The sequence below is a fragment of the Ictidomys tridecemlineatus genome, chromosome 15, assembly GCF_052094955.1.
Source record: "Ictidomys tridecemlineatus isolate mIctTri1 chromosome 15, mIctTri1.hap1, whole genome shotgun sequence".
Lineage (NCBI taxonomy): Eukaryota > Metazoa > Chordata > Mammalia > Rodentia > Sciuridae > Ictidomys > Ictidomys tridecemlineatus.
In genome coordinates, this window is record NC_135491.1 from 13,068,920 (window position 1) to 13,213,098 (window position 144,179).

Consider the following 144,179-nt stretch of genomic DNA (forward strand, 5'->3'; position numbering starts at 1 on the left):
CGATGATCTATTGCCTCTAAGAGACCTAAGTACAAAGACACTGTCAGCTTTACAGCCAACCAAGGGCCAGGGAACTCAGCCCGATAAAAGGCGTCTCCACAGCCTGTAGATAAGTCACACTTAAGGCTGGCTGGAGTGTGGGTCTGGATGTCCCCAAATGGTCATGTGTCAAGGGCTTCGTGCTGGGAACTGGAAGAAATGGGCCCAGTGAGAAGTCTTCAGGTCACTGGGGCTGTGCCTTTGAAGGATGTGGGTACCCCACACCCTTACTTTTTTTTTCCTTTCCCTTTTTTTTTGTGAAACTGGGGATTGAACCTAGCATCTTGCATACACCAGGCACGTGCTCCCTTACTGAGCTACATCCCCAACTCAGTTTATTTTATTTCAAGACAGGGTCTTGCTAAGTTGAGGAGGCTGGCCTCAAACTTGTGATCCTCCTGCCTCTGCCTCCTGCATGGCTAGGATAATAGGTGTACGCCACCATACCTGCTTCTCTTTCTCTCTTTTTCATCCTGGCCCTGAGGTGAGTGCTTTTGCTCTGTCATGCTCTTGGACCTTGATGTGCTGACGCCAACTAGACCCTGAGTTTGATCTCTAGCACTCCTTCCCCCAAAGAAATTGACATGTATGCATATACACACACACGTGTGTATGTATGTGTGTGTGTGTGTGTGTGTGTGTGTGTATATATCAATCAGACTTTTTTTGGTGTTGGAGATAAAACCCAGGGTCTTGTGCTTGAGAGGCAAGCTCTACCACAAAGCTACATCCTCAGCCTCTATTCAGATTTCAGTTTTTTGAGGTGGGCTCTTACTATGTTGCCTGGGTTGGTCTTAAATTCCTTGGATTCAAGGGATTCTCCCCCAGCCTTTGCACTTCAGAAGTTTTTAATTTGATGCCATCCCACTTATTGATTCTTTTTAAAAATATTTCTTTAGTTGTAGATTGACAGAATGCCTTTATTTTATTTATTTTTATGTGGTGCTGAGGATCGAACTCAGGGCCTTACATGTGCTAGATGAGTGCTCTACCACTGAGCCACAACTCCAGCCCCCCACTTATTGATCCTTGATTTTATTTGTTAGGCTTTAGGGGTCTTGTTAAGGAGGTAGGTACCTGTGCCAATATAGTGGAGTTTTCTTGTAGCAGTTGTAAAGTTTTGGGTCTAAGTCCTGGGTCTTTGATCCACTTTGAGCTGACTTTTGTGCAGGTTGAAGGACAGGGGTCTAGCTTCATTCATCTACATATGGATAGCTAATTTTCCTAGCACCCTGTTACAAACGCTATCTTTTCTCCAGTGTTTATTCTTGACACCTTTGTCAAGTATCAGATGACTGTAACTATGTGGGTTTGTCTCTGTGTATTCTATTCCATTTGTCTTCATTTCTATCTATCTATCTATCTATCTATCTATCTATCTATCTATCTATCTATCTATCTACCTATCTATCTATCTTTTTGGTGCTGGGCATCAAACTCAGGGGGTCTTAACCACTGAGCCACATCTCCAGCCCTTGAAAATTTTTATTTTGAGACAGGATCTCGCCAAGTTGCTTAGGGTCTTGCTAAATTGTTGAGGCTGGTTTTAAACTTGCTATCCTGCCTCAGCCTTCCTGGCTGCTGAGATTATAGGTGTCCACCACTGTAGCCAGCTTCATGTCTGTTTTGATGTTGATATCCTGCTATTTTTGTTACTATACTTTATTGTAATTTGAGATTAAGTATCATGATGCCTGTAGCATCACTCTTCTTGCCCAGAAATACTTTGACTAATCTGGGGCTTATATTCTTCCAAATGAATTTTTAAGACTGTTTCTTTTCTAGTTCTGTAAAGAATGTCATTGGTATTTTGACGGAGATTGCATTGAATTTTACCAATTGAACATTTCGACAATATTAATTCTGCCTATCCAAGAACATGGGAGGTCTTCCTCAGTATTTTTTTCTTCAGTTTTCTGTAGTTTTCCTTGTAGAGATCTTTCACCTCCTTGGTTAGATTTATTTCCAAAAATTTTTGAAGTTATTATAAGCAAGATAGTTTTCCTGATTTCTTTCCCAACAGATTCACTACTGGAGTTTAGGAAAGGTATTTGATTTTGGGGTGTTGATCATGTATCCTACTATTTTGCTGAATTTATTAATCATCTCTAGAACTTTTATAGTAGAGTTTTTTTGCGTTTTCTAGATACAGGGTTATGTCATCAGCAAACAGAGATAATTAGACTTCTTCTCTTCCTATTCGTATCTCTTTAATTTCCTTCTCTTGCCTGATTGCTTTGGCTAGCATTTTAAGAACCATTTCTTTTTTGTTTATTTTTTTGTTCCTGATTTTAGAGGCAATGCTTTCAGTTTTTCTGTATCAGTATGATGTTAACCTTGGGCTTGTCATATATAGCTTTTATAATGTTGAGATAAGTTCCTTCTATCCCTAGTTTCTCTAGCATTTTTAATATAAATTGCTGCTGGATTTTCTTTTCTTTTTCTTTTTTTTTGGTACTGGGTATTTAACATAGTGGTGCTTATCCACTGAGCTACATCCCCAGCCCTTTTTTGTATTTTATTTAGAGACAGGGACTCACTGATTTTGCTTAGGGCCTTTGTAGGTAGTTGAGGCTGGCTTTGAACTTATGATCTTCCTGCCTCAGCTTCCTAAGCTGCTGGGATTGCAGGAGTGTGCCACTGAGCCTGGCACTGCTGAATTTTTTCAAAGACCTTTTCTGCATCTATTGAGATGATCATCTGATTCTTGTCCCTCAGTCTATTTATGTGGGGAATTACATTTATTCATTTGCATATGTTGAACCAGTCTTCAATCCATGAGATAAAACCCACTTGATCATGGTGTACTTACTATCTTCTTGATATGTTTTTGTGGTTTGCTAATATTTTATTAAGGATTTTTTTGCATTCATGTTCATCAAAGATATTGGCCTGTAGTTTTCTTTCTTTGGTGTTCTTTTTTGTTTATTTTTCAAAATCAAGGTTATACTAGCTTCACTGTACATATTTGGGAGGGTTTCCTCCCTTTGTATTTCATAGAATAATTTGAAGAAGACTGGTGCAGATTTCTTAGAGCTCTGGTAGAACTCCAACTGATGCTGGGCTTTTCTTTGTTGGAAGACTTTTGATTCCTGCTTTGATTTCATTAGTTACTGTCTTTTTTGTTTTTTAAAGAATGAAAATTTTATGTCATGAAATGAAATAAAAAATCAGCACTATCCATATTCCAATAGTTTATATAGTAACTCCAATTTCCCTACTGTGAATAATATTGGTCCTGATGTAGACCATTCTTTTTTATTTGTTCTAATTAGTTATACATGACAGCAGAATGCATTTTGTTTCATTGTACACAAATGGAGCACAAATTTTCTTTTCTCTGTGTGTATATGATGTAGAGTCACACTATTTGTGCAATCATACATGTACCTAGGATAAAGATGTCTATCTCATTCCACCATCTTTCTTACTTCCCATTCCCTTTGCCCAATCCAAAGTTCCTCCATTCTTCCCATGCCCCCTCCCCCGTTATGGATCCACATCCACTTATCAAAGAAAACATTTGGCCTTTAGTGTTTTGGCATTGGCTTACTTCACATAGCATGATATTCTCTAACTCCATCCATTTACCTGCAAATGCCATGATTTTATTCTCTTTTAATGCTGAGTAATATTCCACTGTGTATATGTACCACAATTTCTTTATCTATTCATCTACTGAGGGGCATCTAGGTTGGTTCTACAGTTTAGCTGTTGTGAATTGAGCTGCTATAAACATTGATGTGGCTGTGTCACTGTCATATGTTGATTTAAGTCCTTTGGGTATAGACTGAGGCGTGGGATAGCTGGGTCAAATGGTGGTTCCATTCCAAGTTTTCTAAGGCATCTCCATACTGCTTTCCCGAGTGGTTGCACCACTCTGCAGTCCCACCAGCGATGTAAGAGTGTGCCTTCCCCCCACATCCTCGCCAGTACTTACTGTTGCTTGTACTGACGTCCTTTCTTAGGTCAGGCCTAGGGCCGGGATAGTTTTCAGCCGACAAAACACCTTTATTTGTATGTGGTGCTGAGGATTGCACCCAGGCCGCAGGCTTGCCAGGCGAGCGCGCTACCACTTGAGCCACATCCCCAGCCCCATCTTTTAAGGTCTTGTATAGGGATTTGACTATTAGTTCAAAATTAGGAACCCAAATATGGCAGAATTCTGACCTTTCCCCCAAACCCACATAACCATCTCTGGGTCCTGGCTTCTGTCTGCATGGCTGACACCACGGCCACGTCCTTTTGCCCCTCCCCCTCCCCTCCAGCAGAGGAGGCTGGGAGGCAGGGCCAAGGCCAGTTTCTCTTTGCCAAAAACCATTGGAAACTGTAATGGTGGAAGCAGAAAGGGAGCTTTCATCAGTATGGCCATGCTGGGAAGACATGGGGGCCGAGTGTTTCTAGCCCTGTCTTTGGGGGTATTGATGTGAGCTCCCAGATTATACAGACAGGGGAGATCAGACATAGGCACAGTCAATCAGTCTTGATCAAGCTAGTCTTATTGATCCTTGCCTTGGATTGGTTAGGTGGGGCCTTGTTGGTAGCAATAAGAAAGTTGCTGTTGTGCTGACCACGGGGACCCAGGTGTCTCTAAAATATGCTGATTTTCATTCTTTTGGGCAAATATCAAAGAAAGGCATAACAGGAGCATATTGTTCTATTTTTAGTTTTATGAGGAATCTCCATATTGATTTACACTGTGGCTGTACATTCCCACCAGCTGTGTATGGGAATTTCTCTTCACTATACCTGGCTTTCTTGCTAGCATTTGTTGTTATTTGTATTTTTCTTTCTTTCTTTTTTTTTTTTTTGTGGTACTGGGATTGAACCCAGGGGTGCTGTACCACTGAGCTACATCAGCAACCCTTTTTCTTTTTTATTTTGAGACAGGGATTTGCTAAGTTGCTGAGGTTGGGCTTGAACCTGTGGTCCTTCTACCTCAGCCTCTCAAGTTGTTGGGATTGTAGGCATGTGCCACTGAGCCCAGAGTTATTTGTATTCTTGATGACTGCCATTTTCTCAGATGTGGGCAATATATCTGAACTTGTCAAATTGTATGCTTTGATTAGACACAGTATATTATTTATCATTTAGTGCTCAGTAAAGCTGTCACCAATTTAGAAAATAATAAAAAGCACCCTTTTGGATATAAAAACAAGCACTTTCACAGATGCAAACTCCCTTTGGAAGCTTTAAAAGTCTTTAATAGCACAAAATGACTTCATAATTGAAAAGAAAATTACCCACGTGCTTCAGTTGTTTCAAACATACTTAGATGTTTTCAATGGCTGAATTGAGTATTGATATTTAATACTGAATTAAATTTAAATTTCATGGGTGGTTGTGGGGTCTGGTGTGGTGGACACAGGCCCTTATGGGCCCCTCAGCTGCAGGGTCAGGGTTATCACAGTGAAAGGTCCAGACTGTACCCCTCTCTGAGACCAACAATCAGAAGATGAGAGGTGGTCGGATGGATTCAGGGTTATCAAGTGCTGGTGTTCTGGAGGAGACTGAGGAACTCAGAGGTACTAAGGAGGAAAAGGAGTCACAGGAGACACTGGGAGGTGAGTCACATGCTGAGGCAGATCTTGGCCATCAGGGGTGCATCTCCTCTCCCCCTTCTGACTAGAACTTGGAAATGGATCTTGACCATGGCTGATCTTGCATTTTCTCAAAACAGACATCAAGTTAACTCTCACAACAACTAGCGCACTTTGTGTTAGTACTAAGAATAAGGAGGGGTGTTAAGAAGTTCGTCAGACTTCTACACATCATGGGAAGATTATTCAGTAGTTCATATTACAGTTCTACACATCATGGGAAGATTATTCAGTAGTTCATATTACCCTTCAGGTGGGGCTTTGCTTTAGAATTTAGAACACCAGGCCCAAAGAGAGGGGGTTTAAAGGGATTAAAGCAGAATCCTGCCAAGGACAACTCCTCAAAAGAGCTGTCATTGTACAATAGGGTGGCAGTTCAGGCCCTGTGCTGCCAGTACCCAGCCCAGGGAACCTGTCTGGATTCCTGCTGGCTGACTTTGACAGGACAGAGTTCTTTCTGGATCAAATCTGTTTCTTCCTCAAAGCCAGCTTTTAATAAGCCTCTTTTTCTTTTTCTTTTTCTTTTCTTTTCTTTTTTTTTTTTTGCCAACCAGCTTCTCAAATTTCTACGTACTGCTATGCCCACCTAGAAATACTTGATTTGTGCTTAGCTTTCCTATGCTTCATGATTGAAAAAAGAAAATTACCCAAGTACTTCAGTTGTTTCAAACATACTTAGATGTTTTCCAATGGCTGAATTGAGTACTGATATTTAATATTGAATTAAATGTAAATTTCACTCAACAGACCACATTTCAAGTGTTGAGTGGCCATGTGCAGCAAATGGCGACCATATTGGAAATATAGTTTTAACCCACTGTATGAACTTGGGCAACCTCTCTGAGCTTTACTGTCTCCATCTACAAAATGGGAGGCTATCCATACTTTCCAGAAAGAATGAAGACTCAGTGAATTTTTCTGGGGAATGTTGGGGCTGGAATGAGGACTCAAGCTCAATGCCACAACCCAGCCCTGTAGGAGCAAAGGTCCTGAGGTTAGGGAAGTCCATGGTGGCACCTCTCCCAGGTCAGGAGCAAACAGGTGCACTTTGTTGCTCCCTCCTCCTGGGTCGGGGAGTATGGGGCGAGGCTGGGCTCTGCAGCTTGGACTTTCAGACTCACATAAAACATTGCCTCATTCTCATGCCACCCCTCTCTCCTAGAGCAGGATCTTTGGTTGGTGGCAATGGTTCAAGCAAGATGCTGTCTCCCTATTTTAAAGGAGGGAGGAAAAAGAAGCAGAGGAAGGCAGAGACAGTCATGTGTTCACATACTGAATAATTAGGACCTGGCTCCTGTCTGGGAAGGGAGGGTGCAGACTGACAGTGATGTGGTGGGCATCAATCACAGTGGACCCAACCTACTCCTGGGGCTCAGAGAGTAGGAAAGAATAGATACAGAGAAAGATGGAAGGAAGGAGGGTGGGGGTGGGAGAAGGAGCAGGGGCAGAAAAAGACAGAGAGTGAGACACGCAGGAAAAGGGGAGATTGTCCAGCTAAGTCAGCGAGGCACAGAAAGAGACAGGCCTCTCAAATGGCTGTGTCCCCAGGTGACAGTCTCACTGCCCCCCCCCACCTCTACCACCCCTGCTCTGACTCTCACCTCCTACGTCTTTCCCATCCTCTCTCTGTCCCTCTCATCATCTCTGTGTCTGTGGCTGTCCCAGAAGAGGAGAAGTGGAGGAGAAAGAAACGGATCATCAGCAGAGACCAGGACACACACACACACACACACACACACACACACACACACACACACCCCACACCAAGCACAAGCAACACACAGAGGAGCACACACCACCCCTCCACACAAATGCAAATGAATGGTGTCTTATGGCCAAGACAAGTCACAGTGAGGGACCCTCCTTCCCACAGAAACAACCACAGAATGAAAAACACGTGTGGAAACAAACCAGGGTTCAAGGCACAGGGTGTCAGGCAATAAGGTCAGGGATCCCTGAGGGATGGCCACAAAAGAGAGGACCCTACAACCGCCTCAGTAGTGGCCTTTGTCTCCAAGCTGCAGTGCAGGAAGGAGGAACCCAGGGGGGCCCAAGGTACTCCCTGGTGGAGAGTCTTCCTGGACCAAGGCAGCTGAGTTCACAGGACGGGGTGCAGAGTTGGAGCTGCACGGGGAGGGATGGTGAGACCTTCAGAGGGTCCTGTAGAGAGTGTAGCTGACAACTGCTGGGGGCATGTGAGGAGGTCACCTGAGGTGAGGGGTGACCCCTGGAGAGGACTGGAGGAAGCTGTGCCAGTTGCTCACTCAGGGCCAGGACGATGTCTGTTGCCATCAGCCAGACTGAACAAAGTGCACAATTTATGGGGCAGTGGGACACAGGACAGTCTTGCCTGGTGATTGAGAATAATTATGATTGCAGACTAAACATTTATCAAAACTCACAGAACAAATCCAAAACATAAAAGTTGGATGTGTATTCCAAGTAACTTATCTTCACCTCAGAACAAAGGTCTAGAATATTTATTTTCCTACAAATATCCAGATCCTAAGATAAAATTCACAATAGCTAAAATTCAACAAAAATTATCTTGTATGCAAAGAAATAGAAAATTTGGAGCCCAAATGAGGAGAAAGAGTATTAGTTAAAACCAATACAGGACAGGGCACAGTGGCAATTCCTGTAATCCTAGCAACTCCAGAGGTTGAGTCAGAAGGATTATAAGTTTCAGGACATTCTCAGCAGCTTAGCAAGTCTCAAGCAACTTAGCAAGGTGCTGTCTCATATTGGGAAATAAAAATGGCTGGGGATATGGCTCAGTGATAAAGTGCCTCTAGGTTCAGTCTTCAGTACTAAAACAAACAAACAAACAAAAAAACCCCAAACCATAAAAGTGATACAGATGTTAGAAGTAGCAGATAAAACATTAAAACAGCTCTTATAACTTTTTTTTTTGTAATTTCTCTCTCTCTCTCTCCTTTTTTTTTTTCCTTTGGTGGTGTTGGGGATTGAACCCAGGGCTTTGTGCATGCAAGGCAAGCACTCTACCAACTGAGCTATATCCCCAGCCCTTTTTTTTTTGTAATTTCAAAGAGTCATGTAGAAATATGGAAGACTCAAGACAAACTTCTAGAGATGAAAACTCTAGTACATAAGCTGGAAAATATACTAGATGGGATTCATGGCTGATTAAACACGGCTGAAGAAAAGATTAATGAACTTGATGACATAGCATTAAAATTTTTTCTAAGCAAAATGGAGAGAAAAGAGAATTAAAATAAACAAAGCTCAAGTGAGATCTGAGATAACATCACATATGTACAAACTGAATCACCCTAAGAAAGAAGAGAGAGGTAGAGACAGAAAAATATTTGAAGACATGAAGGCTGAAAATTTTCCAAGCTTGGTGAAAAGTATAAATTTATAGATACTCTAATATTAAGGCACCTCATGTATAAGAGACACGACAAATTTCACCAACATGCATCATAATTAAAATTCTCAAAATCAGTGTGAAAAAACTTTGCCATATTACGTAAAGAAAAATAAAAATAAGGATGATAAGAGATTTCTCATCAGATATAGGGAAAGAGGAAAAACAGTGGAACATCTTTAAAGTACTGAAATAACAAATCTATCAACCTTCTACTTTATACCCATTAAAAATTTCTTCAAAAAACAAAGTCAAAATACAGATGTTTTTAGATACACAAAAATTTAAGAAATTCATTGCTAGCAGACCTGCATTGCAAGAAATGTTGAAGTTCTTGAGGCAGAAGGAATATGATACCAGATGCTGATATCCATACAAAAGAAGAAGAACATTTGAAATGTTAGTTATAGAGTTAATTGTATGTGTGATTGTTTCTTATTAAACTTTAAGAAAGATAATTGTTTAAACAAAAATAGCCTAAAGTTTCAGCTGATAAGATTGTAAAGTTCTGATATTCTGTGTGACATGGCATGATATCATTTAAATTCAGACCATGGTAAGTTAAATTGTGTACTATGAATGCCAAAGCAGCCAAACACACACACACACACACACACACACACACACACACACACACACACACACACTCACAGAGTAATATTTGGTATGCCAAACAAGGAGAGGGTATAATAAAAATATGTAATAGGTTATATAGAAAACATTCTATAGCAATAACAAATATAACAAGACAAAGAGAGATTCTATGATCCCATTTTCCAAGTTAGAATGTGGAATCATGAAAAATCTAAATGAAGGCAAAATGAGATGAAAAGTGAAAGAAAAAATAGATGAGACAAAGAAATTACACATAGACTTAGGTCTAAAAATCTTATTAGATACAAATTGTCTAAATACCCAAATTAAAGTATGGTAGGCTGGAGGAAAAAGAAAATTAATTCCCAGTTATATATTGCCTTTGAGAATCACACTTGAATACAAAGACATGATAAGTTATAAAGCAAACTAGAAATGAAGGAAATTCCTCAACCTGATAAAAGGCATCTATAAAAACCCCTGCAGCTAATATCATATTAATGGCAAATGATTGAAAGAAAGTCAAGAAAGTCTGCTTTACTACTCTTCTTCAAGGTAGCATGGTGGTCTAGCCAGTGCAATAAAGCAATAAATAGGAATAAAAGGTTTGCAGACTAAAAACATGGAATTAAACAAAACAAAAAAACCAAACCTTTAGTCACAGATGACTTAACTTTTTCCCCTAGAAACACCTTCATGGCTTGTTTAATAGATCAACTTCTCCTTATCTTCGACAGGAATTTCATCTTGCTTCTATGCTGAGAAATGACGTGGTAACAAAGCTAATCAGAATAAACTCTTTCTAAAAGAGAACCGAGCTAACACAGTTTAGTGTAAGTTCAACAGGCAAAGTTTGCAAAGTGGTTGAGTCACTGAGAAGTTTAAGTGGTATCTTGAAGAATGTAGGGAAATTTGATGTGCTGTAAAGATGAATGGAGATGCCACACAACTGTTGAAGGGCTCCTGGTGTTGTATGTCTTGGCCACTAGTTGAATTTGTCACATGGAGATGTAGAAGAGACCAGGTTGACTTTGGAGCTGTTCACAGAAAACAAAAGGTAGGAAAGTGCTCTCTTTGCTTGCAAGCATCCACCCCAGGAAGGATTTTGTCTTCAAGAAGTGTTTTTTTTTTTTTTTTTGAGAGAGAGAGAGAGAGAGAGAGAGAGAGAGAGAGAGAGAGAGAGAATTTTTTTAATATTTATTTTTTAGTTTTTCGGTGGATACAACATCTTTGTTTGTATGTGGTGCTGAGGATTCAACCCAGGCCGCATGCATGCCAGGCGAGCGTGCTACCACTTGAGTCACATCCCCAGCCCATAGAAGTTCTAAATGGGCACCTACCCTGGAGCCAAGATGACTGACTTTGTCTAATGTCCTGGTTGGTACAGCAAGTGGACAGTGTGTGCACGACCTATGATGGTGGAGCCTCTGGAAGTGGCTTTCACCTCCTGCCCATGAGGTCTTTGATTCCCTGGATAAAAACTTCCCATTCAAATATTTGCCAAGTGTCCATTCCACACAATCTGCCTAGCTGAAGCCACAGCCTTAGCATACTTCCTGCTGCTCTCAGGACGGCTGTCCAAGCCCACCCACTTAGTAGGTCCACCAGAGGCCATGGTGGCTTGGCCATCTTGGCATTCTCATTAAGTTTGACAGCAGTGATGGAGTCAATGGGTGAGTTAATATCACACCATTCTTTCCAGCTTTGGCCATTAGGTCTTTGATGGTCTTTGATGATCTGTTCATCAAACAGAGAAATGCCAATCTCTGTGTTATTGAGCGTGATGAGGAAAGTCAAAGCCATTCCATCATCAATAAGAGTCTCATTGATTTTGTTCAGCAAACTGTTGATCAATGAATCTTGGTTACCATCTTTGCTCTGCCAGGATATCCAGAAAGTATTGCTTTGGCTTTTTTAAGACCTTGGAAAAGTAGTTCAGCTACTTCTTCATTAAACAAAACAAAACAAAACAAAACAAAAAACCCACCAGATTGGTTTTTTTGGTGGCAGATTGGTTTCTGTCTGGAACAACAGGCTAAGTGAACACAGTCCTTCAAGAACAGAATATTCTTGCCCAACAGAGATTTAAGTTGGAAAACAACTGGTTCTAAGGAGTCTTTATCAGGCCTAGGTGGCTTCTAAGGACAACTGACTTGTTGTCTGAGCAAAATGTAATGGTTGGTATGGCAGACTTGATCCTTGGGTTCTATGTTTCCCCATTGTTCTTCATGGGAACATTGAATCCACTCTCCTCATGAATGGCTCCCCATCATGACCAGCTTCTTCTTGTCAGTAAGGGATGTTTTGGCAACACAGCAGAGACAAACGCTGGGGATGCAGATGGTGGTGGAAACAGCAGCGGCTATACACTCGGAACGTGTGCAGAATTCTGAGCACCCTGTGGGCTGGAACCTCCTCATCCACATGATTTCTTATGTAGAAAATCTAACTAGATTTTTTTTTTTAAAAAAAAACTATTAGAAGTGTTAAGGGGTTACTAGGGTTGCAAGATACAAAATCAATATAAAAAGTGTATTTCTATACAGCAATGAGAATTGGAATTTAAAAATAATATTTATTATATCACCAAATATATGATATAGGAATGATCACCCCAAACAATGCAAACTGCTTGTACACTAAAAGCTACAACATATTGAAGAGAGTCATGAAGGGAGGCTGCATGAATATTTTTTTAATTACTGCTGTAAAAAATTACTACAAATTTATCACCTTGCAATTCTGGAGGTTGGAAGCATGACATGGGACTCACTGGTCTAAAATCAAAGTGTGTTAGTCAGATTTTCATTGCTGTGATCAAGATACCTGACATGAACAACTTAAAGGAGGGAAGTTTGATGATTGTTCAGGGTTTGAGAGTTTTCAGTCCATTGTGGGTGGCTCCAGTGCTTTGGGCCTGCGGGGAGGTAGGACATCATGGTGGAAGGCCTGGTGGGAGAATCCGCTCAGCTCACGACAGCCAGGAGGCAGAGTGGGGTGGTGGGGACACAGGGACAAGAAATCCCCTCTGGGTACACCCCCACTGACCTACTTTCTCCAGCTAGGACACACCTCCTAAAATTTCCACCACTTCCCATCAGTGTCATCAAATTATTAATTCATCAATGAATTAACTCACTGATGAGATCAAAGCCCTCAAGATCCAATCACTTCCCGAGAGCCCCACCCCTGAACACTGCTCATTGAGGACCATGCCGTCCACACAGGAGCCTTTGAAGGAGGTTCCAGATCCAAATCATAATGCAAGGTGCCAGTAGGACTATGTTCCTCTCTGGAGGCTCTAGGGAAGATGTTTCCTTGCCTTTTCCACAGATTCTAGAGTCACATGCCTTACTCTGCTCATGGACACCTTTCTCCACCTTTAAAACGAATGACATTGTATCTCTCCAAACATTCCTCTAGAATGTAAGTTCAAATGAAATTTTTTTTTTTTTGGTACAAGGGTTCATTGAACCCAAGGGTGCTTGCTTAACCCCTGAGCCACCTCCCCAGCCCTTTTTATTTTGAGACAGGGTCTTGCTAAGTTGTTTAAGGCCTCAGTAAGTTGCTGAGGCTGGCTTTGAACTTGGGATCCTCCTGCGCCAGCTTCCGAGTCACTGGGATTATAGGCGTGCACCACCGCCTTTGGCTCAAATGGATTTTTATCTTTTTTTATTGTATTTTATTATTATTTTTGTAACATGCCACAATTTTTATTGCAACGTGGCCATTTTTTGTGAGGATGGGGAGTTTGATCTCAAAACAATGTTACAAAAGGCTCTTTTATACAGAAATTGCCATCATGACTGATATTCAAATATCTTTAGTGTTGCAAGACTCACATGGTAAACATAAAACTCCTACACTTATTCAGTAGTGTACACTCAATGGAAAACAAAAAGGCATTAATAACAGATATTTCTTTTAAGAAGATATGTGGGTAATAGGAATGAACACTGAGGTACTAGGATAAATTGATGACACAGTTAATGAAACTTAATTGGCATTCCTTTGGGGGGATTGAACTCATTTAAAAAAAAAGTGCTTTTAATGCATAGTGTTATATTCGTGCTGCCATGTCACAAAAGAAGGCTTGCCAAGGCAGGTGAGGTGTATGAATGCTCCAGCGCCTCACAGAACTACAATCAAGTGCAACTATAATAATACTGAAAAAAGTTCACCATCTGACCAGTGGATAATACTTTCAAGGCATTCAATCTGCTTACCCTTTGCAGTATTCTAGACTATTCACATTGACAATCACATTCATTGTAGCTCTTGCTGCAAAGGAGGCATATAACCAGTTGTTTTGGCTAAAATAAAGACAGGAAGGCATTCCTTCTACATAAAAATAACCATATTGAAGAGTCTAATGGCAATCACTGACAGGCTGCTTAAATGAATGATATCTCCTTCATTCACTGTGTTGGAAGGGCCCAGAGGAAAGGAAAAAAAAATGAAAAAACACCTAATGCTATTCCAATGGACTGAGCTGGAGAAATGAAACCCCTTAAGATCCAGATGGCACTTGATGGTCATTTTATAATGGTTTTCCTTCAAGTGAAACTACTACATTGCCTCCCAATTTCTCTCCAAGTGTTGATCGGTCCTTAATATCATCCAAGCCATTTACTTGCCACTCGTGTTTAATACCTGTGAATTTCTTTTTAATGGCATCTTTAGAGCTAGCATAAATCATCTTGCTTTTTAAGGGTGCACTTTCAGGAGCCCAGAATATAAAACTAGGTCTTCTATCTTAGACTCTTTTTTTTTTTCCGTATGTGGCATCGTGCAAAGCATATCGGCAATCATTCAGAGGTAGCAACTTCACAAAAGATGTGTAGGGGTCCTCTACAGTATCACCAATGTCACCCACCAAGATCTGCTTTGCTTCCTCTACAATTATTTGTCTTTTGTCATCGCTTAAACAGAAGAGAACTGCTTTCTTTCTTTTTTGATCTCCTCTTGTGTAGAAGATTTCCTTACTTTCATATCATTAAAAACTTTGATGACTTCATCATTCACTGTAACTCCAGATGCCATAGTGCCCGCGGCTGTGACTGTGACAGCAGCTCTGGCTCCGTGGATCTGGGAGGAGGAGAAGGAGGGGCAGTGGGCAGGCAGGCGGGCAGGCAGGCGGCTGCGAGTGTGGGGCATGCCAGGAGCTGCCTCAAATGAATTTTCAATGCAAATTCAAATTGAAAGAACAGAGTCACATCTCTCTCTGACCCTTCTCTTCTGTTTCCTGCTTCCACTTACTTTTAAGGACCCTCGTGAGTCAGGGACTGCAGGGCTGCATTCCTCCTGGAAGCTCTGAGGGTGGGGCGCTTGCCTTTTCCAGTCTCTCCAGGCTGCCTGCTCTCCCTGGCTGGTGGCCCCTTCTCAGCATCTCTATCCTGCTTCCCGACACCACCTCTCCTACTGCTCACGGACCTTCTTGTATCCCTCCATCTCATGATTCTTTTTTTATACCTTTTTGATTCATTGATCAATTTTATGTGGTGCTGAGGATGGAACCCAGTGCCTCACATGTGCTATAGGCCAGCACTCCACCACTGAGCCACAACCCCAGCCTGCCATCTCATAATTCTTCTTCTTTTTTTTTTTTTTTAGAGAGAGAGAGAGAGAGAGAGAGAGAGAGAGAGAGAGAGAGAGAGAGAGAGAGAATTTCAATATTTATTTTTCAGTTTTCGGCAGACACAACATCTTTGTTGGTATGTGGTGCTGAGGATCAAACCCAGGCCGCACGCATGCCAGGGGAGCGCTCTACTGCTTGAGCCACATCTCCAGCCTCCATCTCAAAATTCTTCATGATTTTTTTTCAGTCCAGAGGATGGAACACAGGGCTTCATGAATACTTGCACAGCACTCTACTACTGAGCTGCATCCCCAGCCCATTTTAAAAAATTTATTCACTTTTTAATTTTAGACTGAAGTTTGCTAAACTTGCCAGGCTGGCTTCAAAGTTGCAATCCTCCTGATTCAGCCTCCTGAGTTGCTTGCTGGGACTACAGCCATGATCCTTAATTTAATGACATCTTTGAAGTCCCTTTTTCCATATTAGGTAACATTCCCAGTTTCTGGGGACTGGGATATGCACATATTTGGGAAGTCATTATTCAGGTACTAAAGAACTCTGCATAGGGTTGCTGAGGGAAATAAGAAGGAAAAAAAAAAACAAGATACTTACTGTGATTCTATTTATATAAAATTCCAGGAAATTTGGGTGGGTGACCAAGAGCAGTGATATGCTGGAGGAGTTGGAATGGGGCTTCAAATGGGCACGAGGAAACTTTTGAGGAGGTGGATGTGTTTATTGATTGTGGTGGAGGTCACACGGGTGCACAGTATCTCAAAACTTACCAAATGGTACAGTGGATACCGGCAGCCTATTGTGTGTCATTTATTGGTCACTAAAGTTGTTAAAAATTCAAAAAGTAATGCCAAGTGCTCTTTCAAATACAAAAACGATCACTTTCACAGATGTCAGCCCCATTGGGCAGCTTTTCAAGTCTTTAGCAGCCCTTTGGGAGTCGACCAGACTCCAAGACTAACTTCCCCATTGTCAGAGAAGAGCCATCCAATGGTGAGCTCTGCTGGCTCACATGATCCTTACCCACCAATCAGACTAGCCCTGCTGGCTCACATGATCCTTACCCACCAATCAGACTAGCCCTGCTGGCTCACATGATCCTTACCCACCAATCAGAAAGCACCTCATGCCAACTGTCAAACTGTTCAACAGTTAAACTGTCATAACTGTCAAACTACCCCCAGCTCTATAAATATGCAGAGCTGTTCCTCAATAGTAGGGCATTTTCTCCAACAGGAGCCTTGTTCATTCTTTCACAGCCGAAGAGGACTAGGATGGCCCAGGTCTGGTGAACACGGGTCCTTGTGGGTCCCTCAGCTGCCGGAAGTCAGGTCGGCCCCCTGCAGGCCCTCTGTCCCTGTATCCTTGTCTCTGTCCCTCTCTTCTTCTCCTGCCTTCTCCCTCCCTGTGACTCCTGGCCCTTCTCTTTCTTTTGCCTCTGTGTTAATCTCCTCATCTGTTTCTTCCTGATTGGCTTCTGCCTCTCATCTGATCTTTTCTTTTTTCGCACCATGTCTTTGAGATCCTGTGTGTGATTTGTGCTTATAGCACACCTGACCTGGAACCCTAATCTTAGCCAGAGATCTTTGGTTTGTGTTCAGGTTTCACCAAGTTTGCATTGAAAAAGACGATTCACATACCCCAGTTGTGAGAATATAGAGAAAAATAAAAATATGGAGACGTTTTTCAATAGCTGACCTGAGCATCAACTTTTGAAATTAAAATTAAATTAAATATCAATTTGGTTGATTGCATCACATTTCAAATGTTCTAGTGGCCCTGTGTGGCGACGATGAGCACATTGGACAAGGTCACTCCAAATGGCTGTGCGACTTTTGGTGAGATCCTCGACCTCTTTGTACTTTATCATAAAATGGGGAGGACAACAAAACATCCCTCAAAACACGAGGATGTAACTAACTTAGGCTCTTGTGAGCACTGGAACGTTCTTGTCTCATGCATCCAAAGAATGAAGTATGCAGACAACGATGGTGAAAATCCAGGAGCGGATTTATTAGAAGCAAACATGGAGAGCTCTCATAACATGGGGACAGTCCCAAAGAGGGCACCGTTGGAGATGCTCTCTCTAGGGGTTTTTCTGTTTGATTTGATGAGGACCTAACCTTTCATTGGAAAGTCTGTCTTGATTGTTCTCTTTTTCTGACTCAGTTGAAGGTGTGTAATATTTTTAAAAAATATATATTTTAGTTGTTGATGGACATTTACTTATTTATATGTGGTACTGAGAATCGAACCCAGCACCTCACACATGCTAGGGAAGTGCTCTGCCACTGAGCCACCATCCCAGGCCCGAAGATGTACAATTTTAATTTCTTTTCCCCATCCCCATAATGGGATAGTTTAGTGTCTTTGTTAGCCCTAGTTTCCTGTACTTGTTCCTTAAAACAAATGAATTTCTGAGGTTCAGAATAACTGGGGTTGACTAATGTCATGGGGGTCAAGAAGCCTGGGGCAATAACACAATGTCTGGGCCTCCAGTTTGAGTGAGGCTCTCCCCATTTTGTTCAGGCAACAAAGACCAAAAATCACACCCCACCACACCAAACCGAACCAAAACAGAATAAAAACCCCCTCCAACAAGCTTTAGCCTAAGGTTTTAATCTGAGGTGGTGCGACCCCCATTTTCCAAGGTTCCCATTTCTATCTCCTGCCTCAAGCACTCAGTGAGTGTCTCTGTGTAGAGCCTGTATTGCCCCTGACCAGGAAGCCCTGGGTCCTCATTCTGTGAGATGACCCCCTCACAGCAGAAGCAAGGTCCTGGGGTTAGGAAAGGCTATGGTGGCACCTCTCTAATGTCAGTAAAGCAGGTTCTATCCTTGAAAAACATTATGTTTCTCTGTCCCTTCTTCATGAGTCAAAGCAGGAAGACTCAGATGCCAGGGCCAGGGTCTGGGAGGAGTTTGCTTAGCATTGCAGGAATGATGTCACCTCATTTCTCCCCAGGCCTCACCTCATTCTGTAAGAGGGCCTTGTCTGTAAAAGGGATGCACCAGGGGCATGAAGAGAGCCAGACCCAGGTCCTGTGGTTTGAATGTTGTCCCCTTCAAAATTCCTGCTGATGCCATTGTGACATTCTTAAGATATTGCAGCTGTGAAATTTACATACAACTGTCCTCTCATCCATGAGGGATGCCTCCTAACATGCCCAGTGACCCCTGACACTTTGGATAGTACTGACCCCTATAGATACTATGTTTTTTCCTGTAGGAATATCTGAATGAAAAAGTTTGATAAGTTAGGCACAGCAAGAGATTAACCAAAATAACTTAGAGTAAAATAGAAGAATTATAATAACATACTGTAATAAAAGTTAGGTTGAGTTTGGTCTTTGTCTCAAAGTATTTTATTGTACTGACTCACTTTTTTTTTTCTTTTTCTTTTTGGTACCAGGGATTGAACCCGGGGTGGAGAAGGGCTTTGTGGCTCTGTAAGAATTACTTCCTGGTTTTCCTCTCTGGGAGGATTGTCTATCTCTTCTGGAGGACTCTCTATGACTGTGGATGTTTCCTCTCTATGACCCTGACTTCTACAATCTTCCTCCAGGCTATCCTGATCTAGTTCCAGCAAGCTCAAACTTTTGGTTTAGCTCAGAGAGCTTTCAAATGGCTCAAGAGAAAAGAAATTAACTTAGCCTCAGGCAGATTTTCCATTTGAATAGACTTAATAGCTCTCTGAATGCCTTTCAATAGATCTCCAGGGGGCCATAAACTATGGCCCACGTATTCAAAAGATAAATTTCTAAGGCGTCCAAATTTTTTGAATATTTTCAATGCCTCCAGGTAATTCATTAGAAAGGCAATTTTTTTGGTAATTTCCTTCCTAATTTCTCCCAAGTATGTAAATTTGGCGAATCTTGGTCACAAAACCAAGGGCAAAATTCACCTACAACCTTTAAGAATTGTAATAACTGAGTCTTTTTTTATCTGTTTTCCTTTCTGATTAATTATAGTTTCTAGAATAGTCAAATACATCTCCTTATCAGTAGCAATTGAATTTCCCATTTTATATAATTTAACGTCTCGTTCTTTCAGTACCTCCAGGTACTTTTGTGACCCCAAATTGTCACCAATTCCTTTATCTTTATAGCACGCTCCCACTCAATCTAGTTGAACTAAAATGTCCCTTCGTGGTCGCCAATTCCACCGCACGACCAGCACGCTGGCTTCATACAAGAGGTTCGAAGCATAGAAGTTAACTAGTGAGATCAAAATAAACACACAAACTCAATTACCTTTTTCTTTGACCAGGTCTGAGATGGCCCTCCCTCTGGCTCCTGCCTCGAGCCACCTGGTGGGGCAGCGAGGCTTACTTAGGACTAGCAGGAGAGAGGAGAGAGAGAGAGAGGGGGGGGGGGGAGGGGGAGGGGGAGGGGGGGGGAGAGAGAGAGAGAGAGAGAGAGAGAGAGAGAGAGAGAGAGAGAACAAGAACAAGAAATTCAGGGGAAAAATTCCATCCAATGAAGGTCGAGGGGGACAGCATTCCAATGTCAGGGTCAGTGATTGGTCTCAGGGTCAATGGTCAGTCACACCCCCACACGGATGGGCTCTCGCACCTAGAGAGGGTGGGGATTAGTTCATCACAGTTTAGCCAGAACGCCTCACACCCAATCAGGGAGGTGCCCAATCACGTGTGAGAATGGCTTCCCACAACCCAGTTTAAAATTTAGGATCTGTCCATTTCTGGAATTTTCCATTTAATATTTTTGAACTGCAGTTGACCATGGGTAACTGAAAACCCTCCCCCAGGAGGGGACGACTGTATTTTACAAGAAGATAACTTGTTCTGACCTCACAAGCTCATTCTCTGCAGGATGAATCATGACTTGAGTCTCACCTGTAGGTGACAAAGAAAAGACTTTGGACTTTTGAGTTGGTGCTGGAACAACCAATTAGATCCCCAGGGCTATTGGGAATGACTATGTTCTGCATGTGAGAAGAACATGAGTTATTTTTCTTGGGGGGTGGTGGTGGGGGTTGAGGGGGGACAAGGCCTAATGCAATAGTTTGAATGTTCCCTCTAAAAATCATTTTGAAACTTGATTGCTTTTCTAACATTATTAAGAGAGGTATTTAAGGGCTGGGGTGGTGGCTCAGTGGTAGAGCGCTCCCCTAGCCCTTGTGAGGCACTGATTGGATCCTCAGCACCACATAGAAATAAATAATTAAAATAAAGTCACTGTGTCCACCTACAACTAAAGGAAAAAAATGCGGTGGGGAGACATTTAAGGGCTCTGGCCTCTGAGTGGATTAGTTGCTGTGGGGGTAGGTTAGGTATCCAGAGAGTCCTACTCCCCCAGTTCTTCTCTCTTAAGCATGTCCCCTCGCCTTCTTGCCATGTTATGACACAGCTCGAAGGCCTTCACCAAATGCAGCACCATGCTCCTGGGCTTCACAGCCTGAACCAAATAAATTTCTGTTCATTATCAACCACTCAAGCTCTGATATCCAGTTACAGAAGACAACAACAATGACGGTGACAAAAAGCAGACCAGACACCGTCCCCATGCTCCCGGAGCTCAGAGTCTAAAGGGGAAATAGAGGCAGAGCCAGAGAAAGAGCAAGAGAGTCAGAGAGTTTCCTGCACTGGGAAGTCAGCCAGAGGCAGAGAGGGAGCCAGCCTGCACTGGCCGGAAGGACCAGAGACCAAGGGACCAGCTGCACCTCCTGCCTGGTGTCTGTCCTGACTCCCTCTGGGTCACAGTCCTGTATCTCTTGCTTCTCCCTGTTTCTCCATCACTCCCACCTGTGTCTGTCACAGAAGAGGGAGTGAAAGGAAGAACCTGGAGACAGCCACATCTGCAGGCCTTACAGAGACAGGGGCTCACAGGAACGCACAGGGACGCACATCACCACCAACCCCACGACTCAAATGCAACCACCTTTTCACATGTGAAACCAAACGAATATGTAGAAGCCCTCACACAGGCAAGAACGTCTGCATAACAACACCCAGACTCCTGAGCAAAAATGCACACCAGCACCTTCATGTAGAAAACGTCCCTTTGCAGGTCAAAAGCACACCAGCGCCCACACAGTGGCAAGCAGGCAGGGACAATCGCATGCCAGCATAAACAAGCAGACAATATCTGTGGACACTGCACACCCAACCACACCCAAGAACACAGAAGAAAAGACACAACACCGCACAGAGCAGCACACACCCCCGTGCACTGTGGTATCACTTTCACAGAATCTCTGCCAATATCTGGGGAGGAGGCAGAGGGGAAGGGAGGGGGCAGGTGGGAGGGGGCAGGTGGGAGGGGGCAGGTGGGAGGGGGCAGGTGGGAGGGGGCAGGTGGGAGGGGGCAGGTCACGGGGCCAAGCAAGCAGGAAGTGTGAGCACCCAGCACCTCTCTGCTACTTCACACTCTTGGACGGTGACGAGGGAGGCGGGGAGCAGATGGGGTTGCATAACAGGGTGGGGAGGAGGCTCGGGATAAAAGGTCCAGCTGAGGCTGCAGCTGGTGGACGGCGGTCAGACCAGGACCATGGAGCTCAGTGTCCTCCTGCTCCTTGCTCTGCTCACAGGCCTCTTTCTTCTGCTGGTCAGGGGCCACCCAAAGGCCAGCAGCCGCCTCCCACCAGGCCCCCGTCCTCTGCCCTTCTTGGGGAACCTTCTGCAGATGGACAGGAGAGGCTTGCTCAATTCCTTCTTGCGGGTGAGACAGATGGATGGGGCCCTGCAGTGGGCTGGTCGCTGCCTCTGTACTTGGGGATCCCTCAGCAGGAAGAGCAAGGCCTCCTTCCAGCTCAGGGGTTGGGTGGGGACGGCTGGTGTGTGAAGGGCCTGAGCCCGAATCTTGATGGAGAGTGGTCAGATGGCCAGGGGCGCTGTCCCGGGGGAGGGGTGGTGGTGAGTGGCTGTGCAGAGGTGTGTGGATGTGAGCCACGGTGCAGACCTTTGCTGTCCTCCGTCACCCTCGGCTGTGACCTGGGTGCCTGCCTATCCCTGGAAGAGAGGAACAGGGTGGCACCAGTCCAGGGGAGATTATTTCTGCCAACAAGAGTGAGCAGAGGCTGGCCTGAGTCAGGACGGAGGTGAGGGAGGAGAGGGCAGGGAGAGCTTGTTAACATAAACAGCCAGTTGACCCTCTCCGTCATTTACCAGGCCCTGTGTCAATACTCTGATGCATGCATTTGTGTTTAAATATCTGCTTATTAATAATTAATCGGCATCCATGACCCCACTTTCCAGTGGGGGAGCTGGAATCTTGACAGTGGCTCCCAGCTCCTCTGTCCCTTTCCCTCGCCCTGCAGACCACCCTCCTGAATCTCAGGTCTGTTCTCCCTTTTGTTTTGATACATACATATATATATATATATATATATATATATATATATATATATATTCTGATCAGTGGCCTATTAGTTAATAACATTTTGTTGTTGTTGTTGTTTGGTGCTGAGGCTGGAACCCAGGGCTTTGTGCATACTAGGCAAGTTCTCTACCAAGTAGCTATACCCTCAGCTCCATCTCAGTATCTTTTTTTTTTTTTTTTTTGTACCTGGGCACTCGACCACTGAGTCACATCCCCAGCCCTATTTTGGATTTTCTTTAGAGACAGGGTCTCACTGAGTTGCTTAGCGCCTCACTTTTGCTGAGGCTGGCTTTGAACTCATGATCCTCCTGCCTCAGCCTTCTGAGCCACTGGGATTACAGGTGTGTGTCACCATGCCTGGCTATCTCAGTGTCTTGTGACAAAACTTATTTTTTTTAGTACAATATTTATTTGAGAATAAAAACTATTTGCTTAAGGAGCATATAAATGATGAATGATTATAATTTATGTATGTACATATGTGTTTATCATAGTCAGTCAAGTCAAGCATTGGTCTTTAGTGACTATTTGACATTGTCCACCAGACCTGAGAGATGCAATGTATCTGAGTCTCAGACTCTCAAGTTATGGGACATTTTGAATTTTTCAGAGGAGTTACACAGAGAGTCTCATGAGTAGATAAGACATTTTTGAGTTGCATCTGTGCTGGGCAGTGCTCATAATCATAGTGTGAGCAGTGACAAGATTTAGGAAGGTGGTTAGAGGCCAAGTTGGTTCAACTTTTGGACAGAAACATCCTCTTCAACTCAATTCACTGAATTTCCTCTTTTATAAAATGTGCATTATCAGTGCATTATACTTGTACATAATGGTGGGATTCATTTCAACATAATCATACATGATGAAATAATCTTCTCTCTTTCTCAGTCCCCAGTGCTTCCTCTCCCCATCCCCTCTTCTCCCCCTTCCCCTCCCTCTACTCTCCTGGTCTTCCATTTATTTATTAATTTATTTTTATTTTGTGCTATACATAAAGGTGAAATTCACTGTGTACGTTCACAGGTGTACATAGCACAACTTTGTCAATTTCATTCCAGGTTACTTCCTTTTCCCATCCATCTTCCCTCTCCCTCAATTTTTTTCCTCTACTCTACAGATCTCAATTCTGTTTTTATGGGTTCTGCCCTGACTCTTATCGTGCTTAAGCTTCTGCACATGAGAGAAAAACATTTGACCCTTGATTTTCTGAGTCTGGCTTATTTCACTTAGCACGATGCTCTTCAGTTCCATCAATTTATCAGTAAATGACATAATGCCATTCTTCTTTATGGCTGAGTAGAACTCCATTGTGTACATATACCACATTTTCTTTATTCCTTCATCTGTTGACAGGGATCTGGAGAATTCCTTACTTTGGGTATTGTGAATTGTGCTGCTATGAATATTGATGTGCCAGTGTCACTATAAGATGCTGATTTTAGTACTTTTGGATAATTACCAAGGAGTGGGATAATTAGGACTTATGGTGGTTCTATTCCTAGATTGTGAGGAATCTCCATTCTTCTTTTGAAAATGGTTGTATTAATTTGCAGTCTCACAACAATGTATGAAAGTACATTCCCCTGCCCCCCAGAAAATCAATGTACATAATTTACCATATAAATGGAATTAAGGAAAAGAATCATGATCATTTCAATAGATACATAAAAGGCCTTTGACAAAACCCAACACTCATTCATGTTAAAATTCTGGAGAAACTAAGGATAGAAAGAACTTACCTCACCATTATAATGACTATTATATGACAAATCCAAAGTCAACATCATACTGAATACAGAAAAACTGGAAGTATTTTCTCTAAAATCAGAAACAAGACAAGGATGTCCACTTTTACCACTTGTATTTAATATAGTTATTGAAACTATAGCCAGAGCAATAGGCAGGAAAATGAAATTAAACGGATACAAATAGGAAGAAAGAAGTCAAATTATCTCTTTTTGCTGATGACATGATCCTCTATCTAGAAGACCCCACCCCCCAAAAAAACTCCACCAGAAGACTTCTAGAGCTGATAAAAAAATTCAGCAAAGTGGCAGGATACAAGAGCAACATACCCAAATCAATAGCTTTCCTATACTCCAATGGAACTGCTGAGAAAGAAATCACAAACACTATCTTGTTTACAACATCAGAAACCAAAACAAAATAAAAAGTTGGGAATAAATCTGGCCAAGGTAGTGAAAGACTAGAGAACATTGAAGAAATTAACTGAAGACCTTAGAAGATGGGAAGTGTTCCCCATGTTCTGGTAAGGGCAGAATAAATATTGTCAAAATGGTCATACTAACAAAACTGTCATACAGACTCAATGCAATTCCCATGAAAACAGCAATGATATTCTTAAGATAACTAGAAATAGCAGTTCTAAAATTAATTTGGAAGAACAATAGACTCAGAATAGGGCAAAGAAATCTAGAACAAGAGGAGCAATGCTGGAGGCATTGATCTCAAATTATACTACAGAGCTATAGTAACAAAAACAGCATAGTATTGGCACAAAAACAGATATGGAAATGAATGAAATGGAAAAGAAGACACAGAGTCAAATCCACATAGATACAGCCATCTGATACTTGACCGAGGTGCAAAAAACATACATTAGAGAAAAGATAGACTTTTAAACAAATGGTGCTGTAAAAGCTGGATATCCATATGAAAACAAAGGAAGATTTCTTTTACCCTGCCCCAAATTCAACCCAAAGTGGACCAAAGACCCAGGAATTGGACCAGAAACTTTGCAACTGCTAGAAGAAGAATCAACACTCCAATATATTGGCTCTGACACCAACTTCCTTAACAAGACTCCTAAAGTGCAACAATCAAAACTGAGAATCAATAAGTGCAACAACATCCAATGAAAAAGCTTCTGCACAGCAAAGGAAATGATTAAGACAATGAAGAGAGAGCCGACAGAGTGGGGAAAATCCTTTCCAGTCTCTCCTTTGACAGGGGATTAATATCCAGGATATATAAAGAATTAAAAAAACTCAACATCAAAGAAAAAAATTTCAATCAATCAATAGACATTTCTCAAAAGAAGAAATACAAGTGGCCAACAGATAAATAAGAAAAATTCAACATTCCTAAGAACCAGGTAAATGCAAATAAAAAACGATATTGAGATTTTTCTCTCGCTCTTGTTGGGATGGAAATCATCAAGAACACTGGCTCCCTCTTCAAGGGAGCCTTCTAAGGTCTCAGAGGCTAACTGGGTGCCAACCGTCCTTCCACTAGCAGAATTTGCTGCCCCCACCCCCAGCTCTTGGTGTCTTACTGTCTCTTTTCCCAATGAGGGTTGGTGAAGATATTGGCAATAAAGATCCTTTACAGATTCTGAAAGAAGTCAAACTGACCATGGAATTCCTGTTTGCCTAAGATGTGAGTTTAAAAAAGATGTGGTGGTCAACTTGTTGGAGTGCAGGCAGTGGGGACTTCTTAGGAAGGGATTTCGTATGGATTGTGGAAGGGGTGGACATTCGCTGACCTCTGAGGCATCTTTTCACTGTAAGATTCTATGATCCTGGGTATCCTGTATATTTTACAAAAGTAGTTCAGACTCTATGAGCTAATCATTTGTTGGAAAGGCTAAGTTAGCTTTGTGTCATAATAACCCTGCCGTGGTGATGTCTGGGGACAGTGAAGGAGATCACTAGGGGTGAGTCAGTGTGGAGTAGCCCAGCAACCAGTGCCAGCAGCTGCTCTGCGGGGGTAGTCTGGTTGCCCTTCTACCTGTAACTAATGCAAATAAAGAATGTACAAACCTAATTACACTCTATGTAGGACCATTTGCAGGTTCAAGTAAGTCCTGGGGATCATGCTTATGGATCTATATTTTGTCCTGACCCCCCAAACCCATGCTTCTTGGCTGTCATGAGCTAAACATATTTCTCCACCACACCCCTCTGCCACAGTGTTCTGTTCACTTCAGGACCAAAGCAATGGAGTTAGTGAACTATGGACTGAAACTATGAGTCAAAATAAATATTTTCTCCTTTAATTTGTTTTTCTCAGGTATTTTGTCTCAGTAACGGAAACTGAATAACACAAGATATTGGTGTTGAGAAGAGGGTTGTTGCTATGATTACATTTGATCATGTTTTGGAAACCCTTGGAACAGGTTTGCAGGAGGAATTTGGAAAATCTTGGCAATGAGGGATAGAGAAGCCTGAGAATGTTGTAAGTAGAGACTAAGGGATATTTCTGGTGCAAGATCAGAAAACCAGAATGCTGTCAGGAATGAACGTAGTGAAGACTGTGCTCATGAGGTTTCCGATGGGAGCAAGGATTCTAGTGGGTATTGAACCAGAGGCCATTTGTATGACATTCTGACAAAAACTTTGTATACATTTTGTCTGTGCCCTGAGACTTTGTGTGAAGTTGAATGTAAATTAATCTGGAAAAGGAAATTTCAAGGTAGTACAGTATTCAGGCAGCAACATGTGGACTGCTGGCTGCTTGTGCCTATATTTACTATGCAAATTGAGAGCAAGAAGCAGAGCAGAAGATTCTGACAAATCTTTAGTTTGGTTGGAAAAGAAGTCCATATAAAGTTGGGGCCAATGAAAGTGTGGTCGCTTCAAGGATTGGCTGCTCTAAAAAGAAGCCAAGTACATTGCAGCTGAAGAATAGAAAAGATGTTTTGAGGGTATCTCAGGAACTGGCCAGACCCCCTCAACCCCCTTTGCAGGCTCAAGAGTGTAAAAGTGTAAACTCCTCTGAAATAGCTTGCTTTGAGGAGAGAGTGCCAGGGCACCCTGCTCTCACAGTGCCACCAGGAAGTTGTTTCCCAGGATCCTTTTCACTGTGTCAACCATCCAGGCATTTAGAGGCCACTATGAAATGGTCCAAGGGGGTCTGGCTACCACTGCTCCTTCTGGTAGCAGAGCAGACCTGGGTGTCATTCACATGGTGCTGGCTTTTTAGGAACATGGAATGCTAGAGTTATGGGGTCATAGAGGCTTTCCTCTTTCTCAGCACCAATGTTCTGTGTTATTCAGCTAGGAGACCAGGCAGTGTGGGACAGGATCAAAATCCTTGAGGGCAGCTCCTAAGAGGGGATGCTCGAAGCTGGGAGAGTGAAGCTAGCGCAGACCCCAGGAATTTGGACAGGATGGGAATGCAGAATATCTGCTTAGGGAAGCACCTGGCGGTGAGCAGAGACACCCAAGACAGAGGCCATGTGGACTGCCACCAGCAAGGCCATCGGGTGGAGCTCTTCAAACCCTGGGGGTACACCTCCTATCACCATGGGGCCAGAGTACCCAACGTGGAGCTGCAGGAGTTAGTGTTTGCCTGTTGGGGTTCAGTCGTGCTTTGGCCCCAGCCCTCGATTTCTGGGCCTCCACCCCGACCTCTTGGAATGGCAGTGCTTACCCATGCATGTCGGGAGCATGGAACTTGCTTTTTGCTTTTTATAGGGGCTCACAGAGAAGAGTTTGCCTTGAACCTCAGAGTAGCCTTTTGAATTTGGACTTTTGGGAAATGCCAGCACTGTTTAGTCTCTGTGGATTCTTAGAAAGGGACTAAATGCATTTTGCATTGCAAAATGTGCATGAGATTTTGGGGGTCATGGATAAAATGTTATGATTTAGATCTGGAGTTCAAGCATTGAAGGCCTGATGCTCCATGCAGTCATATTCAGAGGTGGGATTTTTAGAAAATAATTGGATCACAAGGGCTCCGATCTCATCAATGAATACATTGATAGAATCACATTATTGGCAGGTGGTGGAAAATGCAAGAGGTGGGGCTTAGAAGGGAATGGGTCCTTGGGGACTATAGTTTGTTCCCAACTTCTTTCTCTCTGCTTCCTAGATGGCGTGAGTGGAGCAACATTTTTCTGATACACCCTTCTGCCATGATATCCCACCTTTCCTCAGGCCCAAAGTAGTGAAGCTAGTCAACCATGGATGGAAACCTCTGAAACCATGAGCCAAAATAAATATTTCCTCCTTTAAATTGTTTTTCTCAGGTGTTTTGTCACAGTGACAAAAAACTGACTAACATATCTGAGCACAGTGCTGCTCATAGTACCTGGCACACAGTAGGTGCTCAGTAAATATGTGTACATGAGTAAAGGAGTAAGTGCATGAAAGCACAGGTGTTCCTTGGCTGGCCTTGCTACAGGAAGGGTTGCCACAGACCCAGTGCCTGCCCCCTTTCTGGTTTTTATTACATAGGCAGAGGCCCCGAGTGCATATGATTTCATTTTAATTGCTTTCCATATATCACAGGGGTCCTATAGTGTTCTCCCTGTTGATTTTAGGGCTTACTTGAGACCAGCTGCCCATTTCTTCTGGCTTATTTTTATCTTTTGGAATGCAAATGTCTTCCCTAGGCCTGTCTCACCACTGCAGTTTGGAAATCTATAACTTAGTTTGATTTCACAGGCTCATAGCTAGAGGAGAATTTGCCTCAGGGTAAATTGTGCCTTGCGTCTTAAGACTTTGGTGGCTACTGGGATGGGATGAATGTGTTTTGAATGTGGAAGGCACATGAAGTAGTCCCTTGGGGCCAGTTGTGCAAGGCTATGGTCAGAATGTGTCCTTCGATGTTTATGTGATGAAAACTTAGTCCCAAGGCAACTGTATAGAAAGATGGGGCATTTAAGATGACTGGGCCTGAGGGCTCTGCTTTTAAGGTCAAAGTGGACAGGCATCTGGCAGGGCCTAGTTGTGTGTCATCTCTAGCAGAAGCCACAAGAGAGGTGGCTGAACTCACTTCTATAGCAAACCCACTCTTATGATAATGACATTAATCCACTCACAAAGCAAGGCTTGACTCATGATTGAAAACCAAAATAACCCAGGCTGTGCACACACAGTTTGTATAATAGCCGGAGGATTCACAGAGCCCCTAAAGCACTGTCACGGGCCCTCCCAGGAACTTCTAGGTTTCCACGATCCTCCACCTGAATGGGAAGGAGAGTGTGGCCTTGTGTGTCATGATCTGAAGGACTGGGCGAGGTGCTGCTGTTCCTTCTCCACTCCCCAATAAGCCCCCAGATCCTCCTGGAGTCAGAGAGATGTAGATTTGTGTCAAAAGTTCAACTCTTCTAGAATCTTCTGTAAAATGAGATAGTACCTGTAGAAACATGTGACTCTCACGGTTGGTAGGCAGGACAAATGGGACACTGCCTAGAGGTGGCGTCTGGTAAGTGCTTGCCACGACTCTTACTTTGACCCACTCATCCGTTTACTCACTAACTGAATAATAATCCATTGGCCAACTTCATTCCACAGTTGCTCCACTGTCCTGTCCCTCCTCCCTCCTCCTTGATCCCCTTCCTCTGCTCTACCATTCTCCCTTCTATTTTCATGAGATCCCCCCTTTTATTGTTTATTTTTCTCTAATTTCTGCATATAAAACATTTTTTGACCCTTAACTTTCTCAATCTAGCTACTTTCACTTAGCATGATGCTCTCCAGTTCCACCCATTTACCAGCAAATGACATATTATTCTTTTTTACGGATGAGTGACATTCCATATATGTATGTGTATCTGTAGCCATACCTAAACCTATACCTAGATGTATATCTATCTCCCATTTTCTTTAATTTTTTTTTTTTCTGCTGAGGGACACTAAGGCTGTTTCCATAACTTGGCTGTTGTGAATTGCATTTCTATAAACGTTGGTGTGCGTGTATCACTATAGCATGCTGACTTTAGAATTGTTGTTGTTGTTTTTTTTTTTTTTTGGATAAATACCAAAGAGTGGGCTAGCTCGGTCATATAGTGGTTCTAATCCTAGTCTTTTGAGGAACCTCTATATTGGTCTCCAAAGTGGTTGTACTAATTATGGTTCCATCAGCAATGTGTAAGTGTAGCTTTTCCCCCAAATTCTCATCAGCAATTATCATTATTTCTATTCTTGATGACTGCTATTCTAACAGGGCTGAGACCAAGCTTAGTACAGTTTTGATTTGCATCTCCCTGATTCCTAAGGATATTGAACATTTTTTCCGTATATTTGTTGGCCATTTGTATTTGTTCTTTTGAGAAGTGTCCATTCAGATCATTTGCCCATTTACTGAGTGGGTTATTATTATTATTATTATTATTATTGGTGTTAAGCTTTTTGAGTTCTTTATATATTCTGGTTGGAAGCCTGGCTGGGAAAGATTCCAAACCCCACCCCCCCAATCCCAATCTGTAGGTTCTCTCTGCCATTCTTAACTATTTCCTTTGTGGTACAGAAAATTTTTAATTTAAGGCCATACAATTTATTGATTTTTTGAGCTTTTAGGAATCTATTTATTTATTTATTTTGGCCAGGGACTTTTTTATTTTTCACTAGAGCATTATAATTATACATAGTATCTGGGTTCATTTTGACAAAATCATACATGCAAGAATTTTTAAAAAATTTTAGTTGTGGTTGGACACAATACTTTATTTTTATTTAATTATTTTTATGTGGTGCTGAGATTCAACCCAGTGCCTCACAGGTGCTAGGCAAATGCTCTGCCACTGAGACGGTACCCCAGCCCAATGCAAGGAATTTGACTTCAATCCCCATCCCTGCCTCTTTCCTCCCCTCCTCCCTCCTGTACATAAAGGTGAAATTTCCTTGAATTGAAAGATTATTTGCAGCCATCTCTTCCCCTGAAGTCCATTCTGTCATTTTAAATTTCGCCACTGATGGTGCTTTTTTTTTTTTTGTAGTTGAATATTAACTTCATAAGATCCCTGTTAGATTGAGCCAGTTTGGGGGTTGGGTTGTGGTAAAGACATGTCCGGGGACTGGGGATGTGGCTCAAGCCGTAGTGTGCTTGCCTGGCAATGCGCAGGGTGCTGGGTTCGGTCCTCAGCATCACATAAAGATAAAATAAACATATTGTGTGCACCTAAAACTAAAAAAATAAACATTAAAAAAGAAGACATGTCAGTACCCATTAACCTGGGAGCCTCTGAGGAACAAGCTGTCTCCTTGGAAGGCAGTGACACAAGAAGGCATCGTATTAAAGATGGGGAATAATTAAGAAAACATGGAACTTAAAGCATTTTTTTTTTTCCTGAAAGAGCAGGTTCTTGTAGGGCCTCATAAAGACAGGGTGCTTCTGGGCCAAGGTGCAGTGGTTATATATATATATATTTAGTTGTAGATGAACACACAATATCTTTATTTATTTTTATGTGGTGGCTCAGGATCAAACCCAGTGCCTCACACATGCAAGGCAAGTGCTTTGCCACTGAGCTGCAGGCCCAACCCAGGTGCAGCATTTTTAAGGAGTCCTATTAAGGGAATTGGTGTTTGCACCCATATGCTGGAGTGTTGACCCTGTTTTTTTTTTTTTTTCTAGCAATTTCAACGTTTCTGGTCTAATTCCTAGGGCCTTTGATCCACTTTGAGCTGATTTTTATGCAGGGTGAGATAGAGATATGGTTTCATTCTTCCACGTAATGGATATCCTGTTTCCCCAGCACCCTTTGTTCAAAAGACTTTTTTCCAAGGCTCATGTTTGGGAATCTTTGTCAAGGACCCCATGACTGTATGCTGTGTGAATGAATGAATGCATCACAATGAAGTCCACTTTTATGTATAAGGAACCAATTAAAAATAATAAACAGACAGAAGGAAGACTAGTAGAGGAAGAGAACCGGGGGATGGAGAGGGGAAGGGATAGGGAAAATACTGGGGATGGAAATGGAGCAAATTATGTTTATAAATAAGGAAATCCTGTCGTCGGAGGTGTCCATCACTGGGGGACATTATGTTAAGAGAAATAAAGGGGGCACAGAAGGACAAATACTGCATGATCACACTTATGGTAAGTGGATTGTGCAAGTGTCACACTCATTCAAATAAAGGGTAGATTGCACACTACCAGAGGCTGGGGGAACTGGGGAGATGTTGGTCAAGGATACAATTTCAGTTAGGCAGGAAGAATAAGTTCCAGAGACATTCTGTTCTTCCTGGAGACTACAGTTACTAACAATATATTGCATGGGGAAAAATAGCTACGAGAGGTGATTTTTATGGGATCCCACCATGAAAAAGTAATAAGTGTGTGAGGTAATAATGAGCTTGATTTAGCCATTTCACAACGTATTCAGAAGTTAACACATTAAGCTGCATGTACAACTTCACTTGTCTATTAAAAATATATATATGTAAAAAAAAATTCACAGGGCACCTTGTGTGTGCTGAGGGATATTCCAGGCATGGATGACGTGGCATCTTAAAGAGAACACAAGGTCGCTATGCTCCTGGACATTCCACAGGGAGAGACATATTAACAAAAAAATAGGGTGAAGTTAGGTAGATGAGCAATGATTGACATAAAGCAGTGTGATATTTTAGAAAGTGCTGGGAGATTATTTTAGATGCATGGTCAGGAAATAGACATGGTCGTACTTTGTTTCTGGAATAGACCCTGAAAGATGCAGAGGGAGCTATGGCACCAGGGGGAGCAGGTGGTGTCCAAAGAACCTGAACAGGAACAAGCTCAGGGGACAGCACAGAGGCTGATCAGGGTGAATAAGGGGCAAGGGGAAGAAGTCAGATAATGGGGGGGAACCACAGGGTTTGCGGCTGTGTGGACCAGGCTGGAGACTGTGGTGCCACTGTCAGAGACATGGGGACATTGGAGGGCTTGGAGAGGGTCAGGGATATTAACTAAATGACACTTAAATAGGGTTGCTGTGGCTTGGAGAATGGCGAAACCATATCAAGGGGCATAAGAGTAGAAGCAGAGAAGTCAGTGAGGGTGCTTTGCACAGATCAATGCAAGATGTTTTTAAAGTAAACTTATCAATTTCTATTTTACTTTTTTTTTTTTTTGGTACTGGGGATGGAACCCAGGGGCACTTAACCACCGAGCCACATCCCCAGCCCTTTATATATTTTATATTGAAATAAGGTCTCGCTAGGTCACTTAGGGCCCCACTAAGCTACTAAGGCTCTTTGAATTTGCAATCCTCCTGCCCCAGCCTCCCGAGTCCCTGGGATTATAGATGTGTGCTAACACGCCTGGCCATTTTTATGATTCTTTGAGTCAAGTTTTTTCTTATTGTTTAACTCATCCTAAAATGTGCACAACTTAATGAATTTCTACAAACAGCACACTTATATCATTGACTTACAGATCAAGTAACAATAGGGCTGGTCCCCAGAAAACCTTCTTCATGTCCCCTTCCAGTCACTATCTTTCCACTTATTCTGACACTCTGGGTTGGTTTTCTTTGTGTCTTTGAACTTCATGTAAATAGATGTAAGTGTAAAATCACTTTCTTTTGTGGCTGGCTGCCTCCATTCAACGTGTCTGTGAGTTTTCCAAAGTTATTGGTAGTAGCTGTAGTTTGTTCTTTGTCAATGCTGCATAATGTTCAATTGTTAGAAATTGTCATTGGATTTATTCTTTATCTACACTGATAAACATTGTGTCAAGCAGTCTTCTATGAATGTTGTGGTTGATATTTTTGATGGACATGTTTGCTGGGCAAGTATTGAGGGATGAAGTTGCAGAGTAGGCATGTGATCAACTTTAATAAACAAAGTTTTCCTCTATTTTCTACATCTACAGGTCCATTAAATTGTGGATTGAAAATACTTGAAAAAGTTGTGTTCATTTTGAATATGTAATGACATTTTCTCTTGACATCATTCCCTAAGCAATACAACCTATTTATGTAACATTTGCATTCCATTAGGTATATGTCATCTAGAGATGACTTAAGTATATAGAAGGATGAAAATATACACAAGTATTATGCCATTGTATATTAGGGACTTGAGCATCTCAGGGTTTTGGTATTACTCAGAGGTCCTGGGACCAATTCCCATAGACGCCAAGGGGGTAATGGCACAGCCTAGCAATTTCCCAAGCTGTACAGATATGATGGCTTTTACCATTTCATGAGCATCATTAGAAGACCCTTCACATCTGCCAAGTGGGTGGGTCAGAGTCGTCCTCTTAGGAAATGGTCAGGAGGCGGAAAGCAGTTGGGTCACAGAAAGATTCTTTGAGAGGCGCAGGAGATGTGGCCAGACTCAAGGGCACAGGCAGGATGGCATTAGAAATACTGAGGCATGTGGATGCTTAGGGCCCAGCCAATCAGAGTGGACCTGCCTGGACTGTGCATTGACCCCTTAGTGGCTGGGTCCTGGGAAGGGAGCTGGAGGCTGAGGGAGAAGGATCTTGTGGGAGACACCTCTGGACCAATCTGCATCTAAGCATTTCATGGTTAACAACGGAGGTGTGCACGGACTAACATCAACCCTGGTGTGGATGTGCTTGGCAGCTTCGAGAGAAATATGGCGACGTGTTCACCGTGTACCTGGGACCAAGGCCTGTGGTCATGCTGTGTGGGACAGAGGCCATACGGGAGGCCCTGGTGGACCAAGCTGAGGATTTCTCTGGCCGGGGGAAAATATCTATTGTTGAGCCAATCTTCCAGGGATACGGTGAGGACCTAGAAGTCCCTGGGATGGGGTGGGATGGAAGATGGGACCTGGGAAAGTGGAGTCTGAGAAGGGAGGACAAGGGGTGGGGACAGAGCCAGACTCCTTCCAGCTTCCTCTGCAACCCGCCTCTCCTACATCCCCAGGTGTGATCTTTGCCAATGGAGAACGTTGGAAAACCCTTCGGAGATTCTCTCTGGCCACCATGAGGGACTTCGGGATGGGAAAGCGGAGCATTGAGGAACGGATTCAGGAGGAGGCTCAGTGTCTGGTGGAGGAGCTGAGGAAATCCAAGGGTGAGGCCTAGGGATGCACAGGAAAGAAAGACGGTGGAACAGAGAGGGATGTGGGGTGCACAGCAACAGAAAGACAGAGAGGTATGTATGCAAAAAAACAAAGCAGAGAGAGAAACCGAGTCAGAAAATTAGAAGGACGGACAGACAAACTTCAGAGAAAAGTCTGCAGAGGAATGAGAGAAAACAGGTGAGACCCAAAGAGAGGGGTAGCATTCATCTGAGGTTCCTGGGCTCCCAGCCCCCTCCCTCCCAGTCTCAGAGACCAGGACTGCACCTGCGAAGCACAGGCCTCAGTGAGCAAGTGAAGAATGATTCAAGCAAGACCAGAGAGCCCTCGGGGTAGAGAGAAGAGACTACCTGGGTGTGGGAGTGAGGGGTGCAGCCATTGGGGCTTCTAAATCTGCACAAGGCATTGATGGAGCTCAGCTCTGCAGCCCTGCCCCAAGGACTTGATTCTAGGAGGTCACACAGTCAGAGATGGGTCCCAGAGGAGAGGCAGGGGAGTGGCCAACAGCACTGGTTGAATTCTGGGTCTGAATTCTGCCCTTGTAATGAGAAACTACTGTGAATAAATTATTGAACCTGTCTGTCCATCTACAGTGTGTGGGGGATAATAGTAGAATTGCATTTTTTTTACTATGTTCTGGTGAAAACTAAATATGCAAAGGGCTTGGAATAAAGCCTGATACAGGCTGTGCTAGCAAGTGGGTTCTGTATGGATATTCTTACCTTTTATTACTGATCAGCGGTGGACAATCCCAGAGAGACGAGCAGCAGCCAATTGTCCCCAGGCTCTGGAATCTGTGACCTGTGACCTGCCCCCTTCTCCTCCTAGGGGCTCTCGTGGACCCCACCTTCCTCTTCCAGTCCATCACCGCCAACATCATCTGCTCCATCGTCTTTGGAGAACGCTTCGACTATAAAGACCGAGAGTTCCTGCGGCTGCTGGACATGTTCTATCAGTCATTCGCGCTGATCAGCTCCTTCTCCGGCCAGGTCTGGGAAAGGAAGGAGGCTGGGGGTGAGGGGAACAGTCAGGGTCGTGGGAAAGCATGGTCTGCTTTTGGGGAACAGAAGTGCACCTAGAGTTGGAAGAAAGGTAGATGCCACATGGAGGGCCAGGGATGTGAGATGTGGAGGGAGGGAGAGACGGTGAGCAAGGATCAGAAACAGAGTCCCAGAGAGACTAAGAAGAGGAGGGCTTGGGAGAAAGAAGAGAGGAAAAGAGAGAAGACAGAATAAGACAAAGGTTTGGGGGGAGAGAGAGATTCCCCCTAGAGGTGTGGGCCCCTGGATGTCTACTCCCCCCACCTGCTAGCTCAGTCCTTGGGGAGAACTCACTGCCCCTTCCTTCTTGCAGGTGTTTGAATTGTTCTCCCACATCCTGAAGTACTTTCCGGGCACACACAGGCAAGTCTACGAGAACCTGCAGGAGGTCCTCACCTTCATCGGCCACAGTGTGGAGAAGCACCGAGCAACCCTGGACCCCAGCGCCCCCAGAGACTTCATCGATGCCTACCTGCTCCGCATGGACAAAGTGAGGCCTGGGGCGGGAGGTGGGGGGACAGAGGGAGGTTGGAGGAAAGGAGTGTGGGGAGGAGGGGGTGGGAAGGACGGAGGAGGGGGAGGAGCTGGGGGGAGGAAGACCAGGGAAAGGAGGAAGGGACTGACAGGAGAGGGAGAGGGGAAGGGGCGCTGGGTGATGGGGACACACAGGGACCAAAAGAAACAGGAGAAAAGACCCTCAGAGGCAGGAAGAGACTGGGGACAAAAACCAGAAACAAGCCAAAGAGACGGAAAGAGAGAGACACCAAGTCAGGCAGAGCCATGAGGAGGAGGGAGGGAGAGAGAGAGACTCGGGCTTGGCCCTGCTGAGACCCAGGGACCCCCGGGAGGGGGGAGACCCAGAGACAAAGGGCGGGGCCTGGGGGGCAGGCGAGTCCCCAGTGGGCTCTAGGCCCTGACCTGCCCTCCCTCTCCACACCTGTGGGCCCAGGAGAAGTCCAACCTGCAGAGCGAGTTCCACCACAAGAACCTCGCCATTACCTTGCTGTCCCTCTTCTTCGCGGGCACCGAGACCACCAGCACCACTCTGCGCTATGGCTTCCTGCTCATGCTCAAGTACCCTCACGTGGCAGGTGGGCCCGGGAGAGCGCGTGGGGAGGGTCCTCTGGTCCCCTCCTGGCTGCAGAGGTGGGGCTAGGGTCCTCCATGGATGGGAGGCAACCTGACCTCTGTTTCAGGAGCTGGGCAGGCCCAGGGTGGTCTCCTGCTGAGCCCGTGCTGTGGGCCAGTGGTGAAGGTAGAATCTGTTGACTTGTTCTTCCAAGGTTTTCTGTCATCCTTCATTTATTTATCCAACCTTTTAGTGATTCGCATACATTGAGACTCTTTGATTCTTTCATCAATGATTCATCCAAGGACATTCACATTCCTTTACTTATGAGTGAGTTGACCTTCAGACAATGATAGTTGAGTGACTGTTGTCATTGATTCATGGCTCATTCACTGGCGTGGATCCACTCATCCTTCCCTGAACTAAGTCTCATTCCTTAATCATTCCATCAAATAGTCTTCAGTCCATCCTTCTTGCATTAAGTAAATTATTCATTATACATCCCTCATTTATTTATCATTTAATCTATGCATTCATTTTCTCCATTATTTTGCATACCTACACTAATTTATTCATCTATGTAGTTCATAAATTAAGCATTCATGTGATTAGTGACTCATAGGGTTCATTTTTTTTGTCCAAGAATCATTTATTAATGGACTTATTCATTGATCCACCTATTGATAAGTTGAATACATCATCCATTCATTGGTCTGCTCATTCTTTCATTAATCTTCACATTCAAGCATTGATTTATTATTGATAGGATTGATGTAGGTGGCCATTTCTTTATCTAGTTTTTCATGGATTCACCACTGGTCTTTTCCACTGTTGTATTCCCGAGGACCTAACACAGTGCTTCATCTGTAAAGCACTCATGATAAATGTTAGATATTTTTTATTCATTTTAGAGGCATGGGTGTTACAGCTTTTCAGCTTGTAGTCCTTCATCTCAAATTGCCTGTGAAATCATGGTGTGTGTGTGTGTGTGTGTGTGTGTGTGTGTGTGTGTGTGTGCATGCATGCACACACAGGGTACCTGTGCACGGGGGCGATGACTTATCACATTCATTAGAATTCAAACGATGAGAGTTCTGGTTGAGTTTCCCTCTTCCCATCCCCCAGCTGATTGCTCTGAGGGTATCAATGATCTGAGCCTTGATGTAGAAATTTTGTGGCTCAGTATTCCACAGAGAACAGTGTGGCTGCTGAAACAGAGCTCATTGGTCCCCTTTTCTGTGCAGAAAGAGTCAAAGAGGAGATTGCACAGGTGATTGGCTCACACAGGCCACCTGCCCTCGATGATCACTCCAAAATGCCATACACGGAGGCAGTCATCCACGAGATTCAGAGATTTGGAGATCTCCTCCCCATTGGTGTGCCCCACATAGTCACTAAAGACACTGTCTTCCGAGGGTACCTCATCCCCAAGGTGAGCCCAGCTGGGTTTGGGTCTGCTCTCTGTGGGCGTCCTTGATTCACTTAATCCCAGTTTCAACCTCCTGTGCGTTTCTCGGCAGGGCCCCTGGTTTTCGTTTTTGTTTGTTTTATCACTTTACTTATTTTTCATGGGGCCAGGAATGGCACTGTCTCTTGATCTTTCAACCTTTCCTCAGAACACTGAAGTGTACCCCATCCTGAGCTCTGCTCTCCACGACCCGCATTACTTTAAAGAACCAGACACCTTCAACCCTGACCACTTTCTGGATGCCAACGGGGCACTGAAGAAGAATGAAGCTTTTATCCCCTTCTCGGCAGGTAGGCTGGACCTGGGATCCCTTCAAAGACACCAGGGGCAGGTCCCATCTGCTCCTCGAGACAATGATAGGTCTTTGTTTTGTGAGCGCTCAGCATATTCCAGTTGCTTTACCTGTACTGTCCCATTCCATCTTCACTACCACCCTGCGAGGAGACTTGAGAAGTGACATTATGCCCCAAGGCTTGCCTTGATAAACAGGACCTTGGGCAAATGTTGGAAAATCCCTAGACCTGAGCAAAGTCGTTTTCTTAAAAATCAACAACCAAAATGTATTTATTAGCATGAGTCCAAGCCCAGTGCTTACTAAAGGGCTAAGAAAATGCAGCTACAAACTCAGAGAGGGTTCATCCCTAGTCTATTGCCTCCATATGACCCAGCTGTCCCACTCCTTGGTTTTCATCCAGAAGAACTAAAATCAGCATACTATAGCTATAAATGCATACCAATGTTTATAATGACAGAATTCACAATAGCTACGTCATGAAAACAGCCTTGGTGTCTGTCAGCAGATAAAGAGATAAAGAAAATGTGGTATATTTGCAAGGCATGACTAATCCCAGCAGCTTGGGAGGCTGAGGCAGGAGGATTGCAAGTTCAAAGCTGGCTTCAGCAACTTAGCAAGGTTCTAAATAACTCTGTGAGACCCTGTGTGTGATTAAAATATAAAAAAGGGCTGGGAATGTGGCTTAGTGGTTAAGCACCCCTAAGTTCAATGTTCAATACCTGGTACCAAGAAAAAGAAAAAGAAAATGTGGTGTGTGTGTGTGTGTGTGTGTGTGTGTGTGTGTGTGTGTGTGGTGTATTCATCCATACAGAAGAATGAAATAATATCATTTGCTGGTGAATGGATAAATGGATGGAATTGGAGAACATCATGCTATATGAAATAAGCCAGAAAGTCAAGTATGAAATGTTTCTTTCATATGTGGAAACTACAGGGAAAAAAAGAAATAAAAAGTGACCTCATGAAAACAGAAGTGAGACCAGTAGAGCTGAGGAAGGGGATCCAGGTGGAGGGTGAAGGAGAAGGAATAAAACTGACCAAGTTATGCTTTGTGCATGTACAAACCCACAAACCCCACTTTTATCTATAATTATAATACAACAATTAAAAAATAAATAAAGAAAAGTAATTAAGAGGAAGGTGGTCAGGGGGAGGGAGGATGGAGGTATAGAGAAGTCCTGGGTTCCAAGATCGTCATGTGCACTTATAAATATGTCACAATGAATCTATGATGTCTAATTATTATGCATCAATAAAAGCGTAAAAAAAATCCAGATCATGTACAGACAGAATTCCTGCTCCAGGAAACTTATAGTCCACAGTTCATTTTCATCAAGTTGTTCCCAAATAATGATCTTCTTAAATTATTAAATGCCTGCCGCTTAGAACCGCCTGGCACAAAGTCAGTTACTATCATTAATAATCTGGCGTTATTTGGGAGCACAAAGTAGGAAATACTAACTTTGGTGGGTAGGTGAGGAAAAGCTCACCTGAGAAAGTGGTTTCCAGGCAGAGGCCTGGTGGGCGAGTGTTGATCAGCTATGAGAAAGAAGGTTCCAGGCGGAGGCAACAGCAGAGTAGAGTTAGGTGGCCCATTAGAGCAACTGTAAGGAGCTCCAGCTATAGATTAGGAAAGGGATTGTTGAGTGTGAGGAGCTCAGCCAGGAAGGGCGTTGAGGGCTGGAGAGGAGTTTGGATTGCTCTTTGAACACTGGGCTGGGGAAAGTTTTTTTTTGTGTGTGTATGTGTGTGTGTGCGCGCGCGTGTGCTAGGGATGGAACTCTGGAATGTTTAACCATATCCCAGCCCTTTTTATTTATTTTTAAAATTTAGAGACAGGGTCTCGCTAAATTGCTGAGGGCCTTGCTGAGTAGCCAAGGCTGGCATTGAATTTATAATCCTGCTTCAGGCTCCCCATCCTCTGGGATTACAGGCATGGGCCTACTTACACGGCTTGGGGAAAGTGTTGGACACACTTGGCCCTGTTCCCACTCTATACTCTGGTTTGGTAAAAGAAAATTTCAGACAAAGTGAATTTTGTAGAGTTTATTTGAGCAAAATAACAATTCATGAATTGGACCACATCCTGCAGTAGTGAAGCTTTAGAGAGCTCCACCCAGATGCATGGACAGGTAACGATAGACAGAAAAGGAACCAAATAGCAGAAACAGCTCCGTTGGTCCAGAGGTTGGTCCACGTGGCCACCTTTGGCGAGTCTGAGCAGTTGGCAGCTTGTGATTGGCTGAAGCGCAGCGCTGGGATTGGCTGAGGCTTGGTTACTTGTTCCAGGAATGTGGTCTCTGTTCGATTGTCCTTTGATTAATATTAAGTTACTGTGCAGTTTACTCAGTGGGGTTTAGGCCAGATTTAACTTGTAAGCCCCACCCAAGGAAACCCCAACATCCAGGTTCCTCATGTTTTGGGAGAAAGAAAGGCCCCAGAAACAAGATCCTATTTATGTGTTTCATCAGTGACTTCAGTGGCCCAGGCCTCTGGCTTAGCTCCCGGCTCTGTGGAATGTGGTCCTCAGGGTCCGTTCTGTCTTCATTGAGAGCAGGGAACACGTGGGGTGGTGGGTGAAGGTCAGCTCTCCATCCAATAGCTCCGTCCTAAGTTTAGGGAGAGGCAGAGACTTAGAGAAGTAAAGACTGAAACAGAGCTAAGCAACAGATAAGTGATGGGGACTAGACAGAGAGAGGGACAGAGGGAGATCATGGCGGAGAAGACAGTCTGTTAGAGACAGAGAGTGAACTTGAGACCACAGAGGAAGGAGAGAGAGAGAATAGATAGACAGGAATGAAGAAGAAAATTTAAAATCGATAAAACAAACAAACAAAAAACAAAACAAAACTTCTTAGGTATAGACCAAGACAAGGCAGAGTGCCCCAAGCAGAAAAAAGAACAAAGTGAACCAATAGAGTGTTGGAATAAAGGAGCCAAAGAAGGGGGAGGGTGTGTTGAGAGAAGATAACAGGCCTTAGGCTCTTGGAAAGATCTGGATCTCCAGCCAGTTCCAGGAGAAGAACCCTCCCAGAGACCTGCCCTGAGTACTTCCAAGGTCCCATCTCCTGACATCTGGAAATGCCAAAAGAACACAGACCCCTTGCCAGATGCATCCAAGCAGGCACAACTTTGCAGCAGCCTGAAAAGCACAGGGGATGCCTGGAATCTGGTCCTCCACTGGGCCTTCCCAGGGTGGTCAGTTTGCAGTTGAGGAAGCACTGAAGCACTTGGAGGTACTCTGTGTCCCTGCCTGACTTTTCAGGCTGTCTCTGTCCTCCTTCTTCTCTAAGCCTGTGGTCTGTAAACTCAAACCCCTCTGAGTATCCATCTGAGCGAAGCCATAGAAACTCTGCTCATGGGCATTGGTCCCATTCACAACTTTATGAATAATTTTTTTTGAGGGAATTCTTGGAGCTGGTGGATTTCAGGTTAAAACTAGAAGAAAACCCAGAGACAGACATAACACAGAGTGCTAGAAACACACACACACACACACACACACACACACACACACACACACACACACACATGCTTAGTGGCTCTTAGATCCAAACAGCAGTAACTACACCTGTAGGATTCCTAATGCAAGCCAGGTGTTATTCTAGGAGTTTCTACAAATGACAACTTTGCCTTTAGTCATCCTGCCAGTGCCTGATAAGTACTATTCTCCTTGTGAAAATGAAGAACGTTAAAAATGTCAAGTCAGAAATATGCACTCACATACCTATACACACTGACCCACCCAAACACAAGTGGGTCCTTATCTCCTACGAGTCCACTGAACCCTTTGAAAATCAAACAATAGCTATAAACTCTCTCCTATAACAATCAACTTGAAGACCCAACAGGTTAAAGATCAAGCCTGTGACAATCCGTAGCAGTGCACAGGTGCCTGGGCTTTGGGGTATGGCAGGCAAAGCATGTGCCCTGGCCCTGAGCCCACACGGTGATCCTCTGTGCCCACAGGGAAGCGCATCTGTCTTGGTGAAGGCATCGCTCGCAACGAGCTGTTCCTCTTCTTCACCACCGTCCTCCAGAACTTCTCTGTGGCCAGCCCCGTGGCTCCCCAGGACATCGACCTCACTCCCCGGGAGAGTGGTTTGGGCAGAGTGCCCCCAACCTACCAGATCCGCTTCCTGCCCCACTGAATGGGCTGAGGGAAAAGGGCCAAAGGATCCAGGGTCATTGTTTCTACCCCTGTAGAGAATGACCGAGATGGCCTCCACATTTTCCTGTGTCTGAGAGACCTGCTGTGGACCTGCATCTTCTCTGTCCTTGTCTGCATCAACATGGGAAGGTCCTTTGTGTAGTCCTACTTCCTTCATCATGCTGTAGCTCTTCCCAGGCTCTCAGGTGTACTCCTTTCCCCTATTCATAGAATTTCAAAAGTCAGAACCAACCTTGAATGTAATCAAGCCCCTTTATAGGTGTATATATAGTAACTTGGGACAAAAGAGGAAACTTGGCAGTAGGTCCTTCTGCAGTTCTGCCTCCCAGGACACAACTTGTGCTGATTAAATTCTCCCTTGCTCAGAATAAATACTGTCCCATTTATCCACTCCTTGTGCGCCATCATCTGTGCTGAAGGGCTTCACATATGACCTCTCTCTCTCTTTCTCCCCTCTCTTTCTTGTTTTGGTAACAGGGAATTAAATTCAGGGACATTTAACCCAGCCCCCTAGAGTCAGGGTTGCACTAAGTTGCTCAGGGCCTCGCTAAGTGGCTGAGACTGGCTTTGAACTTGCAATCCTCCTGTGCCACTTGGATTACTGGCTTTCCAACCCCAAACCTGGAAGCCCTCTCTTAAGGCCCTTCCCCAATAGCCCCCTGTGGTGGGTGTGGTGACCATGCCCATTTTACAGATCAGTAACTGAGGACAGGCGAGATCCTCTTCACATGAGGTCCCAGAGCTAGCGGGTGGAGGAGCCAGGCTGCACTCTGGCTCTAGAACCCAAACCTCCCCACAGAGCCTTCCTCCATATACATGTACATACATACATACATACATATACACGTATACCTGTATATATTTACATTGAGATAAATTAACACAACACAAAATCGGCCATTTGGAGTGTAGAATTTAGTTCATTCCCAATGGTGAACAAGTACCACCATCTCGTTCCCGATGCTCACGTCGCTCCTCCCCAAACCCCTGCACCTACTAAACAGCCATCCTCAGTCCCACTGGCCCAGGTCCTGCAAACGGCAATCTCGTTTCTGTCGAGCCGTCCATCTCACATAACGGAATCGTCCGACGTGTGGTCGCGTGTGTCGGGTTCTTTTTCTTCACACAGCGCAGTCTTGCCCCCGTGGTCCTCCCCTGCAGTTCCTGGCTGCCTGTCCCTGCAGCTTCTCTCCGGGGAGGGGCCTCCTCAGCCCACGTGTCCTGAAGCAGCACGATTCCACGGTGGCACCTTGGATCCCTGGATATTTATTTGAAATTTTCTGAAATCAAACCAATATCCAAAGCCTCCCACGTCAGGAGGGGACCCCACCATTTTGCCCATGGCTTATTGATGGTCATGTCCCCAGGCACTTTTTCAGAGGGACTGCCAGCTCTGTGAAGGGACAGCCTGCCGTCTCCTTCACTGCTGCCCTCGGAGCACCCAAGCAGAGTGTGGCCTCTGACGGGCCTTCAAAATACCCGGTGGGGTGTGCGTGGAGAAAAGACAACATCAGCCACCCTCCACCCACCCCAAACCCAACCAGACCTCTGCCACCAGACCATGTCACCTCTGAGGGTCACTGTCTTTTAATACCCAGCATAACTTCCTGCCACCAGAGGGCTCAGGGAGGCCCCCATTCTGCCTGCCAGGTCTCTTCACCTCTCATGCTGGATGCCATCCCCTGACGAAAATGGCTGAGAGCCACTTGGCAATGGAGCCACTTGAAACCAGCCTGGACACATCCCAATCATTGGCATGTCCTTGAGGGACATGTGACACATTCCAGGAGCTGTCTCCCTGCAGCTAGTGGCCAATGGGAAGCTGGCTCTGGGACTAAACATGTGGCCTGTGCAGTGCCTGCCACCCTCAGGCTCCCTGAAGAGTTGCTAGGAGCTCTGCCAAGGTAGGGTCCTGGCACACCCTCCTCCAACAACCACAGCGACGGTGAGGAGGGGGGTGGGAGGAGGAGGAGCAGCTCAAGGCAGCGAGGCGGCTGGAGGTCCAACTTGGGGTGAAAGTCTCACAGCAGCTTGGGAATTCTCTTCATTCAGCAGAGATCTGGCCCAGCATGCCCTGTAGAGAGCGTCTGGAGTTCTGGGGAGAAGCAGGGAGGAGGATGGCTTGGAGGGTATCAGACTTGAGGCTTTGAGTTTGGTCCTGCAGTGGGGGAGGAGAGGCTGGGTGTGGGGAGTGGTGCTATTCGTATTGCACAGTCCTTGGCAAAGCTGAGACAGGATGATTGGGGAAGGGTGCGAGTGAGGCTTGGACAAAGCACGAAGTTCAAGGGTTGGTTCTTCCCTGATGAGGCTACAGCCAGCGGGGCTCAGGATCCCCTGGAAGGTGTCATTCAGGTGGGAGTGGGGAAGACACTTCTCTTGTGCTCGATAGTGAGGTCTGGACCCTGTCTCCAGAGCTGGGGGAGAAATATGGGAACATCTTCACAGGGCACTGGGACCCCATCCTGCCTTCAGCCTGTGTGGATACGAGGTCATGCATGAGGCTCTAGTGGGTCAAGCTGAGGCTTTCTCCAGCCGAGGGCTCATTGCCATCACTGACTCCATATTCTAGGAACTGGTGTTGGGGGACAGGGTAGGGACTGGGGGGACATGGGGGAGTACGAGTCCTCCCAAACTCCCTCTGTGCCCCACCAATCAGGAGTGAGCTTTGTCAATGGAAAGCCTTGGCAAGTCCTCCAGTGGTTCTGTCTGATCACCATGGAGGACTTTGGGAGGGGGAAGTGGAGTTTTGAGGAGTGAATCAAGGAGGAGGCTGAGAGTTTGGTGGAGGAGCTGTGGACACCTCAGAATGAGCCCCGTGGGGGACTCAAGATGGGGACATAGGGAGGAAGAAATAACTGATAAGAGACAGGGACAGGGAGATGCAGACAGATTCAGGGAGAGAGGGAGCCAGAGACACAGGGAAGGGAAAGGGAATGAGAAACACGGAGACAGAGGAGTCAGGGAGGGAGGAGGAGGGCGGGGAGAGAGGAGAGAGAAAACAAAATAAAACAAAAAACAAAAAACAAAAAGACAGAGAAAAGCCAGGGAGGCCAAGATAGATCTAGAAAGAGAAAATACAAAGAACAGATTTATAAGTGAAAAAGCTAAAGCTAGAATCAGGGGTGAAACAGAGGGTTAGTGAGGTGTAGGGGATGGGGATCAAGGACGTTTGGGCACAGAAAAGAGAGTGGACAGCCTCACAGAGGGTCAGAAGTGGAGAGAGACAGATGTACACAGAAAGTGAGACCAAGACAAACCCTGAAATACTAGAGAGAGAGGGGTGTGAAGAGAGAGAGCTCAACTGAAAGACCCATGAAAGATGGCTGCCAAGTGACAGAAACCAACCACATAAGTGAAGATGGCCCAGCCAGGTCAGAGTCACTCAGGAGGACAGTGAAATGCAGGGACAGGCAGACCTCCACCATGGTCCTCTCATCCCCAGGGACCTATCCGGACTCCACCCTCCTCTTTCACTCCATCACTGCCAACCTCATCTGCGCCATTGTCTTTGGTGAATGCTTTAGTTACCAGGACCCCAAATTCCTACATCTGCAGAGTTTACTGAAGGAAACATTCACCATCCTCACCTCCTTCTATTGCCACATGAGGTCAAAGATTCCAGGATGGGCCAGGAATCTGGGTTGTGGATCCTGGGATGGGACCTGGTGTTCCCTCTCCGGAGCTCAGGAGCAGGAAGGCAGGGTGGTTCTTGAAAGAACAATCAAGGCTTGCCTTCAGAGAAAATGCCCATTTATTGAGAAACAGCTCTGCATATTTATATGAGAGCCGGGAGTGGTCTGAGAGTTGGCAGGGGGTGCTTTTTGATTGGTGGGTAAGGATCATGTGAGCCAGCAGGGCCAGTCTGTTTGGTGGGTAAGGATCATGTGAGCCAGCAGGGCTAGTCTGATTGGTAGGTAAGGATCAGGTGAGCCAGCAGCGCTCACCATTGGACGGCTCTTCTTGGGGGATGGGGAAGTTAGTCTTTGGAGCTGGGGCGACTCCCAACAGTTCTGATCCTGGAAGGGGAGGCAGTTATTTTAATCTCTCCCTGCTTCTGACTTCTGAGTAACAGGCCCATAAGGCCCCTGCCAGCATCTGAGGTGCCTTTTTTTTTTAACTCAACTTTGTTTTATTTTTATATATATTTTGTTTTTTTCAGAAATAATATATCTACATAGCTTTCAGTAGTACTTGAGCTGAATATGAGCTTTGGACACTACTGATCTTTTTTAATGGAGTTCATGGCTACATTGAATAAATGAATTCCTTTTTGAACAAATAACAAGTAGAAAGACAAGAACAATTTAATATTAATAAGTAGTTCAAATAACACTTGGTTAAACTATGTACAATACAAACCATTGAAACAAGTGAAGAGTAGGATATTGAATTTGTTACCCTATGTGTATAAAGATAAGACAGGCCTTTCCCTTCTTATATAAGGATTGTAACTTGTTTTAAGTGACCTTAGTACATCTCAACTTTGCAAATATCCAATGACTAGCAATGAAATATGTAATCCCAATGTCTTCCCACATGTAAATTCCAAATGTTTGCTTATCTTTACTGAAAACAGACTCCCTCCACAGCGGGGGGAGGAGTGGAAGAGTCATTTTGTATCACCTTGAATGTGCCTACTGTATGCTGGAAAAAAGTGGCTACCCTTTGTATTTATAAAATAAAGAATACAGAGCTCTAAAATCACTTTTTTTTGCATTTTAATAAGAATATACAGTAGTGTTTACCAGTTTAGCTACCTGAAGCTCAGGAATGCCTCAGTGGGGATTATTAATTAGTGTAACTGAAGACTTTCAAGGAGATTTCCAGAGCAGTGAGTGTTAGAAACATTTTCTGCTTAGTTTGTCCTTTTGATGATAGATTATTTTGAATCATTATGAGTCAATGAAAGTCCTCTTGATAGGGGATAGATGAGAATGTGTTTGTGTGTCTTAAGAGTGTGTCCTCAAGTGTGACTTTAAAATCTATGGTGACCATGGAGTGTTACTCAGCCATAAAGAGGAACGACTTTATGGCATTTGCTGGTAAATGGATGGAACTGGAGACCATCATGTTAAGCAAAATGAACCAGTCCCTGAAGGTTGCAGGTTTAATGTTTTCTCTGATATGTGGAAGCTGATTCAAAATAAAGGGGGGATTAAAAAAAGAATAGAAGAATGATCAGTGGAGTAGACAAAGGGGAATGAAGGGAAGGGAGGAGAGGTGGAAAGGGAAGGACAGTGGAAGGAATCTGACCTGACTTTCCTGTATATATACACATAATGAATCTCACCATCATGCGCTTCCATAAGACACTAAATAAAAAAAAAACTTTAATAGCAAAAGATCAGTAGAGGAAACTGCTTCATTATGGAACAACAGCGGTATATATACCTAACTGATTACACACAGCTTGAGTCAATTAGCATCATCAAGATACAGCAATCAGCCAATAAGGAATCTCCACCAACTTAATGGCTCGGTGGTGTTGCTTCACAAACCACTCCTCCTGGCAAACTGCCAGGTGCCATCTTGACTTGATTTGTGATCCCCAACATCTCCTCCCTTTTGTTTTTAAACAACAAGTATGTGGTTTAGGGACTGTGCCTGTGTTAGGTTGTCCAATACTACATATGGTCCTTACCCGTCATTGGATGGTCTGACCTCAAATCGTCAGCCTCCTGGCCTAGGTTGGTACCATTGTAATTGGATCTTACCCATCTTTGACTACAGGCCCAACATATTCAGCCATACTTGTGGATAATGACCATAGTGGTTTTTATACAAACACCATAAATAACCTGCGACAAGCAGAAGGAGGAAGATACAAAATGCCACGATACCAAGCCAATTGACGGCTCCAAGTAAGAAGCCCTTGGAAAAATTGTACCACTGATGACACCATCAGCAAAGAATACCCTGGTACTATTAAGAGTTACAATTTGTTGTCTCTATAGATTAGTTCATTTTTAAAGTTTACATTCCATGTGCCATTAAGCATGGCTCCTAATTGTTCGGAAAAATCTGCTGCTTGAGAAATATTATCATAATGCATAGAAGTGATACACAGTCCAGGTATTGATGCAGCAGTTTATACAGTTTGTTGTGATAGCTATCGCAGAAGCTCTAGTAGCAGCAGCAGAAACAGCAACAGCTGTGATGATGGTAGCTGAAATTCCAAAGTCTCATTTGGTTTTCAGTAATGCTGAAAATTCTTCTATTTTTGTTTTCACTGGCACTGGGATGAAGGTAGCAATTCTGGTAAAGATGGCTCAAGAAAATTGTGTAGCATTCCAGCAGGCACTAAGAAAACAATTTTCTGAACAATTTAGTACATTATCCTGAACAAAATTATTAGATATAATGAAAAGGAAAGGTGAAAGTAAACAAATAGATCTGTTAACCTCCTTTTTTTGTTCACATTTTAAAACAATCCTTGTAAATTTCTGAATTTAGGTAGATTATTTCATAGACATCAACATTTTGAACACCTAGAAAAACTTATAAACTTAATTTAAAAGATATCTTTACTTTCATCTGTTTACCCAATTTAAATTAAACTGTTTATTTATTTAAAATTTTAATATTTATTTTTTTTAGTTTTCAGTGGACATAACATCTTTGTTTGTATGTGGTGCTGAGGATCGAACCCAGGCCACATGCATGCCAGTTGAGCGAGCTACCGCTTGAGCCACATCCCCAGCCCTAAATTAAACTGTTTAAATCACGTGAATAAAAGATATTTGGATCCATCTTTTAAATTTTCATGAGTGCTCCTCATAAATGATATATGGACATACGCACATACAGACATACAACACATAACACAAGTGTGCACACATAACATACAACAGATAACACAAGCGTGCACACATAACACAATAGTAGAGGCCTTGTAGCTTTTCACAGGTGAAATCTCCATCGCAATGTTTAAAAACTCCACAGTTGATCAAAAAATAAAACTGATCAGAAAAACATTAACCTAGGTCTGTATGAGCTCAAAAAATAAAATAGAAAAAAGCATCCTGGCTATCACCTGGGTTTGACTCTTCTTTTGATATCTCATCCTTCTTCCTGTAACTTGCATATGGGTTTGAAGGTATTCCCACAAGTAAGCCTCAAGGTTTTTTACATTTGAAATAGGCGTTAATGGTGCTCATTATTCATTAGCCTCCAGGTGTGGGAGAACCATTGCTGCAGATGTAAGGATAGCTAAACTGGAGTTCTGGATATCAGCTGTTATGGATTTGAGCCAAATCATCTTCTTTTTGGTCTATAGAAATTGCTTTAGTTAGTCTCTCTGGAATCCAAATAGGCTGCTGTTCTCCCTGTGGAAACACACAAACAGACCCCCAACTTCAGACAACCACTGGGTCAGGACCTTTAATGATAATAACTGTAAGCTGATGCAGCTGTGGTGAAAGCTGTAAAATACCAAAGCATCTGAAGGTAAATGCCATCACCATAATTGAAAACTGGAGTTCTGGATAGTCCCGTGCCAGCACCTGCAGCAAATAGGGAAAAACTGAGGACTCATTAGTTATTGGCATTGGAAATGGCCAAACGTCAGGGGCACTGGGTGCATCCTCTGCCACTGGCCGCAGCGTCCTGCTCCCCGGGGAAGCCCCATGGTGGAGGGTGGGGAAGGGCTGGTGGCCGCCGCTGGTGGCCGCCGCCGCTGGCTGAAAGTCCTTGTTGTACCATGACCGGCTCGTGCACACAGCCGCGCCGCCTCACGCACCCTCTGGTGATAGAAAGTAGTTAGTAGCAGCATTTTGTTGTAACTCCTTCCCTGATAGTCCTTCATCTTCTGAACTTTCTTCCTCTTTCTGACTAGAGTTCCTGGGCTTTTATCAACGTATGCCCTAACTGTTCTTGGTTTTACTGGAGCGCCTCCTTCCTTTAGCAATTTACTTAGCACCCTTCAGTTTGATTTTTACTAACTTCTGATCCCATACTCCCGTAACAAAGACAATACAACACACCAAGACAAAACAAAACAAAAACACACTGTATTAATCTTCTCCATTTTCTTGAAATGGCCATTCGTCCTCTCTCCTTATCTGCTTCCCCAGGGGCGAGCATCTTTCCTCCCATCCTATCTATTTCAAGGGATGGGCAGCTTACCTTGTCACTTACCCCCGAGCGTATTGGAGTTCCCCTGTACAGTCCACCATATACCGCAGTCTGGATGGGCACAATAACCAGGAGGTGACAAGCAACTTGTGAAGACTGAAGCAGGAACTACTCTATTACGGAACAACAGTGGTATATATACCTAACTGATTACACACAGCTTGACTCAATTAGCTTCATCCAGATACAGCAATCAGCCAATAAGGAATCCTCATCATCTTAATGCCTCTGTGGCATTGCTTCACAAACCACTCCTCCTGGCAAACTGCCAGGTGCCATCTTGACTTGATTTGTGGTTCCCAACAATTCCTCAGTCTTCAGCCCCACCCCTTTTCCCCATCCTCATCCAGGGAGGAGGGCCCACATGACAGTTAGAGTGGGGATACTTTCTGTACTCACCTATAATCCACTATAAAAGGGAATGTAAATACAGGCCCCTGGAGGGGCTTGGAGCAGAGCCAGGGCACTTGGCCTTGGGTGTGCTCCTGGTAACAGGTGTTTGAAGAGCTGTTGTTGCAGAGTGAGTTCTTAGAGCCTTGTCAATCCTTTCATATTTGACACAGAAGGTAAGAGACTTGGGATCTTTGGCATCCATCACAGTTTATAGAGCCAAGTCAAATTCCACAATTTTTGTAGGAGGCACTGACCTGACAGTTACAGTCCCCCACTAGTGGGATTATGCCCCAAATAAGCACTAAATGCCCCATGGTTATGATCTACAGTTTCCCCAGTTGTCAACAGGTTCATCTTTGTTGTTTTTGATGTTGAATGAAAATCGCCCCATTTTCTTAAACTTTTCCTTATTTACAGTGGGCCTTTTCTTAGCCCTGGGCTGAGGCTTTTGAACATCTGTGGATCTCCTCAGCCAGTCCCAGGAGTCTTGCTCAGAATGAGGTTCTGGGGGTCATATCATAGGTCCAAATCTGCATCATTTTCTTTGCCATGAATAGTCTGTGACAGGAGTTGGCTGATAGACAACTGTTCACTGCTTTCTGTCCACATGTGCTTTACTGTGGATTTGCAGCTTCCAGACTTCAGAAGTTCTGAGTTTCCACCATTTGTGAAATTGGCACATGTGACAGTCTCTGAGGCTCCGTCCATGGTCAGCCGACTCCATAGCTATGGGCCGAGGGGGCAGAACATCATGATGAAGAGCATGTGGGGGAAAGCAGCTCAGGACAGGACAGCCAGGAAGGAGAGAGAGCCTATGGTGCCTGATTTTTTTTCTTTTAAAAATTTTCTTATTTTATTATTATCATTTTTAACTTTTAAAGTACAATTTAGAATCCAGAGTGTACAGTAACAATAATCACAGGTTTGCATAGATGAACCAAAGTCAAAGCATAGCCTTAAATCTCTTATACAGTTAGGAGACAGTGTAAATGGTCAGAAATAGACTTATTCAAAGCAAACATACATAAGACAGATCTTCAAATGACAACGTGGCCCTTGTGTATCAGATACAATGTATAAAAGAGAGCACTTATGGGTTGTCTTGTCAGGAAACTTACATAAACTTTCATTTTTATAAACTTTTACATAACTCTTAGGCAAGGATTAGATAGCTCTCAGATACATACATATACCAAGTCACATATATTTTGGAAGTCAAGAATATTGCTATAACTTAAATAACATTTGTTTGTTTAACCAGTTACAAAGGAATCATTTAAGACTTTGAAAGAGGTACAAATCCTAATTCCTTTAACACTTAGTTTCCCCAAGTAATAAAACCTAACAAATACTAGAAAATCATCCGTATATAAGAGCAGATCAATGTTTCAGACTTTCTTCATATCAGTACATTAGAGTTCAAGTAACTGTGACTGACCGTGCTAATTATAGTCAATTTAATCACAAACACACATTTTTTGAGATTTACCCTCCACAAACCTTTTGGAACTTATTTGAACATTACCTGGTGCCTTTCTAAAGGAACTAGAAAATGGCACCCCTTCCTCAAGGAAAATGCTGTTTAAGTTTATTTACTATTGCACAGCCCAGGAAGATCTGCCCTGGGAGCTCCCTAAGTCCTGGCTATAGGCACATGTGCTCTTGCTTAACTGCTTACACATTCTCCTGTTCTGGGACTCCCAGGTACATAGGCCACCAGCCCTGCACACAGGCCACCCCACCCCCGACTTGCCAGCTGAGGCCATGAGTCAGGTTGGGGGTAGGAATTAGGCCTGCAAAAGATGTGGATGCAAAAGTGACTGGACCAGGGGATCTAAGATGGCGGGACAGAGGGAAGCGGCATTCTGTGTTGCTCTGTGACCTGGGACTCAAGCAGTGAGAATACTGCTTCTCTGCCAGTGATATTCTTGCTCCCATGCAGGAATCATGGCCACCGTGCTGTGCAGGCCTCCAGGCCTCAGTGACAGAGTAGGTCTCCCAACTACTCGCCCACACAGGACTTCCCAGTGCCTGAGTGAGACCATCTGCATCAGCACCCACAGAAAACTTTTGGCCACACAGGCTCTGAACACAGCAGACAGCACACCCTGGAGGCCACAGAGCCGTCTCTGAACACATTGTTCATGTTCAACACCATCGCCCAGCTCCCCCCCACCCGATCTGACACCGCATTGCTGAAAACAGCCACCTCCATCTTGGGTCAACTCCATCACCACCTTTAGTGGGGGCAACTCCCAGTTTGGAACTCCAGGAGGCCAGGTACTCAGTTTCTAACTCTCCCTTCTCCCCAGAAGCTGCTAATCTCACACAGTGACACCCTGGTTACACTCACCATCCTGAGGGTGGAGACACCAGCTAACAACAGATGACCCCACCTATTGGATGAGAGGGAAGCAGGAAAGGTACTGATCTCCAACCAAAACAATCAATTCTTGTTTCTTCCTTCGAGATTTTTTCCCACTTCTCCTTCTCACAACCCCAACATATGTGAAACCAACTGCTTTGTATGAATTAGGGTTTTGAAGACTGGGACATCTGAATAGTATAGAACAGTGTTGTATATTCTTTTTTTTCCTCCAATTTTTACATTTTAACATTTTTATTTTTCTTAATATATGTGTGTTTGTTTTATGTACTCTACTGCCTTCCCACTTACTTGTCTACCCAAAATTACTTCCTCTCTATTCCCTTGCTACTTACCTTCTTCTTTAGATTTCTCTTTCACACTTCCTAAGTTATAATAACTCTATATCCTCACCTCCTACCTCTTCGGCATATCAACCCAAACAGAAATCCTTGAAATGAAAGAAACAATGAACCAAATTATGAAAGCATCACCAAAAGATTAGACCACTAGAAAGAGAGGACCTCAGACCATGAAGGCAAATTATATAATCTTGAAAAGAATATAGACCACAGAGTACGAAACCATGAGCAGAACATTCAAGAGATATTGGATAGCATAAAAAGGCCAAATTTAAGAGTTATTGGGATAGAGAAAGGCATAGAGTTACAAACCAAAGGAATGAAGAATCTATTCAATAAAATAATATCAGAAAATTTTCCAAACATGAAGAATGAATTCAAAAATCAAATTCAAGAATCCTACAGGATGCTAAATGTACAAAATCACAACAGATCCACACAAGGCACATTATAATGAAAATGGCTAACATACAGAATAAGGAAAGAATAGTAAAAGCCAAGAGAGAAAGGAATCAGATTACATATGGGGGAAACCAATTAGGTTATGTGCAGACTTTTCAACCTAGACCCTGAAAGCTAGAAGATCCTGGAACAACATATATCAAGATCTGAAAGAAAATGGATACTAACCAAGAATCTTGTATCCAGAAAAATTAAGCTTTAGAATTGATGATGAAATAAAAACCTTCCATAACAAACAAAATTCTAAAAAGAATTTTCAGCAAGAAAACCTGCACTACAGAACATCTTTGGCAAAATATTCCATGAAAAGGAAATGAAAAACAACAATGAAAATCAGCAGTGGGAGGTGTTACACTAAAGGAAAAACTAATCAAAGGAGAAATCAAGTCAATTTAAATAACAAAAATAAACAAAAATGGCTGGGAATACAAATTATGTCTCCATAATGACCTTGAATTGTAAGAGTCCGGCGAAATGTCGGAGGAAGAGACCACAAAAGACTGTCTTATGCAACGGCAGAAGGGAAGGTTTATTTGGAGACCAGCATGCTAGGGCCCGAGCTCTCTATAGCAAAGAGAGATAGAGCCCTGAGAACAGCTTGAGCAGAGCTTATATACTTTCCCTGGAGAGGGCAAGGAGAGAAGTTACATTTTGTAGTTTGGCAGTTGGGGACAGCTCATTCTGGGAACAAGATTAGCAGACAGTCCACAGTTGGGGACAGCACATTCTGGGAACAAGATTAGCAAACAGTTCTTAAGATTTCAACAGAGTTTTGTTAAGCATATAGAGAAACGGAGTGACACGTACCTATTTTATTAACCTTTCAGAATGTTAATGGCCTAAACCATCTATCAAAAGACACAGACTACCAGAGTGAATAAAAAAAAAGACCACCCAATAATATGCTGCCTCCAGGGAACTCATCTCACAGGAAAAGATATCCACAAACTGAAGGTGAAAGATTGGGAAAAATTATACCCTTCACGTGGACTGTGGAGCAAGCAGGGCTTCTCATCCTCATATCAAATAAAGTAGACGTCAAGCTAAAGTTAATCAAAAGGGATAAAGAAGGACATTTCATTCTGCTCAAGGGAACCATACACCAACAAGACTTAACAATTATAAATATATATGCCCCCAACAATGGAGCATCTATGTTCATCAAACAAATTCTTCTCAAATTCAAGTCAAATTGACAACAACACAATAATTTTGGGTGACTTTAACACACCTGTTTCACCACTGAATAGATTTTCCAAACAAAAGCTGAACAAAGAAACTATGGAACTCAATGACACAATCAATAACTTAGACTTAACTGACATATATAGAATATTTCACCCTTGATATGAGTGAATACACTTTCTTCTCAGCAGCACATGGATCCTTCTCTAAAATAGACCATATATTATGTCACAAAGAAACTCTTAGCAAGAACAAAAAAGTAGAGATACTACCCTGCATTTTATTAGATCATAATGCAATGAAATTATAAATTAATGATAAAATAACAAATAAAAACTACTCCAACACCTGGAGACTAAATAATATGCTACTGACTGAATAATGGATTGCAAAAGACACCAATGAGGAGTTTAAAAATTCTTAGAGGTGAATTGGAACACAACATATTAAAATCTCTGGGACACTATGAAGGCAGTACTAAGAAGAAAGTTCATTGCATGGAGTCATTCCTTAAAAGAAGAAAAGTCAACAAACAAATGACCTAATGTTACTCTCAAAGCCCTAGAAGAAGAAGAACAAATCAACACCAAATGCAGTAGAACACAGGAAATAATTAAAATCAGAGCTGAAATCAATGAAATTGAAACAATTGAAAAAATTGACAAAAAAGTTGATTCCTTGGAAAAATAAGTAAAATTAACAAACCCTTATCCATGCTAACAAAGAGAAGGAAAGAGAATACTCAAATTACTAATGTCCATGATGAAAAAGGAAATATCATGACAGACACTACAGAAATACAGAAGATAATTAGAAATTATTTTGAAAACTTGTACTCCAATAAAATAGAAAATATCAAAGGGATCAACAGATTTCTAGAGTCATGTGATTTGCCCAGATTAAATCAGGATGATATGCACAATTTCAAGCAATGAAATAGAAGATACCATCAGAAGCCTACCAACCAAAAAAAAAAAAAAAAAGCCCAGGACTGAATGGATACACAGATTAGTTCCACAAGACCTATAAAGAAGAACTAATACCTATACTCTTCAAATTATTTCATGGAATAGAAAAAGAGGCAGCACTTCCAAACTCATTCTATGAGGCCAATATTACCCTGATTTCAAAACCAGGCAAAGACACATCAAAGAAAGAAAACTTCAGACCAATATCTCTAATGAACATTGATGCAAAAATTCTTAAGATTCTGAGAAATCAAATACAAAAACTTATTAAAAAGATAGTGCACCAAGATCAAGTGGGGTTCATCCCAGGGATGCAAGTTTGGGGCAACATATGAAAATCAAAAAATGTAATTCATTGCATCAATAGACTTAACGATAAGAATCATATGATCACTCAATAGATGCAGAAAAAGCATTTGACAAAATACAGCACCCAATTATGTTCAAAACACTAAAAAAACTAGGGATAACAGGAACATATTTTAACATCATAAAAGCTATCTATGCTAAGACCCAGGCCAACATCATTCTAAATGGAGAAAATTGAAAACATTCCCTCTAAAAACTGGAATAAGACAGGGATGCCCACTTCTATTTAACATAGTTCTTGAAATACTGGCCAGAGCAATTAGACAGATGAAAGAAATTAAAGAGATAGATAGGAAGGGAAGAACTCAAATTAGCAATATTTGCCGACTATATGATTCTATATCTAGAAGAAATGAATTCAGTAATGTAGCAGGATACAAAATCAACATCCATAATCAAAGGCATTTCTATATATCACGCACAAAACCTCTATAAGGGAAACAAGGAAAACTACCCCATTTACAATAGCCTCAAAAAAAAAACACCAAACAACAACAAACAAACAAACAACAACAACAAAACACCCCAGGAATCAACCTAACAAAAGAGGTAAAAGGCCTCTATAACAAAAACTACAGAATACCAAGGAAAGAAATTAAAGAAGACCTTAGAAGATGGAAAGATCTCCCTTGTTCTTGGATAGGCAGAATTAATATTGTCAAAATGATCATACTACCAAAAGCACTATACTTCATACAATTCCAATCAAAATCCCAATGATATTCCTCATAGAAATAGAAAAAACAGTCATGAAATTCATCTGGAAAAATAAACTAAAGCAATCCTTAACAAGAAAAGTGGTGCAGGTGGCATCACTAAGCCAGACTTTATACTACAGAGCAACAATAACAAAAACAGTATAGAACTGGCACCAAAAATAGACTGGTAGACAAGTGGCACAGAATAGAGGATGAAAATATGAACCCGCATAATTACAGTTATCTTGTATTAGACAAAGTTGCCAAAAACATACATTGGAGAAAAGATTGCCTCTTCAACAAATGGTGCTGGGAAAACTGGAAATCCATATGCAATAAAATGAAATTAAACCCTCTCTCTCATCATGCACAAAATTCATCTCAAAGTGTGTCAAAGATCTAGTTATTAAACCAGAGACCCTGCGTCTGATAGAAGAAAAAGTAGGTCCAAATCTCCATCATGTCAGTTAGGCCTCAACTTCCTTAATAAGACTCCTACAGTGCAAGAATTAAAGTCAAGAATCAATAAATGGGATGAATTTAAACTAAAAATCTTCTTCTCAGCAAAAGAAACAATCAGTGAGGTGAACAGAGAGCCTACATTTTGGGAACAAATTTTTACCACTTGCATATCAAATAGAGCACTAATCTCTAGGGTATATAAAGAATTCAAAAATTTAAACAGCAGAAAAAAAACAAAAAACAAAAAGAAAACCAACCCAAATAACCCAATCAATAAATGGGCTAAGGAACTAACAGATACTTCTCAGAAGATGACATACAATCAATCAACAAATATATGAAAAAAGTTCAATATCTCTAGCAGTTAAAGAAATGCAAATCAAAACTAACATTTCATCTCACTTCAGTCAGAATGGCAGGTATTAAGAATACAAACAACAATAAGTGTTGGTGAGGATGATGGGGAAAAGGCACACTCTTACATTGCTGGTGGGACTGGAAATTGGTGCAGCCAATACGGAGTGCAGTATGGAGATTCCTTGAAAAACTGAGAATGGAGCCAGCTATCCCACTCCTCAGTCTATACCCAAGGACTTAAATACAGCGTACTACAGGGACACAGCCACATCAATGTTCATAGCAGCACAATTCACAATAGCTAAACTATGGAGCCAACCTAGAAGCCCTTCAGTAGATGAATGGATAAAGAAACTGTGGAATATTACTCAGCATTAAAAGAGAATAAAATCATAGCATTTGCAGGTAAATGGATGGTGTTGAAGAATATAATGCTAAGTGAAGTCAGCCAATCCCCCAAAACCAAATGCCAAATGTTCTCTCTGACATAAGGAGGCTGATTCATAGTGGGATTAGTAGGGGAAGCATAGGAGGATTAGATAAACTCTAGATAGGGCAGAAGGGTGGGAGGGGAAGGGAGGGGGTATGGGGGTAGAAAAGATGGTGGAAAGTGATGGTCATCACTACCCTAAGTACATGTATGAAGACACGAATGGTGTGAATATACTTTGTATACAACCAGAGATATGAAAAGTTGTGCTCTGTGTGTGTAATATGAATTGTAATGCATTCTGCTGTCATATGTAACAAATTAGAATAAAAAATAAAGCAGAAAAATATAGTGACTGGACAGCCAGCAGCTGTGCACATGGCATCATATGTCCCCTGCATTGTCCCGTGGGTGACTGACCTGGCTAGTGCCATCTTCACTGGTGTGGTTGGTTTCTCTGTCTCTTGACCAGCCCGTCCCTCACTGGGTCTTTGCGGCTAAGTTGTTCTTTCTTCATCTCTCCCTCTCTCTGTCTCCTGTGCTGTAGGTGTCTGTCTGGGTCTGACTTTCTCTGGTCATCTGAGACCACGTACATTCTCTTCTCTGCCCGATTGTCTTTGTGACCCCTTCTTCTTTGCCTCACTAGTATTTTATGTCTCCCCTAGCTCTACTTATATCATTATCTTTTTTGTTTCTAAGTCTTCTTCTTCACACAACCCCCTTCAAGTGCAGGACCCCAGTGACCTAAGGACCTCCCACATGGTCCTAACTCCCAAGGTCTCATCATCTTGGAGACCAAGCTTTAGACACATGGGCTTTAGGGGCACACCCAAACCAATATCCAGACCACAGCACGTGGCTTTCTAACTTCCTGGGGAGAGAACCACACTTTCCCCACTCTTTTTGTGATTAAAGAGAATACCAACATTACTCTCCTTTTCTGTCACCTGTCTTTCACAGGTGGGTGGGACTGGTGAAAATTAGGATTTCTGTGTGACCAAGGTGGTCATTTTAGGACTTGAGGTGGGGGTGGAAGGAACTGCTATTGAAATTGGCCATAATAATAGTAAGGTTTCCTGGAGTGAGCAATCTATTAGAAAACACTGGGCCAAATTATCACTGTCTGCAGGTGATATGATCCTGTAATTATAAGATCCAAAGGCTCTACCAAAAGACTACTAAAGCTAATAAACAAATGCAGCAAAGTAGCAGGGTTGAAAGATAAACGTACAAAAATCAATAGCTTTTCTATACTCCAAAAATGAATGATCTGAGAAAGAAATCAGGAAAACAATCCCATCCATAATAGCCTCAAAACAAATGAACAAGAAAACACCTAAGAATGAATCCAACCAAGGAGGTGAAAGACCTCTTCAATGAAAACTGTAGAACACTGGAGGAAGAAACTGAAGACTCAGAAGATGGGAAGACCTCCCATGTTCATGGATAGGCAGAATTGGTATCATTAAAATGGCCATACTACCCAAAGCAATTCTAAGTTGAAAAAAAACAATGCTGGAGGCATCACAAAAACTGACTTCAAATTAAACTTCAGAGCTACAGTAACTAAAACTGGAAGGTATAGATATAAAAACAGATACATAGACCAGTGGTACAGAATAGAAGACACAGAAACAAATCCACACAGATACAGTCATCTGATCCTGGGCAAAGGTGCCCATTCACAGGAGAAAAGACAGCCTTTTAAATAAATGTTGCTGGAAAACTGTTACCCCTACGTAGAAGAATGAAATTAGACCTTTATCTCACTCTGCACAAAAGTCAACTCAAAATTGGTCAAAGACCCAGGAATGAGTAGTGTTAATGGAGGCAGTTCCTTGACTACCAGTCTGACATTAAGTGGGATCACTCCTGGATCTCAGCTGCACACAGTGCAGACCCACACTGTAGCTGATGGTGATTTAGGCAGAAACACAATCTGTCTCACTGGGACACAGATCTCTGCCTAAACCCAGGGCTGGTCTAGAAGCTCCATGTGCTAGTGCAGGTCAGGGAGAGCTGTGCTCCTCAAGTCTGAGGGACAGGTGGTGGAGATGGTCCTTTGGCCACAAAGGCTGATGTCAAGCCAGGTTGCTCTCACCCGCAGCCTGTGCAAGCAACGGAAGTTGGGTTCTGTGAAGTGAGATGGATGAGAAATCTAGGGAAAAATTATAGGACACAGAAAATAAGTTTTATTTATTTATTTAAGTTAAAATTTTAATTTATTTTAACACACCTCAATGAAGTAGGGAAAAGGCAAAATACAAGGCATATACAGCATATCAAAGAGGCAGCCTTTTAGAAATCATGCTGTAGAAAAGATAAAGCAGGACATGTGGTGAACTAGTTCAATCAAGCTTTTATGATACCATATGTAAATATGACAATCTGAAGAATTTGGCAAAGATTCATTTTTGTTTATCTCCAGTTTAAGCCGATACATCTGCTTACAGTAAAGCTGTGTAAGAGCACACAAAAGCTGAACACAAACAGTAAGATCAGACCCAGCAATCCAGAGCTGCAGAGTAAGACCAAGTAGGTGCCTTCAACAGAAGTTCAACCGTCCAGGTGAAGGCAGACAGTCGGGGGCTGGGGTCCACAGCCAGCAGAAGGCCCTCAGGGTGCGGGCTGCACAGTGGAGCCTGCAGCTGTACCTGGGTTCCATGGCTCCTGATGGAGACAGCCCACGTCCACTATATCTAATATGCCGTTGAAAACAGGGATTATAAGGCCACAGTATTTCTTTTGAACGAATCCTTTACTGTAGTAACTTTTTCCTATTAATGTAGTTCAGTCTTTTGAAATATAAATTATTTTAACAATTAAGGTTACAGTTAATTTTTTAATTACTACATAATAGCTATTAAGTTATTTATACTATTTATACCTAGTATCCAAAGGAAATTTACTACCAAATCTTACAGTAACTATCAGTCTGACATGCTTATTAATTGATCCCATAGATATAATTACAGGCCAACATGATTTTAGTGTCTGCTGTTTCCATTTTACTAAGTTATGAGCGCAGCATTTATGGAACAAATAAACTCAAGAGGTGTGGCCACCCAAGGATCACCTTAGCCCAGCTGTCAGCTCAGGAGGGAATCCCAGCACACCAACAACGCCAGGTCCACATCTCCCTCAAAGGGTGCTGGTGGAGGTTGTCAGGCGCCTCTCAATGGCCAGGAGGTGGGACAGCAGCAGAGATGGAAGACAGATCTTGAGGAACTCTGCCGAGAAGATGGAGAAGATGCCCCCCTTCTTCATGACACTGGTGTTTCTCATGCTGAGCGTGGCCGTGCGCTTGGGGGGGGATGTTTTCTGGCCGAGTTGACCAATCCCATATCCAGTCTGAGTTTTTCTTTAAGATGCTTTCGACCTCTTTCCTTCTCTCAAGATAATCTTCCTCGGACTGAGAGCTGTTCTTCTCACCGATGCTGTGGGCGTCTGTTTCTGAAGCTCTCGTGTTTTCTTGTGGCGTCTGTGAGCGCGGTGGGCTGTCACAGTGAGAGCTCTTGGAACTGCTGCGTCCCGATTCGTGCTGGGCGTCCAGCAGTATTTTTTCCATGTCACCATTATAAATAGATACTGAGGCTGGAACACCGCTCCCATTCCCGTTGCTGAAGTGCAGCTCCATCCAGGAGCCATGAAGGTCTCCTCCTGCATCCCGGGGGCTCCGCTCTGCGACATGGCGTCCGAGGATGGCTTGACAGCGGGGTTGCGCTGGGCTGCGGCTGCCTCGGCGGCCACCGCCATAGAGGACGCACGCCGGCGGCCGACCGCTCGCACTAGAAAATAAGTTTTAAAGAGCAGGGGCAGGACAGCTCTTTGACCTTAAAGTTTGAGCTTCCGTGCTGGAAAGAGAGAGAGAGCCTATGTTTGCTCTATTTATTTGGGGAACTTCAAAGGCTTTCTACAGAATGTTCTTAACCAATTACGATAGGAAGTGGGCTGTCCAGTTCCCAATGGGTTACGCCCAACTATGGAGATAAGAGATCAGTCTTCCTAGCTGAAGACAGATGTCACATGCACTGTGCAATCCATTAAGTGGGAGGAGCCACCATTAAACTTGAAATGCCAAACCAAAATCTCCTTGGCTCCAAGGCCAAGTGAAGATACTCAAATAGCTCAGGAGTGGCTCCCCACAGGTGGCCTCTGAGGCTCAGCCACAAGCACCTGTGCAGATTTACAGGTAGGGCACCTAAGTCCCAGCCCAAGGCTTCCATGATACAGGCTGGAACTTGAGTCAGTTACACCAGTCTTTGCTGCTTCCAGAGCCTCTAAGACTTCTAGCCTCGGTATAAGGACTTTTAGTTTCTGTTTGGGGTTGGGTCTCACCATGGTGGGCCAGCTCTGAGGTCCAAGACAAAGTCCTATGCTGGCTGTCCCATTAACACTACCCCAACTTCCACCAGCATAGCATGGTGCAAGAATCCATTTATTGGTGGTGGTAGTAGTGGGGAGTCATAGTAGTGGGGTGGTAATGGGGTAGGACTGGTCAGGAAGCCCAGGATTTTGCCTAAGATCCCAGTGTTGGCCTGCTGAAACCTAACACTGGGTAGATCCCAACAGCACCTGTTCCCAGGGTAGTGCCAGTGGATGGAACTTCTAGAGCAACCATACAACCAAGAACCCATGGATCCCACCTGTTGAACGACTATTCAGTTGACATCATCACCGGTTGTTGCAGCAGTCTTGGGTTTCAAGCGGCAGGCCACCCCTAGTGGTGTGGGCCTTGGTCCTCCCCATTGCTGCTCTGGGCTGAGGGGCCTGGGGGTCTGGGCTGTAACACAGCTTTGCCTTGTGGTTGGCCACAGGTGTGGCATAGGAGCCTAGGAGGGTCCTTCCACAGTGAGTCTCTCCACGGCTGGCGACAATTGTGCAGTGCCCAGAGGCTGGTGACTGTAGATTGGCATCTGGGTTTGCTCTGGCTGCAGAGAAAGGCTTCTGGGGTGGACTAACACGTTTTTAGGCACTTTGCAGTTCATGAGGTGCCAAAATAGCAACACAGAACAGAACTCACGGCAAACTCTGCCCTAGGGCGCCATCTAGTGTTGAAATGGTGGAGGTGACGACAGGTTTACAGAAAGATTATGAATACTGGAAGGAATATCTAACCCTGCAGTGCCCAGATGAGGCCTCAGAACAGCAGGCATCAGACATGCGGACCAGGAGCTTTCACGATACCCCGACTTACCTATTGAATGTCAGGAACAGTCACAATAAGGTGCCAAACCAAGTTGTATTCAGTATGGGTACACTCTGGGATGGAGAAGTTAAAGTAGCTCCTTTAAGGAAACTCAAGAAACACACAGACCAATCCAATAGTCTGAGTAATTTAACAGAGAGAAAAGCAATTAAAAACGCCAAACAGAAATCCTTGAGCTGACTAATATAGTAGGATAAATTAAGAACATGATAGTAGATAGGGGACAGAGCAAACAGAAGAAAGAATTAGTGAGCTCACAGTACAGAGTAGAAATGATATTATTATTATTATTTTTGCTGGACATGGTGATGCACATATGTAATCCCAGTGGGTCAGGAGGCTGAGGCAGGAAGATTCCAAATTCAAAGCCAGGCTCAATAACACATCAAAGCCCTGTCTCAAAAAATATATATATATATTTTTGTGTGTGTATGTGTTTGGAATAATGTGGGTAGGCAGCATAGGAACTTAAATACTTGGTCTTGGTTCAGAAAACTAACAGATTGCTAGACAGAAGAAAAAACATGAAGAAAAAAGAAGCTTAATTTAATGCTTCTTAAGTAGTGTTTGTATTTATAGCACCAATATCCATTTTGAGACTTTAAGGGGTAGGAGTTACTGAGTTGGGAAAGGCAAGTATAAATGAAAGCTTAAATTTAGGAAGAAAAAAGTTGGAGTAAAGGAAATTATTTTGATTAAGTATATTTCATTTGATCTGGGTATTCTTGGACCACGTTATTAAATTAATTGTTAGGCTGCAGTTGGTTGTTCATGTGAGTGTTGATACCCCACTGGTGAGCGCGCTGGGAATCACTGTTGTCCTTTACGGAGCTTATTTTATGATTTAACACAGACTATACTGTCCATAGGAGGTGGGTTCCCTTCCCCTTATTTGTATGTTTGCTATATACTTTGATATCTGAAATGTTATGTACTGGAAAGGACACATATATCTAGACCAGATGGGGTTTTATGCAACCTTTAGTCCTTGAATGAACAACAACAACAACAAAAACAACTAAAAAAACAGTTGGTGAGCTCAAAGACTTTTTTCTTTTTTCTTTGTTCTTTTAAGATATACATGACTGAAGAATGTATTTGACATATTATACATACGTTAAGCATGACTTATTCTAATTAGGGTCCTATTCTTTGGTTGTACATGACGGGGGGGTTACTTTCACTGTGTGCTTATATATAAACATAGGAAAGTCATGTCTGACTCACTCTACTGCCTTTCCTACTCCCACCTCCCTCCTTGCTTCACTCCCCTTTGTCTAATCCAATGGGCTTCTATGCTTCCCTCCCACCACCTTATTGTGAGTCAGGATCTGCACATCAGAGAGGACATTTGGCCTTTGGTTTTTGGGATTGGCTTACTTCACTTAGCATGATAGCCTTTAGTTCTGTCCATTTAGCAGTATATGCCATAATTTTATTCTTCTTTATGGCTGAATAATATTGTGTATGTATGCCACATTTTCTTTACGCATTCATCTGTTGAAGGACACCTAGGTTGGGCCCATAGCTTAGCTATTGTTTCATAGCTTAGTTATGAACATCTATGTGGATGTATCACTATAGTATGCTGAATTTAAGTCCTTTGGGAATAAACCTAGGAGTGGGTCAAATGGTGGTTCCCTTCCAAGTTTTCTGCTTTCCAGAGTGGCTGCACCAATTTGCAGTCCCACCAGCAATGTGAGTGTGCCTTTTCCCCCACATCCTTGCCAATATTTATTATTACCTGTATTCTTGATAATTGCCATTCTGACTGGAGTGATTTTAATTTGCATTTCTCTAAATGCTAGAGATGTTGAACATTTTGCCATATACTTGTTGACGATTCATATTTCTTTTTCTGTGACATGCCTGTTCAGTTCCTTTGCTAATTTATTAATTAGATGATGATGATGATTATGGTGTTAAGCTTTTTAGTTCTTGTATATTCTGGAGATCAGTGTGCTATCTGAGGTGCAGGAGGCAAAGATTTTCTCCCATTCCGGAGGCTCTCTGTTCATGTTCTTGATTGTTTCCTTCACTGTGAAGCAGCTTTTCAGTTTGATAACATCCCATTTATTGACTGTGATTTTACTTTTTGTGCTTTAGGGGTCTTGTGTAGGAAGCTGGTTCCTAAGGCAACATGATGGAGACTGATGGTTGTACATTTTCTTCTGCTAGGCGCAGGGGCTGTGATCTAATACGTAGGTCCTTGATACAATTAGAGTTGAGTTTTATGCAGGGTGAGACTTCAGGGTTCACTTTCATTCTGCTACATATGGATTTCCAGTTTTCTCAGCACTACTTGTTGAAGGGACTATCTTTTCTCCAATGAATGTTGATAACGCCTTGTCTAGTATGAGATAACTGTATTTAGGTGGGTTTGATTCTGTGTCTTCTATTCTGTACCATTGGTCTTCATGTCTACTTTGGGGCCCATCCATGCTGGTTTTGTTACTATAGCTCTGTAGTGTAGTTAAGGTATGGTATTGTGATGCCTCCTGTTTTGCTTTTCTTGTTAAAGATTGCTTTGGCTAAATTGGACCTCTCACTTTTCCAGGTGAATTTCATGACCACCTTTCCTATTTCTATGAAGAATGTCATTGGAATGTTAATTGGAATAGCATTAAATCTTCACAGTGCTTTTGGTATAATGGTCATTTTGACATTTTTATTTCTGCCTATCCAAGAACATAGGTGATCTTTATATCTTCCAAGGTTTTCTTCAATTTCTTTATTTAGTGTTTTGTAGCTTTCATCATAGAAGTCTTTCACCTCATTTGTTAGATTGATTCCCCAGTAATTTATTTATATTTTGGGGGCATAGTGTGAATGGGGTAGTTTTCCTAATTTCTCTTTCAGTTGATTCATCCTTGGGGTATAGGAACACAATTGATTTATGGATATGTTAGGGTCCGGCAAAACGTCGGAGGAAGAGACCACAAGAGACTGTCTTATGCAACAGCAGGAGGGTTTTATTTGGAGGCCAGCATGCTGCGGCTCAGAGCTCACCTTAGCAAAGAGAGTTAGAGCCCTGAGAACAGCTTGAGCAGAGCTTATATACTTTTCTTGGAGAGGGCAGGGAGGGAAGTTCATTGACGGGTCAGGGCGAGTGGGCAGTTTGCCTGCAACCGAGTGAGGGAGTGCATCCTGCAGTTTGGCAGTTGGGGACAGCACATTCTGGGAACAAGATTAGCAAACAGTTCTCAGGATTTCAAGTATTTTGTTAAGCATACAGAAAAACGGAGTGACAAGTACCTATTTTATTAACCTTTCAGATATTAATTTTGTATTCTGTTAATTTACTGAATTTGTTTATATGAGTTTTAGAAGTTTTCTGGTGGAGTTTTTTTGGGTCTTCTAGTGATGAGAGATTAGGGTTTGTTTGATGTATGTAGATTCTGCATTTTGGGGAGCATACCTATTTAAGATTGTTTTGTTTTGTTGATGTATAGTTCCCTTCAGCAGTATGAAATGTTCAACTTTGTCCCTCCTGATTAACTTTGACTTGAAATTCACTTTGTCTGATATGAGAATAGAAATCCCTGCTTGTTTGCAAGATCCTTGGTAAGCTTTTGATGGCATCATCAATTTTATTGCTTAAAATCATGTAGGCAAGTAGGAATTATCACCATCTATCCTACCTGGTGAACTAATGCTGGGTTCCCAAAATCTGACTATTCCAATAATGCAAGAAAACGACAAAGAAAGCACACAACCACACAGAAGTAGCTTTTCAGTAATCTGGAGGCAGCTCTGCGATTTTAAGTGACCTTGAAGAGGGAGAGAGCCACCGGAATTGTTTATTCTTACATAGGGAACACACAAGGGGGAGGTTCCATGGAACATTCTATCCCCAAAAGGGCAATGGGTTAGGATTACAAAGGCACAGGTGAGTGTAGCTCATCACCAGTGGTGACACCTACACCTGGAGCCACACCTTACTATCTGAGTTAGGATAACGCCAAGTCACTACAAAATGTAGTAGTTGGTCAGAGCCCTGGGGCATCAGAACTTGAAGGCATCTGCATACATGGCAGCCCCTGACAAGGGGTAGTTTGAGCTCTTCTTTCTCTATTCATATCCTTTTAATTTCTATCTTCCGCCTAATTGCTCTGGCTAGAGTCCAAGGACTACTTTGAATAGAAATGGTGAAAAGGGCATTCTGTCTTGTTCCAGTTTTTAGAAAGCTTTCAGTTTTTCTTCATTTAGAATGATGTTGGCCTTGGGTTTAACAAATATATCTTTTAAAATGATAGGTATGTTCTTACTATCCCTAGATTTTCTAGTGTTTTGAACATGAATGGATACTGTATTTTGTGAAATGCTTCTTCTTCATCTATTGAGATAATTGTGTGATTCTTGTCTTTAAGTCTATTGATCTGATGAATTATGTTTATTGATTTCCATATGTTGAACCCACCTTGCATTCCTAGGATGAACCCACTTGATCATGGTGCACTATGTTTTTGTATGTGATTTGCTGGTATTTTATTAAGATTTTTTTGCATCTATGTTTCTCAGGGATTGGTTGGAAGTTTTCTTTCATTGATGTATTTTTCTGGTTTTGGTATCAAGGTGATACTAGTTTCATATAAAGAATTTGGAAGGGTTCCCTCATTTTCTATTTCATGAACTTGAAAGGTTAATAAAATAGGTACTTGTCACTCCGTTTTTCTGTATGCTTAACAAAACACTGTTGAAATCCTGAGAACTGTTTGCTAATCTTGTTCCCAGAATGTGCTGTCCCCAACTGCCAAATTGCAGAATGCACTCCCTCACTCGGTTGCAGGCAAACTGCCCACTCGCCCTGACCCGTCAATGAACTTCCCTCCCTGCCCTCTCCAAGAAAAGTATATAAGCTCTGCTCAAGCGGTTCTCAGGGCCCTATCTTTCTTTGCTCTATTCAAGTGAGCTCTGAGCCCCAGCATGCTGGTCCCCAAATAAACCCTTTGCTGTTGCATGAGGCAGTCTCTTGGTGGTCTCTTCCTCCGACGTTTTGCTGGTCCCTTACAAACTAATTTGAGGATTATTGTAAGTTCTGTTTCAAAGGTCTGGTAGAACTCTGCTGAAAATCTATCTGGTCCTGGGCTTTTCTTCATTGGTAAGCTTTTGATACCATCTTCAATTTTATTGCTTAAAACTGATCTGTTTAAATTTTCTATCTCCTTGTGATTCAATTTGGATAGGTCATATGGCTCAAGAAATTTTTCAATGTCTTCAAGATTTTTTAATTTATTTGGGTATAAATTGCCAATATAGTTTGATTGTTGTCTGTATTTCAGTAGTGTCCATTTTGATATTTACTTTTTTATCACAAATTTTAGTAATATGAGTTTCTTCTTTCTCTTCATTAGCCTAAGGGTTTATCAGTTTTATTTTTTTCAAAGAACCAACTTTTTGTTGTGTTGATTTTTTAATTGTTTTTGTTTCAATTTCATCTCTCATTTTAATTATTTCTTGCCTTCTACTGCGTTTGGTATTGATTTGTTCTTTTTCTAGGGCTTTGAGATGTAATGTTAGATTATTTATTGGGTAATTTTTCCATTCTTTTAGTGAATGAGCTCAATGCAATAAACTTTCCTCTTAGAACTACCTTCAGGGTGTCCCAGAGATTTTGATATGTTATGTTGCTATTCTCTTTCACCTCCAAGTATTTTTAAATTTCATCCCTGAATTTTTCTGCTATCCATTGATCATTCAATAGCATAATATTTAGTCTCCCTGTGTTACAATAAATCATTGATTTCTAATATCATTTCATTATGACCTGATAGAATGCAAGGTATCACCTTTTTTTTGGTATTTGCTAAGAGTGGCTTTTTGGCCTAAGATATGGTATATTTTAAAGAAGGATCCATGTTCTGCTGAGAGGAGTGTGTATTTAGTAACTGATGAATGAAATATTCTATATATGTCTGTCATGTCTATATTATTCATTGCATTTTTTTTAGTTCTATAGCTTCTTTAGTTTTTGTTTGGAAGATCTATCTAGTGATGAGAGGGTTTTGTTTAAGTCACTCGGTATTATTGTGTTGTGGTCAATTTGATTCTTAAAGTTGAGAAGGGTTTGTTTGATGTATGTAGATGCTGCATTTTGGGGGGCATACCTATTTAAGATTGTTTTTTCTTGTTGATGTATAGTTCCCTTCAGCAGTATGAAATGTTCAACTCTGTCCCTTCTGATTATCTTTGACTTGAAATTCACTTTGTCTGATATGAGAATAGAAATCCCTGCTTGTTTGCAAGATCCTTGTGAATGATATTTTTGTCTCCATATTTTTACTTTCAGTTAGTGGATATCTTTGCCTATGAGGAGATTCTCTTGGAGACTTCATATTGTTGGGTTTTGTTTTTTAATCCAATTCACCAGTTTATGTCTTTTGATTGATGAGTTTAGATCATGTACATTCAAAGTTATTATTGAGGAATTGTTTTTATTCACTGCTATTTTGATTGATTTTTGTTTTTTAATTTAATTTCTTCTTTGATTGTCTATTTTTTAAGTGTAACTCCTTCCTTTGCTGGTTTTCAATTTTATTTTTTATTTCTTCTTCATGAAATATTTTATTGAATATGTTTTGTAGTGCAGACTTTCTAGTGGTGAATTCTTTTAACTTTTATTTATCAAGGAAGATTTTATTTAATCATCTGAATTTAATCATTCTGAAGCTTAATCTTGCTGGGTATAGTATTCCTGGTGGGTATCCATTTTTTTCAGAGCTTGGTATATATTATTCCAAGACCTCCTAGCTTTTAGAGTCTGAGTTGAGCGATTAACTGAGATCCAGATTGGTTTCTCTCTAGATGTGACTCATCATTTTTGTCTGGCAGCCTTTAAAATTCTATCCTTATTCTGTATGTTAGGCATTTTCATAATAATGTGCCTTTGTGTCAGCCTGTTGTAATTTTGTATATTTGGGGTCCTGTATGTCTCCTGTATTTGATTTTCCATTTCATTCTTAAGTTTTTGGAAATTTTCAGATATTGTTTCATCAAAAATAGTGTGCATTTCTTTGGTTTTTATCTCCAAGTCTTCATCTATCCTGTCAAACCTTAAGTTTGATCTTTTCATGTTATCCCATATTTCTTGGAAGTTTTGTTCATGGTCTCTTAACATCTTTTCTCCATGGTCAACTTTGTTTTCAAGATTATATATTTTGTTTTCATTACCTGAAACTCTGTCTTCCAAGTAGTCTAGTGTCTTGGTAATGCTTCCCATTGAATTTTAAATTTGGTTTATTGATTCCTTCATTTTGATGATTTTTGCTTGATATTTTTTTCCAGAATCTCTTTTTTGAAATGATCTTTCTCCTCCTGTATTTTCTCCCAGTTTTCATTTCTTACATTGTCCTTTACCTTGCAGATCAGTTTAACTATAAACATTCTAAACTCCTATTCTGACATTTCTTCCTCTGTGATGTCAGTGGATTCTGCTACTGAAGTATCTTGGCTTGTTGGGATATTTTGTTCCCTTTCTTTTCTGTTTCTTCTGCCATCTTGAAAAACTCAAGACAGTCCATTTGAAATGCAAAAATACCACTACCAGAGCCAGGAAAGAAAAAATCAAACAAACTGAGACAGAGAAATAGTTTTCCCTCTTGTGAAAATAATGTTAGGTACTCTCCCAGATGATAAGGGATTCAATTTGGTGAGAGGCAAGGCGTGCATCGTGTATTCACAAAAATCATCTCCATTTACCTTTTCTTTATAACACAGCCAGAACACACTTGAGGCTTAAGGTGGTAATGAGACATATGTTTCACAAAAGGCATGATGAAGAAGAACCCAGATGCAGCTGGAAATCCAGATCTATTGTGATGACATCGAGAGACCATGTTTTGCCTACCCTAAAAGAACAATCAAAGCAGTGTACATTCCTGTTTTGTTTGGTTCAGCCTGGAATTTCTGTTTCTCACGTGTTGGTCCGTTGTGCTCCACCACAAGAATAAAGAGCCTTGTTCTTATTGTGTGTGTGTTTTTTCCTGATCTAATGAAGAACATGAGAATCTATGGAGCTGGAAAGAGCGTGGTCCCCAATATTAAGAGCTGGGGAATTGGAGGAGGTAAGTAGGTCAAGGTGACATCCCCCCCCCCCCGAGAAGGTCCCACTGAATGAGCCAGTTCTTGAGTGAGAGGTCTTGGACTGTCAGCCTCTAAAATTATAAGCTAAACAAACATCTTTACTTTATATAGTACCTGGCATCAGGAATATTTTTAGAGAAGGAAAGGCTTATTTTGTCGCATGGTTTCAAAGGTTTGGTCCATGTTTGGGTGGTTCCATTGCTCTGGGCCTGTGGTGGATGGAGCATCATGGCTGAAGGGCACAGAGGAGGAAAGTTACTCAGCAGAGACCAGAAGGTGACTTGGTGGGGGGAAGAGGTCACAGAGAAGATTAATCTTTCCAGAGAAAGCACCAAGTGACCTACCTCCTCCAGTCATGCCCAACTGGAATGTAACCTGGAATGTAACCCAAAGCAATTTGGAGCAGAAGTGGCAATGTTGGAAGTATTGCAATAGGTAACTTCAAAATATAATACAGTGCCATTGTAACAAAGCAGCATGCTACTTGCATAAACCAAACATATAGACCACAGAAAAACCATGCAGCAACAGCCATTGATCCTTGACAAAAGCACCAAAAACTTATGTTGGAGAAAATACGGCCTCTTTAACAGTGGTGTGGAGGAAATTGGATATTCATGTGTAGAAGATTAAAGCTAGATTCCCAGCCTCACCCTAAACAAAAATCAATACAAAATGGATCAAAGACTCAAGTTTAAGACTTGCAACATTGAAATTACTAGAAGAAATGTGGGAAACCCTTCAAAAATATAAGCAATGACTTTCTGAGTAATATAAGCAATGACTTCTATAACTTAGAAAATAATAGCAAAAACTAGCAAATGAAAAAATACAGAGAAAAAATTGACAAATGGGAATAAATCAAATTAAAAAGCTTTTGCACAGCAAAGGAAACAACAGAGTGAAGAGAGAGCCTACAAAATGGTAATTGTTTTCAGCTTCTCTTCTGAAAGAGGATTAATATTCAGAATATATACAGAACTCAATCCCCCCAAAAGCTCCTATCCTCAAACCCAAACCCCAATCACCCCAATCAATATTTGGGCAAGTGAACTGAGGAGAAAATTCTCAAAACAGGTAGTACAAATATTCAATCATTATAAAAAAGTTCAAAGTTTTTAACCATCAAGAAAATATAAATCAAAACTACACTGAGATTCTATCTTACCCCAGTTAGAGTGACTATCATCAAGAACGCAGATAGTATTAAATGCTGATGAGGATGCAAAGAAAATAGAAATCTTATACATTGTTAGTGGAAATAAAAATTAGTATAGCCACTATGGAAATCAGTGGGAAGTTTCTTCCAACAAAATAGTAACAGAACTACCACATGATCCAGTGTAAGGGTTTTCTGTTTCATGGGTGTGGCATGCTGAGTGTCTGGGAAAGTCTCTGTGCAAAGGTACAGAATGCCTAGCTTCTATACAGTGCCCTCAATGAGGATGTTCTGTGCTAGAGTCTTATCAGCTGGACCTTGATCTCAGGAACACAGCTCCTGGGAATAAAGAAACTCTCTTGTTTGACAACTACAATGTTTCACCAAGGTCTGCTGCACTTGAACCTGTCCACATAACAGTAACCTTAAACAACGGACTTTCTTGAGAGCTAGACAAAGCTCCTAGCATTGCACATTGCAACTATAGTATGTAACTGAGAAATAAGCTGCATAATGTTGCTAACTCTGTAACCTGCCTAATGACACAGTGAACAATAATGTACTACTGATGCCAGTGACCTAAAGTAACCTACTGATATAAATAAAGCTGGCAGCTTGGACAAGGGGCCCTTCTCCCATTCTGCTTCTGCACCTTGCTTCCGTCTCCTTTTGCTTTCTTCACAATCCAGCTATGCCATTTCTCAGTATATATCTGAAGGAGTTAAGGTCTATAAAGATATCTGTATGTCTGTATGTCTGTGGTATAATTCTCAATAGCCTAGTTATGGAAGCAGCCTATGTGCCTTTGAACAAATGAATGGATAAAGAAAATGTGGTATATATACACAATGGATTATTAGCTCTAAAAAAGAATGAATCATGTCATCTGCAGGAAAATGGATGGAACCAGAGGCCATCATTTTAAGTAGAATATGTCAGATCCAGAAAGACAAGTATCATACACTTTTTCTCATATGTCCAATCTAGAAAAAATTGACATGAATGGAGAAAGGAGGCTGTTAGACAAGAGGAAGGGAGGTCAGGGGGAGTCCTGGGGGTGATGGATGGGTAGTGAGGGATCAAAATATGTTAGATGTATATTCAAATATGCCACAATGAAAACCATAATTCTGTGTAATTAATATTTACTAATAAAAATAAATATAAAAACACAGAATGAGTAAAAATAAAGATTGAAGATCACCATGCTACCACGAAATAAAAATAAGGCTTTAGTAGCTATGTATTTATTTTAAAGATAGCAGCCTTCAGAACAAACTAAATTATCAGATAAACAAGGGCTGTACATAACAATAATGTTGTTAATGCTCCAAGAAAACATCACAATCCTTAATGTGTAGGTACCCACCAACCACGCATCAAAAAACAAGAGGCCAAAACTGATAAGCCTGCAAGGAGTAGTAGAAAATCTTCTTGTTGTACTTGGAGACTTCAGTGTTCCTCTTTCAATATTTAAAAAATATTTCTAGTTGTATATGGACATAATATCTTTATTTATTTATTTTTATGTGGTGCTGAGGAACAAATCCAGTGCCTCACAGGTGCAAGGAAAGGCTCTACCACTGAGCTACAACCCTGGCCTCCTCTTTCAATTTTCTGACAGAGTCAACAGACAAATTTAGCAGAAAATCAGGAAGATACAGTTGAACCCAATAGCACCATTAGTCAAACAGGTCTATTGACATTTAAAGGATGCTTTGCCAACTCACAGCAGAAAAGAATTCTTCCCTAGCTTCCTTGAAACATTCCTGGAGATAGACTGCTGTCTGGATTTTCAAATGCCCCTCAAGAAATTTCAAGGAAAATAAGTCATACAAAGTATGCTCTTAGGTTACCAAGAATTAAACAAGAAATCAGTAAAGGTGGGCAGTAGTTCCACAAATATTCAGAGATTAAACACCACAAAGGCAATTAGATGTGGTCAATGAAGAAATCATAAGACAAATTTACCTACAATTTGAATTAAATGGAAATGAAATCACAACTTAAAATTTGAAGGGTACTGTCACAGCAATACATAGGAGGAAATGAATAGATCAAATGCATATTTTAAAAAAGAAGAAAACTCTGAAATCATTAACCTAACTTTATACTTGAGATGAAACAATGGGCAGGGGCTGGAAATAGGAATAAAGGAGAATGGTAACAGTGAGTGTCATGGGCTGAATTCAACCTTTCATTACATGGGTAATTAATTCAGGGAAAATTAACCCTGAACATGCATGTGGGTGTGCATGTGTGCACATGCGGGAGTGCACACACACACACACACACACACACACACACACACTTACACACATAGATAAAGCAATCTGTTCATTGTCATTTATACCAGGTAGTTTAATCTCAAGTATCAAAGTATTACACATCTCATTTCCCAGGAGTTATTCAAGAAGGATCAGGCATCCTAAAAGTCATATATGCAAGGAATATTGGACTCTGGTAGCCTTAGAACTGTTGAGAGTCAATATAATATACTCTCAGCATTCTAGGAATTTATCAAGTTAGAGAAGAATGTGCCTTGGAATTCTAATACAAGCTGTCAGAACCCGCTGACAATCTGTAATTCATAGTACATCAGGGATGCATAAAGAAAGACACAAGCACACACACACATCCAGTAGAAAATGAGCAGCACCTTTATTTCTTCCCTGCTTCTATTATACATCAAAAAAGAAACACATCCTCTCGGCAACTTAATATTTTGAAGCATGGGTAAACATTCTCAGAATAACTTTGTTTATGGTCACAGGGCTCCATATTTCTTATTATCTGACTTGTAGTTAGTTAATTTTTTAAACTTGGCAAAATATTCTTTCCTATCTTCTTAAGACAGCAACAAGGACACAGTTCAAAGAGTTCATAGTTTCTCACAGAACCCCTTTGTTTTGCTGAGCACAGCAAAACTTAACACTTTGTGTGCATGAGCACACAACAAGCCTGTCATTGTATAACTCAGAACAGCAGTAAGGCTTGTTGGGGCAGGACGATTCTTCCAGGATCACAGGAGTCTAGAGGTCTATAACTCTTCCCCAATAGCCCTTCCAAGCTCAGGGTTTACATTTTACATGTCATTCCTATATTCATGCCTCCCCCAGACTCTACAGCCTCTAAAATCTTCCCTTGTCTATGCATATCCTTCCAATCAGCTCCTCCGCTGTGTCTCCTTCCTTCACTCCCAGTGCTGGGAGAATACAACTCTGTGCTCACTGTGTACACTGAGTTTTCACCAGTAGCTGTTTTTTGTAGGCCTGAAGTAGTGAAGGCTGCCCAAAACAGATGACTTCAGGGACAGGGAGGAGACTCCTTGAATAAATTAAAACTTCCAAGGTGATGGGAATGAAGGAGAACACAGAAGACGGGTCTGATTGGAGGGACACATACAAACAAGTGAAGGGTTTTAGAGACTGAGAAGCTCAGGTGGTTAGGAATAATAACAGGTAGAGGTAAGTCCTGGGCTCACAACAATATAGAAATATACACAATATTATATATTTATATTTATGTATATCACTTTTCATGTCCAAGAGATGTTCACAGGACTCTACATTGATTAAAATCTCTTAACCTTTTTCAGATAATTATTAATATTTCACAACTTACAACTAATTAGATCAAGAGTGACAATGGTTAGGTAATGTCAGAAAACAAGTTGTAGGAACGCTTCTTCTATATCAGGCCTTTTGATTCCAACATACTGACTGTGTTACTTTTACTCCAGCTCTTAATGTATCAACTTAGGCTTTGTTTATCCACTCAAACCCTTTCCGCCACCTTACCTGCCCTTACCTGCCCTTCCCCTCACCCCAACTACACATGCTCAACAGAACCCTGCTTGCCACATAAGCTCACCCCTTAATAGGATTACCCATGCATCCCTCTCTGACTATTCCCGTCCTATAATTCCAAAGACGTTCACATCAGTCCTTTGATCTGTTCATTCACCCCAACCTTTCACTGCTATCCATCCATTATTCTACTGCTAATTACATTAGTCCAAAGTTTATTCTTTCATTATATTCACTCCTATTTCCTCCTAATCATCTACTTCAGCTGTCCATTAATCTTTCATATTTTCTCCAATACACTTAACTTTCTGTTGTGGTTTAGATACGACATGTTCCCCCAAAGCTCACGAATGAGACAATGCAAGAAATGATTAGGTTATGAGCTATCATTTTAGAATGACTTTCTCTTGTGCATATATTTATCTCACTATTACATGAGGCCAAGAAGTGTGATGTGGAGGAAGCCTGTACTTTCTGCTTGCTCCATGGCTGGGGCTAGAAGCTCTGGGAATACTGCTTCTCAGTGAGGTGGACCATTGAGGAAATTCACTGACAGGCACCATTGACAGTCAAATTCATAGAGACCCAGAAATTCTTGTGTTTTAAACAGAGACAAGAAAGTGTCCATCAGAGCCAAGCTGGTTGTGCTAGCATTGCTGGGTCACCACAGAGTGGATGGGTGACACAAAGGGAAAGAGAGAGAAACATACCAGGGAAATTTGGCATGGGAACACTGTCTGAACTTAGCTGAATCGGAGGCTGCACAGCAAGTTGGTGCTTGGAAAGTGCTCTGTGTTTCTCAACCTGTGAACTTGAGAGGGGAACCATTGTGAGGAGGTCATGCCTGAGCTTGCTGTTGTGGGAAACTGGGGATCATAGAAGGACTGCCACACTGTCCCAGCCAGTGCTTGGGTGGCCTAGGGTACACCTGGCAGAGCACAATTGAAACAGGCACAGAGAAGACTATATCCAAGGAGACTGGGGACTGACTTGGGTTAGATAAAGAGAAGGGAGGGCAACTCACTTTCCATGTGAGTCTATGGCTGGCAAGACTGGCAGAAAAGGCCTGGGAAATCAAATATGTGGACATGGTGATATTTGGGGACTAAGACTCAGAAGGCCATATTCATGGGTGATGGAGTAAATGAGGCCTGCTGAGCCCCTTGCTGTATGAGTAGATTTATCCAGGGGGTGGGGCTGGGGCTGTGGGCGACCCAGACACCCAGCAGAGACAGGCATCTGCCTACCCTAGGACTGTGTTGTTCTAATTTCTCCAAAGTAATACCATCAGACAAAGCCTGAAGGTTCTGATCAGAGCTGGACTCCAGCCACTGGAATCTCCCATTTAAATCTCTGCCTCATCTAATGTGTCTGGATAAAATGGCAACAGATAGCACATCCCATTCCATTCCACTTTATACTGGTGAACAGGGAAACTGAAAGTCATTTCAGCCAGCCTTACCTCCAGGCCACTTCAGCCAGCAGCTTGGAGAGGCAGCTAAGGAGGAAGGATTTAATAAGCCCCATCCTTTGCTGGAAGGAATGCATACTCCAAGAAGAAAAAGAAAGAACAGTCTGGCATAGGCAATGAATATTTTGGCCACTTCAGTGGAGATAATTCTTTTACTAAGAAATTTTTCTTGGGGTTGGGATTGTGGCTCAGTGGTAGAGTGCTTGCTGCATATGTGTGAGGCACTGGGTTCGATTTTCAGCACCACATAAAAAGTAAATAAAACAAATAAAGGAATTGTGTCCATATATAATGAAAATATTTAAAAAAATGTTTTTTTTCTTGTAGTGTTTGCTGATTGATTGTGTGTGTGTATGTGTGTGCACATACCCTTTCTGTGAGTTGTTGAGCATCTGGTATGACACGGTGAGTTTATGGGGTAGATATGCTGCACCTGAACTGCACCTCCAAACCAACTAAGAGTCAGTGAGCCTTACTCATCCTACTCAATTTTCTTTTTCTCTTAATGTTCTATACTTTCACTATTTTAAAAAACTAGTTGATACTTTTCTTCCCTCACTATTCTTGTTTTTATGGTTGTCAGTATTGTAGATGTTGTGGTTGATACCTGGTGTTTACTTCAATGCTATATCTAGTTCACAGCTGTTTGTTGTTGCTTTGTTAATTTCTGACCCCACTCTTTCAGTTTTTCTGGTCATTATTGTTACAGATGCCATATGAAGCACCTGGTATTTACTTTAATGCTGTATTGTTCACTGCCATTGTTGCTTTATCTCCACCCTTTCTGTGAGGTGTTGGGAATTGAGTGTGATACTACAAGTTCATTGGGTAGACATTCTGCAGCTGAGTTTCACACCCAAACTAGCTAAGAGGTAGTGAACCTTGTTCCACACATAACCTAACCCTGCTGAAACATCAACAATGCTTCAATGCAAAGCATAGGGGGAACAAAACCCCCAAAGCGATGACCAATTCTCATGTAGTAATGGCTAGAAAGAGGCCTCGGTTCCACTCATGAACATCTACTCCTATAGCAACAGAAAAGAGAAATAACATAATGAATCTGGACACCAATATCCACTATATAAAAGTACACTAATCACCACACAAATACACACACACACACACACACACACACACACACGCACAAACCCAAGGGAAACTATACTACAAACCCATATGGAAGTATATTCAACAATTCAAAACAATTTGATATCCCAGAACATTTCTGTAAGAGAAGGCTGTGTCATAAAAATGTCCTCACATGGAAGTGGAACTCAATCTCAATAGAGTTCCACATAGGAATACAAGAAGTATTAGAAAATAAGGTAACATGACACCTCCTATGGTTCATAATTCACCAGCAACTGACTCCAAGGACATCAAAGTAGATTAAAAGATTAATGAGTACTGAGAGAATGTAGAAAAATAAGCAGACAAATTAAGGAAGTCAGAACAGGACATGAACAAGAAATTCAATAATAAGCAAAGATATTAAAAAAGAACCAAACAGAAATCTTTCTTTCAAAAGAACAGTGGAACAACTAATCAAATAAAATTCTGTTGAAAATATCTATAAGAAAGTTCACCAATTAGAAGTCAGAATCTCCAAGCTGGAAGATAAATTGATTAGCTTTCAATATTGAGATGGTATTAAAGAAGAGAAAATAGATAACCATGATCAGATATACAAGAATTCTGGAACCACATTAAGTAACCATATTTAACAATTATCAGAATTGAATAGGCATCAAAGATACAGGAAAATGGCATGGGTAATCTTTTCAGTGAAATAAAAGCAGAAAAAATTTCAAATCTTGGGAATGAGATGTACATTCAGATATAAGAGTTGTTCAGAATCCCAACCAGACATGATCAAAAAGAGCCTCTCCAGGATGCTTCATAATTAAAGTGCCTAACATACAGAAGAAGAGAATTTAAGGGCCTCCAAAGAAAAATATCAGGTCACATTTAGAGATATGTCAGTCAGAATTACTTGTTTTCTCAGAAGAAACAAAAATCCAGGAGGTCTTGTATCTTTATGACAAAGACTTCTCTTAGTGAAGGGTTGTGGCCTATCGGAATGTTTTGAATTGTTGAATATACCTCCATGTGAGTTTGTCCTATACTTTCCCTGGTAATGTTTGTTTTCTTTTCTGTACTGATTAGTGTACTTTAATACAGTCCATTTTGTGTTAGAGCTTGAAGATTTGTTGAGATTGAGGTCTTTTCTTTCGCCTTCCAAGCCCTGAAAGAAAATAATTGCCAACTTATATTTCTATATTCAGAAATGCTGTCCTTCAGAATCAAAGAAGAAGTAAAACCTTCTAAGATAGGCACAAAAATTATGTGACTACTAAACCAGCGCTACGTAAGTACTTAAAGAAATAATACAAAGAACAGAAATTAAAAACAAACTACAGAGCTTGTGAATAGACAAAACTCTTTATGAGAGTAGCTATTAAAACGTGAAACAGGAGTATTTTAAACAGAGATAAATCAAAATGATAGGACATATAAACATCTCTCTATGATAATACTGAATGTAAATAGTCTCAACTTCCAGTGAAAATACAGACTGGCAGAATAAATTCAAAAACAAGACCCAAATATATGTTGTCTGCAAGTGACTAATATTATACTTAAAGACAGCCAAAGGCTGAAAGTGTGGGGTAAGTACTCTCATACCCAATAATACAGACTTGAAGCTAAAATTAATCTGAAGAGAGAAAGAAAGTAAATCCCTATTGGTAAAGAGAACAATCCAACAAGAAACTATGATAGTAAATATATACACCCCAAATGTTGGCACACCAAATCACTAAAAATAAACACTGGCTCAGTATAGACTCACAACCCAATATAATAGTACTGGGTGATTTCAACACATCTCTGTGACCAATAGATAGGTCATCCAGACATAAAATTAGTAAAAACTCTTCAGATCTAAAACATGTGATACATTAGATGGGCCTAACAGACATCTATAGAATATTTTATACCAAAACAGTCAAATTCAGTTTCTTCTAAGAAGTTCATAGAATACTTTCTAAAATAGGACATAGTTTAGGCCACAAAAGAAGTTTTGGCAAATACAAAAAACTAAATAAAAGAATATAGTTAATTGCCCCTTATTAGATCATAATGGATTGAAATTAGAAATCAACATCAAGAAAAACTACAGAAATTATGTAAATACATGGAGATTGAGTAGTGCACTTTGAACAATGAATGAGTCATAGAAGATGTCAGTGGGAAATAAAAATATTCTTAGATGAGCTGGGTCTGGTGGTGCACACCTGCAATCCCAGTGACTAGGGAGGCTGAGACAGGAGGATCATAAATCTGAAGCCAGCCTCAGGAACGTAGGCCCTAAGCAACTCAATGATACCCCGTCTCAACAAAATTGAACAAAAAAACCAGGCTGGGAATGTACCTCAGTGGTTAAGCACTCCTTGGTTTAATTCTGAGTACGTAATAAATAAATAAATAAATAAAACAGATGAAAATGAGAATAGAGATACAACGCATCACCTCTGGTTCATTGTTAAGGCAGTTCTAAAATGAAAGTTTACTGCTAAATAAAAATTGAGAAACAGTCCAAACAAACAACTTAATGCTGCATCTCAAGGCCCTAGAAAATTAAGAACAAACCAATTGCAAAATCAATAGAATAAAGGGAAAATAAAATAAGAGCCCCAAATCAATGAAATATTAAATAAGCAGTAGAAAGTAATAATGAAATAAAACATAGATTAAATTCTTTGGAAAGATAAGCAAGATTGGTTAAGAACTTAACCAAACGAAACAAAAGAAAGTGATGAAAGAACCAAATAATAAAATTAGAGATGAAAATAGAGATATTTTACAGACATCTCTGAAATCCATAAGATCTTTAGGGAGTGTTTAGGGAAATTTATATGCCAATACATTGGAGAATCTAGAAAAAATGTACAAACTTCTAGATACATAAGATTTATTAAAACTCTATAGCCAAAAGGCTATAGAAAGACCTAAACAAAACAGTAAAAATGATGAGATTGAAACAGTAACAAAAAGTCTTTCAATTAAGAAAAGCTCAGGATGAGATAGAATCTACTAGACCTTTAAAGGAGAATTAATGCTAATGCTCCTCAAATTACTTCATGGAACAGAAATAAGTGTGTGTGTGTGTGTGTGTGTGTGTGTGTGTGTGTGTGTGTGTGGTGGTAGAGGTCACTTTCAGGTTCATTCATGAAACCAGTATCACCCTAATACCAAAGCCAGAGAAGAAAACTATATACCAACATCTATAATCAATACAGGTGGAAAGAATTCTTAATAAAATATTGGCAAATAATTTTGACCAACACATTAAGAAGAATGTACATTAGGATCAAGTTGTTTTCATTGCAGAGATTCAAGGATGCTTAAACATACACAAATAAAAATGCATTCATCACTTAAAGAGAATCAAGGACAAAAATCACAAGATCACCTCAATAGATGTAGAAAAAGCCTGACAAAATCCAGCACTCATTCATGTTAAAAATACTGATTAAACTAGGGAGAAAAGGAACTTACCTCAACATCATAAGGATTATGTATGAGAAACTCAAAGCCAATATCCATGAACAGGTAAAAACAGAAAACATTTCCTCTCAAATCAGAAACAAGACAAGGATGTCCACACTCATCACTACTATTCAATATTGTACTTGAAATTTTACCAGAACAATTAGGCAAGAGAAGGAAAAAAAGTAATACAAATAGAAAGGAAGAAGTCAAGACATCATAGTTTGTGGATGATGTGATTTTTATCTAGAAGATCCAAAATCTCCATCAGAAGTCTTCTATAGCTAATAAATTCAGCCAAGTTATAGGGTAGAAAATCAACATACAAAGATCAATAGCTTCTCTGTACACCAGTAATGAAAAAGAAAATAATGTTCTGAAAAAGAAAATAATTGTATTCTCCAAAATAATAAATTACCTAGGAATAAAACCAACCAAGAAAAATAGAGAACACTGACTAAATAAATAAATAAATAAATAAAACACATGAGAAGATGGAAAGACCTTCCATATCCTTGGTTAGGTAGAATTAACATTGTTAAAATGGCCATATTAGCAAGAGCAATCTATACATTCAAAGTAACCCCCCTCAAAATACCAATGTCATTCTTCACAGAACTAGAAAATACAGTCCTAAAATTGAATGGAAGAGTAAAGACCCAGAATTGCCAAAGCAATTCTAAGCAAACAAAGCAATGTTGGAGGTATCACAATACTGATTTTCAATTGTTATAGATGCCATAGTAATAAAAACAGCGTGGTACCAGCATACAAATAGACACCTACACCAATGAAAAAGTATAGAGGACAGAGATAAACCCACACAGATACAGTCACCTGATCCTTGACAAAGGTGCCAAAAAATACCTGGAGAAGAGAAAGCCTTTTATAAATGGTGCTGAGAAACCTGGACATCTACACATAGAAGAATGAAACTTGATCCCTTTATCTCACCTTTCACAAAAGTCAACTAAAATGGACCAAAGACATAGGAATTTGGTCAGAAACTTTGCAACTGCTAGGAGAAAATTTTGATCAACGCTCCAACATGCAGGAGGAGGTAACAGCTGTCTCATTAGGACTCCTAGAGCTTAGGAAATAATACTGAGAATTAATAAATGATATAGCATCAAATTTAAAATCATCCACACATCAATGAAAAGAATTAAGAACATGAAGAGAGAATTTATGTAATAGGAGAAAATCTTTGCCAGTTAGTCTTTTTTGACAGAGGATTAAAAAGACAGTACTCAAAAAACTAATGACCAAGAAACTATATAACCCAATTAATAAATGGGCATAGGAATTAAACTGACACTTCTCAAAAGAAGAAATAAAAATGACCAACAAACATGAAAAAATGTTCAACATCTTTAGCAGTCAGGGAAATGCAAATCAAAACTTCACCGAGGTTGAATTTCACTCTGGCTAGAATGGTAGCCACCAAGAATGTGAACAATGCCAAGTGGTGGAGAGGATGATGGTTGCAATGTAAATTAGTACAATCTCTGTGGAAATCAGCTTGGAGATTTCTTTAAAGAGTAGAAATTTTCTACTTGGAGCTACCATATGACCCAGCTATAGATATATACCACTTTCTTGGTATTTATATAAAATAATGAATGTCAACATACTATGGTTTATGGCAGCACAACTTACAATTGCCAAGTTATGGGACTGGATGAGGTGTCCATCCAGAGATGAATGGATAAAGAAAATGTGCTATATATACACATGGAAGGTTATACAACCACAAGGAAGAATAAAATCATGTCATTTGCAAAAGAATGGAAGGCACTTGAAAGTACTGTGTTAAACAAAATTAGCCAGACTCAGAAGTAAAGGGGTATGTTTTCTCTCATAGGCAAAAGCTAGAGAGAAGAAAGAAAAAAGGTGATTATCTCATGAAATTAGAAGATGAACAGAGTAGAGGAAGGGAAGGAAGAGATGGAGGAGAGAAGAAAGAGGAGGCACCAGGGTGTGAAATGGACCCAGTTATGTTGTGCACTAGTACAAATTTAACACAAATTAGCTCACTATTATGTATAACTATAATGTGCCAATTAAATGAAATAAATTTGAAAAAGAAATCAAGCAAGTTGTAAAAAATTGTCAGAATATGAAGACAGAGAATGTTCATTCCAACAATGCTCGAGTACAGGAATGCAAAACAAGAAAACTAACTGGTATGTTCAACAATGGAGAATTAGTACTCTCCTCCATGGACAATGGTTAAATAATGAAAAATAAAAATCTAAATTCAGTCACATTCACATATGGTTATATTACATATATGATTGAATGATAGTAAGTAATAAACTTTCCATTATCATTTCCACTGAACTAGTACAGAACTAGCTTCTAGAAACCTGTGCAAACAGGATCAAAGACTTCTCTTTTGCAAGATCTTCAATGATTAGTGTGTACTTTTCCTTCAATAAGATAAAAAGTCATTATTTAAACAAGTCATTTTCAGTTTCTGTAAAAGTCACATTAAGAATAAAATCAGGTCTTACCTGCATAGGTTCTTGATTCTCTGAGAGGATCTGAGCAATGCAGGCACCTCCCAAAGCAGGGAGAGGATGACCAGCTCCCTGTACTACTCAAGGGGCAGGCCTCCAAGGGTCCTTCTGCAGCCACTGGAGTGAAAAATTTTAACAATAGATAATCACAGCATTTTCTTCCAGTGTCGGTGCAGAAAGAGGGAATAAAGCAAGTATATCTTTCTCTGGTGCTGCATTATCCAGAACAGTAGCCACTAGCTATGTGTGACACACGAGCACTGGGAACGTGTGGGTTGTAAAAACTAGAATTGGATTTCATTTTGAAATAATATGAGTGGAAATAAGATATTGGATGAATTTATCAAAACAGATTTGACATGAGAATTTGTAACAGATTTAGTATATGTAGATGCAGATCAATTTGGTTGTGAAAATTCTGGCAAATCCGAGTTTCAGACTCAGACAAAACATCACCTTCACCTTGGCCTCTTGCACGGGGTGACGTAGCCACTCTGTCCCCACATCAGGACCTTGGATGGTGGTTTGTTTGCCTTTGTAGCAAGATGATTCCCACAATAAAAGAGATGAGAGATGAGAGATGAGAGATGAGAGATAGAGATAGATAGAGAGAGAGAGAGAGAGAGAGAGAGAAGAGGCAGATGTGGACAAATTTATTCCCTAATGGGTAATTATGTCCTGACCCCTGTGAGGGACAGGGAGGGAGCAGGTTTACAATGATGTTGGAGACAGATATAACATCAATCACATTGGAGGCAAGTCTGTGCTCCCAGAGCTCAGAGACTAGAAAAAAACAGACACAGAGAAAGAGGGAGAGACAGACAGAAAGGGGAGGGACAGGGAGGGGGGAGAGATGTATAAGAGGGCAGACAAAAGTACTCAGTGAGAGAGACACTGCAGACAGGGAAAGGAGGGAGACAGTGTCCAGCTAACATCAGTGTCCTTATGTCCCCTGTCACAGTCTCATTGCCTTTCTCCACCTGTTCCACCCCCACTTCTGGGTCTCACCTGTTATCTCCCATCCTCTCTGTTACTCTCTCGTCTCTATGTCTATGGCTGTCACAGAAAAAGTGAGCACCTGCAGAAAACAAAAAAACAGAGACCAGGACACACACACACACACACACACACACACACACACATAAACAAACACACAACAAGCCCAAGGAGACACAAACAGGAACACACACCACAACACCAGGCAAATTCAAACACAGGGCATCCTAAGGTCAAGGTGAAGTTATGGTGATCAGACCAACCTCAAGAAAATGGGGAACATGGATGGAAAACGTTTTCAAGGCACTGGGCATCAGGCTACAAGCTCAGCGATCTCCAGGGAATGGGAAATAGAAGAGAGGACCCTATAACCACCTCAGTTAATGGCCTCAGCAGGCCCTCCAGGCTGCAGTGCAGAAAGGAGGAGGCCACTGGAGCCTATGTTCCTAACACAGTCACAACAATCACAGGGAGTTGGAGCTAGTAAGCCAGGTGACAAAATGGAATCACAAGACATATTTAGACCTGCAACCAACCAGAACAGGCCCAGTGGCCCGCTGGTGGGGTAGACACGTCACCCCAATTGGAGGACGGGCCCAGTTGCCATCTGCAAGGTAGGCAGAACACGTGACCTGGAGAAGGGGCCCAGTGGCCTGCCAGCGTGATAGATCACCCCAATTGGAGAAGGAGCACAGCCACTGCCCACCGCTGAAAGAAAGACTTTGCAACTATACAAGAGCAATATAAATATATAGGGGAAAAATTTAATAACACAATAGTTTCACCAAGCAGAAAGAAACGCGGGCAGTATGAAAAGACAAGGAAAGAAAGGACCACAAGCAATGCAGGTTAACTCAACTTTAGAAGAGGTAATAGCTACAGCAGATGGAATGTCAGATAAAGAATTCAGGATTTACATGCTTCAGATGATCTGGAGTCTCAAGGAAGACATTAGACAGCAAAATCAGACAATGAAAGATCACTTCAACAATGAATTACATAAACAAATCCAAGAAGCAAAAGATCAACTATACAGGGAGATAGAGGTTACAAAAAACAAACAGAAATCCTAGAAATGCAGGAAGCAATAAACCAACTTAAAAACTCAAATGAGAATACTACCAGCAGAGTAGAACACTTAGAAGATGGAACATCAGACAATGAAGACAAAGTATTTCAACTTGAAAAGAACATAGACAGCTCAGCGAGACTCTTTAGAAACCATGAGCAGAACATCCAAGAAATATGGGATAACATAAAGAGACCAAACTTAAGAGTCATTGGGATACAGGAAGATATAGAGATCCAAACCAAAGGAATGAGCAAGCTATTCAACGAAATAATAGGAGAAAAGTTCCCAGACTTGAAAAATGAGACAGAATCCCAAATCCTAGAAGCCTACAGGACGCCGAATGTGCAAAATCATAAGAGATCCACACCTAGACACATTATAATGAAGATGCCCTACATACAGAATAAGGAGAGAATTTTAAAAGCTTCAAGAGAAAGGAAGCAGATTACATTTAGGGGTAAACCAATCAGGATAACAGCTGATCTTTCAACACAGACTCTGAAAGCTAGAAGATCCTGGAACAACATATTTCAAATGCTGAAAGAAAATGGGTTCCAACCAAGAATTGTGTATCCAGCGAAATTAAGCTTCAGGATGGAAGATAAAATTAAAACCTTCCACGATAAACAAAAGCTGAAAGAATTTGCAGCTAGAAAGCCATCTTTTAAAACATCCTCTGCAAAACATTACAGGAAGAGGAAATGGAAAATAACAATGAAAACCAACAGTGGGCGGCAGTACAGTAAAGGGAAAAAATAATCAAAGAGGAAAAACAAACCATGTTAAGTAACATAAATAAACAAATATGGCTGGAAGAACAATCCATATCTCAATAATAACCATAAATATAATGGCTTATACTCATCAATTAAGAGACTCAGGCTAGTAGAATGGATCAAAAAAAAAAAGATCCAACAATATGCTGCCTACAGGAGACTCATCAGATAGGAAAAGACATACACAGACTGAAGGTGAAAGGTTGGGAAAAATCATACCACTCATATGGACCCCGGAAGCAAGCAGGGGTGTCCATACTTGTATCAAATAGAATAGACTTCAAGCCAAAGTTAATCAGAAGAGATAAACACAGACACTACATACTGCTCAAGGGAACCATACACCAACAAGACATAACAATCATAAATATATATGCTCCAAACAATGGTGCAGCTATGTTCATCAAACAAACTCTTCTCAAGTTCAAGAGTCTAATAGACCACCATACAATAATTATGGGAGACTTCAACACCCCTCTCTCACCACTGGACAGATCTTCCAAACAAAAGTTGAATAAAGAAACTATAGAACTCAATAATATAATTAATAACCTAGACTTAATTGACATATATAGAATATACCACCCAACATCAAGCAGTTACACTTTTTTCTCAGCAGCACATGGATCCTTCTCAAAAATAGATAATATATTATGACACAGGGCAACTCTTAGACATTATAAAGGAGTAGAGATAATACCATACATCTTATCTGATCATAATGGAATGAAACTAGAAATCAACAATAAAAGAAGGAAGGAAAAATCATGCAACACTTGGAGAATGAACAATAGGTTACTGAATGATCAATGGATTATAGAAGACATCAAGGAGGAAATTAAAAAATTCTTAGAGATAAATGAAAACACAGAAACAACATATCGGAATCTATGGGACACAATGAAAGCAGTGCTAAGAGGAAAATTCATTGCCTGGAGTCCATTCCTTAAAAAAAGGAAAAACCAACAAATAAATGATCTCACATTTCATCTCAAAATCCTAGAAAAAGAAGAGCAAAACAACAGCAAAAGAAGTAGAAGGCAAGAAATAATTAAAATCAGAGCTGAAATTAATGAAATTGAAACAAAAGAAACAATTGAAAAAATTGACAAAACTAAAAGTTGGTTCTTTGAAAAAATAAATAAGATTGACAGACCCTTAGCCATGCTAACGAAGAGAAGAAGAGAGAGAACTCAAATTACTAACATACGGGATGAAAAAGGCAATATCACAACAGACACTTCAGAAATACAGAAGATAATCAGAAATTATTTTGAATCCTTATACTCCAATAAAATAGAAGATAGTGAAGGCATAGATAAATTCCTTAAGTCTTATGATCTGCCCAGATTGAGTCAGGAGGATATAGACAACATAAACAGACCAATAACAATAGAGGAAATAGAAGAAACCATCAAAAGATTACCAACTAAGAAAAGCCCAGGACGGGATGGGTATACAGCAGAGTTTTACAAAACCTTTAAAGAGGAACTAACACCAATACTTTTCAAGCTATTTCAGGAAATAGAAAAAGAGGGAGAACTTCCAAATTCATTCTACGAGGCCAACATCACCCTGATTCCGAAACCAGATAAAGACACTTCAAAGAAAGAAAACTACAGACCAATATCTCTAATGAACCTTGACGCAAAAATCCTCAATAAAATTCTGGCGATTCGGATTCAAATACATATCAAAAAAATTATACACCATGATCAAGTAGGATTCATCCCTGGGATGCAAGGCTGGTTCAATATACGGAAATCAATAAATGTTATTCACCACATCAATAGACTTAAAAATAAGAACCATATGATCATCTCGATAGATGCAGAAAAAGCATTCGACAAAGTTCAGCATCCCTTTATGTTCAAAATTCTAGAAAAATTAGGGATAACCGGAACATACCTCAACATTGTAAAAGCAATCTATGATAAGCCACAGGCCAGCATCATTCTGAATGGAGAAAAATTGAAGGCATTCCCTCTAAGATCTGGTACAAGACAGAGATGCCCTCTCTCACCACTTCTGTTCAACATAGTCCTCGAAACACTGGCCAGAGCAATTAGACAGACGAAAGAAATTAAAGGCATAAAAATAGGAAAAGAAGAACTTAAATTATCACTATTTGCAGATGATATTATCCTATACCTAGCAGACCCAAAAGGGTCTACAAAGAAGCTATTAGAGCTAATAAATGAATTCAGCAAAGTGGCAGGATATAAGATCAACACGCATAAATCAAAGGCATTTCTGTATATCAGCGACAAATCCTCTGAAACGGAAATGAGGACAACTACTCCATTCACAATATCCCCCCCAAAAATAAAATACTTGGGAATCAACCTAACAAAAGAGGTGAAAGATTTATATAATGAAAATTACAGAACCCTAAAGAAAGATATAGAAGAAGACCTTAAAAGATGGAAAAATATACCCTGCTCATGGATAGGCAGAACTAACATCATCAAAATGGTGATATTACCAAAAGTTCTCTATAAGTTCAATGCAATACCAATCAAAATTCCAACAGCATTTCTTGAAGAAATAGATAAAAGAATCATGAAATTCATATGGAATAATAAAAGACCCAGAATAGCAAAAACAATGCTAAGCAGGAAGTGTGAATCAGGCAGTATAGGGATACCAGACTTCAAACTATACTACAGAGCAATAGTAACAAAAACAGCTTGGTACTGGTACCAAAACAGGCGGGTGGACCAATGGTACAGAATAGAGGACAGAGTAACCAATCCACAATATTACAACTATCTTATATTTGATAACGGGGCTAAAAGCATGCATTGGAGGAAGGATAGCATCTTCAACAAATGGTGCTGGGAAAACTGGAAATCCATTTGCATCAAAATGAATCTGAATCCCTATCTCTCGCCATGCACAAAAGTTAACTCAAAATGGATCAAGGACCTTGATATCAAATCAGAGACTATGTGTCTGATAGAAGAAAAGTTTGGCTCTGATCTACATACTGTGGGGTCGGGCTCCAAATTCCTCAATAGGACACCGTAGCGCAAGAGTTAACAACTAGAATCAACAAATGGGACTTACTCAAACTAAAAAGTTTTTTCTCAGCAAAAGAAACAATAAGAGAGATAAACAGGGAGCCTACATCCTGGGAACAAATCTTTAATCCACACACTTCATATAGAGCCCTAATAACCAGAATATACAAAGAACTCAAAAAGTTAGACAATAAGATAACAAATAATCCAATCAATAAATGGGCCAAGGACCTGAACAGATACTTCTCAGAGGAGGACATACAATCAATCAATAAGTACATGAAAAAATGCTCACCATCGCTAGCAGTCAGAGAAATGCAAATCAAAACTACCCTAAGATACCATCTCACTTCAGTAAGATTGGCAGCCATTAGGAAGTCAAACAACAATAAGTGCTGGAGAGGATGCGGGGAAAAGGGCACTCTTGTTCATTGCTGGTGGGACTGCAAATTGGTGCAGCCAATTTGGAAAGCAGTAAGGAGATTTCTTGGAAAGCTGGGAATGGAACCACCATTTGACCCAGCTATTCCCCTTCTCGGTCTATTCCCTAAAGACCTAAAAAGAGCATGCTACAGGGACACTGCTGCATCGATGTTCATAGCAGCACAATTCACGTTAGCAAGATTGTGGAACCAACCTAGATGCCCTTCAATAGATGAATGGATAAAAAAAATGTGGCATTGATACACAATGGAGTATTACTCTGCATTAAAAAATGACAAAATCATAGAATTTGGAGGAAAATGGATGGCATTAGAGCAGATTATGCTAAGTGAAGCTAGTCAATCGTTAAAAAACAAATACCAAATGACCCCTTTGATATAAGGGGAGTAAACAAGGACAGGGTAGGGATGAAGAGCTTGAGAAGAAGATTTACATTAAACAGGGATGAGAGGTGGGAGGGAAAGGGAGTGAGAAGGGAAATCACATGGAAATGGAAGGCGATCCTCAGGGTTATACAAAATGATATATAAGAGGAAAGGAGGGGTAAGACAAGATAATACAAATGGAAGAAATGATTTACAGTAGAAGGGGTAGAGAGAGAAAAGGGGAGGGGAGGGGAGGGGAGGGGGGATAGTAGAGAATAGGACTGACAGCAGAATACATCAGACACTAGAAAGGCAATATGTCAATCAATGGAAGGGTAACTGATGTGATACAGCAATCTGTATACGGGGTAAAGTTGGGAGTTCATAACCCGCTTGAATCAAACTGTGAAATATGATGTATTAAGAACTGTGTAATGTTTTGAACGACCAACAATAAAAAAAAAGAGGCAAGGCATATGGAATAAATAAATAAATTCTTTTTTTTTTGAAAAAAAAAAGAATGGATGGGACAAACAGATGCATACAAACTTATATCTAATAACATCTATAATAATATTTAATGGAAATTATCTGAATACCCAAATCAAAATATGTTATTGGAAAAAAATAAATGCAATCTCTAATTATATGAGAAACACACTTAAATACGAATCCATGGTAAGTTATTCAGCAAACTAGGAGTAAAGGAAATCCCTTAACCTCATGAGAGGCATCTATAACAAACCTGCAAGTATGGGCTGGGGTTGTGGCTCAGTGGTAGAGCACTGGCCTAGCACGTGGGTTTGGTCCTCAGCACTACATAAAAATAAATTAACAAAATAAAGTTATTGTACGCATTAACAGATAAAAATGGCATTAAAAAAACCTCCTACAACTAATGCCAAACTTAATGCTTGCTGCAATGTGTGTCTGCAATGTTCCCCAAGTGTCTATGTGCTAGGCTTGGTCCTCAGTGTGGTGCTACTGGGGGGGATGGAAACTTAAAAAGGTGGTGCCCTGTGGGAAGTCTCTGAGTTATCAGGTGTTCCCTTGATTGGGAGCCTGGGACCCCTGGGCCTTCCTTTTCTCTTTTGAGTGTTGGCCACGAGGTGAGCTGTTTGTTCTGCTCAGCCATGAGCTCCTGCCAGGGTGTGCTCCCCTCCTAAAGGACCCTGGGTTTGATCCCAAGCACCCCTCAAAAAAAAGAAAGAAAGAAATTGACTAGCACATATGTTCAGCTGGTTTTTGACAGAGATGAAAAGGCAGTTCAGTGGAATTAGTACATTTTTAAACAAATATTGCTAGAAAAATTGGACATCTACATGCCAAAGGAGAAACTTTCAACCACATCCACACCTCATGCAAGAAATGACTCAGTGGATCACAGAGCTGAAAGAGACCTCAAATATAAAATGATTAGTTGAACGTCAGCATAATCAACAAGTTAGCTCCTTAAAAGATATTGTGAACAGTGGCGCATGCCTATAACCCCAGCTACTGAGGAGATTGAGGCAGGAAGATTGCAAGTTCAAAGCTAGCCTCAGCAATTTAATGAGACCCTGTCTCAAAATAAGAACAACAACAACAAAAAATGTGGCTCAATGGTAAAGTGCCTCTGGGTTTATTCCTCAGTGAATGTGTGTGTGTGTGTGTGTGTGTGTGTGTGTGTGTGTGTGTGTGTGTAACACTGTTAAGAAAATAAAGAAGACATAGACTTGGACAAAATATTTACAGATTACACATGTGACAAAGGGCTTGTCTTGAGAATATCTAAACAACTCTCAAAACTCAATAAGAAAACAAATAATACAATTAAAAAATTAAAAGTTGTGGGTTTTTTTCTTTTTTCTTTTGGTAAAAGAGATTGAACTCAGGGGTACTTAACCACTAAGCAACATCCCCAGCCCCCTTTATTTTCTATTTTGAGGCAGGGTCTCGCTAAGTTGTGGAGGGCCTCATTAACAGCAGCTGAAGCTGGCCTTGAACCTGTGATCCTTCTGCCTCAGACTCCTGAGCTACTGGAATTACAGGAATGGCCACCACGCCTGGCCCAGGCACATTTTATTTTTTATTTTGAGAATGGGTTTGAGTTTCTTAGGGCCTCATTAAGTTTCTGAACCTGGCTTTGAACTTGTGATCCTCCAGCCTCAGCCTCCTGAGCCATAAGGATTACAAGATGTGCCACAAAGTTTTTTTTCAGTTTTTACATATTTATATACTATGAAAACATCACTGCAGTTCAGATAAGGGGCAAGTCCATCACCCTCTGCTCACATGTTTCTTTGTAATCCATTTCTTTTCCCTTCCCCATCACTAAGTAACCATTGGTGTCTTTTCTGTCATTTTAAATAAATTTTCATTTTTTGAGAATTTTATGTAATTGAGATCATAGAGTACTCTCTACTGTCTGCCTTCTTTCATTCAGCATAATTTTTGTTTTAAAAGGAAAGTTCCTGACTAGACACTTCACTCAAGGTGACATTTGGGGCAAATAAGCAAAAGAAAAGGTGCTCAGCGTTATTAGTTATTAAGAAATAAAAATAAAAACTGCAACAAATTTCCTTACACAACTATCACACTGGCTAACATGAAAGAGACCCTTGAAGGCAAATATTGGTGGAGTGGAGAGGTGAAGTAATTGGAACCCTTATACTTTCCTGGTGGGAAAGTAAATTACATAACTCCTTTGTATAATGGCTTAGTAGATTCTCTGACCTATCAAATCACCCAGTCTTCTTAAATTCACTGAAGAGAGAGGAATGCCATGTGCTTACTAGTCTAGCAGGCAAATGGTCAAGAGCAGCTTTAATTCTAAGAGTCACAGACAGAAAATCTCCTGAATGTCCACTGACTGGGGAAGGAGTAACCCCACTGGTGTGTCTCCACACTGTGTTAAACTCTCAGCAGTAAAAAGGTGTGAGCTGCTGATATTTGCACCAACACAAGTGAACCTTCAACTAGTTGCTTAGGACTGTTGGAGTCAATCCATAAGTTTAGAGGTTAAAGTCAATTCAATTTATCTACAATTCTGGAGCTTACCAATCTCAGTCGAACCTCAGCCTACTAAAGTCAAGGTGTTTTTCTGTGAGCCCTGAGTGGAATGGAGGGTGCTCTTCCTTGCCTTTTCCAGCCGGCTCTTCCTGGGAAGCTGGTGCCCCTTTCTCAGCATCTCTGCACTTCCTGTATCCCATGCTTACAACTCCTACTGCTCATTTATTTATCTCATGATCCTTAATCTAATCACACCTGCAAAGTCCCTTTTGCTCTGTAAAGGAACAATCCCAAGTACCAGGTATGAGGATGCACACATACTTGGAAGGCCCTCCTTCAACCTACCGGGAACCTCAAAAGAGTGATGCAGGAAAAGAAGGCAGACAGAAAAAAGGATATTTTATGATTCCATTTATACAAATGCTAGGAAATGTAACAAGGTGATCATAGCAGATGAATGGATGCCTCTGGAGGGGTTGGAACCGGAGGAGGGAGGAGGTACAAGAGGGGACCCAGATACTTAGAGGAGGTGGGTGTGTTCATTATCATGACTGTGATCAAGGTTACCTGGATGTATAATAGCTCAAATCTTGCCTAAATGTACAGTTTGATGCACACAGTGAATTGCATGTCATTTATTGTACAGGAAATCTGTTAAAATTTTAGAATATAATACAAGCGTCCTTTTGGATATGAAAACAAGCACCTTCACAGGTGCCTGCCCCACCTGAAAGTTTTTAAAGGCTTTAGCAGCGCAATAGGACTGCTCCCCTCTGTTCCTGGGTCTCTCAGTCTCTGCCCCCCTCTTGCTCTTCTCCTCTCTCTCTCTGTGAATCTTGATCCTTCTTGTTCTCTAGCTGTATCTCTGTCTTATGTCCTGGTCTATGTTTCTTGTCCTCTTTATCTCTTACTTTCTTCCTCTTTTTGTCTCGGCCATCAATTATCTTTCTCTTATTTTCAAACTGTATCTTTGAAATCTGATGTCCTGAATCAGGACCCCAAATTTTCTTTAGAAATCTTTGATATGTTTTTAGCTTTTATGAATTTTACCATTGGAAGAACTAATTAGCGTATCTCAATTGTACCAACATACTTGGAAGTTTTACGATAGCTGAACTGCATGCTGACTTTTGCGATGAAAATTAAATGAGGCGTAAGTTGGTTTGCCCACACCACATTTCAAGTTTAAAGGCCGAGTGTGGCAAGTGGCTGCCCCATTGAACAATGTAGCTCAAACTTCTGTGCGACCTTGGGTAAGATTCTTGATCTGCCTGTGCTCTACTCCCTCCATCAGTAAAATGGGGACAATGATGGTACCGCCCTTCAAGGGTGAGAACTCAGTGGAAAGCAGTTTTTTGCCTCCCAGTGAGTGCTTCCTGGGTCTGGAATGAGGACCATTTTGCAACCTAGTACCACATGGCCCAGCACAGCAGAAGCAAGATCCTGAGGTCAGGAAAGTCCACGGTGACACCTCTCCAAGGTCAGGGGTGAACAGAGTGCACCCTGTTGCTTCCTTCTTCCTGGGTCAGAGGAGGCTGGGGTGAGGCTGGGCCAGCAGCTTGGACTTTCAGACTCACATAGAGCACTGGCTTCACCTCACCTTGGAAGGTGCCACCCCATCTCCTCTGCCAGGATCCTGGTTGGTTTTGCATTGGAAAGCAAGATGTAAGAAAGGATCAAGAAAGAAAGGGATGGGCAGATGTGTACACACTAATTCTCATGTTGGGCAATTAGGGCCTGACCTTCTGCTGGGGACAGGGAGAGTACAGGTGCGCCATGATGATGTAGACAGAGCCAAGCACATTGGACATCATTCACACTGGACCCAATATTGTGCTCCTAGAGCTCAGAGATTAGAAAAGAACAGATACAGAGTGAGAGGGATGTGGGAGGGGCAGGGAGGCCCACCAGGGGAAAAAGTACTCAGAAACAGGGAGACAAGTGTCCAGCTCCGAGAGACACAGGGGTCCAGAGCTCTCTACGGTTATGTCCCGATGTCCTAGGTCACATCCCTGCCTGGGTCTCACCCATTATGTCTTTCCCATCCTCTCTGTTTCTCTCATTATCTCTATGTCTATGGTTATCCCAGAAGAGAAGAAGTGAAGGAGAAAGACACTGAGCACAGGCAGAGACCAGGACACACACACACACACACACACACACACACACACACACACACACACATACACACACACACACACACACACACACACACATAAACAGGACCTGCACAAGCAGACACACAGAAACACACAACGCCACACAAGTACAAACAGGGCATCTTGGGGCCAAGGTGAAGACATAGTGGTCAGACCAACCTTCCAAAAGAAATAACCACACAATAGAGAACTTGTTCTAAAAACCATTTTCAAGGCACGGGGCACCAGGCAAAAAGGTTAGTGATCCCTGAGGGATGGCATCAAAGGATAGGAACCCATAACAATCTCAGGTAGTGGCCTGACAGGGCATCCCACTTACCATTTATAAAGCTGATTCATAAAATTTTTCCAAAAATAGCTAACAGTTTCCCAATAGCTGAATTGAATATCAACTTTTAAAGTTAAAATCAAATTTAAATTTGATGGAACATGTAAACTTGAAGATGTTTGAGGCCCTGTGTGGCAAGCTGGTACCACATTGAATGATGTAGCTCTAACCCACTGGGCAATCTTGGGGGAGACTCTCAACTTCTTTTTCAGGCTTTTCAATAAAATGCAGATGACAATAATATCTCCCTCAAAGCATAAAGATTCAGTAAATTTCTCTGTAAGAGCAAAAAGCACTTCATGCGCCCTTCACCAGGAAGTCCTGGGCTGGCATGGTAACCCAGGCTCGGCGCCAGATGACTCAGCACAGGGGAGCAAGGTTCTAAGGTCAGGAAAGTCTATGTTTGCACCTCTCCAATATCAGAAAAGCAAATTTCCACCCCTGGAAAACACATTATGTTTTTCTGTCCTCTCATCATTCATTGGTCAATGGATTGTGACTCAGATGTCAGGGTCAGGGTCCTGGGTCTGGCAAAATGTCTGCTTAACTGTGTTGCCTCATCACAGCGAGAAGCTTCTGGAAAGCAGTGGAAGCAATGAGGAGAAGGGAGATCCTGCAGAATGTGAGGAGATCTTTGCCAGCTACTCTTCTGGTAGAGGATTAATATTCAGGTTATACAAAGAACTAAAACAACTCCTCAACATTAAAATTTTTTTACAAAGCCCAGCCAGGCATGGTGGCCCATGCCTGTAACCCCAGCAGCTTGGTAGGCTGAGGCAGGAGGACTCAAGTTCAAGGCCAGTCTCAGCACTTTTGCAAGGTCATAAGCAACTTGGCAAGAACCTGTCTCAAAAAAAGGGGGCTGGGGGTGTACCTCAGTGGTAAAGTGCCTCTAGGTTAAATTTCCAAAGCATCGCCCCTTGCCTTGCCAAACCAAAACAAAAACAAAAACAACCTCCAAATAAAAAACAAACCCCCAGAAATAATCCATTCAATAAATGGGTGAATGAACTGAACAGACCCTTCTCAAATGAAGACACACAAATGGCCAACAACTGTATGAAAAAAAATGTTCAAGATCTTTAGTTGTCAGAGAAATGCAAATCAAAACTACAGGGAGATTTCATCTCACTCCTGTTGAATAGCAGTCATCAAGAATACAAATAAGAATAAATGATGGCAAGAGTACAGGGGAAAAGACTCTCTCATAAGTGGTGGTAGGACTGTCCATTAGTACAAGCACCATGGAAATTAATGTTGAAGACTAGGAATGGAACCACCATACGACCCAGTTCTTCCACTCCTCAGTATTTTATCTAAAAGAATCAAAGTCAGGATATTAGAGTGACATATGCATACCCAGGTTTATTACAGTAAAATTCACAATAGCTATGTTACAGCCTGGATGTTGGTCGACAGATGAATGGATAAAGAAAATGTGGTCTATTACAATGTCAAGTTTTACTCAGAGAAGAACTAAGTTCTATCATTTGTAGGAAAATGGGTGGAACTTGGGAGCACAATGTTAAGTGACATAAGTGAGACTCATATGTTTTCTCACATATGTGGAAACTAGAGAGGAAGAGAGGGGTGAAGACTGAACGGAAGCCATTAGGATACAGGAAGGGGACTGGGAGGGAGGAGGAGCAGGAAAGAGGACGTACTTGGAAGGAATATCAACCATGTTACTTTACATGCACGTAGGAATGAGTCACAAAGAAGTCCACTATTGTGTATAATTAATATGAACCTATAAATAACAATTTTTAAGAAGAATGATGCTGCTTCATCCTTTCTCACTCTTCCCCCACTCCCCCTTAAAGAGAAGGAGGTTCGTTGACTTTATTTTATGATTTCAGACCCAGGGATCTCACCCAGGACCTCACACTAGCTAGGCAAGTGCTGCACCACTGAGCTACGTCCCTGTTCTGGGAGGACCCCTTAAAACAGAGAGGTAGAGAGCAGGCTCAGGCCAACATGGGGTGCAGGGGATGGAAACCTTTACTCTCATATTTGGCAAATATGGACTGACCACACCAGAAGCCCCATGGGTGAAGGCTCACAGCAAAGGAGAGATAGACTGGAGCAGAGTGGCCAGAGAAACCTGGAGCCATCTTATGGTTTGAATGTTCCCGCCCAAATTCGTGCTGATATTTGTTGCTACCTTGACAGTCTTAAGAGATCACAGCTTTCAGATGGATACGGAGCAGCATATAGAATGCATCCATAGCAAACTCGGGGATACCTGAAACTTTGGAAACTGCTGAACCCTGTAGACACTTTGATTTACAAATATCTCTATGGAAGTTCAATTGACAAGTTAGGCTCAGTAGGAGATTAACAAAAGTAGCATATAGAAAAACATAACATGATTATAATAATGGACTGTAATGAAAGTTATGAGTATGGCCTTTCTCTCAAAATATCCCACTGTACTGTGCTCACCCTTCTTGTGATGTGAGATGGTGCTGCGGCCAGGGGATGAGAGGAGGCGAGGTGAGGGACATAGAAATTGGGATGTAAGCTCAGGCTACTGATGAGCTGATGATGTGCAGGTTGTCACAGCACAGAAACGCACACCAGCACCTTCAGGAAGAAAATGTCCTTTCACGTCTAGGAAATGTCGCTTGGAATATCAAAAGCACACCAGCACACACAGGGTGGCAAACAAGCAGACAAATCTCGTGGACAGCTACACGCTCAACCACACACACCTACAGAAGAAAAGATACAAACACACACACACACACACACACACACACACACACACACACACACACACACACCCCAGCAAGCCCCTGCCCCATGCATTGTGGTATCACTTTCCCAGATTCCCTGCCAACATCTAGGGAGGGGGTGGGTTATGGGATCAAGCAAGCAGGAAATGTGAGCACTCAGCACCTTTCTGCTACCTTCACACTATGGACAGTTGGACACTGATGGGGGGGAGGCGGGGAGCAGATGGGGTTGCATAATGGGGTGGGGAGGAGGCTCAGGATAAAAGGTCCAGCTGAAGCTGCAGCTGGTGGACGGCGGTCAGACCAGGACCATGGAGCTCAGTGTCCTCCTGCTCCTTGCTCTGCTCACAGGCCTCTTTCTTCTGCTGGTCAGGGGCCACCCAAAGGCCCGCGGCCACCTCCCACCAGGCCCCCATCCTCTGCCCTTCTTGGGGAACCTTCTGCAGATGGACAGGAGAGGCTTGCTCAATTCCTTCCTGAGGGTGAGACAGATGGATGGGGCCCTGCAGTGGGCTGCTCACTGCCTCTGTACTTGGGGATCCCTCAGCAGGAAGAGCAAGGCCTCCTTCCAGCTCAGGGGTTGGGTGGATGGCTGGTGTGAAGGGCTTGGAGCCTGAATCTTGATGGAGAGTGGTCATATGGCCAGAGGCGTCCCTACTCAGCTGGAGCTGTGCAAGGGGTGCAGTCCTCAAGGGGGCGGGTGGCCGTGCAGAGGTGTGTGGATGTGAGCCACAGTGCAGACCACCTTAGGTGCCCGCCTATCCCTGGAAGAGAGGAACAGGGTGGCACCAGTCCAGGGGATATCATTTCTGCCAACAAGAGGGAGCAGAGGCTGGCCCGAGTCAGGGCTGGGACGGAGGCGAGGGAGGGAGGGCAGGGAGAGGGCGGGTAGAGAGTGTTTGCCCCTAAGAAGCATGATGTACCACCCTAGGGGACACTCTGCATTACTTACCAGGCTCTGTGTCACTGCTTCAATGTAAGATTTCAAGGTTAATTGTTTACTTATTAATAGCTTATCAGTATCCATGACCCCACTTTCCAGTAGGAGAGCTGGAACCCTCACAGTGGCTCCCAGCTCCTCTGTCCCTTTCCCTTGGCCTACAGACCACACTCCTGAATCTGGGGCCCATTTTGTTGTTGTTGTTGTTTTGTTTTTGGTATCAGGTACTGAATCCAGGGGTGCTTAATGACTGGACCACATCCCCAGCTCCTTTTTAAAATTTTTTTTAAATTTTGAGACAGTGTCTAAGTTGCTTAGGGGCTCCCTAAGTTGCTGAAGTTGGCTTTGAACTTGCCATTCTCCTGCCTTAGCCTCCTGAGCCACTGGGATAACAGGTGTGCTCCACTCACTGTGCCCGGCTCTGCCACTGCACCCAGTTCATTGACCCCCCCATCTTGAACAGAGTTTTCCCTCCCTGTAGTCATGGCACCAACTGTGGCCACACTATCAGAATTTGCTGCGTGCTCCAGCTCTTGGTCTCTCTCCACCTCCTGTCTTCACGAGAATTGTTGATATGATCAATAATCCAGATTCTTTAAAAATTCTGAAGGAAGTTAAACTGACCAGGAAATTTTTATCTGCCTAAAGCGAGTTTTTAAAAAAGTCTTGATGGCTGTCGTGTCAGATAGTAGAGTATGTCAGGAAGGTCATGGAAGGAGATTTTCATATCATGTGGGGAAGGCCGGAGGCTGGTTGATGTCGAAGCCCCCGTTCACTATGAGATTCCACAGTTCTGAGTATCCTGTGTGTTTTATGGAGACAGTCTAGAATGTCCATAAATGCTGTAGCATGCAGTTCTCATTTGTTGGAGAGTAACATCCTGTCACAGTGACACAAGGGTGTGACATCTTGTCCCTGCAGGGGCGATGTCTGGAGATAGTGAAGGAGATCACTGCTGGTGAGACAGTGTGGAGTGGCCTGGAAATTACTGCCAGCAGCTGCTCTGAAGAGGTCAGTAGTTACCTGTTCCCACCTGTAACTACTGTGATTAAAGAATTATCCAAACCTCGTGCCCCTGAATATCTGGAACAGTGGCAGGTTCAGGCAGATAAGCTGCAGGACCTTCCCTTGAGGAGTTGACAGTCTGGTTTGGATATAAAATAAATTCAAATGTTAATTAGATAAAGTTAAAGTGTCCCCTGGGTGGCACTGAACAAAAGCAATCAAATAGGACACTTAAGATCATTTTGTGGTCTAGAATAGATTTATTCTGTAAGAATTGAGCAGAGCCTAAAAACTGCATGGAGTTATTTGTTATTTTATTGTCTAATTTTTTGAGTTCTTTGTATATTCTGGTTATTAGGGCTCTATCTGAAGTGTGTGGATTAAAGATTTGTTCCCAGGATGTAGGCTCCCTGTTTATCTCTCTTATTGTTTCTTTTGCTGAGAAAAAACTTTTTAGTTTGAGTAAGTCCCATTTGTTGATTCTAGTTGTTAACTCTTGCGCTATGGGTGTCCTATTGAGGAATTTGGGGCCCGATCCCACAGTATGTAGATCATAACCAACTTTTTCTTCTATCAGATGCCGTGTCTCTGATTTAATATCAAGCTCCTTGATCCATTTTGAGTTAACTTTTGTGCATGGCGAGAGATAGGGATTCAGATTCATTTTGATGCAAATGGATTTCCAGTTTTCCCAGCACCATTTGTTGAAGACGCTATCCTTCCTCCATTGCATGCTTTTAGCCCCTTTATCAAATATAAGATAGTTGTAGTTTTGTGGATTGGTTACTGTATCCTCTATTCTGTACCATTGGTCCACCTGCCTGTTTTGGTACCAGTACCATGCTGTTTTTGTTACTATTGCTCTGTAGTATAGTTTGAAGTCTGGTATCGCTATACCGCCTGATTCACACTTCCTGCTTAGCATTGTAAACAAGGACAGGGTAGGGACGAAGAGCTTGAGAAGAAGATTTACATTAAACAGGGATGAGAGGTGGGAGGGAAAGGAGTGAGAAGGGAAATCGCATGGAAATGGAAGGCGATCCTCAGGGTTATACAAAATGATATATAAGAGGAAAGGAGGGGTAAGACAAGATAATATAAATGGAAGAAATGATTTACAGTAGAAGGGGTAGAGAGAGAAAAGGGGAGGGGAGGGGAGGGGGGATAGTAGAGAATAGGACAGACAGCAGAATACATCAGACACTAGAAAGGCAATATGTCAATCAATGGAAGGGTAACTGATGTGATACAGCAATCTGTATACGGGGTAAAGTTGGGAGTTCATAACCCGCTGGAATCAAACTGTGAAATATGATGTATTAAGAACTATGTAATGTTTTGAACGACCAACAATAAAAAAAAACCGCATGGAGTTAAGATTAATGGGGAAAAATGCCATTTCTGAGGGTGTTGGGGGAAAAGGGAAGAAGGAATAGACCCAGGAGAATGAGAGTGTGACATGGGTAATAGAGAGGAGATAGGTGTGCAATGATGGCAGCTTGGGGAGGAACTAGCTAAAGGCAGCAGTGAGAAATAAAGTGGTCCATCTGGCCAGGCAAGATAATCTCCTGGTATCTTAGTCTGTTTCCTCTTGCTAAAATAAAATACCTGAGGCTGAGTATTTATAAAGTAAAGAGTTTTATTTAGCTCACAGTTTTGAAAGGTGACACTCCAAGATCAGGCAACTTCATCTGTTCAGCCTCTGGTGAGGGACCCCTGAGCTGTGTCACAACATGGTGGAAACAAAGAAAGGGAAATAGTCACATCCAGAAGAGGCAAAGTAAGAAGGGTAGCCTCACCACAATCTCAAGAACTAACTCACTCTGTGAGGCCAGCATTATTCCCTCCTGAAGGGGTGCCACCATGAGCTAATTTCCTCTCACAAGGGTACACCTCTTCAGGTTCTGCCTCCTCTTAACACTGCTATACTGGGGACCAACCTGATGATCCCACAGCACATGAACCAGGTAAGAAGCCAGGGGTATCTGCTCCAGATAGAAAGAGCTCTGAATGCTGAATGCTGATGAGCTCCAATGGTGATCCCCAGAAACAACCAGATGGATCTCTTGGGCACATTGTGTGGGAGGTCTGTGGCCTGATCGAACCACGGATGCTTACAGCCTTATAAGCTTGGAGCAGTGCAGTTCCAGACTGCTTGGCTCAACTCCATGCTGAGAGGTCTGGGGCTTGTTGACATGCCCCTTGGAATAGTCTTCCAATGCTTCTGTTTGTGGCTCAGGAAACCTGTGGCTGCTTCCCAAGGCAACTGTGATGGAAGGTAACTGTGTGGGCTTTTGTCCACATGGGAGTGTTACTAAGATCATCGATGTCTTAATTATGATGAAATTCAGCTGGTCAGAGGGAGAGGAACAAAGACAGACTATAGCTGAAGGGATTCTGACCGTGGAAATGTACAGGGAAGTGTTCCCCGGGAGAGCATGCTCCTGGGGGGTAACAGGCACCCTGTTTCCCACCCTTGGAATGCCCTGTAATCTCTCTGAGGATCTAATAATATAGTTAATATGTGTGCAATGTCTAGCTGGTGCAATGCTCTGAGAAGCCTCTGTGTTAGAGCCTCATCAAGCCTTGACCTTGATTGCAAGCACATAGCTCCTGGGAACAGAAGTACTTGTTTGCTTGATAACTACAATGTTTCACTAAGAGCTGCCGGCCTAACAGTAAATTCAGACAATGGACTTTCTTGAGAACTACACAAAGCTCCTAATAGTACATATTGTAACTGTAGAATGTAACTACAGAATAAACAACCTTACTGATATGCTAAACAAGAATGTAGTTATGGTACTAATGACCTAGTAACCTATTGGTATAAATAAATGTGGCTGCTTGGACAAAGAGCCACTCTGTCACTTTCCTGCCTCTGCACCTTGTCTCTGTCTCCTCTTTATTATTATTCCTTACTTATAGCCTCTAACAACTATTAACATTTTCACTTTAAAAATCAACTTTCTAGGGGGAGGGGGATTGTAGAGGATAGGAAAGGTAGCTGAATACAACAGTTACTAGTATGGCATTATGTAAAAATGTGGATGTGTAACCGATGTGATTCTGCAATTTGTATTTGGGGTAAAAATGGGAGTTCATAACTCACTTGAAACTAATGTTTGAAATATGATATGTCAAGAGCTCTGTAAGGTTTTGAACAACCAATAAAAAAATAAAAAAAATAAAAAAAATCAACTTTCTAGCTTTTAGTTGTAATTTTATAATGATGCTTTAAGATTTCTATTAAAATTAACAAGGTTATGGCTAGGCACAGTGGTACACACCTGTAATCCCAGCATCTTGGGAGGTTGAGGCAGGAGGATCCCGAGGTCAAAGCCAGTCTCAGCAAAAGTGAGGCACTGAGCAACTCAGTGAGACCCTGTCTCTAAATAAAATATGAAATAGGGCTGGAAATGTGGCTCAGTGTTCAAGTTCCACTTAGTTCAATCGCTGGTACCCCCTTCCCAAATTAACGAGGTTATGAATTAATTTGTCTAGTTAGCTTTTGTTTATTTGGGGCTCAGAGTTTCAGAGGTCTCAGTCCATAGATGGCTGACTCCATTGCTCTGGGCCCAAGGTGAGGCAGCCCATCATGGGGGAAGGGTGTGGAGAAGGAAATCTGCTCAGGGAATGGTGGGGTCAGGAAGTAGAGGAAAGAGGGGAGAAAGCAGGGGAAGGGACTGCAGGGCTGATGTACCCTTCCAGGACATGCAACCAGTGACCCACCTCCTGCAGCCATACCCCACCTTCCTACAATTACCCACTCAAGCTAGGACATGTTGATTAGCTCACAGCTTTCATAACTGCATCATTTCACCTCTGAATATTCCTGCATCAACAGGAGATTTTGAGGGATGGTTCATATCCAAACCATAACATATGCTGTTCTTCTGGGGGGTTATTTCAGTATCATTAAGCCCACCCCTCCTTTTTTGGTACAGGGGATTGAACCCAGGGTTTCTATACCACTGAGTCACATCCTCAGTCCTTTTGAAGATTTCTTTATTCTATTTCTTTATTTATTTTGAGTCAAGTTTGTACTAAGTTGCTTAGGACCTTGCTAAGTTGCTGAGCCTGGCTTCAGCCTGGCTTCGGATTTGAGATCCTCCTGCCTCATTTCCCAAGTTGCTGAGATTATAGGCATGTGCCACCATGCCTGGCATAAAAAAAGAAACAAAACCAAAAACATAAAAGCAACTTTTGACACAAAACACTTATTAGTAATAAGTGGTCTTTTATGCCACTTATTATGGTCTTTTATGAGGACAATAGCTATTTATTTTAAAATATTTTTTAGTTGTAGACAAACACGATACCTTTATTTTATTTATTTTTATGTGGTGCTGAGGATTGAACCCAGAGCCTCAAATGTCCTAGACAAGCACTCTGCCACTGAGCCATGCCCCCAGTCCAACAATAGCTATTTTAACTTTGAAACTTGATTGACTTATTTTATGTCACCACCCCCACCCCATTTTGCTTTTCTTTAGTCTGATCTGTTTCTCCCATTCTCTCATCTGTTCCTTCACATCTGTTTAGGGCATCTGGGTTTGGACACATGTTTGATCCCCATTCTTCATTGTAGCAAAGACTTCAATTTTCTTGCAGGAAGAGCTTGCGGGAAATCAAATAAGGTCTTTTTAGGATTCTGGGTGGCTTGTCCTTTGGCTGTGGTTGATACAGGAGTAGCCTGCCTCATTTTGGGGGAGTCTTACATATCCAGGCAAGCATCATTGCCCTGGGAATATCTTCCTGATCCCCAGATGTGGCGCTGGCTTCAGGCTATCTGGCATCCCGGGGGCCACAGACCAAGCTGATTCTCTTACTGAGTTTTGTCCTATAGGCAGAGGCTTCAAGCGCATATTATTTCATTCTAATTGTTTTCCATGTATCACAAGGGATGAGGCAACAATTAGTCCCTGCTGGATACAGACCCCCCTTAATCTTAAGACTTCCTGGACTCAAGAACTATAAGAAGTACATCTTGCCAGTTGTAGTGGTGCGGCTCAGGAGGCTGAGACAGGAGGATTGCAAAGTCAAAGGCAGCCTTGGCAACTTAGCAAGGCTGTAAGCAACTTGGTGAGATCCTGTCTCAAAATAAAAGTCCATGGGGATGTGGCTCAGTGTTTAAGTGCTCCTGGGTTCAATTCCTGTACAAACAAAAACAAAAAGAAAAAAAGTACTCTGATTCTCTCTGTTTTATATAAATTATCCAGTCTCAGCCATCCTGAGACTTGATAAAAAAGAAAAACAAAACAAAACACCAAAACAAAAACATATAAGGCCTTGTGATGTAGCTGAGCTATGATTGACAAAAAGCAGTGTGATATTTTAGAAAGTGCTGGGAGATATTTTAGATCACATGGCCAGGAATACACATGGTCCTGCTTTGTTTCTGGTACAGACCCTGAAAGAAGCAGAGGAATGGCACCAGGGGGAACAGTGGTGTCCAAAGAGCCTGAACAGGAACCAGCTCAGGGGACAGCACAGAGGTTGATCAGAGCAAGCAAGGGGTGAGGGGAAGAAGTCAGAGAAGCGAGAGACCACAAGGTTTGCAGCTGGGTAGACCAGGATGGAGACTGTGGTGTCATTCTCAGTGACATGGGGACATTGGAGGACTTGGAGAGAGTTGGGATCCTAATCAACTGACCCTTGGTAGGCTTGCTCTGATTTGGAGAGCTGTGGATCCATTTTCAGGGGTGTAAGAATGGGTTCAAGAAGCCAGTGAGGAGGCTTTGCAGAGACCAGTGCAAGACATCTTCATGTAACCTCAACAATTTTTATGATTTCTGACTCAAGTTGTTATTGAAGTTGAACATCATTATAACATGTGCACAGCTTGCCAGGTGCAGAGGTGCACACCTGCAGTTCCAAGCTCCTCAGGAGGCTGAAGCAGGAGGATTGAAAGTTCTAGGCCAACTTTGTTAATGTAGTGAGACTAAAAAGGTGTTTCCCACAAGACTCTCCTCCCTTAGCTGCCAGCCCCCTTCCCAGGACCCAGCCACTAAGGGGTCAATGCACAGCTACATCTGGGGATGTAGCTCAATGGTAGAGCGCTTGCTTTGCATGTGTAAGGCCCTGGATTTCACCCCCAATATCGCCCCCTACCCACAACAGACACGATGTGCACAGCGCAATGAGTTTTAATCAGTTGAACGCACTCATGTCACTGACATGCAGATTACATAGCAACAGGGCTGGCCCCCAGGACACCTCTCTTGGTCCCTTTCTTGTGACTATCCTCCCACTATCTGGAGACCATGAGGGCCTGGCTTTCTACATTTGAACTTCACGTAAATAGAAGTGAATGTAAACAAAATGTGCTTTTGTGTCTAATGTCTGTCCCTCAGCATTCTTTCTGTGAGTTTCACCAGTCGTTGGTTGTAGCTATATATTTTGTTCTTTCTCTTGGCTCCATAATATTCCATTGCTAAGCCTCTGTCACCATGTATTTATTAATGAAAAGCCACCTATGAAGGTTCAGATTGATTTTTTTTTTTAGGGGGATACTGGGGATTGAACCCAGGGGCACTCAGCCTTTTTATATTTTATTAGGAGAGAGGGTCTCGCTAAGTTGCTTAAGGCCTCACTAAATTGCCGAGGCTCGCTTTGAACTCATAAACCTCCTGCCTCAGCCTCCTAGGATTCTGGGATTACAGGTGGGTGCCACCGTACCTGACCAGATTGACTTTCTGGTGAAGACATGTAGACTTGTTATGGGGCAGGAATTTGAGGTTAAAGTTGCTGAGAATGTGCATGTTTGGCTTCAACAAAGACATTGGCCTCCATAGCTGTGGGTTCTATATTTATAAATTCAACCAGTTATGGGTTGAAAATTGTGTAGAAGGGGCTGGGGTTGTGGCTCAGTGGTAGAGCACTCGCCTCACGTGTGTGCGGCACTGGGTTCAATCCTCAGCACCTCAAAATAAACAAAATAAAGGTATTAAAAAAAGAAAATTGTGTAGAAAAAAGTTATTGAACATATAATAGGGTTTTCTTTACACTTTTCTTTAAACAATATAGTACAAAAACTATTTACATAGTATTTACATTCCTCCAGGTTTATCAGAAATCTAGAGATGATTTAAAGTACATCGAAGGATGAACATTTATTATATGCAAATACTACACCATTTTAAGTACTTAACTTTACCATTCGAGGGGTTTTGGGATTCCAGGGACGTCCTGGGGCCAGTTCCTGTGGATACCAAGAAGTGACTGTACTGCCCAGCAGTTTCCCAAGTGGCTGATACGATGGTTTTTGCCATTTCAGGAGCAAGGCTAGGAGGCCATCACTGTCCCTTCACGTCTGCCAAGTGGGTGGGTCAGAGTCGTCCTCTCAGGAAATGGTCAGGAGGCGGAAAGCAGTTGGGTCACAGGAAGATTCTTTGAGAGGCGCAGGAGATGTGGCCAGACTCAAGGGCACAGGCAGGATGGCATTAGAAATACTGAAGCATGTGGATGCTTAGGGCCCAGCCAATCAGAGTGGACCTGCCTGGACTAACCCCTTAGTGGCTGGGTCCTGGGAAGGGGGCTGGAAGCTGAGGGAGGAGGGTCTTGTGGGAGACACCTCTGGACCAATCTGCATCTAAGCATTTCATGGTTAACAACGGAGGTGTGCACGGACTAACATCAACCCTGGTGTGGATGTGCTTGGCAGCTTCGAGAGAAATATGGCGACGTGTTCACCGTGTACCTGGGACCAAGGCCTGTGGTCATGCTGTGTGGGACAGAGGCCATACGGGAGGCCCTGGTGGACCAAGCTGAGGATTTCTCTGGTCGGGGAACACTGGCCATCACTGAGCCAATTTTCCAGGGATACGGTGAGGACCTAGAAGTCCCTGGGATGGGGTGGGATGGAAGATGGGACCTGGGAAAGGGGAGTCGAGAAGGGAGGAAAGGGGTGGGGACAGCCAGACTCCTTCCAACTTCCTCTGCAACCCGCCTCTCCTACATCTCCAGGTGTGACCTTTGCCAATGGAGAACGTTGGAAAACCCTTCGGAGATTCTCTCTGGCCACCATGAGAGACTTCGGGATGGGAAAGCGGAGCATTGAGGAACGGATTCAGGAGGAGGCTCAGTGTTTGGTGGAGGAGCTGAGGAAATCCAAGGGTGAGGCCCAGGGATGCACAGGAAAGAAAGACAGTGAAACAGAGAGGGATGTGGGGTGCACAGCAACAGAAAGACAGAGAGGTACACATGGGCAGAGAAAGAAGGGCAGAGACAGACATAAAGAAACAGAGAGATGGGAATGGAGATGGACATGGGAAATGAGAAACCAAGAAAGTTAGGGAAAGAGATGTGAAGTTTTTAGCATCCAAGACAGACTGAGTGATTAGCTTGCCATTCACTTGTGTTCAGGGAAATCAATTTATGGATTGATCCATGTGTCAAAGTCAAAATTAGGACATGTAAAAGAAAGGAAAGAGAAACAACAGATTGGCAGATATAGAAAATAATGAACTGTGTTTTTCTTTCCTTGGGTGATGTGCCAGCAAGCAAAGAGGCAGGGGCTGTGTTCTGCTCTGGGGAAGCCCCAGGACACTTCTGGTGATTTTAGATTCTTGATAATGTGGTGTGTAGGTGGCAGGCCCTTTTTCAGCATGTCCACCTCATTTATACCAGGCCTTCATCACCACTCTTAACAACACTTCTCAGGAGACTCTGAGACATCTATGTGGAGCCTGGAAGGAGTGACAGGGACAGAGAGACTGACAAGAAGGAATGAGGAACAGACTGACAGAGACAGGGAAGGAGAAGGGGACAGTGATGGAAAAAAAGAAAGAGAAAGATGAGCGAGAGACAGAGGGGAAGAGAATGAGAGAGGTAAAAAGAAAGGAAGATAATTGGAGACAGAAAATTAGAGGGACAGACAGACAAACCTAAAAGAAAGGTCTGCAGAGGAATGAGCGAAAGCAGGTGAGATCCAGAGACAGGGGTCGCACTCACCTGAGGTTCCTGGGATGCCAGCCCCCTCCTTCCTGGCCTCAGAGACCAGGACTGCACCTGCCAAGCACAGACCTCAGGGAGCAAGTGAAGAATGATTCAAGCAAGACTAGACAGCCCTGGGGGTGTAGAGAAGACACAACCTGGGTGTGGGAGTGAGGGGTGCAGCCATTGGGGCTTCTAAATCTGCACAAGGCATCGATGGAGCTCTGCTCTGCAGCCCTGCCCCAAGGACTTGACTCTAGGAGGTCACACAGTCAGAGATGGGTCCCAGAGGAGAGGCAGGGGAGCGGCCAACAGCACGCTCTGTCTCTAGGTCTGAATGCTTCCCTCAGGAAGGAGAAGCTGTGCAACCTTCCATTATTCGACCTGGCTATCCAACTGTAAAGTGGGAGGTAATAATAGAAGAGCATCTTCCTTACAAAGTTTGGTGAAAACTGAAAGAATATGTGAGTTATAAGAGTGGGGCCTGACAGTCTGTCTAGTGCAAGCTGTTACAAATATTCTTTTATTTTGGAGCAGCTGTGGACAGTCACAGAGAGATGGGGCAGCAGCCAGATTGTCCCCAGGCTCTGGAGTCTGTGACCTGTGACCTGCCACCTTCTCCTCCTAGGAGCCCTCCTGGACCCCACCTTCCTCTTCCAGTCCATCACTGCCAACATCATCTGCTCCATCATCTTTGGAGAACGCTTCGACTATAAAGACCGAGAGTTCCTGCGGCTGCTGGACATGTTCTATCAGTCATTCGCGCTGATCAGCTCCTTCTCCAGCCAGGTCAGTGGCAGGAGGAGAAGAGGAGAGGGGGACATTCAGGGAGGTGGGAAAGGATGGTCAGCTCTGGGGGCAAAGAAATGATTTAGGGCCAAAGAAGGACAGAGACCACACAGAGAGAGAGGGATGTTGAGTCCTGGAGGGGAAGAGAGGGAACGGAGTAGAAGGTTGAAAGAAAGGAAGGGGAGGGAAGGGGAGGGAGAAACACAGGGTCAGAAAGACTAAGAAACTAGGGTGTGGCTGTTCACGGACAGGCTCAATTGATATGGTTGAAGTGGTCATTTACTCAAAGCTCTCTCCAGGTTCAATGCAGTCCCCATCAAAAGGCCAGGTGTTTTAATCAGGTTTTTTTTTTTTTTTTTTTTTTTTTTTTTGCTGCTCACTAATGTATCTGATCAGAACAACTGTAGAGGAGGAAAAGTATTTAAGGGCTCAGGGTTTCAGAGGTCTCAATCCATAGACAGCAGGCTCCATTGCTCAGGGCTCCAGATGTGACAGGAGCCACAGGCAGGAGAGTATGGCAGAGGGAAGCAGGTCACATGGTGATCAGAGAGCAGAGAAAGACTCCACTCTCCAGATACAAATATATACCCAAAGCCACGCCCCCAATGTCCCACTTCCTCCAGCCACACCCCACCTGCCTCTCGTGACCATTCAGTTAATCCCACCAGGGATTAATTCATTAATTAGGTTAAGGATATAACCCAATAATTTCTCCTCCAAACTTTCTTGTATTGTCTCACACATGAGCTTCTGGGGGACACCACATCTAAACCATAACATCAGGTGATATTCTCTGCAGAACTAGGGAAAACAGGTCTAGAATTCATTTGGAAGAATAAAAGACCCAGAATTGCCAAAGCAATAACGAATTAGAAGAGCCACAGTGGAGGCATCACAATATCTGGTCTCAAATCATACTGCAGAGACAGAAATGAAACAGCATGGTTTTGGCCTTCCAACACTCACCAAGACCAGTGGAACAGAATGAAAGGCATGAGACAAATCCACACAGACACAGTCACCTGATCCTTCACAAAGGTAACAAAAATATATGTTGGAGAAATTTAACAAATGGTGCTAAGTAAACTGGGTATTTATATGTAGAACATTGAAACTCGATCCCTATCTTTAGCACACAAAAATCAACTCAAAGTGGATTAAAGACCTAGGAATTAGAGAGGTAACTTTTCGACTGCTAGAAGAAAACTTAGGGGCAGAAATCCAACATATTGGCACAGGCACCAACTTCCTTAACAAGATCCCTAAAGCTCAAGAAAGGAAGTAAAAAATCAATAAGTGGGATGCCACCATATTAAAAAGTTTCTGCACAGCAAAGGACATTAAGGAGCATAAGAGAGGGCCTACAGAATGGGAGAAAATCCCTGCCAGGTACTCCTCTGACAGAAGACAAATACCCAGAATATATTAAAAAACTCAAAAACAATACCATCAAAATAACCAAGTTGATTAATGGGCAAAAGATCTAAATAAACACTTTTTTCAAAAGAAGAAATAAAAATGGCCAACAAATACATGAAAAAATGTTCAACGTCCACAGCAATCAGGGAAATGCAAATGAAAACTACATTGAGATTTCATCTGACTCTAATCAGAATGGCAATCATCAAGAATACAAATAATAATAATTTCTGGTGAGGATGTGGGGAAATAGGTACACTCATATTTTTTTGGTGGGAATGAAAATTAGTACAACCACTTTGGAAAGCAGTATGGACATTCCCCAAAAGATTAGAAATAGAACCACCACATGAACCAGATATCCCACTCCTTGGTATGTATCCAAAAGATCTAAAATAAGGATATTATAGTGGTATATAAATAATAATGTTTATGCAATTCACAATAGTCATATTATGGATCTAGCCTAGGTGCCAATCAACAGACTAAGATAAAGAAAATGTGGTATCTATACACAATGGAGTTCTACTCAGCTATAAATAAGAATGAAATTATGCCATTTGCAAGAAAATAGATGGATGGGAGAAATTAAGTGACATAAGCCAGATTCACAAAGTTATGAATTGAATGTTTTTTTTTCTTGTATGTACAAGCCAAAGGGCAGGGGAGAAAAGATTAAAAATGAGGTGTCTCTCAAAAAAAAAAAAAAAAGAAGAAAGAACTGGGTGTAGTGGTGCACATCTATATATAATCTCAGTAGCTCAAGAGGCTGAGGCAGGAGAATCGTGAGTTCAAAGCCAGCCTCAGCAACTTATCCAGACTGAGTCACTTAGTAATTCAGTGAGACCCTGTCTCTCTATGGTTAAGTGCCCCTGGGTTCAAACCCCAATACCAAAAGAGTAGAGGGACAAGATTGGGAGGTATGGAGAAGGGGAGGATTGGGGAAGTACTGGGGGCTAAATAATGTTAATTCTGTGTACAAATATCATACAAGGATTCATGTATATATAAATCATGATGTACTAATTAAGATAATAGTAGAACCAACAGAAAAAGGATGGGCAGAGTAGAGCAAGTGGATGGGAAGGGAAAGGAAGAGAAAGGAAAGGTACTGGGGAATGAAACTGATCAAATTAGAGTATGTGCATGTATGAATATGGCATAGTGAATCACACTGTTATGTATAATTACAAGGTGCCAAAAATATGTTTTTAAAACCAAAAAGGAAAAGAAAAAAGCAAATGAGGGCTTGGGAGAAAAAAGAAAGGAAAAAAGAGAAGACAAGGAGACTGGGGATAGGGATTGATTCTGATGAGGGGTGGAGGAGGGAGAGGGTGAAGAAGAGAAGGGGTGTGGTGGGGAGAGAGACAGAGGCTCCCCACAGAGGGGTTGGGGCCCTGGATGGCTGCCCTCCACGTGACTTGCTAGCTAGGTCCCTGGAATTCCTCACTGCCCCTTCCTTCTTGCAGGTGTTTGAGTTCTTCTCCAACGTCCTGAAGTACTTTCCGGGCACACACAGGCAAGTCTACAAGAACCTGCAGGAGGTCCTCACCTTCATCGGCCACAGTGTGGAGAAGCACCGAGCAACCCTGGACCCCAGCGCCCCCAGAGACTTCATCGACGCCTACCTGCTCCGCATGGACAAAGTGAGGCCTGGGGCGGGAGGTGGGGGGACAGAGGGAGGTTGGAGGAAAGGAGTGGGGGGGGAGGGGGCGGGAAGGACGGAGGAGGGGGAGGAGCTGGGGGGCGGGGAAGACCAGGGAAAGGAGGAGGGGACTGACAGGAGAGGGAGAGGGGAGGGGAGCCGGGTGATGGGGACACACAGGGACCAAAAGAAACAGGAGAAAAGGCCCTTAGAGGCAGGAAGAGACTGGGGACAAAAACTAGAAACAAGCCAAAGAGACAGAGAGAGAGAGACACCAAGTCAGGCAGAGCCATGAGGAGGAGGGAGGGAGAGAGAGAGACTCGGGCTTGGCCCTGCTGAGACCCAGGGACCCCCGGGAGGGGGGAGACCCAGAGACAGAGGGCGGGGCCTGGGGGGCAGGCGAGTCCCCAGTGGGCTCCAGGCCCTGACCTGCCCTCCCTCTCCACACCTGTGGGCCCAGGAGAAGTCCAACCTGCAGAGCGAGTTCCACCACAAGAACCTCGCCATTACCTTGCTGTCCCTCTTCTTCGCGGGCACCGAGACCACCAGCACCACTCTGCGCTATGGCTTCCTGCTCATGCTCAAGTACCCTCACGTGGCAGGTGGGCCCGGGAGAGCGCGTGGGGAGGGTCCTCTGATCTCCTCCTGGGCTGCAGAGGTGGGGCTGGGGTCCTCCATGGATGAGAGGCAACCTGACTTCTGTTTCAACAATGGGCAGGCTCAGGAGGTCTCCTACTGAGCCAATGCTGTTGGTGATTGGGTCAATGACAAATCTGACAATCTGTTCTTCCAGTGCTTTTCCCATCTACCATCCAGCTGTCCATCTTTTATTGATTAATCCACTTGTATATTCACTGATCAGTTCATCCATAATTCATCCACGGACAGTTTCATTCTTTTATTTGGATTAATTCATTCATGAGTTGATACTATTCACAAGAAGAGTTGAATGGACTGTTGGTCACTGATGACTTGGCTCATTCATTCATTCACACGACACCCACCCATTTTTTATTAACTGGGTTTCATTCCTTTAACCTTCTATCAACCATCTTCTTATTCATCCCACATCCAGCCACCCATCCATCCATCCATCCATTCCTTCACTTATCCACTTAATGATGATTCATTTATCATCCCTCATTTATCATTCCACCCACCCTTTCATTTATTCCTTTGTTTTATCAGACATTCACTAATTTTATCCATTCACATGGACATGGCCCCCTAAATTCAACATTTATGTGATTATCAATTCATTAGGTTCATTGCTTTATTTGCCAAAGAATCGTTTCTTAATTGATTCTTTATTCCATCCATCTATCAGTTGATAAGCTGAATATACAATACATTCATTTGTTTGCTCATTTCATTAATTATCAATCTTTTCATTCAGGAATTGATCTGTTTGATTGATTTATGCATCCATTTCTTTATCCACTTGCTCATAGATTAATACATTGATCTATTTCACTGTGATTTTCCTGAGGATTGAGTGCAGTGTTCATCTGTAATGAACACACATGCACACAAATACTGGATCATTTTCTGTTCATCTTTGAGGGTGAAGTTTTGACAGGTTCTTAATGTGGAGTTATTAATCTAAAATTCCTTGTGAAGTTGTGGTGGATGTGGGATGTGTGTGCACGTGTGTGCTTGTGTGCGTGCTGTGTGCCTGCAGGGTTTCTGTGCATATAGGAGACAGTTCATTATATTCATTGAATTTGAAAGGGTTAGAATTCTAATTCTTGTTGCTCTCCTCTCATCACCCCAGCTGATTGCTCTGAAGTATATCAATGATGTAAGCTTTTGCCCTAGGATTTTCCTGGCTCACTAACCCACTGAAAACAATGTCACTGGTGAAATGCTTATGTGAAAAGAGGCTCATGGTGCCCCTCTTTGGTGCAGAAAGGGTCCAAAAGGAGATTGAGAAGGTGATTGGCTCACACCGCCCACCAGCCCTTGATGACCGCACCAAGATGCCTTACACGGAGGCCGTCATTCATGAGATTCAGAGATTCGCAGACCTCATTCCCGTTGGTGTGCCTCACGTAGTCACCAAGGACACTTATTTTCGAGGGTTCATCATCCCCAAGGTAAGAGCAGTAGGCTCCATGGCTCTGTTAGAGCGTGCTCTGTTTTTTTTAGCCTACCATCTCAACCTCTTGTGGGCTTCTCCATAGGGCCTCCTTGTTTCCATTTTTGTTTTGTGTTATCAATTTGTTAATTGTGTGTGAGAGCTAGGGAATGGCAATATTTAGAAGTAGTATTGTCTGCAGTTCCTCCCTTTTCAGTTCCTCCTCCCTTCCCTTCAATCTCCTTCCTCTACTCCACTGATCTGCTCTCTGTGTTCATGGGACATGCCCCCCCACACACTTATTTTCCTTCCTCTTCTCTAGCTTCTGCATATGAGAGAAAACATTCAACCCTTAACTTTCTGTTTCTGGCTTATTTCACTTAGCATGAATGATCTCCAGTTGCATCCATTTACCAGCGAATCACATAATTTCATTATTATTTATGCTAAGTAAAACTTTATTGTGTATATATAAGATATTTTATTTATCCATTCATCTATTGATGAGCATCTGGGTTGGTTCCATAACATGGCTAGTGTGAATTATGCTGTTATAAGCATTGATGTGCCTGTATCACTATAGCATGCTGATTTTAGTTCTGTTGAATAAATACCAAAGAGTGGGATAACTTGGTCACACGGCGATTCCATTCCTATTCTTTTGAGGAATCTCCATATTGCTTTCCAAAATGGTTGTAGTTTTCAGTCCCACCACAATATATGAGCATACTTTCCTCCCACATCCTGGCCAGCATTTATTATTACTTGTATTCTTGATAAAATGGAAGTGTCTCTTGATCTTTCAACCTTTCCTCAGAACACTGAAGTGTACCCCATCCTGAGCTCTGCTCTCCACGACCCGCATTACTTTGAAGAACCAGACACCTTCAACCCTGACCGCTTTCTGGATGCCAATGGCGCACTGAAGAAGAACGAAGCTTTTATCCCCTTCTCAGCAGGTAGGCTGGACCTGGGATCCCTTCAAAGACACCAGGGGCAGGTCCCATCTGCTCCTTGAGACACACAATGATAGGTCTTTGTTTTGTGAGCACTCAGCATATTCCAGTTGCTTTACCTGTACTGTCCCATTGCATCTTCACTACCACCCTGCCAGGAGACTTGAGAAGTGACATTATGTCCCAAGGCTCGCCTTGATGAGCAGGACCCTGGGCAAATGTTGGAAAATCTCTAGACCTGAGCAAAGTCACCTTATTTTAAAAATGGAGCAACAACTAAAAACTAATGCAGCACTGGGTCCAGGGGACGAAAAATAATGTGTCAAACAAATCACATAAAGACACAGATCCTGCCCAGGAAACTTGTAGTTCGGCAGCTGAGATAGATATTCATCAACCAGTCCCCAATAATCATCCAATTAAATGATTTAATGCCCCTCCTGGGCTAAGAACTTCCAGACACAAAGTATACACTAACAGGGTCAAGTATCATCATTAATCAGGTATTGGAAGCACAAAATAGGAAATACTAATTTTGGTGGGTAGGTGAGGAAAAGCTCACCTGAGAAACTCGTTTCCAGGCAGAGGCCTGGTGGGTGAGTGTTGATCAGCTACTGAGAAAGAAGGTTCCAGGTGGAGGCAACAGCAGGGCCAAGCCAGGTGGCCCATGAGAGCAACTGTAAGAAGCGCTAGGTGTAGATTAGGAAAGGGGCTGAGGGTGAAGAGCTCAGATGGGTGGAGCCTCGGGGGCTGGAGAGGAGTTTGCTCTGATGCCTGAGCATGGGGCTGAGGAAAGTCTTGGACACACTTGTCCCTGTTCCCACTCTCTACTATGGCTTGGTAAAAGAAAATTTTAGACAGATTAAATTTTGTAGAATTAATTTTAGCTAAGTAACACTTCATGAATTGACCACATCCTGCAGTGGTGAAGATTTAGAGAGTTCCACCCAGCTGCATGGGCAGGTAGTGTTGCAAACAGAAAAAGGAACCAAATAGCAGAAATAGGTGGGTTAGTTTGGCTCCCTGCAGCTGCCTTGGATAGATGTGAGCGGTTTGCACCCTGCAATTGGCTGAAGCACAGTGCTGGGATTGGCTGAGCCTTGGTTACTTGTTCCAAGAATGTGCTCTCATGTTCCATTGCCCTTTGGTTAATATGAAATTAGGGTGCAGTTTACTCAGTGGGGTTTAGATTAGATTTAACTATTTAACTTGAAAGTTCCACCCAAGGAAAACTCAACATCTAGGTTCCTCGTCTTTGGGGAGGAAGGAAGGCCCCAGAAACAAGTTCCTAATTATGAGTTTCATCAGTGACATCAATGGCCCAGACTCTGGCTCAGCCCCCAGTTCTGTAGAAAGTGGTCTTCTGGGTCCTTGTTCTGTCTTCAGTGAGAGCAGGGAACACATGGGGTGGTGGATGAAGGTCAACTCCCTATCCAGTAGCCCTGTCCTAAGTTTAGGGAGAGACAGAGACTTAGAGGAGTAAGGACTGAAGAGAGCTAAGCAACGGAGAAGAGATGGGGACTAGACAGAGAGAGGGACAGAGACAGGGAGATCATGGCAGAGGAGACAGTCTGTTAGAGACAGAGAGTGAACCTGAGACCACGGAGGAAGCAGAGAGAAAGAGAAGTAGAAACAAAAAGGAGAGAAAGAATAGCAGCATCAGGAGGAGAAGAAGGCGGGCAGTGGAGGAAGAAGAAGAAGAAGAGACAGAAAAAAGAGAGACAGAAGTAGAGAGGTATATTTAGAGGGATATGAAAAATATGATAGGGACATAAAGGTATAAATAGATGAGAGAGGTAGAATAGGCAAGGAATTTAGATGGAAGAAAGTGAAAAGAGAAGAAAATATAAAAATGAACATAGAACAGTGTGTGTCATGTGTATTTAATGACAAGTATAGACTTTGCCTGAACAGAAAGAGGCACTGAACCAAAGAATGTGAGCATCAAGGAGATATCAGAAGGTGTCCAAACAGAAAGACAGTTCTAGGGATGGGGAGGGTGTGCTGAGTGGGAGACAACAGGCCTTAGCTTGTTCTGGAAAAATCTGGGTCACTGAACCAGTTTCAGCAGAACCTGCCCAGAGATCCACCCCGAATACTTCCAAGGTCCCATCTCCTGACATCTGGAAATGCCAAAAGAACACAGACCCCTTGCCAGACGCATTCACACAAGCACAACTTTGCAGCAGCTTGAAAAGTGCAGGGGATGCCTGGAATCCCTTCCTCCACTGGGCCTTCCCAGGGCGGTCAGTTTGCAGATGAGGAAGGACTGAAGCACCTGGAGGCGCTCTGCGTCCCTGCCTGACTTTTTAGGCCCTCTCTGACTCCTTCCTCTCTAAGCCTGTGGTCTGTAAACAAGAGGGGGTTTTCCAAACCCTTCTGAGTATCCATCTGAGGGAAGCCATAGAAACCCTGCTCATGGGCATTGGTCCCATTCACAACTTTATGAATAATTTTTTTAAGAGAATTCTTGGAGCTGGTGGATTTCAGGTTAAAACTAGAAGAAAACCCAGAGACAGACATAACACAGAGTGCCAGAAACACACACAGCCATGTTCCTAGACGCAAGACTACTAATCTAGGATTCTTAACAGGAGCCACATGTTAGTCTAAGAGTTTCTACAAATACTAACTTTACCTGATAGGTACTGTTCTCATATGAGAAGTGAAAAACACTAAAAAACGTCAGAAATATGTGCTCACTGAACCCACATACCTTGACACACCCAAGCACAGATTAGTCCTTATCTCCCATGGGGCCACTGAACCTTTGGTAATCAAACAAAAACTACATTTTCTTTCCAACAAAATGAACATGGGATAAGATCTGTACCTCATTTCAGATTTGGGAACTCTCTAAGAGTCCACACTGAATATCAGGTTAAAGGTCAAGCCTGTGGAAATCCATTGCAGTGCACAGGTGCATGGGCTTTGGGGTGTGGTGGGTACACTGGCCCTGAGCCCACTCGGTGATCCTCTGTGCCCACAGGGAAGCGCATCTGTCTTGGTGAAGGCATCGCTCGCAATGAACTATTCCTTTTCTTCACCACCATCCTCCAGAACTTCTCTGTGGCCAGCCTGGTGGCTCCTGAGGACATCGACCTCACTCCTAAGGAGAGTGGTGTGGGCAGAGTAGCCCCAACATACCAGATCTGCTTCCTTCCTCACTGAATGGGCTGATGGAAGAGGGATGAAAGATTCCAGGGTTATTAAGTTCCCCTTTTTCTTTGAAAAAGTAGGTGATGAGTAGTTATCTTGAGCTCCTGGATTCTTGTTCTGAGGATATAATATCCTGTTGTCACAAAAGAGGACTAATAGAAAAGAGAGCAGTCCAATAATATACCATGCAGAACATTTCAGTATGTTTCCAGGATTTCCATTTAATTCTCAAAGTATTTGATCAGCTAAAGAGATAGGATCCAAAAGATCATCATATCTTGAATATGATGATGTAACTTCAAAAGATCCAAGCTGTTATTATTGTTCTGCCAAATACCCAATAGATCGTTTTTAACCTTCTCCCAATCCCATTGGGAAGCATGAGATATGGCCACCAAAACTGTGACTGCAGAAGCAATAAATGAAACTAAGGCAGCCTCTTCAAGTATGTGCATCAGTGAATTTTCCCTTTATAGGCATGATAGCTTGTGCCAAAAAATTTTGACAAAGAGTTGGACTATTACACATACCCTGAGGTAACACCTTCCCACAATATCTCTTAACTGGTTTCTTAAAATTTATTGCTAGAACACTAAAAGCAAATTTTTCATAATCATCTGGATGGAAGGGTATAGTGAAAAAACAATCTTAGATCTACCACCATTAGGTGATAATCAAAAGTAATTGCTGTAAGAGAAGGAAGCCCTGGATGCAAGGCTCTCATGGGCTCAATAACACAATTAATTGCCCTAATATCTTGAAGCAACCTCCATTTAGCAGACTTCTTAATCACAAAATCTAGTGTATTCCAGGGACTAAAAGTAATTCAATATGGCCAGCCTGAAGTTGTTCCTAGACCAAAATATTGACTATTTTAAGTTTCTCCCCTGTTAAGGACCACTAACAAACCCAAACTGGCGCTTCTGTAATCCAGTTAATCTTTTCTGCTGTGTTTTGGGCTGGGAAGGAAATCAGTGCAAAACAGCCAAAAAGTTTGATTGGGTGGAATAACTTGTCTTCTCTGAGAAGACTGAGTTATAGGTAAATACCTTTATTGTGAATTCCCTTCAAATTCCCTAAGAGAAATAAATCCCTGATTAAATATCTGAGGTGATACAATAGAGTTAATTATTAGTAACAAACCCAGGCTGCTCAGAATATCTTGACCCCATAAATAAAAGTATCCAAGACATAGGGTTTAACGATTCCAGAATTACCATCTTTATCCTCCCACTGAAGGTACTGAGCACTCTAAGCAGGTTGATATATTTGGCCAATCCCTTCTAAGCTGGCAAGTGCAATGTGTAAGGGCCACTTCTTTGGCCAGTACCTGCTAGAAATGACTGATTTGTTTGCTCCTGTGTCAAGAACACCTGTGAAATTTTTATGGTTGATTTTAAGATCCAATAGTGGGCGCTCCTGTCTAATCAAGTGAGTCCAATACTCCTGGTCAGGGGACCTGGAAGTTGGGATTTCACCTGGACTGTTTACAGAGTGGCAAGGCAAGAATATTATTTGTGCTATCGCATTCCTTGGAGACAGCTGAATAATGCAATTTGTTTGAACTGTAACCTTAACCTCTCCTTCAAAATTTGCATCAATAACACTTGGCAATACCTGAATTCCTCTTGAGTTAATTTGCTTCGTCCCAACACTAAACCTGTGGTATCTGGTGGTAGAGGCCTGTGAATCCCTGTAGGAATTTGTCGTGGGCCCATCTCAGGAGTTAGAACTACTCCCATGGCTGGTCAGAGCCCCAAGCTCCCAGCCCCTGGGCCAGAAACATCCCAGAAGGATAGCAATATCTGACCGGCTGGGCTAGGCTTGATGACATCTGACTGTGAGCCCATGGCTCTTCTTCCTGTGTAAATTGTAATGCCCCTACTGTTTGGCAGCCTGGGCAGGTCCCACCTCCAGTTTCCCAGCAGCGGTGGGGATGTAAGTGGTGTCACAAATAGTGGCTGGCCACTTCCGCCATGCCTGCTGGGGCCACCCCATGCCAAGTGGTCACTTCTCCAATGGCACCTGAGCCAACCAGGTGAATCTCCCCAGTTGCATGGCAATCCATAGTCCCTATTCATGCGCCCAGTCTTTCCACAGTTACAACATTGCCTCTGAGAATTGCATCTCCTAGACTGAGGCTGTAAATAAAGCTTTTTTCAAAGCTGTGGTGATCATTAAGCCTTGTAATTGCATCGGACCCACATGAGAACAAAGGCGGATCAATTCAGAAACAGTTCCTTTTTTAACGATGTGGTCAGATAATTTCCTGCCAGACTTTTTTGGCATTTTCAAAAGCTCGCTGCTTGATTAGGACCTCAGAAGCATTTGTCTCACCAAATGCTGCTTGATAAAGGCATGCTACAAAATCTGAGATTTTTTTTCCTCTGGTCCCTGCTGGATCTGACTGAAATCTAAGAATTTTTTCACCTTTATTGGATAATTTTCTCCAGGCCTGTCTGGCATATATATTAATTTGATTATAAATTGGTAAGTCATAATTTAACAGTTGCTCTATATCAGCGAATTGTCCCATTCCTGTTAACATCTCTACTGGAATATCAACGCTGTGCCTGTGGTTTCTTTTGGATTGCTAAGTACAAAAATCTATCCAATTTGAGCTCCACAGTAAAGAATCAACTGCAGACAGACACGCCCTGGCTAGTGTGATCCAGTCATGAGGTGGTAATGCCTCGCTATGAACAAAAGGGGAATTTGGTACATATGTGGATCAAGCAGACTTTAGCTCTTTCATTCTGTGGTTTAAAAGGAACCACTGCATGAATTTAAACACGCTGTTTTTTTTTTTTGTCTATATGCTCAAAAATTGGAGCAAGCTGTAACCCTGTGATGTCCTTTTCCTCTCCCAATTTTCCTCTCCTAACACCTACATTGGAGTGGGGGAAGTTTGGTTACAGCTGTGTCGGGAAAGCAAACCTTTATCCCAGAGGGAACTGGATGTATCTGAATGGTGGAGGCAGGACCACCCAAACATGGATTATTAAAACCCATTTTTAGTTCACTTTCTGCATTGGACTGGGAACCCTCAGAATTCCACACAGCACCTCGAAGTCCCCCACACCATGGACACGGTCTTGCCCACTTTGGTCCTCCCCTGCTGTTCCTGGCTGCCTGTCCTTGTGGCTTCTCTCCGGGAAGGGGCCTCCTCAGCCCACGTGTCCTGAACAGCACGATTCCACAGTAGCACCTTGGATCCCTGGATATTTATTTGAAATCTTCTGAAATCAAACCAACATCCAAAGCCTGACCTCCCACGTCAGGAGGGGATCCCACCATTTTGCCCACGGCTTATTGATGGTCATGTCCCCAGATGCCTTTTCAGAGGGACTGCCAGCTCTGTGAAGGGACAGCCTGCCGTCTCCTTCACTGCTGCCCTCGGAGCACCCAAGCAGTGTGTGGCCTCTGATGGGTCTTCAAAATACCCGGTGGGGTGTGCGTGGAGAAAAGACAACATCAGCCACCCTCCACCCACCCCAAACCCAACCAGACCTCTGCCACCAGACCATGTCACCTCTGTGGTCACTGTCTTTTAATACCCAGCATAACTTCCTGCCACCAGAGGGCTCAGGGAGCCCCCATTCTGCCTGCCAGGTCTCTTCACCTCTCATGCTGGATGCCATCCCCTGACGAAAATGGCTGAGAGCCACTTAGCAATGGAACCACTCGAAACCAGCCTGGACAGATCCCACCCATTGGCATGTCCTTGAGGGGCATGTGACACATTCCAGGGCTTTCCTCATGGAGCTGTCTCCTGGCAGCTAGTGGCCAATGGGAAGCTGGCTTTGGGACTCAACAATGAGAACTAAACATGTGACCTGCACAGTGCCTGCCTTCCCTGGGCTCCCTGTAGCCTCTGAAGAGTCACTTGGAGCTCTGCCAAGGTAGATTCCTGGCACAGCCTCCTCCACCAACCATAGAAATTAAACAAACAAAATAGTCTGTCTTGTAAGGGGAGCAGAAGAGCAGACAGCAGGCATAGAGGGACAATGATTCTGTCCAGCTTCCTACTCTTCATTGTCCTCATTACCCTCTTTCTTCTCTGGGTCTGGGGCCGCCCCACCTCCAAGGACCACCTGCCTCCTGGACCCTGGCCTCTGCCCTTCCTGGGAAACATTTTGCAAATAGACCCTAAAGGCTTTCTCAAGTCCTTCCAGGCGGTGAGATGGAAGGGGTAAGGAGGAACAAGGGAGGGAGTGGGTGGAGGGGAAGCCGCTCAAGGCAGCAAGATAGTTGAGGGTGTAACTTGGGGTGGAAGTCTCCAGAGCAGCTTGGGAATTCTCTTTCAGCCATGATCTGGCTCCATAGGCAGGCAGAGAAGCTTCTGGAGTCCGTATGAGAGAAGGCATACAGGTAGGATAGACCAGAGGGGGACATTCTGATAGACTTGGGACTTTTGAGTGTTGGTCCTGCAGTGGGGACAGGAGAAGTCCTGGAGACTCAGTGTGGAGAGTATGATTCATAAAATTCAGAGCTGAGAAAATTATCGAGAAAGCGGAGACAAAGACCACCTGGGGAAGGACATGGTGTGAGACTTGGATGAAGCTACAGAGGTCATGTTTGGGTTCTTCCCTGATGGGGTTGCAGGAAGCAGGGCTCAGGTTCCATTGGAAGAAGTGGTCCACGTGTCAGACCAGAAGATCCTTCTCTTGGGTTCGATAGTGAGATCTGGACCCTGTGTCCACAGCTGCGGGAGAAATATAGGGACGTCTTCACAGTGCACCTGGGACACCGGCCAGCTGTCATCCTGTGTGGATACGAGGCCATGAGGGAGGCTTGGTGGATCAAGCTGAGGCTTTTTCCGGCCGAGGGCTCATTGCCATCACTGACTCCATCTTCCAGGGAACTGGTGAATGGGGCACAGGGTGGGGACTGGGGTGACCTGGGAATGCATAAGTCCTCCCAACCTTCCTTCTGTGCCCCATCAATCAGGTGTGAGTTTTGCCAATGGAAAGTCTTAGAAGGTCCTCCGGTGGTTCTGTCTGACCACCATGAAGGACTTTGGGATGGGGAAGAGGAGCATTGAGGAGAGAATCAAGGAGGAAGCTCAAAATTTGGTGGAGGAACTGTGGAAATCCCAGGGTGAGTCCCTGGACATGGGTCCCATAGGGGCAGGGAAATGTGGATGCAGAAAGAGAGGAAAGAGGAAGAGAGTGAGAAACGTTCAGGATACAAAGAAATATCTAGAAATAGAAATTTCAAGGAAAAAACCTTAGAAATGAAAGAGCCAAAGATATAAATAGAGCCAGGGTAGACATAAAACATTAGTGAGGCAATGGAGAGGGACATATGAAAGACCGGGACAGAAAGAGAACCGACAGTCTCAGAGAAAGAATTAGAGACAAGAAAGACAGAAAGACACAGATCTACAAAGAAACACAGACCAAGAGAGAAACGAAAAGAATAAGAGACAGAGAGGAAGATGTACAGAGAGAAAAGCTTAGACTCAAAGGTCAAGTGATAGATGGACTGACTGTCCAAGGGACAGAGAAACCAACCTCACTGTGAAGATGGTGCCAGTCAGGTCAGAGTCACCCAGGAGGACAATGTAATGCAGGGGACATCCAAACCTCCATTATGGGCCTCTCATCTCCAGAGACCTATTTGGACCCCACCCTCCTCTTTAACTCCGTCTCGGCCAACATCATCTGCGCCATTGTCTTTGGTGAACGTTTTCATTACCAAGACCCCAAGTTCCTATGTCTGCTGAAATTACTGAATGAAACCTTCACCATCCTCAGCTCCTTTTACAGCCAGCTGAGGTCAAAGATTCCAGGATGGGCCAGAATCTGAGTAGATGGATCCTAGGATGAGACCGGGTTCTCCCTGTCCAGAGCTCAGAAACAAGAAGGCTGGATGGTTTCGGGTATCTGAAGGGGAAGGAGAGGAGCTTACTTTAATCTCTCCCTGCTGCTAACAGGCCAACAGGGTCCCTTCTAGCATCTGTGGTGCCTCTGTAATAAGAATTTGAAAATGGCACCCCTTCCTCGAGCAAAAACACTGTTTAAGTTCATTTACTATGGCACAGCCCAGGAAGCTCTGCCCTGGGGAGATTTCCAGGTCCTGGCTTTGGGCACACATGCAGTCTTGCTTTACCTGCTCACACACACTCCTGTCCTTGGACTCCCAGGTAATCACCGCCACCAGCCCTGCACACACTTCACCCCCTATACTCTCCAGGTGAGGTGATAAGTCAGGTTGGGGGTAGGAATTAGGTGTGGGTGGTGAGAGATCTCAGCTACATAGAAAGCTGAAGCAGGAGGATTACTGAGTCAGTCTCAGCAACTCAGCAAGACCCTGTCTCAAAATAAAAAAATAAAAAGGGCCGGGGCTGTAGCTCAATGGTAAGTGCCCCTTGGTTCAATCTTCTGTATATACTCCCCCTCCCCCAAGGAGTGGCCCTGTGTGTGGCCCTGTGTGTGCACACACACATGTGTATGTATGATGTGCTCCTGCATGCTCAACTGGGAAACACATTCCCCCTTTCCATGAGCTTGGCTTTAGAATGTCCTAGGGTTGTGGAAGGCACAACTTCAAGGCTGCCAGTGGATGCCCAGGGCCCCAGCACCAGCCTATAGAGAGCACAACAGATTCTTGGAGTTTCTTTTCTCACTTTAGGTGTTTGAACTCCTCTCTGGAACCCTGAAGCATTTGCCTGGCCCCCATACTCGTATGTGCAGAATCATTCAAGAACTAAAAGATTTTATCACTGAGAACATTGAGAGGCACCGAGAAACCTTGGACCCCCATGCCCCCTAGGACTTCATTGAATCCTTTCTGCTCCACATGGACAAGGCAAGGCCAGCCTGGATTGGGGCTGGGTGGAAATGAGAGTGTGGGGATCGTACTGACGCTGAGCTGGTAGTTTGTGCGTTAAGTATTGGATACTTCCTTACCTTGTTAATTGAGCCACTGGCACCACCTCCACGCCCCCAACCCAGTTCTTTGTCAGCCTTCCCAACAATGACTTCTAAGACTTCTAACTGAAGAGTTATTGGGCTCAGGACCCCACTCCCCCCACTTCCTCTCATTCTAATTGGTCAGAAGCCCTCCTCTGTGTTCTTATTGGCCTGGGTTCATGTCCATTCTCACTGCTCTGGCAAATGTCATACAAGGTGTTAAGTAGTTTAATTATAATCCCTGGAGCGACATCTGCAACCACCAATCAGGAAGCAAAGATACCCGAGAACAGACTAATCACAAAGCTGCAGCAATCATTAGGCAATGGTGCTTATTGAATGTTTACAATCATAATATTAAAAACCCCGTGCGATGAAGTGAGGCACAGAGAGGTCATGTTTTTTGTCCCATAATTTAAAAAAGAGGAAATGGCAGGACCTGAGTTTAAACCCAGGAATTCTGGCCTCAAAGCTACGCTGTTGCTACTTTGTAGACAGACCTTGAATACAGGAAAGAGGAAATAAGAAAATCTGGTATAGGGCAACTTCAGGGTTGGAGGGTAAAAGACCCAGAAACTAGAAGTTTACCCAAGGAGAGATGTTAAGGATTATCAACCTTCACTGACAGGAGCAATTTGTTCCTGAGAGTGAGTTCCACCATAAGAACCTCGTGAACGTGGTGCTCTCCCTGTTTTCCGCTGGAACAGAGACCTCCAGCACCACCCTCCGCTATGGACTCTTATTGCTTCTGAAGAACCCAGATGTCCTGGGTGAGCAGGTCCTCTCTATTGGGGGAGGATGGGAGGGCGGTCCAGGATGGCTCAACCTAAGGTGGAAGGTGGTTGGTTAGTGGGTAAAAACAGACTTCAATTCTGATGAGTCAGGAAAAATAAAAGAATCCACCCCAACCCAGATGTACCACTTATAATAAATTGTAGCCACTGAAAGCACTTTGAAGTTGACAAGGTGCTTTACAGGTGACAAAATAATTTCATTCAAATGTAGTTTAAAAGTTACTTTTGTGTTTTATGACTTGTTTTGCAGTTTGTAAAAGAGGTTTGCAAAGCATGCGTAGGTCACAAAGCATTACCTTTTTGCAAAGCATTTTGCACTCTGCAAAAATCATATGTCTCTCAAAAGAAAACCCTGAGGTTCACAAGCAACTTGACAATTTGGTGTATATTGCTGATTTATGATGAATTTAAAAGCTTTTTGACGCTTGTGCTGATGGTCTGCAGAGCAGAATTGGAGAAACTCTCATAGAATCAAAACTGCTTCCCCAGAATGGGAAAGTGACTTATCCAAGATCACAGAAAGAGTCAATGAGAGAAAAAGATATGACATTCATTCCAGACACAACTCATTCTCAGTAAGAGAAGAAGAAAAAGAAGGGTGTGACCTTAAGTGTTGAATTAATTTCCACTCAACCATCTTTACTCAAATGAACATGTCTCCTAATTAGAATGGAAGAATTAGACAGGACTTATCCCTAAAGGAGGCATTGACTTTCTTTCCTGATGCTTTCTTTGAGAAGGAGTGATAATACCTTAAGGAACAGTTCTCTCTTCCCCCAGCCTGAGGCCACTCTTCAGGTACCTTTGTTGACCCATTTGTTGCGGGTTTTCACTGATGTGGCTCCTCCCACACCCTCTCCAATTCAGAGAAAGTCCAGGCAGAGATTGACAGGGTGATTGGCCAACACCGTCTTCCTGCCCTTGAGGATTGAGCAAAAATGCCTTACACGGATGCTGTCATCCATGAGATCCAGAGATACAGTGACCTCACCCCACTTGGTATCCCACACTCTGTCATTCAGGACACCAACTTCTGAGGATATCTTCTCCCTAAGTTGAGACCTGCAGGGCCACAGAATCATGGATGGAGGGTGCCTGCTTATGATAGTTGTGTAGTCTGATGACAGTTCATGTCTCTGGTCCCTGGCTATATGGAAGATTTTTATTTCCATATTGTTATGGGGTGATGGAGATTTTGGATATATAGAAAAGTCCTCTCTTTCCATTCTTTCTTCTTACTTTTATTAGATGTTAGAGTTTCTTTTGCTGAAGAAGTAGCATATATGTATTGAAATTTGTTCTATGATGGAGCTTTCTTTCCTTTCCTCATCTCCCCTAACTTCCTCTTTCATGAGAAGGTGCTGATAGTTTGACATTTTGGCTTCCACACTGCCCTTAAGCTCATATAATTATATACACCATATGTTGACATATACATGAGGTCATACCATGCTATCTCTATCCTTTTGCAGCTGCGTGGACAGTGTGGTATATACTTATGTTCACACCGACACATTTTGCTTTGATTTTTATTTTATGTGTTGGTGGGGATTTCTTTTTATAATCTCACAGTTGTATATCCTTAGGTCAGTGCCAGTGGTTCCAACTCATTCCATTCTCCCATGGTGCTGTATGTTCCTGAGTTGGAAGTATTCAGAGATGATGTTCACAATATCACACGACTCTAATCCCCAACTCATCAGATCGGATTCTGGCTCCAGTGATGGTGTACAGTGCTTGGCAGTTTCAGCCAAGCCAGATGGGAACATGCGGTTGATGGATCATGGGGAAGTCCAAAGGGTCTTAGGGGAAGAGGGATCAGGGTGGTCAGTAGGGATATCCAGAAGGCCCAGGAAACAACTATTAATGAAACAGGGCAGAATTATTTCAGTAATTTAGCCTCCAACTGCAGAGCCTTATTGTGGGTAAAGCTTGTTGTCAACTGAGGATGTACAGTCATTGATTCAGTCACACCCTATTGACGGCCATTTGGCTCTCTTGAATTTGATACCCTCTCAGAACACTACTGTGTATCCTGTCATGAGCACTGTCCTCCATGACCCACGCCACTTTGAGAAGCCAGACACATTCTACCCTGGACACTTCCTGGAAGCCAAGGGCAACTTTAGGAAATGGGAAGCCTTTATTCCTTTCTCCATGGGTGAGCTGCTCCCTTCTCACTAATGAGACTGTTCTGTGTGATTTTTCTCCCTTTGTCCATATTAAGCACTGGGTGGGAAAGATGAGGATTTTGAAGGGAGAAGGGGAATGATGGAAGAGGAAGGCACAGACTAAGTTGATGGTGGAGATAAAAGTAAAAAAAAAAAACTCAAGATGCACACACATGCATAAGCACAGGAAAACCAAACAAATGAATGACCTGTCATGGAGCACCTGTTATGAATCAGGAATCAGGAAAGGCATTTTTATTTTTTCCCAATATTTATAGACAAGAAAGTAGTTAAAATGAAGATGAAAATCACCTGTGATTCACCAACAAAAACATACTTGTTGGTATTACAGAAGATGTCCAAATTATACATATTTGCACATATGAAGTTAGGCAATGGATAGCTAGCTGGATAATAGGTAGATACGTGAACAAAAGATTTAAAGAAAATAAGGAGGTGGAAAGGATGTGATGAGACAGAAAATGTATTGAGCTCTTTTTTTGTTAGTGGTTGAAATCTACATCCAAGACTAGAGTGAGGGACAGCAGGAACTTAGGCCACAAAATTTAAGGAGTGTTCATGTTCAATCATGTGAAGATCCCTTTTCAATGGCTTATCCAGTAATTTAACTTTAAGCAACTGGCTTGAAATTTATCATATACTAAAACTTTAAAATCCCTTAAGCCTATTTCTGCTATATGGATATTAGTGCACAGTCATGCTGATCCACTGCCTTGCCTGTCTTTTCTAGCTATACCATCCATATTGTGCAAATCATCGTGCTTTACAGTGTTTTAATATTTCACAGGGCTTGGTCCTCCTCCATCACTCTGGATTTTCCATCTCCTATGGGTCTTATAACATGTGTTTTTTTCTTCCAACTACACTCTAGTATTATTTTGTGAAGGTCCCCCCCAAACCCATAGTGATTTTGTGAGGATTAACATAAGTTTGTAGATGAATTGGTATGCCTTTGGAATTTGGAAACTTCACATTATGAAGTATCTTAGACAAAATAGTGTGAGTCTCCATCCAGTCAGCCCTTATGTCACTTAAGTATATCATTTGCACTTTTTATTTTTTTTAAGTCTGAGTTTTTCACATTTCTTTCTAAATGTATGCCTCCATTTAAATCTCCATGGTAGATGGTTTTGGTATTGCTCATAAAAACTTTCCTTATGGTATTTTAAGTTGCTTTAAGTAGAATATCTGAAAGCCATGGATTTGTATATATTTCTGCTGCAATGAGATAGTCTCCTAACATGTTTATCAATAATAGCTTTTCATAGATTCTCTTGGGCTTTCCAGATCATAATATCTGCAAGTGAGATTTTGACCTAATTCTTTCTTACATTTAATCCATATATTGTGTTTTCCCTAACATCATGGACTAGTACTTGTCTGATTCCTAACTTTAAGTAAATAAAATAAAATAAAATAAAAAGATGGCATGGTGGTGCACACCTGTAATCCTAGCAGCTCAGGAGACTGAGGCAGGAGGATTGCGAGTTCAAAGCCAGCCTCAGCAACTTAGCAAGGTTTAGATACAGTGAGACCCTGTATCTAAATTAAATACAAAAAATGGCTGGAGATGTGGCTCAGTGGTTGAGTACCCCTGAGGTCAATCCCCAGTACTAAAAAAAAATAAGTAAGTACATAAAAATTTAAAAATTCAGTTTTCTCTATTAAGCTTACTGCTATCCATGGTCTTTTTCACACATTTTATGATTATGCTATCATATTTCTGTTATATATTTATCTCAGTTTTTTTTCTTGTTGGTCGTTCAAAACCTTACACAGTTCTTAATACATCATATTTCATAGTTTGATTCAAGCGGGTTATGAACTCCCAACTTTACCCTGTATACAGATTGCTGTATCACATCAGTTACCCTTCCATTGATTGACATATTGCCTTTCTAGTGTCTGATGTATTCTGCTGTCAGTCTTATTCTCTACTATCCCCCCTCCCCTCCCCTCCCCTCCCCTTTTCTCTCTCTACCCCTTCTACTGTAAATCATTTCTTCCATTTGTATTATCTTGTCTTACCCCTCCTTTCCTCTTATATATCATTTTGTATAACCCTGAGGATCGCCTTCCATTTCCATGCGATTTCCCTTCTCACTCCCTTTCCCTCCCACCTCTCATCCCTGTTTAATGTAAATCTTCTTCTCAAGCTCTTCGTCCCTACCCTGTCCTTGTTTACTCCCCTTATATCAAAGGGGTCATTTGGTATTTGTTTTTTAACGATTGACTAGCTTCACTTAGCATAATCTGCTCTAATGCCATCCATTTTCCTCCAAATTCTATGATTTTGTCATTTTTTAATGCAGAGTAATACTCCATTGTGTATCAATGCCACATTTTTTTATCCATTCATCTATTGAAGGGCATCTAGGCTGATTCCATAATCTTGCTATCGTGAATTGTGCTGCTATGAACATCGATGTAGCAGTGTCCCTGTAGCATGCTCTTATTAGGTCTTTAGGGAATAGACCGAGAAGGGGAATAGCTGGGTCAAATGGTGGTTCCATTCCCAGCTTTCCAAGAAATCTCCATACTGCTTTCCAAATTGGCTGCACCAATTTGCAGTCCCACCAGCAATGAACAAGAGTGCCCTTTTCCCCGCATCCTCTCCAGCACTTATTGTTGTTTGACTTCCTAATGGCTGCCAATCTTACTGAAGTGAGATGGTATCTTAGGGTAGTTTTGATTTGCATTTCTCTGACTGCTAGCGATGGTGAGCATTTTTTCATGTATGTATTGATTGATTGTATGTCCTCCTCTGAGAAGTGTCTGTTCAGGACCTCGGCCCATTTATTGATTGGGTTATTTGTTATCTTATTGTCTAATTTTTTGAGTTCTTTGTATATTCTGGTTATTAGGGCTCTATCTGAAGTGTGTGGATTAAAGATTTGTTCCCAGGATGTAGGCTCCCTGTTTATCTCTCTTATTGTTTCTTTTGCTGAGAAAAAACTTTTTAGTTTGAGTAGGTCCCATTTGTTGATTCTAGTTGTTAACTCTTGCGCTATGGGTGTCCTATTGAGGAATTTGGGGCCCGATCCCACAGTATGTAGATCATAACCAACGTTTTCTTCTATCAGATGCCGTGTCTCTAATTTAATATCAAGCTCCTTGATCCATTTTGAGTTAACTTTTGTGCATGGCGAGAGATAGGGATTCAGATTCATTTTGATGCAAATGGATTTCCAGTTTTCCCAGCACCATTTGTTGAAGATGCTATCCTTCCTCCATTGCATGCTTTTAGCCCCTTTATCAAATATAAGATAGTTGTAGTTTTGTGGATTGGTTACTGTGTCCTCTATTCTGTACCATTGGTCTACCCGCCTGTTTTGGTACCAGTACCATGCTGTTTTTGTTACTATTGCTCTGTAGTATAGTTTGAAGTCTGGTATCGCTATACCGCCCGATTCACACTTCCTGCTTAGCATTGTTTTTGCTATTCTGGGTCTTTTATTATTCCATATGAATTTCATGATTCTTTTATCTATTTCTACAAGAAATGCTGTTGGGATTTTGATTGGTATTGCATTGAACTTATAGAGAACTTTTGGTAATATTGCCATTTTGATGATGTTAGTTCTGCCTATCCATGAGCAGGGTATATTTTTCCATCTTCTAAGGTCTTCTTCTATATCTTTCTTTAGGGTTCTGTAATTTTCATTATATAAATCTTTCACCTCTTTTGTTAGGTTGATTCCCAAGTATTTTATTTTTGGGGGGATATTGTGAATGGAGTAGTTGTCCTCATTTCCGTTTCAGAGGATTTGTCGCTGATATACAGAAATGCCTTTGATTTATGCATGTTGATCTTATATCCTGCCACTTTGTTGAATTCATTTATTAGCTCTAATAGCTTCTTTGTAGACCTTTTTGGGTCTGCTATGTATAGGATCATATCATCTGCAAATAGTGATAATTTAAGTTCTTCTTTTCCTATTTTTATGCCTTTAATTTCTTTCGTCTGCCTAATTGCTCTGGCCAGTGTTTCGAGGACTATGTTGAACAGAAGTGGTGAGAGAGCATCCCTGTCTTGTACCAGATCTTAGAGGGAATGCCTTCCATTTTTCTCCATTCAGAATGATGCTGGCCTGTGGCTTATCGTAGATTGCTTTTACAATGTTGAGGTATGTTCCAGTTATCCCTAATTTTTCTAGAGTTTTGAACATAAAGGGATGCTGAACTTTGTCGAATGCTTTTTCTGCATCTATCGAGATGATCATATGGTTCTTATTTTTAAGTCTATTGATGTGGTGAATAACATTTATTGATTTCCGTATATTGAACCAGCCTTGCATCCCAGGGATGAATCCTACTTGATCATGGTGTATAATTTTTTTGATATGTATTTGAATCCGATTCGCCAGAATTTTATTGAGGATTTTTGCGTCAAGGTTCATTAGAGATATTGGTCTGTAGTTTTCTTTCTTTGAAGTGTCTTTGTCTGGTTTCGGAATCAGGGTGATGTTGGCCTAGAATGAATTTGGAAGTTCTCCCTCTTTTTCTATTTCCTGAAATAGCTTGAAAAGTATTGGTGTTAGTTCCTCTTTAAAGGTTTTGTAAAACTCTGCTGTATACCCATCCGGTCCTGGGCTTTTCTTAGTTGGTAATATTTTGATGGTTTCTTCTATTTCCTCTATTGTTATTGGTCTGTTTAGGTTGTCTATATCCTCCTGACTCAATCTGGGCAGATCATAAGACTTAAGGAATTTATCTATGCCTTCACTATCTTCTATTTTATTGGAGTATAAGGATTCAAAATAATTTCTGATTATCTTCTGTATTTCTGAAGTGTCTGTTGTGATATTGCCTTTTTCATCCCGTATGTTAGTAATTTGAGTTCTCTCTCTTCTTCTCTTCGTTAGCATGGCTAATGGTCTGTCAATTTTATTTATTTTTTCAAAGAACCAACTTTTAGTTTTGTCAATTTTTTCAATTGTTTCTTTTGTTTCAATTTCATTAATTTCAGCTCTGATTTTAATTATTTCTTGCCTTCTACTTCTTTTGCTGTTGTTTTGCTCTTCTTTTTCTAGGATTTTGAGATGAAGTATGAGATCATTTATTTGTTGGTTTTTTTTTTTGAGGAATGAACTGCAAGCAATGAATTTTCCTCTTAGAACTGCTTTCAATGTGTCCCATAGATTCCGATATGTTGTGTCTGTGTTTTCATTTAACTCTAGGAAGTTTTTAATTTCCTCCTTGATGTCTTCTAAAACCTATTGATCATTCAGCAACCTATTGTTCTTTCTCCAAGTGATGCTTGATTTTTCCTTCCTTCTTTTATCATTGATTTTCAGTTTTATTCCATTATGATCAGATAAGATGCATGGTATTATCTCTACCCCTTTATATTGTCTAAGAGTTGCCCTGTGACATAATATATGGTCTATTTTTGAGAAGGTTCCATGTGCTGCTGAGAAAAAAGTGTAACTACTTGATGTTGGGTGGTATAGTCTATATATGTCAATTAAGTCTAGGTTGTTAATTGTGTTATTGAGTTCTATAGTTTCCTTATTTAACTTTTGTTTGGAAGATCTGTCCAGTGGTGAGAGAGGTGTGTTGAAGTCTCCCATGATTATTGTATGGTGGTCTATTAGACTCTTGAACTTGAGAAGAGTTTGCTTGATGAACACAGCTGCACCATTATTTGGGGCATATATATTTATGATTGTTATGTCTTGTTGGTGTATGGTTCCCTTGAGCAGTATGAAGTGTCCTTCTTTATCCCTTTTGATTAACTTTGGCTTGAAATCTATTTTATTAGATATGAGTATGGACACTCCTGCTTGTTTCCGCAGTCCATATGAGTGGTATGATTTTTCCCAACCTTTCACCTTCAGTCTATGAATATCTTTTCCTATCAGATGCGTCTCCTGTAGGCAGCATATTGTTGGGTCTTCTTTTGTGATCCATTCTACTAGCCTGTGTCTCTTAATTGGTGAGTTTAAGCCATTAACATTTAGGGTTATTATTGAGATATGGTTTGTTCTTCTAGCCATATTTGTTTATTGATGTTACTAAACCTGATTTGTTATCCTCTTTGACTACTTTCCCCCCTTTACTGTCCCACCTCCCATTGTTGGTTTTCAATGTTATTTTCCATTTCCTCTTCCTGTAATGTTTTGCCAAGGATTTTTTGAAGAGATGGTTTTCTAGCTGCGAATTCTTTTAACTTTTGTTTATCGTGGAAGGTTTTAATCTCATCTTCTATCCTGAAGCTTAATTTTGCCGGATACACGATTCTTGGTTGGAACCCATTTTCTTTCAGTGTTTGAAATATGTTATTCGAGGATCTTCTAGCTTTCAGAGTCTGTGTTGAGAGATCAGCTGTTATCCTGATTGGTTTGCCCCTACATGTAATCTGCTTTCTTTCTCTTGCAGCTTTTAAAATTCTCTCCTTATGCTGTATGTTGGACATCTTCATTATAATGTGTCTAGGTGTGGATCTCTTATGATTTTGCACATTCGGTGTCCTGTAGGCTTCTAGGATTTGGGATTCTGTCTCATTCTTCAATTCTGGGAAGTTTTCTCGTATTATTTCACTGAATAGACTGTTTATTCCTTTGGTATGGAGCTCTGCGCCTTCCTGTATCCCAATGACTCTTAAATTTGGTCTTTTGATATTGTCCCATAATTCTTGGATGTTCTGCTCATGGTTTCTTAGCAGACTTGTTGAGCTGTCTATGTTCTTTTCCAGTTGAAATACTTTGTCTTCATTGTCTGATGTTCTCTCTTCTAAGTGATCTACTCTGCTGGTAGTATTCTCAATTGAGTTTTTAAGTTGGTTTATTGTTTCCTGAATTTCTAGGATTTCTATTTGTTTGTTTTTTATTACCTCTATCTCCCTGTGAAATTGATCTTTTACTTCCTGGATTTGTTTGTCAATGTGATCTTTCATTGTCTGATTTTGCAGTCTCATGTCTTCCTTGAGACTCCAGATCATCTGAAGCATGTATATCCTGAACTCTTTATCTGACATTCCATCTGTTGCAGCTATTACCTCTTCTAAAGTTGAGTTAACCTACATTGCTTGTGGTCCTTTCTTTCCTTGTCTTTTCATGCTGCTCACGTTTCTTTCTGCTTGGTGAAACTGTTGTGTTTATGAGATTTTCCCCCTAATTATTTATATTGCTCTTGTATAGTTGAAAAATCTCCCTTGCAGGGCGGGTAGTGGCTGTGCTCCTCCTCTAGTTGGGGTGATCTCTCTACTGTGCTGGCGGGCCGCTAGGCCTGCTCTGCTGGTTTTTCGCAGGTCTGCCCACCCTGCGGGTGCAGGTGGCAGCTCTGCTCTGCCCCCCCTCCAATTGTGGCAATATGACTACCACCCCCTCGGGTTGTTGGGCCTGATCCGGATGCAGGCAGCTGCTCTGCTCTGCCCCTACTCCAATTGGAGTGACGTGTCTACCATGCTGGCAGGCCTCTAGGCCTGTTCCGCTGGTGGGTCTCAGGTCTGCCTGACTCTGGCAGTAGGAGGAGTTGGGGGTCGAGAGTCCTTTGGACCTTGTGGCCACGCCCACGGAGAGATTTTGAAGTTTCCTGGTTGTTCGCCATGTGGGCGGGGCTGTTAGTAGAGCCCGGAGGGCATGGCCATGTGCTGGGCCATGCGGGGACCCTTCTAGCTGAGTCGGGCCACCGGGAGCCACCTGAAGAGCGGTGCACCTGTTTCTGCGTGGCTAAGATCCGGGCGGGTGGTTTGGCTGTTCGCAGAGTGAGAGCAGGGCCTTCCGGGAGAGCCGGTATGGCGGCGGCGTCTGCCGGTTTGGGCTGCCACTCCGCTCCGGGCCGCCGCCGCTTTCAGAAGCTGCTGGTGGCTGCAGGATTGGACCTCTGCGCCCGCAGGGGGGGCCACCTGTGGAGCCAGGTAGCTGCGGCTGTGTGGTTAGGAACAGGGCAGGTGAGGCGGCTGCTCCCAGAGTGAGCACTAGGCCTCCCAGGGGAGCCCGGATGGCGGAGGCCGACTGCTGGTTCGGGCGGGGCGGGCCAAGTCGCTCCGGGTGTCCGCCGCTTGCAAAAGCGGCTGCTGGCTGCAGGACTTGACTTCTGCACCCTCCGCGGGGCCACCTGTATAGCCGGGTAGCTGTGGCCGCGTGGTTAGGGACCGGGTGAGTGAGGCGGCTGCTCCCAGAGCGAGCACTAGGCCTCCCAGGGGAGCCCGGATGGCGGAGGCTGACTGCTGGTTCGGGTGGGGCGGGCCAAGTCGCTCCAGGTGTTCGTCGCTTGCAAAAGCGGCTGCTGGCTGCAGGACTTGACTTCTGCACCCGCCGCGGGACTACCTGTAGAGCCGGGTAGCTGTGGCCATGTGGTTAGGAACCGGGCGGGTGAGGCGGCTGCTCCCAGAGCGACAGCTAGGCCTCCCGGGGGAGCCGCTTGCCGGAGCGGCTGATGGCTGTGGGACTAGACCTCTGTGCCCACGTGGCCGTCCAAGATCCACTTCTCTGGGACAAACTGTCACTTCCAATAAACCTACCAGTTCACGGCAGCTCTCTTCTTAAGGGAATTATGCTAGAAGTTCCTCTGTAGTTAGGCTGCCGCTGTTCATATGGGTCTTTCTTATCCCGTTAAAGTGGAGACGTTGGAATCGCTGCTTCCTTGCCGGCTGCCATGTTGGATCCTATCTATCTCAGTTTTAAATCAAATTAAGGAAAGATCTCCCTCTGTTTCACAAAGGTATTTTTTGTTGTTGTTGTTTTGTTTTTTAGCTTTTAGTCAGGATTTGGTGTTGAGTATTCTCAAGTATATCCTCAACTCCTGTCAAGATGACCAAACTGTTTTTTCCTTTGATCTATTAAGAAATAGATGTGTTACAGTTGAATCATATGTTCCTCTGTAAAACTGAAATCAGAGAGGCCCAAGAGAGCAGGGGGTTTGCCCAAGGCCCAGTGGGAAGCCATGGCCTATGTCAGTCAGGGGAGCTACTCTGTGATCAACAACCTGAACATCTCCACAGCTCAAGGCTGCAAAGTTAATTTCAGGCTTAAGCTGTATGTCCATCTCAGCTGGCAGGGGCCTTGATTTACCATAGTAATGTGGAGACTGGGGCAGATGGAGACTTTATCCTGCCATGTGCTGAATCAAAGAATTAATTACAACACACATCAATTTATTCCTCACTTCAATGACCAAAGCAAGTCCCATCCAAGCTCACCATGACAGGGATGCTTAGTGCACCATGAGATGTGCCACAAATATTTCTGAAAGATGACAGTGTGAAGAGCAATGATGGTGAATGGGAGAAAAGTGTCTGAAATTGTGGTCTCTGATGACCTCATGGTTGTGGAATACTTGGTGCCTTGGGAAGTTTCAGTGAAAAGGTGCAAGATGCCTAGCTACTGTGGTAATGCCCTTCACAAGGAGGCTCTGTGCTAGGGTCTTATCAGCCTCGACCTTGATCTCAGGCACAAGACTCCTGAGAATAGAGAAACTTTCTTGCTAGATAACCACAATGTTTCACCAGCTACCTCCTGAACCTGCCCACCTAACAGTAACTTTTAAGGATGGACTTTCTATAGAGCTACACAAAGCTCCTAACATTGCACATAACAATTATAGAATGTAACTGCAGAAAAGCTGCATAATGTTGCTAACTCTGTAACTTTCATGAATACTTTCAAGAATAATGCTTGCATACTCTTTAATCTGATAATAAGTCATATATAAATAAAGATTGTTGACATAATTCTTTAGACCTACTTCTCCATCAGAGAGCAGTGCTCCATCTGACCCCAGCTGAATCTTCAAAAGTATCTATACATTTGTAAGTGTTTATTTTTCTTATCCATCTTCGCCCCTCACTAGAACCTGCTGGATTGGCCATGCTGGTCATGGCAACACAGTTTATTGTGCTCTGAAAGGCAACTCTCCAGGCTTCCTCGCTTCCCCAGGAAGCTGCAGTCAATGGGTTGCAGCCCAAACTGTGCCCAGCCCAGGGACATAGGCATATGACCATCAGTCAATCAGAACAGTTACCATTGGTGTGCTGGAACAGGATCTTGGAGGCTTACTGGGTGGGCTGCTGACTAGGAAAGAGCCTTGGGACCTGGGCAAGGAGTCATGGTGAACCAGACCAGTCAGTAGCTTTGAGTAGCCACTGTATATCAATCCCTTTAGAAGTAGTTGGATAGTCTAACAGCCAGTACAGATCTACAGCCTACCCCACTGAATGTCAGCCTAGGAGGGGACCTTGCAGGTCTCAGCTCACCTCTGCCTCCCTCTTGCTGCTTTCTATAAGACACATTAGAGAGGTTCTTCCATGTTCTTCACATTTTCTCATAAATTTGCTTAGTTGATAATATACTTAATCAGAGGCATACAGAGAAAAGGAGTGTGAAAGAGGCAAAGACAAAGATCAGGAGATGCAGAGATGGTACAGGATAGCCAAGATGAGATGGAACAGAGAGACACTCAGGTTATTTGTATGGAGGACAAGAATATGAACAGAAGTGCTTCATATGTAAATCTATGCAAATGCGCATGCAAATATCCAGGGAGAATGGGTGGGACAACCGGGTACCCTTCCAGAACCCCCCATAATAACACAACCTCTCTTACACCCCCAGGAAAATGCATCTGTCTGGGAGAGAGCCTGGCCCGCTATGAGCTCTTCCTATTTTTGACCTCCATGCTTCAGAGCTTCTCTTTGGGCTGTCCCAAGGCCCCAGAAGACATTGAACTCATGCCAAAAGGGAACTGGCTGGGAAAGTTGCCCCCTGTGTTCCAACTCTGCTTCCTGCCCTGCCACGGAGAGAAAGAAGGGATGCAGATTTCCTTAGAATCCTTCCATTCAGCCCCATCTCCAAAAAGAATGAGGCCTCTTGAGCTCCTTCTTGCTCCCTCTCTTCTGTGGAAAGTAATTTCTGTAGTCTGTCCTCCATCCAGCATGCTATAGTCTCCATTTACTTCCAGATGGCCTTCAAAGTTGACCAAGGGAAAAGGGTCAAGAAATACCCTAAAGAACTTAATGTCATGACCCCTGTTTTTCTTCTGCTGCAAGATTAACAAAGTCCTTGATAGCTTTGCTTCTCCAGCTTTGCTTCTTTCTGAATCCTCAATAAAGAATACTGGCAACTCAGTCTTGAGCTGACTTTTTATAAAAATGAATATGAGTAAGAAGTACACATTAGCTACTGTAAGCAATGGAAATTCTGGGATTTCTTGTTACTGCAGCATAACTTGGCATAAGCTCACTGATAGAATATTGCTGCAGGTGACACAATGAAAGAAGAAAGAAGGACCTGTGACAGCCATCATCTCCTGGGAATGAGTGTCACTTCTTGTCTCTCCTTGTATTTTCCATATACTTCCCCCCCAACACACATTTCTTATCTGTATTTTTTCTTTACTTTTCTTTCTGTGAATATGAAAATTTGTGGTGCTTTTCCCTACAATTTCAAGGCCAACACTATCTGACCATTTTTCTCTTTTGTTTATCTGTTTCTAACTACTACTAATATTGGTTCTGTTTCTATAAAATGGGTAATAACGATCCTTTGACTCATATTCTGTTGACAAAAGCAAACCATGTATTAGTTTCATGTTACTGCATCCAAGATACTGAGGCAACTAATTTATAAACATAAAAGGATTTTTTAAAATCTCATACTTTGGGGATTTAATGTCATGGAGTCCTCAATGACTCACATTCAGCGAGGACAGAGGATGGTGACACATCATTGCAGGAGTGCTTAAGGTCACATCTTGAGCCAGGAAAGAGGGGTTGGGGGAGAGGGAGAGAAAGCTAGCAGGTGCAGCTAGCACTTCTTCTAGTGCAAGCCCCCAGTGACCCAAGGACCTCCCACAAAGCCCTATCTCCTAAATATTCTGCTACCTCCTAATAGTGCCACCTGTGGATCAAGACTTGCACAATTAGGCCTCTGGGAAACACCAGAACCAATATCCAAACCATAGTGCAAGGCTGTGTAACTTCATAGTGAGAGGGGAGATGTAATTTTGACAGGTGTCTGGAGAGGAGAGCATGGGAATATTGGTGCATAACCTAGGTGATTAGCACAAGCTCTGCACAGTCTCTAGAAGTTCATCTCAGTATGCAAGCATCAGCAGGAGAACCACACTTTTCTCACTCTTTCTGGGTAAAGAGGGAACCAGTGTTAGTCTCCTTTCTTTAATCACCTCTCTTTCAGAGG

General features: G+C 42.5%; 2 protein-coding genes, 2 long non-coding RNA genes and 4 pseudogenes across 4 annotated transcripts; 4 read left to right on the forward strand and 4 right to left on the reverse strand.

Moving 5' to 3' along the window:
- Positions 1-10,665: 10,665 nt before the first annotated feature.
- On the reverse strand, positions 10,666-11,575 carry LOC144371132 (phosphoglycerate kinase 1 pseudogene; annotated as a pseudogene).
- Positions 11,576-14,146: 2,571 nt separating this feature from the next.
- Positions 14,147-14,710, reverse strand: LOC144370809 (cofilin-2 pseudogene; annotated as a pseudogene).
- Positions 14,711-21,675: 6,965 nt separating this feature from the next.
- On the forward strand, positions 21,676-50,078 carry LOC101958133 (cytochrome P450 2B4). Its single transcript, XM_078032021.1, has 11 exons — positions 21,676-21,896; positions 34,822-34,984; positions 35,128-35,277; positions 36,113-36,273; positions 36,638-36,814; positions 37,274-37,415; positions 38,638-38,825; positions 39,010-39,151; positions 43,126-45,231; positions 49,058-49,246; positions 49,925-50,078. The coding sequence occupies exons 1-9, from the start codon at positions 21,726-21,728 to the stop codon at positions 43,305-43,307; spliced, it is 1,476 nt and encodes a 491-aa protein (XP_077888147.1). The 5' UTR covers positions 21,676-21,725; the 3' UTR covers positions 43,308-45,231; positions 49,058-49,246; positions 49,925-50,078.
- Positions 50,079-50,890: 812 nt separating this feature from the next.
- Positions 50,891-52,561, reverse strand: LOC144371133 (neurexophilin-1 pseudogene; annotated as a pseudogene).
- A 9,136-nt stretch (positions 52,562-61,697) lies between these two features.
- On the reverse strand, positions 61,698-63,424 carry LOC144370810 (BCL2/adenovirus E1B 19 kDa protein-interacting protein 3 pseudogene; annotated as a pseudogene).
- Positions 63,425-69,412: 5,988 nt separating this feature from the next.
- On the forward strand, positions 69,413-72,685 carry LOC144370811 (uncharacterized). Its single transcript, XR_013430767.1, has 2 exons — positions 69,413-69,821; positions 72,437-72,685. It is a non-coding gene; the product is annotated as an uncharacterized LOC144370811 (long non-coding RNA).
- A 28,799-nt stretch (positions 72,686-101,484) lies between these two features.
- LOC101957844 (cytochrome P450 2B1-like) lies at positions 101,485-123,758 on the forward strand. Its single transcript, XM_078032022.1, has 9 exons — positions 101,485-101,691; positions 110,821-110,983; positions 111,123-111,272; positions 112,720-112,880; positions 115,769-115,945; positions 116,405-116,546; positions 117,853-118,040; positions 118,839-118,980; positions 121,967-123,758. The coding sequence occupies exons 1-9, from the start codon at positions 101,521-101,523 to the stop codon at positions 122,146-122,148; spliced, it is 1,476 nt and encodes a 491-aa protein (XP_077888148.1). The 5' UTR covers positions 101,485-101,520; the 3' UTR covers positions 122,149-123,758.
- Positions 123,759-125,739: 1,981 nt separating this feature from the next.
- LOC110599233 (uncharacterized) lies at positions 125,740-143,107 on the forward strand. The gene is made up of 4 exons (XR_013430768.1): positions 125,740-126,328; positions 128,773-128,949; positions 131,867-132,008; positions 142,596-143,107. It is a non-coding gene; the product is annotated as an uncharacterized LOC110599233 (long non-coding RNA).
- Positions 143,108-144,179: the final 1,072 nt, after the last annotated feature.

Coding starts and splice junctions, on each gene's coding strand:
- LOC101957844 (XM_078032022.1), top strand. CDS start 101,521: ATGGAGCTCAGTGTCCTCCTGCTCCTTGCTCTGCTCACAGGCCTCTTT. Junction 101,692..110,820: donor TGCTCAATTCCTTCCTGAGG/GTGAGACAGATG, acceptor TGTGCTTGGCAG/CTTCGAGAGAAATATGGCGA. Junction 112,881..115,768: donor TCAGCTCCTTCTCCAGCCAG/GTCAGTGGCAGG, acceptor TCCTTCTTGCAG/GTGTTTGAGTTCTTCTCCAA.
- LOC101958133 (XM_078032021.1), top strand. CDS start 21,726: ATGGAGCTCAGTGTCCTCCTGCTCCTTGCTCTGCTCACAGGCCTCTTT. Junction 21,897..34,821: donor TGCTCAATTCCTTCTTGCGG/GTGAGACAGATG, acceptor TGTGCTTGGCAG/CTTCGAGAGAAATATGGCGA. Junction 37,416..38,637: donor CAAGTACCCTCACGTGGCAG/GTGGGCCCGGGA, acceptor TTTTCTGTGCAG/AAAGAGTCAAAGAGGAGATT.